Genomic DNA, 102,491 nt, shown 5'->3' on the forward strand with positions numbered 1-102,491 from the left:
TTTATTCTGAAGTATATCTTCAACTAGGAAAACAAAATGTTATCTCGTTATCTCTATTTAGGCTGTAAGGAGTATTCCAGTATATCAGAGAGAATTTTGTCTAATGTGTTCTGATGTAGAAGATAAATATCTAAAACTCTAGCTTAAACTTAAAATTCCTGTATGATTTGTCCAGGGGTGACTTCACTTGCAAATGACTATGAAAGAGTACATAGTGGAAGGACGAAGGGCAGTAAGATTAAGCAAGAAAAGAGCAGAGGAGGCCTCTGATAACCTGTGCAGGGGAGTTGAAGACAAGTTTCCTGTGATGGGCTTTGCTGTGAAGTAATCAGAGCTTGTACTGAAGCATCACTTTTTGTCTTTTCAAATATGTCTTGACAAAGAAATTATGTTATATATTATTATTTTAATTGTATACTGCATACTACCGTTGTCCAGTCTGTCTCCCAAAACCTAGAACTTAACTCTCCCACATTGCGGACAATTTTTGGTTGCCTTGGTCACACATCATATTCTTCCATCATGACAACTTCTTTGGGAATCTGGGAACAGGAAAGGTATTGGAGATGCAGAGAGAACAGAACTTGTAGTGAGAGGAACAGTATATAAGACATTTGAGGCGTTTCCCAATTGAAAAAATAAGAGGTAAAAGAATGAAAATCACCAAAATATAGTGAAACTCTGGGGCTAAGCAGAAGTCACCTCAGAGTCAACTTTTCTACGTATGTGACATTTTCATATTTGACGCTTTTTGCTGTCTCATATTTTCCATTAGTTATAATTATAATTTGTGTCACACTGTGTCTCTTTGATCAGTTAACTCAATGGAGAGATTCGTTTATCTCTGATTTCAACCTTTGTAACCTTTCAGCCTCTCCAACCAGAAGAAATGTGTTAATTATGCAAAACTTGAAATATTGAAAAGGTCACAAAAACCTACAGAAGTGTGAGATGTAAATTAGAGATCTTGCGACAGATTTGTGCACGTGTCAATCTATCTGTATTCACTCAGATGTCAAGCTTATCTTACCCTTCTTCAGGCATGCACTTTACAGACTTCTATGTCACCCTTCAGCTAAGTTCTCCAGCTCTTTTCCGGTCACTACTATTTCCAGTTTCCTTTCACCAGTCTGACTTTTCAGCCTTTTTCTAGGCTACGCAGCACGCCACACAATAGGGAAGAAACCACAGCATAAAGCTGCTAGAGAGGGATGTGAAATCTGGAAAGGTTCCTCTGCAAGTGGGAAAGTAGGGACGGAGATGAAGGCACGAGTCTACCACCCAGGTCCTGTGTCTGCCATGGCTTGTCCCTTCTTGGCTAATGGTTCAGCTTTAAGTCAGATGGGGAGTGCCACCTACTGGGTGACCTTCTGAAAGTAACTCATCAGCTTATGATTTAAGATAATTGTAACAGGAGTTTATACAGAGTGAAAACACAGCAAGGGCCTAAAATTAATGAATCAGCTAATCAGACTCAGTGAGAAGGATAAATTGCACTTAAAGTGTTCCCCTACAGTTTCATGACCAGCTTGCTGCCATTTTCAGTAATCCTTCTCTGGCATGCTGGTCAAAAATCTATAGAGCTGATCGTAACTTGCCCTCATTATGTGTAATGAAGCTTTTCAACAGCTAGAATGCAGAACCCATCTGCCTGCTAAATCTCTCACAGATCTTAGGGTCTGATTCTAACGCACAGTACTGTTGTATTTGCACACAAAGGAAAAGAAAGGATTGTCCAACAGCTCTTGGTAAGGTCTTACACCTACACATATCCAAGTCAATAACAAAATACTTGGAGTCCTCCTGGAGGTTCTGAAGGAATTTTCTGTGGTTCACTTAGTACAGCGGGGAACAGACAATGGATGAGATGGATCAAATGCTTCCGAGCAGTGTATTTAAATGTGCGCACATATCACCCTGCTAATCCTGACTGCAAGATTCCTAAAGCAGGGAGACTCACAGCACACTCCAAGAAAGGCAGACTTTTGCCTTAGCTGGGGACATCAAAGAAGATTAATTTTGTAAATTGTTTTATGGTTTCTTAGCTATTTTGTCTCCTAGATACGCCTCAGAAAGTTGGCCTAAGGAAGTTTAAGGAATAATTTTATGTCTAGAAAATGTTGCAGACTGCATATAGAAACTGCATTTCTAGTACTTTCCCTGTTATAGGAGGTGTTCTAAATGAAGGTGACGGTATAAAAATGTGGCGCTCTATAACCAGATTTGGGCAGCTGTGACACATCAGGTACAGCACATCGTCTGCCTTGGAGAACTACAATTTCCAAACAAAAATATTATCATCATAGAATCATAGAATCATAGAATGGTTAGAGTTGGAAGGGACCTTCAAAGGTCATCTAGTCCAACCCCCCTGCAAGGAGCAGGGACATCCCTGACTAGATCAGGTTGCTCAGAGCCCCGTCCAACCTGGCCTTGAATGTTTCTAGGGATGGGGCATCCACCACCTCTCTGGGCAACCTGTTCCAGTGCTCTACCACCTCTCTGGGCAACCTGTTCCAGTGTTCTACAACTCGCATGGTAAAAAATTTTTTCCTAATATCCAATCTAAATCTACCCCCCTCTATTTTTAAACCATTACCCCTTGTCCTATCACAAGAGGCCCTACTGAACAGCCTCTCCCCATCTTTCTTGTAGGCCCCCTTGAGGTATTGGAAGACCGCTATCAGGACTCCCCGGAGCCTCCTCTTCTCCAGACTGAATAGCTCCATCTCTCTCAGCCTGTCCTCATAGGAAAGGTGCTCCAGCCCTCTGATCATCTTCGTGGCCCTCCTCTGGACCTTCTCCAACTGGTCCATGTCCTTCTTATGTTGGGGGCTCCAGAACTGGACACAGTACTCCAGGTGGGGTCTCACCAGGGCAGAGTAGAGGGGGAGAATCACCTACCTCGACCTGCTGGCCATTGCTTCTCTTGATGCAGCCCAGGATGCGGTTGGCCTTCTGGGCCACAAGAGCGCATTGCCGGCTCATGTTGAGCTTCTTGTCCACCACCACTCCCAAGTCCTTCTCCTCAGGGCTGCTCTCAATCCATTCTCCACCCAGCCTGTATTTGTGCCTGGGATTGCCATGACCAGGTGCAGGACCTTGCACTTGGCCTGGTTGAACTTCATGAGGTTGGCACAGGCCCACCCCGCTATGCTTCGTTAGTTCATGAAATTCATATTACACATGATATCACAATCTTTATCTGCAGTTATTTGGGGGAAAAAAAAACCCACAAACAAAGCAAAATGTCAAAAATACATAATACTGATGACAAAAAGGAAGAATTGAAGAAAGAGCTGAAGTAAATGTCTAAGAAAATCCCAGAGGTTCAGTGCCTGATGACAGATCTCAATGGGCTGCCCAGGAAAACGCAGCAAGATCTGTAGTGAATGTCTTGGCTTCAGAACCAGAAAGGAGCCTGCTCAGAGAAAGTCAGTCAGGGTCCAGCACCTGACTATTGCCAAAATCACATTGGAAAGGTGAGGGTGAGCACTTAATTAAATGCAACAAATGTGCCATTATTTCCCAAACTGTCTACCTCCTGATTAGAGAAAATGGTCTAAAACATAGTAAAGCGATCCTGTGAGAGCTGATGGGAGTAAATTCATTGACTTCTGCATGAAAAGGCTAGCAAAGGACACAAGCAGCAAAAGGTAAAGCAGGAGTAAATCACACAGAGTGGCATTAGTTCAGGTTTTTAAGGTGACGGTCAATGACCAAATAACACAAAGCCTTCCGTTCAGCAGCCATCTGTGGCCAAATAAAAGAAGGAGAATATCCTGCTGAGGGGATTTGGAAGGGACTACCTACAAGAAGGTGGAATGGAATTGATGAAGCCAGGCTCTTTATAGCAATGCAAGGGGGAAGATGGGAGACAATGGGCATACATTGAAACAAGAAAACTAGAGCAGATACAAGGAAAAACTTTCACCATGAGGACAAATAGGCAGTTTAAACAGGTTGCCTGGTTATGAAGAGGGCATGTTGTCTCCATCCTTTGTTTCAAAGACCATGATAAAGCCAAGAGCAACCTGATCTGCCCTCATAGCTGCTGTGAGCAGGAAGTTGGACTAGATACCTCCTGAGGTTTCTTTCTAGCATAATTTTCTGTGAGTCTATGATTATATTATAATGTGAAAGTAAGTAACTTAAAAAATATTTAGACTGATAGAAACCTACATGAGAAGAAAATGGTTTAAAAATTGGTTGGCTGAAGAAGAATTATATGTTATAATGAGAAAAACAAAAAGACCCCAGTAAAATTCAATTATATAAAGATCACATAAGCATTCAAATACCTCAGATGATGTCTAAAGATCACACAAGAATCCAAATACCTCATCTTATGGGTAGTGACTGTGAATAACAATGCTGGTTTAAATATTAGTGGTCAGATTGAACAGAAGGAGAATTTGGAAAATCCCTGCAACAGCAATGCGCTAAGTAAACTGCAATGTCAAGTGAATCAGATAATGATTAAGCAAGTCACAAAGTACATGTCAAATTGGTGGTCAGCAAGGAGGGCAGAAAATTGACTACTGTATAGAATGTAAATGGGATTTCTCAGGAGAGTTCTGCATAAAAGGGCAGATATGCAGAGCAATTATAATCACAGCCTAGGGAACCTCTCTCATAGAAAAGCTGTGTGGAATGAAAAATTGCATCATGGCCAAAAAAAAAAAAAAACAATTTAGAAAAGTTTAAAGAAATCACAGTAAAGAATTGAAAGAAACTTGGTCAACTTGATGGTAACAAATGAGATCTGTTAACTCCAAAATCAGAGTAATAAGACTATTTAATTTCATAGATCTGCATACCACTCGAAAAAAAATAAATTAGAATGCAATAATAGTCTCATTAAAAATAATTGTCACTGATATAAATCAAGTCAGAATTTCACTCCTGGGTTTTGTCCCAAAAAGCTGATAATCTTCAGATGCACCCTAGGAGGACTATATTTCTGTGATTAGTCCTGCCCTTGGTGTTACATTAATAAATACTATGTGAAAATGAAGCGCTAGGCTCAATACAACAGATGATGATGCAAGGGGAAAAGACGAAAGGAAAACACAGATATGAAATTGCTCTGATTTACTTGCTATTATGAATATTTTAAAAGGGTTGCATTGCCATGCTAGTACTAATACATTTTCTTGCATTTAATACCCAGCTGATCAATTGTAATAATAATAATTTTCAGCTTGTCCATCTCCACTTAGCTTTCCCATCTTTTGTTTTAGATATTGCTTTCCCCCCCACACACCCCTCCCATTTTGTCTTCCCATCACTCATCTCTGGTCATTTTTATGGCAACATTTCCCTTTGAAGCTGATCAGGAAGCATGCTTCTGCTCCTATTAAAAAAAAAAAATTATTACTTTTTAAGAATCATAACTCAAGATGAAATTTGAAAGCTGATTTTTAATGTATTTCTAAATGGGAGTCCAGAATGTATAATTTTTATTTTAAAAAAGCAAAACATTTCAAGGGCTGAGTCCATGTTTCTGAAGCCAGCTATGTTGCCTGGACTCCTAAGTGGGTGGGTGTTTGAGCAGTTTGTTCCCAGGGACTCTGAGCTTAACAGTCCTTTCACATGCTGTATTGCAGTGGCCTGGAAGGACTGAGCACTTGGGACTTAAAAATCAGCAAGTTTCTGAAGAATGATTTGATGAAAACTCTGGGATTCTGGTGCCTAGGTCACCTGTCAAGATATAAAACCCACTTAGCTGAAAAGCCAAACGAGTGTCTACAGAGATCAACATCCCCCAGAATATTTCCATTTTCAGCAAATTAGTTTTCTCCAGCAGAAAATCTTCACATCAGAAAATGTCCAGTGGTCATTCTCGCCTTATTTGCATTTCTGCACAACAAGCCTATATGTACAAAATACAGCATCTCACCACAGCTCCAGCTTCCAGCTCGACTGGAACCTTATTTTATGGTAGCATACATGAACCTTTCTGGTTTCCACAATAGTCCTTGATCTAGATGCTTTGAGTTTAGTGATAATATGAGGAAATATGAGTTTTTCCCTGTCAAAGCATCTTGAAGCAGGCATTCAGTAATCACATTGACAGCTTGCTCTTCACGAGAAATTGTTTGGGCAGGACATCATTAGCTCATGTTATGTATTGTGGCAAAGGGTGTCATGCCCAGTGGTGCCTGGTGACAGCTTTGCACTAGATAAAATGAAAGACCAAAAAAACTACTCATTACTTGGCCTCCCTTCAAAAAAAAAAAAAAAAGCAATTAAAGAACTAGAAAAGAGCTGTTCAGTTTTCTTGTGTAGTTACTGTATGTTTGTTCCTTAGCAGTAAAGTAATGAATCTCCTCTTGGAATAGAGAAGTTATGGCTTGATATTAAAGAACTGTGTTTTTCCCCTTGGTTTAGCGAAAAAAAAAATGAAAGATTTTTCTTGATGTCAAACTTCTAAGATGGTACTGAATCTGCTTGATAAAGAAACTGTAACATATCAAACCATTAAAATCTAAAAGAGACAAGAAAGAAAGGTTATAATTGAGGCAGTTCAGGAACCGAAAAGCTGAATACAAAAATGGACAAGAGATGTGAAAGTTCTGGGGAGACTGGCTGGTTGTTTATGAGTGGTAGACTTCTGTCAGAAATATGCATAACTTGTAACATGAAAAGAGTCTACTTTGTTGCACATAATTCTCATATTTTTACAATCCAATCTGACATTTGCACATAGGACACCTAATTATGAAATACCTGATGATATATTCTCTGTCTTCTGTTTGATTAGCAGTAATATGGCTGGAACAATATTCTCAGTAGTTTCAATCTCATGTCCCTTTTATGACATGGGAAGTTATATTGCTTGATTTGAGTCAAATTTGTTCTGACACTGGACTCCTGCCTTGAAATAATACTTCACTATATGGCCTCAGACATTTTACAATGGTTTTTTTACTTCCATGCAAGAGGAAATGCAGTCATAGGAAAACAATGTCTTCTAATGATTCTAAATATTTAGCAACATTTTAAATTATAATTTTTAAAATTCAATTAAATGATCTTGTTTTCATCACTCTAACAAAAGCTTTGTCTTAAAGAAAAGTGATACCACTTAATTTCTTCAGAGTTTTCATTATAGCCTCTAGTCCTTAAAGCTCTGGAGACAGAGAATAAAAATACTTACATTCATTTTATGACTCTGTCACTAACATAAAAATGTGCTACAGTCAGTTCAGGGCCCCAGGACTTACATCTAGAAAACAGAGAGCATGTATATTTACCTTTATAAAATATTTGAACATCTAAAATAATCAAATTTCAACAAGCTTAAGAGTGTAAAGTTCCCCTTGGGATTTATGTCATGGTAAAATCATGCTCCAGTTACATTTTTCTTTTTTTTTTATTTGCCTACATCTTTCTTTGCTCAGTTTTATTCAATTCATTATTCCAAGCTGAACTAAAATTTGCTTGTAGTTCACTTTTAATTTTTAAGGAAATTTTAAACTGCCAAACCCCAAATTACATATATCATTTGAATTTTCCCAGTAGAAACCTGAACATCTGCACAAACTGAATTTTCCTTTGAAATATAACAAGGATTCCCCCCAAACTGATATTTGATGTCATATTTTGATGGAAAAATCTAGACAAGCATTAATATCACTATATGTCACTAAGTCATCATTTCCTTTTCAAAGTTTCTGCTTAATTGTTTTCAATTTGGTAAGACATTTATATTTCATTAGTTTAGATTTCATCTCCAGATATGACTTTATCTTCCACAATTGCTTTGGTTATGACCTACGTTGTGTGTAAATCATCGTGCTGTACGTTTCCACATGGTGGAGGTTTTCTGGTCCTTGTTTATAACTGTGGGTGGGGGCAGGTAAAGCCTTCTGGTGAGCTTGTTTCTATAAACTATTCTGTTTTCACATACTCCAAGTAACACAAAGAATCTCCATCTGTAGTAGCTTAATGTGCTTTTTTTTTAAACTAAAATACTAAAAAATCTCTACCCATTGAGAATATGTAAAGAAACTATCCATACCTGGCTTTCCAGGAAACGTGCTTTAGGTTTCGTATGTACCAAACTACGTATTTTGCTGAAACCTTTTAGAGGCAGCAAAAAATGAATATGCAAGAGCAGAAAGGCAGCCATCCCTATGCTTCTGATGATCTAGTTCTCAACGTAAGCCAGATTGGCCACTAAAGCCTGCTTTGAAGGAAATACCGTTGTCTCTATATGTCTGCCTGAGGAACAGAAGGCTATATATTCCAAAAAGTCTCCAGCTTGAGTCTACCTAGGGAAGGTGAGAAGATGTCCCAACACAGCCCAAGCAACACAGCCCAAGAATTCCAGCTGTGCCACTGTGCAAACAGCTGGCAGGCTCTTCGTGCACCCTGGCAACATCCAGGGTCAGCCCTGGAGACCTCCTCTCTGAGTGGAAAACCAGTGCCACCAGTGATAGCAGAGTAACCGAGGGGACCTCACTGTGTGCAATGCTTGAGAGGTTCCAGCATCGCCTCTTACCTCCCCATTCTTGGCTCCTGGGCTTGCAGTTATCTTATTCCATGCTGTCAATACCCAAATACCTCACTTTTGTGCCATGTTCTCCTGCCACCAAAAAAATTGACAAGGGCCAGAATACATGGTGGTGCCACATCTGGTTTGAATGTCCCTCTTGCTAACACTAGAAGCACATTTTTTTCTGAGTATAGTCACTCAGCTTGCCTGACAGTGTCATCATTTTAATACGTCGCTTCTGCCTGAAGAACCTTGCCACCATCCACTGATTTGTTATCTACCTAGCGTGGAGTGTGCATTCTTTGCTTGATGGGACTTTAATATAGCTGTGATTCTTCCTACTTCCCAGGGGCCAGATTTGTCATCCCTCTTTTTGATCCCTGTTTTTCCTGTCTGTGGCATATATACCTTTTTCAGTAAAAGCAAAACTTTCAAACTCATTATCTCTTACATAGCATTAACAGTTTCCCTTCCTGTTTAAGGTCTTCGATATACCCTGGTTACAGAAACTTGGTTACCCTTTCAATTTCACCAAAACTTCAGTCATTTCCTCCTCTATTTCCAAGGACCAAACCATTTATGTCACACACATAAATTGGCCTGTTTCAGACAGCACTGGGAACATTTATAGTTCTTGGAAATTAAACTTTCCCTATTACTAACCTTCACAGGCATATGTGTATTTCTTTTAAATCTGACCTTACTAGTAAGAGAGTTACTAAGAGCGAGCACCTAATAGCCCAGCTAGAGCTAGTGTTTTGGTAAAGAATAGGGTCAAGTAATATTTCTGAACTTCTAAGGGCAATATTTTAATAAACTGCTTCAAGAACTGAATGAGGATGTGACCATCCCTCTTAATGAAACATCAGTGATCAGTGTGTTCCAAAAATGTATTTTTAGAATGAAAATGCAAGAGATCCAGAAAACTCACATTCAACTATTACATTCTCAAGGAACTAGAACTCATTAAAAAAGAGGTATTTCATAGAATTGTAGAATCATTTAGCTTGGAAAAGACCTTTAAGATCATCAAATCCAACTGTAAACCTAACACTGCCAAGTCCACCACTAAACCATGTCCCTAAGCACCACATCTACACATCTTAAATACCTCCAGGGATGGAGACCATTTCCCCAGGCAGGCTGCTCCAACGCTTGACAACCCTTTTGGTGAAGAAATTTTTCCTAATATGCAATCTGAACTTCCCCTGGCACGACTTGAGGCCATTTCCTCTTGTCCTATAACTTGTTACCTGGGAGAAGAGACAGACTCACCTCGCTACAACCTCCTTTCAGGTAGCTGTAGACAGTCATAAGGTGTCCCGTGCATATACAGAAGGAGGGTATTTGGTGCCTACTTCCCACCTGATCCAGCAGTTATTTGGAAGGACTTACAGATACTTTTCTAAATAGTTTTCTTTCCAAAATAGTTTTCTAATGAGGTTAATTCTAAACATACATATACATCTATATTAGGTAGTACATATGATATAGAGGAATTACAATAAAACACAGTCAAGTTCATTCAGAAACCTGGCTGGTGGTCACAGCTGTAGAGAAATATTTTAAAAGCTATGCCTTATTGTCTCTAAAACATTCCTGAAGAGAAGTCCACATGCTTTAATAGCTTCCAGATGTAACGTTAAGATTGGGGTATCCATGAAGGAGGTCTATGTAATTTATAGCTTGAATATTTTCTTCTTCATGTTATGGTACTACACAGTGATACAATGCTATAAAAGGCCATGAGTATTGAATTCCACAAGCTACTTAGAGCAAATGAGAGACCTATGAAAATAATGCTTATGAGAAAAAAATACAGGAGTGGTTTTAATCTATCCTTTTTGATATGATGGTCTAGGATTCTTACTATTTTCACAGAGAGCTAGAGGAAAGCAATAATACAATGAGATATTTAAGCTGAAATAGAAGCTATGATTTTAGACAGCATATGCAGGTAAAATAGTGCACTTCAATAAATGTAGTGCTGAACTTGGCATGAGTTTTCCCTTTGCTGAATTACTGGTTACTGGAGAGAAACATCATTATAGTATTTTCTCCTTGATTATTTGAGACTGTCATTTTCACGTTTATTACTTTTAGAGTGCAATGGTTCAGGTAAGTAGCTCACATGTACAGTGCTGGCTTCCCAGGCACAGAATCTCATCTCCACAATTGTATGTTTAGAGGTCCTCTTATCCAAAAGCTTAATGAAGATTTTTTGTGCATGCCAAGTGGCAGATGCATGGGTTTCAGAGCAGAAGCACTCATCCTTTCTCTCTTGGACGTTCCACGTGGGTTCAGCATATTTTATAGCAATGAACAAAAAGGAATACATTTCTACACGTTTGTTATGAATACTGAACTCACAGCAAGATCTCTTTACATCAGCAAAGTCCTCATCACTGATTTTTCTGCGAAGTTTTATCCATTTTATTGCTGATTCCTCTTTTCTTTTAATAGCACTGAGGCAATAACAAAAAAGTTTCTGTATTGTCCTTTATGAAAAAAAAAAAAAGAGGCAAAAGAAATATTAGAAGAATGAGTAATCTTTTGAAAGCTATTCCTAAAACAACAACAGATCAGTTAGGATTAGGGGTATTTTATTGTACTTTTGATGGAGAAAACAAGACATACCAGGACAGTGTTTATACTGTTTAAGTAGTGTACTTATGCCTCAAATTACATTCCTCTGGGGAATCTATCTGTATCTATATTTTGTCTTTGCTCTGGCCCATCTCCATAGCAACATGCTTGTTCCTATGGAGAATCTATGTGAACAATTTCAAATTGAGCCTGAAATTTTTAAAACAAGGTTTCTGTTCTCTATAAAATAATTATGGACAAAAGCAATTTTTAAAAAAACCTCAAAAAATAAATATAATTTTGCCCTTGTTTCTTTTCCCCTATTGCAGACATGGTTAGCTCTGAACAATCCTTTGATCTTTCTTTCCCGTGATGTTCAGACTGGGAACAGGCTTATCCACATGACTTCAGCAGCTGTTGTAAAATCTGGTGGGGAATTTTTCACTCCAATTTGAACAGCTCACTTACTGTATTCACTAATTATGTTGTTATATACACACATTCCAAGTTTTTGCTCAGAAACTGGGACCTTCACTTAAAAAAAAAAAAAAAACAAACAAACAAAAATCTCATGAGGAGAGGGGAGAAGAGAACAGGGTAAGATGACTTTAAAAGGACTTTCAAGTCCTTTGGGTAATTTTAGAGGTGGTCTTTAAATTATAGAGAGCATCACTTTATGCTCATATTTGTAGCTGTTCTCTCTTTCATCTCAGGGAAAGAGTTTATGACTGAGAACTATTTATTACTACAATATAACAGTGGTAAAAAATAGTTTTTAAAAAAGATTACTGCTCTTTAGCACTAATGCTAAGGAAACAATTGTTTCTTCGTTTCTTCAAATGTGTGCATCCAGAGAAATCTAAAAAAAAAAAAAGATAGGATATTTCCATCACAATCTATTGGAAAAGAAAATAAACATTTAAAAATCAGAGGAAAAAAAAAGAAAATAAGAAAAAATAAACCCTAATTATATAGTACATTTTTTTAACATGAGTTTTCATAGACCAGTAGGTCTTTTAAGTCTAGTAGTAAAATGATCCAGCTAGTTTTTCACTCCAGTAATTTCAGGAATTCTCATGGAATTGCCAAATTTGTCTGATCGAAGTCAGCTTTCCTGCATTGCACAATATAGCAAGACTGAAAATCCTGTGTATAAGCTGGCATAAAAGTAAGGACCATTCTTTTGTTTGATTGCTCAGATGGTGTCAGCCTATTGAATCCAGCTCAGACAATGCCATTCATCCGACTTACCAGAATTACTGCTGTGAGGTTTGAACAAACCTGCAGTATTTTAAGGCAAACTCAGCATCTGCATCATCTGGAGGTAATGAGGCTTTCATGCTCTATGCCAGCTATTTGAGTCTTATATTTGATACTCAAAAAGTTTTCACAGATGGTCCATTCCAACCTGTTCTTTTTCTGCTTCCCCTGGGTTTGTATTTTTTTATGTATATCCCATCTGCCTGCTTTAAGATCTTTAAATAGGTGGAATATTCTGGTGAAAGGAATGAATACTTTTATTCTGCCTCCAAGTTCTTTCCCAATAATGCCACATGAACATTAGAGCTGGCACGCATATACTTTGAAAAGAAGCATAAAGTTAAAAAGCAAAATATGGACCTGTTTTATGTAATGATGAGTCACTGCTGCATTTCAAGCTTATACTACAGACAATAAAAGAGAAATGAAGTGTCAATTATTTAATCGGCAGTAATAGACAAAGGCTGTATAGAGACAGCGTTATCTCTTTTGAACTACAAAAATGTATTCATTACAGGACAGGTGTCCTCCCATCAGCCAGTGAAGGCAGCTTTCAAAACCTACATGGTGTAAGTAAGCAAGACACACAATTATTGAGTGGCTTCTGAGTATCACTCAGAACAATACACTTGAATGATACAAAAATTATTGAGAAATAGCTACTGAGTAAAGAAAGATGGTATCATTCATTTTGAATAAAAGCACCAAAAGAAATACATTCCTATTCCACAAATTAAAAAAAAAAAAAATTAGGCAGTATCTGTGGCAATTTGTTATTAATCATTTAAGCCAACCTTTCCTAATTCAGATAGGAAAAAAAAAAGGAAGATAAAAAAGGGTGGCAGCTTTGTTTGGAAGCAAGACTGGCTTTCTCTAAGAAAAAATCCCATGTGGCACGTGTGGCTTTTAGTATTGCAATGCATGCACTGAACTAGTCAACCATCTTCAGATTTCAGATTGCAATCCACTTGATTTCAGTGGGAACTAGAGGGAAAATGATCTCTTGTCTAAATCAAATAGCTAAAATTGTGTTGCTCAGTAGTGAGGTACTTTGAATCCCAGGCCATTTTTGAAAATTTGAGTTTCAATGTACAGCAGGCTGTAGTCACTTGCAGAGTCCACTCATATTTGTAATTCAGTGCTTCTGCTTAAAAAAAGCTATGAAAGCCTGCAGAAAGAAAGAAGAGCATGTTCATCAGAATTAGAGGTACTGAAGACAACTTAAATGATTACTCAAGTTCATACAGTTTTAGTGTTCGCTGTCCTAAAATTCAAGCCGATAAATATATCCTGCATTGTAACATCTGTGCACCATCCAACAGTGTATTCATCACCTCTGTGGAACACAAATTAAAAAAAAAAACAGGATAGTGGAGTACTGAAAGATGTTTTTTATTCACATGAAAAATAAGAGAATTAAGAAGCAGGTCAGGAACAAAACACTGAAATGTGAGAAGAAAAAAACAGCATCAGATTCATTTCAATAAACTGAAGTGATCAGTAAGTCTCACATACAGTTTTTAAAAAGCTGGTGGAGGGATGCTTCAATGAAATGTTATTAAAAGGCTAAAAGCCTTTTCCTGACAAAGGAATATCTGGAGACTCATCATTTAACAGCATGTAATCATGGATAAGTAAGTTCTTCTCTTCATATCCAAGGATTGTCTCTAAATGTGTGGAGACATCATAGGAAACCCATGGGAATACTGTACATGTTTTGGATTGTGTAACAAGTAAACGACTGTTAACTGTGGTTGTATTGGAATCTATGTCATACTAGAGGTTATATGAGGATACACAGGGTAAAAGTTAAAGAGCTAGTGAACTGAATAAATTGAACCTTCTTACTATTTATCAGGTTTTGGTAATGTGTATATTTTGCATAACCTCATCTAATTTGAAATAAACACTACATTGTCCTCATTAAGGACATAGTGGTGTATCATGTTAGAACAGGTTCTTTTCACAAAGATCTTTTCTATATATCTGTTAAATAAAGCCAGGCCAGAGAGGTGTGCTTTGCATTTGGAAGAAAATATGGAAATATCTAAGGTGTTTTAACATCTGTAGAAGGCAATTCCACTGTTCTTTTGCATACATAAGCTTTACTTTTCAAAAGTAAGAAGACTTTTACAGAGCTGGAATAAGGACATAATATACCATACCATTTGTGTTAAGGGACAGATTGATACTCCCACTCACCAAAATAGTAAACCAGAAGTTAGGGCACTTGCCCAGAATTTGAAGCTTGTTAATCCAGGGAGTGCCTTAACTAGTACATTAGCTTTTCCATCTTGGGTTGGAAAACTTTTCCCCAGAGCAATGTATCCAAGCCTATATATTGCCAGAAAATATTCTGGTTTCAAAGGAGGAAAAAAATTACAGTTAAGAACTTTTTACTGGCTCAACAGATAATTAATTAAGAGCATGTTAATGGCTGCTAGGATAGGACCTAGCTAACTAGCATAATATTAACAATCAGAAATAGTGTTTTCTGCGAAGCATCCATAAGGAACTGAAAACAACTCAGACATTACAGGATGAATTGGCCAAATGTAAATTTGCATCACCTAGCCAAAAAGATGAGCCCTTCAGACTCCTAAACTATCCTTCATCTCTTCTTGGTTGGCTCTAGCACAGTCTTCTTCCATGAAATGTTCTTATCCAATATCTAAAATCATTTTTTTGGAAGCACGATCTTAAGTGATGAACATTCCTTACAACATTTACATTTCATGCTAAACATAGATACACTCACTCCTATAAAATGAAATCCTTTACATGCACCCTTATATACACACACTTAAATTTTTCATTACAAATACGTAACATACATAACAAAATGTGTTAACAAAATAACAAAGTTACCTAAATACAAATGATGCCCCTGCCAACATTCCCTAAAGTCTATCCACTACATTGAGTAGGCTATGCCTTTCTCCGTAACAGTTCTTCCTAAGCAGTCCTTCCTGAAAAGGCTTACCTAGAAATGTAGACGTAATTTCTGCTTTTTCTATTTCATCACCTCCTCTGTGGCTCTGGCCTTCTGCTGTGTCTCTGTTTAGAGTAGAAACACTTCTGCTTTAGCATTTCTCTCCATTTAATGCTGTTGTACAGCAGGCTATGGGTGCTGCCTAATTTGAAAACCTTGGCACTTAATACGTGGCTGTCAGCAGCAGTTGCTAAGAAACTACAACTTAATTGCTTTCAAATACAGTTTTACTAAAGTCCAATTACCCGTACCTGCTATTATTATTTATATGAGCTAATGCCTAATTCCCGCTTCACCATACTGGACACGTCCTCTCTTACCTCCCATTGCTCTAAGCCCCTTCTTTCCGGCTAATTGTGAGATCATTTCTCAACTCATCCAAACATTTTAAAACCACTCCTGTATCCCAGATATTCCCCAGGCAGGGAAATGGGTAACAAAACAACTTAGCGTAGCTCAGCACAAGACAGAGCATAAATGCCCAGCTGGTCACTGACACTTAGAAAGCCATTATTATGAGGCAGAGCCTCCAAAGAAATTTTATCCCAAGATAGGAAGTGAATATGCAGTAATAAATAATTTAACTAAAAACTAAGTAGATCATTTAATAACTCTGCTTCTAGTAAGTCAGCCTCCAATGTTTTGTTATATGAACAAAAACAATGCCAGTAATAAGGAATATACACTCAAGAGGAGTGGGTGTCTTTTGTGTGGAAAACTTGTCTTTACCTTTTCTTATCATATAAACATTTATTGATGCATCTTGAGTAACAAGGGCACCTTTTATAGTATCTTGGCTGTATTCCACATCAGCTCAGACCAACCTATTTACTAAGTTATTTCAACCACATGAATTAGACACCTTATTCTTTGCTTCCTGGAGGTGGATGCAATCAAGCAGGGACTTGAATGAGAGGAATTTTGGGGCAGATAATGGGAGCAAACAATTAAAATGCAAAGAATTTGTAAAGCTTGATGCCTGCTCTTTTTATGCAACAAGAGGTGAACTAGCATGCCGCAACACAGGGTAGTAAGGGGATAACAGCATTAATAAAAACAGCGTGGCATCTCTCCATAAGTGGGAAAAGCTACACTTACTTGCCTCTTTGCTTCCACTGTGCTTTTACTGAGAGCTAACAAGTCACAAACCAGTGAACAGGCTATGCAGGGAGGCACCTGGATTAGCCTCAGCCCAGGCGTGCATTAAAACAGCTGTAAGTCTTCTGGAGAGACCCTCGCTTGTACCTGAAGAGTCAGAAATAGTGGAAATGGAGCTTACAGATGTCCCCAGTCGTTCACATGGTTACACACAAAATAGAGAATGTGAAATAAAATTATTTGTAGCTGCATGTGGTTTTTAATTATGCAAAGAAAAACTTTGGGAACAGTACAATAAACAGATTAGGTTATTTGTAAATCTCTTATTTTCTATTTTTAACTCCCAAAATACATAATACAAATGTGGTAATGTTTTCTTGCAGGAAAATTACAGTAAGCTAAAAAAAAAAAAAAGCAAGTTCTGTATCATATTATACTGTTATGCAGTTACTTGTAAAAACAAAGATGCATTTTCCTCTCTAAGGGAAAGTCTCTTGAGTCTATATTTTCTTTCCAATAGCTTTACCTTCGTTAACAGAGATTTTGACATTTCTAGATAATTTAACAACATATTGTAAGAATATATTTCAGCAGAATTTCAACACATCTGCGGCATAACTGGAGCAAACTAACCTCAGGATTTTGACAAGTCCATTTTATGGGAAAAAACCCAACCAAACAATATTTTCACAACGCTCTGTTTTAGAGCAGCATGAGGATAATAAGCCTGAATTATAATTCCTGAAGACATCATTTGAATGACCACCTTTGGAGATGCATGCCCCAAATTGTCCAGGTGACTTGCAGAGGCATTACAGTGCCAGGGAGGCAAGGGGACCGGCAGCCCCTACGCCCTGCTGTGATGGTCATGGGGCAGAAGGGGTGCATGCCAGGGGACCACCAAGTGTTTCCAGCCTCCTTCCAGGTCCAGACACACGCTATCACTCATATTCTGAATACAACATGAAAGTGCTATGTTGAGTGCTATTTTTATAACCAATTTATAAATATGAGTAAGAAGTTAGGCTTTAGGGTGTGCTTTTAAGAGTGCTTTGAAGACAACAGAGGGTGATAGAAGGGCAACAGAGCACAGAGAGGGCTCCCAGGTATATCCAGACATATCCAGCTTTTTAACAATTGTTTCACCTATGCAAAATTTCTTCTCCTTTACTTTTGGATGGATGAGAAATTCACTCTTCTTCTTATCCTCCTTGCCACCTGAAGAAGAGACCATAAACCACACCACTACTAAATCTAGGGATTCAAACTGTAGCTCTTGGCTGCCACCTAAAGGTTTCATAAACTCCTTTAGAGGGATACCATCAAACTACATGTTTGCAATGGAAAAATTCTTGCGTACTATTGTTACAGGCAGCCTCTACAGTTGCTATTGCTGCGAGATTAAAGGGGGGGGGGGCAAAAAAACCTCCCCCACTAGTACAACAGCACACCAGAAAGAATGATTTCTTCTCTCTGCATATACTTTGGATTTGAAAGCCAATCTAAAAATTAGGAAAAAACAGTATATGTTACTTGCTTTCAGTAAAAGAAAGTCAGATCAGAACACGGAAACAATATAAAAGAAAGCATAAACTACTGAGCTTCGAATGGTTCAAAGGCAAAAGAGGCACACCACTTGGGTAACACAACATCGGCAGCAGACAGGTTGGGTAGGTCTTATGCTCTCTACAGAGGACAGATTGCTCTCTCTAGGTGCTCTTTATCAAGCTAGTTGAAAACAGCAGGAGCTCAGGTGGAAAAAAAAACCATGGCCACTGACTCCTTTTTGCACCAAAGGCAAAATTCTGCCTCAACTCTCTTATTTAGCTACAACTATATATTATTTCTATCAATTAACTTAAAATCATTTTTTCTCATTCACAGTGTCTGTACTAGGTGGGCAATAATGACTTCTTGCACAGATATTTTTAATTATTACAAAAATTTCAATTTCAATGAAGTATCAATTTTACATAATGAAATCACATGCAGGAGAATATTTTTCTAATATATACAGAATTCATACAATGAATGTTATGTTTTGCTCCTTATATAAGTGGATCTCATCAAAACTTTTTGGTAGGCTGTAGAATACAGAGTGAGGATCCGATAAGGAGAAAGAGGCCTCTGAAGTTATGTGGCCACACAGTATAAATGTGGAACTACCACAGAATCAAATCAACCTATAGTTTGAAATGAGGTTGTACTCAACTTTTTAGTGTTAGAGTAATACTAATGCACATGCTTTTTATAATTTCTCTGATATGTTCATCCTATATGTCTTGCATCCTGGAGCACGAAGAGCAAACAAAATAAGAACAAATTAGTAGGAGATATTTCAAGAGGAAAATATTATCATAGGCTCAAATAATTTATGGACCACAAAGAACTGTACTTCTGCTGGGTTTGGTTTTGAAGTTGAATCCTGATTTACACATCCAACTCCATTTGACTCCCCATGGGATCTGATCTGTTTTATTTTCGGTTTACCCTCTTCTCCTACAGGAAGGACACCTCCCATGTCCTAGGGAAGTGGACTGACCAACTGACAATGATGCAGTAAAAAATAAACCAAGAGTCTACAGAGAACTCGTGGTTTCCAGTCACACATGGGAAGAAGCTTAGTGACAGCATCATTTTGGCCCCCATTGTAAAAATAAAAACCCACAAGTAATCAGTAAATTCATAACTCTGCATTTTCAAGCTGTGATCACAGTGTGTTTGCAGTATTCCCTGGGAGACAGTTAATGGCTAAAAGTAAAAGATCTAGTCATTCTCTTCTGTCCTTTTGAGTGGTCCATGTGTCTATGTATGTCTTCTGTAGCACACACACGGATATATTTATTACCTTGATCACATCTCTTGAGATTATAACCTTCCCTGGCAGTTACTATTATGACAGTTTGTATATAGGTAAGGTGCATGTCACTGGTATTTGTCCTGCCCATGGTGCCAGCTATTTTGTCTTCTACTTCAGTTTTGCACCTATATTTTTCTATATTTGTTGAGCGTAGTGAAATTTTAGTTTAATTTAATGTAATGTAATCCTTACTTGTTTCAGAGTCAGCCAGGACATATCGTGTGCAAATTAACATTCTGTGCTCTATTTCTTCCAAGTCCAAGTCATACAATTTTGTAAATCACCTGTAGAAGAGTGGACACTTAGAAGGCTGATAGAATTTAAACTGAGAAAGAATTACAGTGATCATCTTTTCTGATCTCCCATGTTACGTAGGTGATACAACTTCACCTAGCAAATTCTCCATTAACCTTAACACTTCTGTTTGACCTATAGTCTGTCTCTTACAGAACCATTCAGTCCTGAACTGAAGACCACTTGAGATGGAAAATGGTGCCAAAGAAGTCTAATCAGAAACATTTTTCTTCAAACACAATTAGGCTTACTAAATTATTTCACAATCTCTATTTCCCTTCACCTTCTAGTGTTCATTAGTGTGTTATGTCACACGAGGATTATTTGCTGGTAAAGTATCACATTAACTAAATTCCAAAGGAACAAATTGCTAGTTTGGCTGTAACTTAATTATGTAAAATGTTTTTTATTTTAAATGAAAATATTAGATTTGGCAAATCCTAAGGAAGCTGTGTATTCTTATCAAGTATATGCTAACAGTGTGACCTTAATTTTGGTCCTCAATTTATAATGTCTCTTTAAATACTGTTGAACAATTCAATTATTCCTAAACTGCCTCAGCTCAGGCTAGAAGTGTCTGTCCCAAACAAAGTAGCGTCTGGCTCTTAGCAATACACAAATTCCATAGTCCCTCTCATCCTTTATCCCAGATGCTTCAGCAAAGGCAGAAATCATCTTTAAAGGCCCACATCACTATATGGCTGCAGGGGAAATTTCTCTGCAGTCCCAGACAGTGGTTGATTCTTGTTCTGAGGCATAAAAATTTACCTTTGTCATGAACTTTTATCCTGGCTTGTGTAAAGGCAGATAAAATTCATATAAATATCTCATCTGTTTTTAAATCCTGTGAAGTTCTTATCTGGAGTCAACGAATTCCACAAGTAAATCATACATTATTTTAAAAAGAATCTTTGCTTTATTACCGCATAAAGGAAAAACAGTAAAACCAATAACTACAGCTCTACTGGATCCTGGAATTAAACAAGAGAAGATTTATTAATATGAATTAAAAAAAACTCAGAAGTAGGGATATCTTTCAGAAGCAGGGATGAACTTCTGTGAGGTGCTGCCCAAACATATGTGCTCCTATGCCAAAATGATAACAACCTAAGGATAAGCAGGATGTGAGAACTGAGGAGGCATATATACAGACATGTATTTGAAACAATTAACAAAATCAGTAAGTTTTAACATTATTTCTAAATGTCTCCATGCTTTCCTGATTTTGCCACTAAACATTTCTCGATTTATTTTAGCTGTCACGTTAGCAGTGAGTCTTGAGCAGCAATCTGGTGGGGGGGGGGTGGTATGCAGATAAATATCCCACAGAGAGCATCCTGGCTGTAATGTGCACACCATGTTTCAAGACAGAGAATGACAGCAGATGAAACCCTATCAGAGAGGCTCAAAAACTTTGATAATTCTGGAAAAACACACCCTCCCTGTCCCTGTTCTCCGCCCCTCCTACTTCCCCCCCTGCCGCACACACACAGAGTTTGCCTGTGGGATTTTTCCACTCATTGCCCACTGCTCAGTGCACCAGATTGAGCAGTTTAGCTATGGCCAGGAGAAATTATTTGTACTCATCAATCACCCAGTTACAAACTTCTGCATTGTAACTGTAGGACACTTTTGAGCCTGATCTATAGAGGTCTAAACTGTGCTAAAAATGAACTTTAATTTCTGTTAAACAATACTCGTGCTGCTTCTAAACCACAACTCAACTTTCCCTTTCAACCTCTAACACTGAATTTCCTCAATAGTTTCTCAGGAGGAACTTTAATCTTTCAGAAGTCCCAAGAAATATTTCCTACTGTTTCTCCAGTATATTCTACCTTTTTATTTCTACCAGTTCCTTGTAGAAATTACATAGGAAACCTCTGGGAAATAAGAGTGAGCTAATGGTGACAGGGGCAGGGGCTTACCTGGGAATTTTCTCTGAAAACTTTCCAAAATGTTGTGAGGTCTGCTGTATTATCATGGAATATTCCATCTCACCCTTTGGTAACCCAATATCTTAGATCTTGGGGACAGAGAAGGGGTGAAATCATCACGGAAGGAGGATGAGGGAGAAATTGCAGTGCTGCTTGAGATAGCCGCAGCAGCAGCAGTTGTGACCTTGGGACTCCACTGGGGAAGTGAGAGAAGCAGAGAGGGGGAAGATGGAGAAAGCAAGAGGCCTGTAAAGTATCTGAGGATCCATACAAAGTGACTGGGAAAAAAAAAAAAACAACAACATGAGACTAAAGAGTAAAAAAATAATTTTAATGCAGGTGATGAGGGAAGCACAATGGGAGTAATAGTCCTCAATGCAAAAAAAAAAAAAAGAGGAAAAATTAAATTTTGAGGAAGAAGAAAATGAAAAAAAAAAACCCAAGGTGTAACACAGTCACTGGACTGGCACCTAAGCTGGCCCTCAGCAGTAAGTGGAGATTACATATCTTTTTCAAGTACCAGAGAGAAAAGTAGGAGACAGGCAACAAGAGCAGAAGGAAATGAGTAGAGGTAAAAGAAAGAAAAACATGTGGAGTGCCAGTCTAATGTGGACAGCTTCAGCTTGCAATAACACCAAAAAAAAAAACCTGATAAAAGTGCATGACTGTTGCTGAACTTCACAGTGGCTGTTACCCCTCTGTAGAAATGAAAATGCTATTTGTTTATGTCACAAAATGTCCTTTGAAATCTATCTTTTCAGAGGACTTCAGCAGCATTAGCATCAGTGGATCTACACCTACATCCATCAAGAGGAAACCTGGCCTTCACCCATCCTCCATGGATGCAATGAGCATCAAAGTGGTCATGACTGCTTTGGGGCGGGCTGCAGTCCTTTGTGAGTATAAAACTAAGTAAAATTATATGCTCTTCGCTCTCTGTTAGCCAATGAAGTTCAATAGGAAAATGGTACAAAGATGAGTAACATCTGGGGTCTGGTCTTCAGGCAAAAGTCCCACTGAAATAAGGTTAATGAAATAACTTTTCCAACTTACTGCCCTTTGATCCTATTCCTTCTAGAAATCAAGCCACAGTGCCTGAAAATCTATGAAGTAATATCTGGAAAATATTAATGACAGCATTTAGAAGGATCCCAGGTAAATTTTATACTTTAAAGAGAGGCCACAGGGGAGCTCTTCTGTCTGAAGTCAGAAAAGCTCTCAAAGCACACGACACGTTTATTTGTCAAAAGGAAGAAAACACTTCTATCTGAAATACCCGTTCCGTCACATAAAAAAGCATACTGGAAGTATCGAAAGATCTCAGCATAACAGTGTTCTTTAAAACTTTGCATGTGACAACAATTAAAATGTTCTTCTTTCAGAATACATCTGTTCAACTGAATATACTGCTGGGGTTTTTTTTTTCAGTAAATGCTTCCAGAAAGAGATTATTAGAGCATTTGAAGAAAAAATGCTAAGCTTTGACCACTTGTTACAATATGTGGTTTTATGCTTCTGAGCATCTTAGCTGGACTATATTGATAATTTCTTCTGCTTGCTTCTTCCTAGCAAAATCATCCTACTCTTTCTTAAACAGAGGACAAGGGCACCTTCACCAAGGTCCCCCTCAACGCTAATTTACAGATCAGCTGTCTGTGTTACAGATGTCCTAGGAAATGAGTGCCTGTACAGAGCTGAAGCACTGGTTTTGACCTAGTAAACCCTAAACAGACTGATACCTTCTCACCTGAGAAGCCAGTGCTATCTCTGTCTCAAACAGTGTAAGATGAGATCACAACTGCCTGCTGACCATTTCGGTTGAGAGTCCATCTGAATCACGATTTTTTTTTCTTGCAATAGTGTGAAGTATCTCAGGTTTATTGTCTTATAATACACGATGCTTCAGGGGGCTTCTGGCAAGCATGGAAGCACACAAGATCAAGATCTGGGACTTCTAGAGGACTACATACTCTACTTTTAATACACAAATTTTAGAATTCGATTGGTTATATAAGAAAGGAAGAGAAGTGTACCGTTGGGGTTTTGCAAGTAATTCTGTACAGAAAAGCAGAAGGGAAGGAATACTGCTAGCACTTAGATCAGGAAAAAAAAAAAAATTAGGGCTGAACCCATACAAAGAAACAATAAGAACAACAGATAGATACAGCATACACAAATGTCAGTAGGTGATGTACGGATAATAGGTGTTATTCCACCTGCCTCTACATAACATTGACCAAACTGTTAGTGTAAAGAAGGTAAATGCAAAAAGATAATGCTTCAGGTGTTGCCAGATTGTTTCATGCAGGCCTGCTGAAGCCACTAAAGTTGCAAAACCAAGCAAGAGTCGTTAAGTGCACGTGAAATGCCCATGTCAAATTAATGGAAGCCTTTATAAAAACTCTAGAGTATTAGTCATTTTAGATTGTTTTTTTTTCCTTCAAATGTACCGTTTTCTCTTTGTGTCATGTGAATCAGGAAGTTCAGTAGTGTGGACTGGTAACTAACATAGGCATTAATTAAAAAAAAAAGAAAATATTATTTTGGGGAGTAACTATTCTATTTTGAAAGCTGACATTACCAGTTTTCACAGTGCGAACTGAGCCTAGAAATGAGAAACTGTGCATAGTTTTAACATCTTATATGGAAATGCACCACAACTTTGTCAAGATTATAAAATTGTATTTTGTTTTAAAAATTGTGCATTGCATCAGGCAGTTGGAATTTTATATAACATTTTACTGGATATAAAAAACAGCATAGGTGGATCATTCATAGTCTGCACTGCTGGGGGGGAAGCCTAAGACACCTTGGCAGTCTGTTTCTTGGGAATAGCTATTGAATTTGAATTGTTCCATCATTTTAAATTGATGGGTTATGAAAGATTTGCAAAATATACTGACTTCTTTATATGAAACAGATGCAGTTTAGATTCAAAAGTCATGTAAAAAAAAGAACCCAAGCTTTAGCAAATGCAATTGCATCTGACAGACAAGCATGTGATCCTTTTATTTACTTATATAGGAAAGAAATACAATTTGCATGTCAGTGGGATCAAGTGAAGCCACCAAACAAAACAATTACTGTACTCCAGCAAGATTTTAAATTGTTGAAAGGGGGAAGCTGTAAGAAAGTGCACTTAATTTAAGTAAACCAAAAAGTTTTCTATGTCTACAATGCCATGAAAATGTAAGAAATCACGTGACAGGCTAACAAACACATAATGCATTTTTCATTTTTAAAAAGTTTTTATATTAGAAGTTGTAAAATACCATCACTCTTCCCTTTGCAGTCTTGGTTTGGACTGTCCCCCATGAAATGGCACATCAGAGATGGTTGGAAATATTCAACCAAAAAAGGAACATGGTTTTTGCAAGAAATGCTTTGGGTTTTTTGACCAGCTCTAGTCAACATTCATTGCAGATGCAATATTTTCAAAACTGTTTCCTGAAAAGAAAGGCTGTTCGCCAATACTGTGATAGACAATTATATTTTGTTTTCAATAAAACAAGTGTAAATACTGGAAAGAAACCACAGTTAGAACACTTCAAGAAATTTGGTATACATGTAATAGAAGAACAGAGAATTACACACTTTCCACCATACAAATGCATAGAATAACTTACGTTGAAAAAAGCTCCCCCAAGACCCAACTAGCCCTCTGCTCAGAACAGGTCCAACTAGATCAGACTGCTTGGGGACTTTTTCAGTTGAGTTTAAAATATCTCCAAAAACTGAGATTCCACAACCACATGACTTCAAGCATTCATGGCCCTGTGGATAGGACAATGGACTGAGACTTAAATCCAGTTCCAGCGGTCTTAAACTCATTGTTACAAGTCTCTTATGTGACCTTAGATTATTCCATTTCTTCATTTGCAAAACTAGAATTATTATTCAAATCTCCCACAATCTCTTCTTTGAGATGTGGCTTAAATTACTGCATTATAAACACTGTCTAAACAACAATATATTCAAAATTGCTATTGTTGCAAAGTAAATATTCTTAAGTCTTTGGATTCACCAGGGGAGGAATGAAGCTAAAGAAATGGGAATAAACTGCATTTTACATAAACCAGCAGAATACTTTGAACAGTTACAGTGGCCACAACGGATAGAGGCCTCAGCTAGTGGCACCTTCAGCTCTTGGCTTGTTACTGCTGACACTGGCGGCTTTTCCTATTCGGGGTGCATACCTCTCACCCAGTACTGGCATCCTTTTTGTTACGTTCTCAGTGTTTAAATTAATTACTAGAGTGTAGTCATTTTGGTTACCTTATTCTCAGATTTTATATGAAAATTATCTAATTTTTTCTTTCACATCAGACTGTAGGTATTGTCTTTCTGCCCAGAACTGCAAATCCTTGGATGTCATTCTCATTAGGAGCAGTGCATATAAGGACTCCTTTTCCTATATGTACAGTGAACAGCCTACACTTAGAAATTCACAAGATAATTCATGCTGTTGAGGACAGAGCCATTTCCTTTATGACGCTTATGATAATTTAAGTTCTGATCTGATAAAGAGATTAATACAGAATATATTGATGTGAAGTATTAGTTGTATTCTTCCTCCCATCAGCACTGCTTAGACTCTGCAGGCGAAAATTCCAAAGTAGATAGATCGCAGTTTCAATGACTTTTGCTTCTTTCTGCAGGGATTTTGTTTAAATATATTGCCTCAAATTTCTTTATGTCTCATCCTTTGAATTTGCAACAGCATAGCCCAGGAGTTTGACATTACAGTGTCAAATAGGAGTAAACTGAGTTCAGTTCACCTGTCACGAGTGCATCTCATTTCTAAGAACAGCACCCAACTATGCCCTCATGGGACACGTAGCTCACCACTTAGATAGTTTCAAACTGTGACCTCTGAAATCATTGAGGGTTTAGGTCAAGAATGCCACAATACTTGACATCACGTAGATGCTACCCTTTTGTGTTACCATCACTGCATATGGCTTTCTCATGTAGCATATCCCCATTTGGGTTGTGGCCGCTTAAGGAATGAGACTCCAATGTCTGAAACGGGGGATTTTTCCAAGGTGAAGAAGGAAGATGATACAGTGTTTAAAAACTCCCACCAGTGGGAGTGCAGGACTGCTCCATTGCCGTCTCTTCCTCAGGGACCTTGAACAAACCCAGTGTGCGTTCAGTTTCTGACCTTTGACATGCAGATGATAAACCATCCTTATCTCAGCCCCGCAAGGCTTAGCGCAGGGTCTGAAAATGCTTCAGCAGCCTTTCATTCGTAAATGCTGTAGAACAGCAGAGCATTTACACGGGTTGCACTTGTATGATTTATTAATGTTTTACCCTGAGCAGGCAGACTTGGATGCCGCGTCGAAATACTGTTTTGGGATCCCGCGCACCCTGACACCTGTCTGGTAGTACCAGGACTGAAGTGATGACACAGTGATGGCTGTCGCTGGCTCCGTGTTCAGCCCAGAGACCCCAAAGACCCACACCTGTCCCCACGGTGGGCCCCTAACCCAGGCGTGCAGAGGTCCGTCCGCGGCCGTGTGACAGGACAAGGTGCCGAGGTGCGTTTCACCTGCCGGGAAAACACCACCCACCGCCTCCTTCGGGAGCGGAGCCCTCGAGGGGAAAACAACAAAAATTAACAGCAGGAGAGGCGGGGAGCGGAGCAGGGCGGGCAGGCAGGAGAACGCACCTAGGCCCGGCGGGGCTTTCCTGGCCCGCGCTGCCTGCGAGGTACTTTCCGCCCGGCCCAGGGCACGGTTAACCTTTGCGTTACTCTCACTTCGCCCGAAGGGGTGGAAACTCCGAGCAGAAATTACTCGGGGAGGGCGATAGGAGCGATAAAAGGAGGGGAGGTATTTTTAGGTAACGTGAAGTAATTGGCGGCGGCGGGGCGGGGGATGAGGGAGTGCGCGGTGAGAAGGCAGTTGCCGGCCCGCAGCACGGGCCGGGCGCGCTGCTGACAGCGGGGCTGAGGGACACCCGGGGACGGGGGTCGGGGTCAGGGGACCCCCTCGGGGAAGCGACGAGGAGGAGGCGGGGATGAGGAGGCGGAGGCAGGGGTGAGGGTGGCTCGAGCGCCCGGTTGTGGCGGCTTCACGCGGAGGGAGGGCCGCGACCGCCGGTAGGGCGGAGAGCTGCCCACAGGGCCGCGGGACGGCGGCGGCGGACGGCACAGCGGAGCGCCCGCGGCCTTCACCCGCCTCCCCGCGGCGGCGCAAACAATGGTCGCCGCCAGCTGCCGCCGAACAAAGAGGCGCGGGCGGGCGCAGTGACTTCACCGCCGGGTGCGGCCCCGCCTCCGTCCGCCCCCGCCCGCGAAACCTGCCCCGCTGCCGTCTCCTAGCGACCGGGGGAGACCCGCGGGCCCGGCGCGCACCGACCGCGGCGGGGCCCGACGGCTCTGCGGACGGCTTGGGCGGCTGCGCTCCAGTGCCTCCCCTCCCCGCAACCCCGGCCCCGCGGCGTGGAGAAGCGGACCCAGCGGCGGCTCGGGACAGGGGCAGGCGGCGCCCACCTGGCGGCGCGGCACCCCGGCGAGGGGCCGTCAGCCTGAGGGTGGGGGGCGGGGACAACCGGCGGTTTTTTCCCTGAGGGAGGTGCGGAGCCGCCGCCGTTCCCCGCGCGGTGCCAAGTGCCTCCCTGCGGCCGGGCAGGGCAGGGCAGGGCGGGCGGCGGGGCGCCCCTTGCGCGGCGGACTGGAGACGGATGGAGGGAGCCGCGCTCCACGCTCGGCAGGGGCCCCGCCGCCGCTCCTGCTGCGGCCGCCGCCGGGGGGCCGCCCCTCGCGGGGCGCGGGGGCGCGGCGGGCGCTGCCCCTGAGATGCGGCGGCCCGCGCCCGCCCCGCCGCCGCGCTCCCTACCTGTGCCGGGCCCGCCACCGCCCCTCCCCCGGCCCCGCCGCTGCTGCCGCCGCCGCCCCCGCGGGGGCCGGGACTGAGCGCGCCGCGGCGCCGAGACGCGGCCCCGAGGAGAGGGCGAGAGAACGGGAGCGGTGCCGGCCGCGGCGCACGATGTGGGTGCCGCTGCTGGCGTGCCTCACCGCGGGGATCGTCTCCGTGCCCAAGTACCAGCGCGGCCCCGGAGCTCTCCTGGGGGCGGCCCGGCTGCTGGCGGCCGTGCCGGGACTCTGCCAGCGCCGTAAGTTGCCGAGCCCCTCGGCTGCTCGGGGTTGCGGTTGGGTTTGGTTTTCGCGCGTGGGCCGTGCGTGGGCGGGGGAGCCGTGCCTGGACTGGGCGGTTGCCCCCGGGGCGCAGCCCTGACAGCGGGGTCCGCCCCGCCGCCGCAGGCACGCATCGGCCCGGCCCGGCCCGGCGGAGCTGGCGGGCACCTGCGGGAAGAGCTGAACCGGGGCGGCTGGCCCTTGCCCAAACTTCACACCGCCCGAGGAGCGCTGGTGCGAGCCCCGGACTGAATGGTCCATCCCGGGGACGTCCTGCCTTCACGGAGCCGTGGGGTGCCCACGGAGAGCGTCGCGCTTCGGGGTGCCACGGGTCCTGAAGTGGCTGGTCACCCTCTGCAAGCTTCCGGGAAGCGGCGTACCCGTGGGGGTCGCAAGCTGCGGGTGGACAGTTCTTAGGCATGGAAACACGCGGGTTTACATCCTTCACATGGCATTTAGTGGCGGGGATTAAAATGGGGAGAGTTACGGGAAAATTGTCTTCTCTTTACCTTGGGGTAAGGTGTACGCTGACAGGTCTGCAGTGGTGGCAAAGCGGGAGCTGCGGTGGTGGCAAAGGCTCTAGTAAATGTGGATAACCCCTCAAATTGTGGAAGGGCTTCCTGAAGCCCCGGGTATTCGTTTTGATGCGGGCGGGCTGAGAGGAGTCTGTGCACCTTAGATCGTACAGCAGATGATCAGACAGAACTGTCAGGTTAGTCAGGTATTTCATAAAGGATCTTTTTTAACTGGTAGTGGTCAGAAAAGCAGATCAAGTGTCAATCACCTTTCCTTTTTTTTTTTCTTTTTTTCCACTTATGGAATAAATGCAGATTCCAAGTTTAAGCCTGGAGTTAATTCAAAATGTTAACATGTAACCTCTGAAAAGAAGATTTACAATGGGAACAGTGTATTAGTCTTAAGTTCCTTATTGTATATGTGACAAATTCATGCCTAATTCAATGGGATTTGCCCAGTGCTATTAAAAACAATGGAATAATTTGTTAACTTTCATAGGATAATTTATTTTGCTTTTTTGGCTTCATATTTTGAATTCAAAACCAAACTAAATGTCAATAGGAAAAATAAAATATAATACTATTAAATTTCTTATGAAACATGACATTTTGTAGTTAGTATCCCAGATTCTTTCTTATACAGTGTAATTGAGTTGAAAGGCTAATTGAAACTTCATGGAGAGGATAATTCTGTGCCTGAGTGCAGGGCTGTGCTTGCTCATGGGGGTAGCTCCTGGGTGCACCCTATAGCAAATAACACGTGAGAACAGAATGCCACAGGGGAAGGTTGTGCGTGGGGCTTTTGCTCGGAAGGATGCCTGCTGTCTTTGTTGTGCTTGATAGTGAAAATATACATGTGTGCTACGTCATGGGTTACGTGTTTATTGTCACAACAGCTCACAGACTGAGCAGACTGTAACTCAAATAGACCTTGTTTTTTCATTTGAAACCTCTGCTAATTCATGAAAGCTGAAAGTCACACTGAATTCTTTCCTTCATACATAATCACTTGACAGGCTAGAGCCACAGTTGAAGCAAGAGTGTTTTGTTTTTCTCTGAATGAACACATGGAAATTTTCATTATTATTATTATTGTTGTTGTGTGCTTTTTACTTTTGGTTGTGATAGCTCTGTCAGCCAGTGCAGCACCACCTGGATTCTTTGAACATGTGCAGGCTGTTCCGAGAGACACTCTGGGCAGCAGCTCCATGTACAGCTATTTGGCAGCACAGCTTTGTTGAAGCAGCCACTCCTCTTTGCTTCTGCATTGACAGTGCTGGGCACGGAGAAGAGCATCATGCTGTTCCTGTGCGATCAGTGAGTTCAGTTTATTTATGTGCAGAGCTGGCAGAACCTGCATGTCTGTTGCATTGAATCTCCAGTTCTAAGGGACTGGAATGAATATGAAGTGTACATGGAACTCAACTTTATTCATTCTTGTTGGAGCATTTGTGGCTCTTCTAATTGAAAAAAAAAATGCATGGTTTGATGCTACCTGAGATACTTGTTCTGCAAACTGCAGTTTGAGATGTGAGTTACTGCTCAAGGATAAGTAAAAGTAGAATTTGACCCTGGGTTCGGAGTTACGAGGAGCACAAAAGGAAATCTCACAACACTGTAAAGTTGTAACTCCCAGATTAAAGGTTCGGTAAGCTCAGATAAAAAGGTTAGTGCTGCCACCTTCTACAAAGGGTCCCTTGTTCAGTAAGCCTCACCAAAGGAAATTTGCGGTTCACTAAGCCAACTAAAACAAATACCTGACATAAGAATGGAGCGAGTTCCATAGTGATTTCTACAGATCTCAAATTTATACTCGAGAGAGTATAAGCACATGGAGTATGTAGGGCTTAAATACGGAGAAATTACTAACTGGTCAAGGTTAAGAGAGGACATTGGTTCAGCAGAGTCTCAAAAACAGTTTTTACTATATTAGAATTTGAAAACTAAAGTATTTCATGCTTTCAGAAATATCTAGGTAGTCATTCCTGTATGAAGCTCAAGTAAACAGAGTTTACTATTTCAAGAGTTTACTTAAGATGGGATGAGAGCGGGAAAAGAGAGGAGTTGAGCGGTTTACCAACTAGAGGAGCAATAACTCTTGGTGCTCTGGGAAGGCTGACTCAAGTAAACAGAGTTTACTTGAGACGTGCACACAGGGATGGGATGGCGTGAAAATCTTTATGACTGATTTAAGAGTCAGAACAGTCACACAACAATTTTGTTATATAGTCATGGTTGACAAATTATAGAATGGTTAGGGTTGGAAGGAACCTTCAAAGGTCATCTAGTCCAAGATCTAGTCCAAATCTCTCAACCCTTTTCAAGTTGGTATTTTCAGTGTTCTTTAGAGTGTCATTTGTAAAGACCAGTTAGGTGTTTGGGGAAAATAAAGGATCTGTGATCATGGCAGGGACAACTGTGAATTGATTTATCCTAATAGCATGAGTTCTGATGCCAAACAGATTCATTAATGTTCCACCCTCTGGGTTTTTGGTGTTTTGCCAGTCTTGTCATGTCAGATTCTCATGTGTGTTCCCTCTGGTTAGAAAGTGTCATAAATCACTACTGTGTTACTTCTCAAAGGAATAGGGAAAGTCATTTAAACCACCCATGGAAGAGCTGGTTTGGAAGAGAAGTGGTCAGGAAATGTCCCTACACAAAAAAAAAAAAAAAACAAAGAAGTCTGAAATAAGTGCTACATCATGATAGCTTTAATTGGTGTTTGTTGATTTCTCATCTATGCTGGCCCATTTCCTTTTGGGGCTCAGTGGGAGAAGCTGTGTTGTATGGGATACTCAGCACTGTGAGACAATTCTGCTTTTCCTAAGGCTTAAAACAATCCAAGAAGAAGAGAACTCATTTTTAATTTCCTGAATGTGCGTGGGTGATCTGCTCCCTAGGGGTACTGGACCATCTTCGGGAAAGCCAACCTGGGTGTTTGAGAGGGCTGTAGGTTCCAGTTTGGAGGAACAGTGAGGGGGAGGTTTGCTTACGTGCACGTTGCCCAAGGAGCTTATTACGCCAATGGTATGCATAAATTTGCTTTGCAGATCATACACTTCTCATAATCTGTTGCAATTTCATGTCTCTTCAGGGGTTTTATGTGGTAGATTTTTTTTGTTGTTATGTTTTGCAAGCTGAATGATACTGGTCATTGCATGTATAGTATTTACAATGTTTCCATGCTACAGATTTTTGGGATGGGGTGAGAGTGGGAAAAGAGAGAAATTGAGCAGTTTGCCAACTAGAGGAGCAGTAACTCTTGGTGCTCTGGGAAGGCTGATTCTACGTCCTTTAGGACTTGCTATTGCTGAAGGAGGTTGTGAAGACAGCCTGAAGATTGCATGCAGCAGGAATACTCTGTACAGCAGTTTGAACAGGCAGTAGCTTCTTTTCTGGTCCTTAAACTTTCAAGGGCTGGAGCTGCAACAACTGAGCGAGCAGGAATTACACCCCATTAGTCAAGAGGCCTGAATGAATAAATTTGATTTTCCATGGAAATACAATCTAAGTTTAATTTACCTCTCCAGAGCGCCAGAAAGATGTCAGAATGTGAGTTTTATGGAAGCTTAAGAAAATCTTTGTCAAATAAGCCCTCCTCTGGTTTTATGTTCAACAAGAGGACATTAAAACATCAGATTATAATCTCCCTTATACTTCGCAAAGTATGTAAGTGCTGGTAGTGTTTTTCAAGTCCCTAGAAAGAGCTCATGATGATACGTCCATGTTAATTGTGTCTTGAATTTGGGACAATTTGTATTAGTTATTAATCTACAGTAGGAGGTATGAGAAGAGAAACGTAAGGTATTATATTTACAAATTCTCTAGGTTGACATAGGCTGCTGATATTTATCAATACTTTTTCAGAAAGTCATGTTCATCATTATTTTGGAAGGCAAGTCCTTAGAAGCTGGGGATCTCACTTCTTTATAATAGGCCAGACATTAGAAACATTAGCCTTATTGTAAAAAGAAAATCTACACTACATACATGAATTATTTTATTTATCACCGACGTACATTTTTAAAACTGCATATAGCAAAACCATACATTTTTGGTATTGGCATAGGTGTATCTTGGGCAGTGATTGGGATTTAGTGAGTTCTCTCAGGGTAAGAAGGACAAGTGGAATGGCTTTGTGTCTTGAGTTTTGCTCAATGTTCTTAAAATATATTAATGACACTGAAATCATATGGTATATTTTCAAGAATCATGTATGTGAACTTTCCTGTGTTTTTACTGTAACTGGCAGTGCAGACATTTTGGTGTAAAGCTGGCTTCTCAAGTTGAATGTACAGAAAACAAAATTCTGGAGAAGAATATAAATTCCTTTGTGTTAATAAACTTTTGTGGTTTTTAAAAATCAAATTCTTAAGGCCTTGATCTTTCTCTTTCTACTTATGTCCTCCTTTCAAGCAAAATCTGTCTTCAAAGCTGCTCTATTTGTCCATTACTAATTGCTGACTTCTGTCTAACCAGTGGAAAGATGTAATAGTTCTTTCTGATCTGCTTAGATAGGCATAATTTATGATGGACAAAGTAGGATATGGTCTGTTATTCTTCTCTAAGCACTTGAACTTTATTAAAAGATTTTTTTTTTCTTTTGGCAGTTTACATAAATGGACTTGGGCTATTTAGTTTAGCTTTTGGGAAGGAAGTAGGGCTCTAATGAATTAGTTCACTGTCCACTGTAATGGAACCTTTTTTCAAGAATAGAAGTAAGCTTCTCACCAGCCATTCAGGATTCCCCCTTGTTCTGGTGGTAGAACAAGAATAACCCCTTCAGCAAAATGTAAGTGTTTCAGGATGATCGGAATTTACAGCATTAGAAAGCTGCCCAAAAAGCAACTTCTAGCTGAGGCTATATTTGCCTAAATTGAAAAGTTTGCAAAGCTCATAATTGACTTTTTTCTTCATATGTTTTGATGCTTCCAGTGAGTTCATTGTAATTTGCCCGCTATTACCCATGGTGACAGTAATGAGTCTGAAATATGCATAATTATCAAAAGATACGAAGATGGAGATTTTAACTATAATTACTGGATAAGGAAAATTGTTCAGCTTCAGGCAGGTAGAATGATGTTTTTGTTTTTCTTCAGGCTCTTCTCTGCCGTCTAACTTGGGGGTTAAGTTGTTAGCAGCAGCATTTCATTGGGTTCAAATCTTGAAAACTTTTGGGTATTTTGCTGTTGTTGTAGCTGTGGTATGAATACAGCTGCGTGAGGCGTGGTGGCATCACAAAAGTAGTCCAAGTCTGATTAAACCAGTAACTGCCCTTTCCAAAATAAAATCTCTTCCTTCTTGGGAATTAGGCTAAGTGAATCTTACTTTTTCTACTGTACTTAAGACTACAATTTATTTTTGTTTAATCTCTGAAGAGCGACAGGGGTTAGGACCACTTGCTTCTTTCAGATGTGAGCTTCTTACTGGAAAGCTGGAGCAAGAGCCCATCTTCTTGTGCAAACAGGACTCCCAGGAAATAAGAAAACTTGAGACAGCTTACACTCTGGCACAAATGATGCAAAATGATCTAAATAATGACATCAGCAAGGATGTTCTTCCAATCTAAGCAAAACTATTTGGATTGCATTTTACTGTCAGAAATGTTGTGGCATTATTACTTCAGGACATTAAATAAACCACTACCTGTTTAAAATCTTGAATTTGCGTGTTTGAAGGCTGTCCCTTACAGAGCATTTAAACTGCACCTGCAGACCATACACATATGTGAATACTTACTTGCAGAAGCCCAAGCAGAAGCTTTCATTCAAACAGTGCATGTGCACCAGTAGTTATAGTTAGTACGTGAGTCTGCATATTTTATAGCCTACGGTCATGTTTTGTGTAATTTTCGCCCCCAAATTATGAAAACCAAACAGGCTTATATAAACATAAAGCAGAGATTGGCCAGTGTCTGTTCCTATCCAGGTGTGGCTGGGTTTTGGGTTTTTTTTGTTTGTGAACAATGCACGTATCTCCTATTTGAGAAACTCATGTCTCACTATTCTCTTACAAGGTCTTTGATTTAATTGATTTTTGATCTATATATTTGGAAAAGCACTGTAGTTTATTTCATCTCACCTTTGAAGGTCTTTTAATTCAGCTGGTGATCATCAAATGGAATCTTAAGAGTCTTTTGTGCCATGTTATCACACAGTTAATTAAAATATGACCTCCAACTCTTTCTGCATTGAAAGAGCATAAAATTAACACAAGTAATTTAGAAGAAAATCCCAGAAAGTTTTTACCACATTCTATTTGTCTCAGGGCCAATCACCATGTTTGAAGATTGAAAACTCTATTGAAAAGCAAGTTACTGAAATAACAAATACCAACCACTTTGTATTCCAGAAGGCAATAACATTTTTAAAATAGCCCTGCTGAATAAACACTCCTCCCAAACTTGTGTGCTACACACTGCAAGTCCTTAAGGAGTGGTGGTTTCTGCTCTGATACCAGTCTTAGCTTTTAGTTAATATTCTTGAGGTTTTCTCATTGTGAGTGTAAAATATGTATTATTATGTGTTGAATGTTTTGTTTTAACCCTGACATGTCTTCCTAATATATGCATGCAGACATATTTTGGTTCGGAGCTTTTGGTTTGTTTCAGGAAAAAAATTCTGTAGAAGCACAATTCAGTTATAATTTTGTGTTCGGAACGGAGGGACTGGTCCCGTTAGGTTTTCAACTTTGAGAACTACGGTCTGAAATGCAGAGTAAGTTTCTTCCACCTCACAATATATGCAGATAAAAATAAGTGAAGTGAGCTGTTTGCGTTGCTATGGACTAAGAACCTGTGATCGAGTGGTCTGTGGTGACACTCCTTGGGAAGAAACGTCCCTGAGCTGTTGCCCATCCTCTGCACTGCCTCTGGGTTTGTGAATGAAGGCACAGTGCCAGGAAGAGGTAGTGCTCTATGGGGCAGAAAGCAACACCTTTCTATTGTATATTTAGTTTGTGGTGAAGACAAAATATGCAATGGAAAGGTGGATTGGGGGTTGAGGGCCTGGTTTGAGGAGGTGGAGCTGTAGAAGATGGTGGGAGCTACAGCTTGGGCTTGTCTTTTATTCAAAGGTAAACTTGTTAAGCAGGCAAAAAATAGTCATTTGTGTCTACCTTTATATTCATCATGACCTCATATGTAAGTAAAGACTTTATAATATACACAGGAATATACTGACTATTTTAGGTTGTTGATGTGCTACTTGCTAGCAGTGCTTACTAATACATAAGAAATCAAATTAGCAATGAAATACAGCAGTAGCCGTTCCAGGTTTCGCTCGAGCAGCATGACTGTATCCAAGCTGGCCAACTCCAAGGGAGATTCTAGCAGCTGGAAATGACTAGAGTATACTATGCCCATGTGCCATCCTAGCAAACAAGGGAATTAATACAGCTCCGCACATCCTGAAGTTCCCTTTATATCAAAGGATTTAATAAAAAAGATCTAAGCTCTCCGGTTCCGTACGCTTTGCATTTTTATTGGTGCAAAGCTGTGCAAACAGGACTATCAAACCTGTGCCATAAAAGCTAATGGCTGTGGGAAATGAGTCTCTTCTAATGATATAATCAGAGTAAATTGTCCTGTGTGTTTTCATTTGCAAGAGACAGAATGGGTTGGTTTCAGAAGCCAAATAGTCTTTGACTCATTGTTTACAGGCATGGATTGCATCAACAAAATTTAACCATCTCCCGTAAAAGCAGGAAGTTTCATAGAAAGGAGAGGCTACGAGTAAAGTTGGCCAAGAAACAAAAATTGTGTTGTGAAAAATTTCAAGGTTACATTGCTTGTTTTCCTTCTGCAGTGCGGCTTGGGAACAAAGTCAGTCTGGGGTAGTCAATAGCTGTCTCCCACAAGTCAAGGTCATGTTTGAGGCTGTGGTTTGAATGCTGTGTTTGTGAGTCCTAACTGCTATACCAGTAGCTATTTTGGGTAGTACCTTTCCCAAAATGCTGCTATATGTATCTTTCTGACAAAATGAAAAAAAAAAATCCTTTAAATTGATACATATACATGAAAAACTGGAGTTTATATGCATGTATGTGCGGCTTCTGTTCTCCAAGTCTTCCCTGACATTCGTATCAGTGATGGAACTTTTCAGAGAGATGAGGCTAAGAAAGACACATGTAGGCTCAGAGAGGTGTCAGGAGTACCTCCTTGAAGCCTCATGTCTACATCGTTCCCTAATTATGGAAGTGTCTGTACACTGCTTGGGAACTCCATCTCCACTCCATCTCCATTACACAGCAGATTTCTGGTATTTTTGCTGTCTTCCAGCTTCAGCTGTGACTGTCCTTTTTTGCCAGGGCTTTCCTAATGCTGTGTTGACAGAGGTCTCTCCCTTTTCCTCCTCCCCCTTTGCCTTTGCCTTGTTCAGCTGATACTCAGCATCAATTCTCTCCAGTGGCGTCACTCAGAGCTTGTGCAATGTGCAAAAAAAAAAAAAAAAAGGAAGATCTTGGTTATTTTGCTGCAGAGTTTGCAAAGGCATGATGTCTCATACAATGAGGCAGGCTACTGCATTACTCTGCATATTGATGGCTTTTAACATCATTTGTGTCGTTCTCAGTAATGCCCCTTATGTTCATAGGGTACTGTGTTCATGTGGTGATGCAGATTAATTGGGGAACCCTGAAAGTTCTAGGCGAATATTGGCAGAGTTAGAAATGGGAGCCCGTATCAGTCATCAGGACTTGTGATGCTTTCCACTGTATTTATCCAGATGTACACGTGTACTTCTTATTTATATCTCATTTATATATCTTATTTCTCTGTAACCACATCCTGGTTTATCTCTTCCAGTATACTCCATTTTTCTTTTTAGGAACACTGTAACATTTGATTTATTTTTTTTTTAATGACTAGTAGAAAAAGAAGGTCTAGGGTGTTTTTTGGTTTGGATTTGTATGTTTGTTTGTTTTAATGGAAAAGTGTTTTTACTCACTTGCCAAGTTTCCAGAAGTACTTTTCCAGGGCTCGGGATTTAACAGTGCCAGTCATGTTTTGCACCTTTCTTTTACACACCACCTTTTTCTTAGCAAACATACGTGTCTCTTACATGCTGAGTTTTAATTTACTGCTGCTTCTCTTGCTGGCAAAGGATATTTTCAAATCAGTGTGCAGATTAGCTCCTGTCTGAATAGTAAAACTAAAGTGGACAACCATTAATAGAGAAGTGAAACCAATTAACAAATGTAGTATGTAATAGAAAAAGGGCAGAGGGAAGAAAAGTTGTCTGGTATTTTTGCTCAAGTAATCTTAGGAATTTATTATAAAGTATAATAGATGTACAGTTTTCAAATAGAAATCTCCTTTTCTGGGCAAAGGTGAGGACCTCTTAAAGCTGATTCTGAGGCGTACCTTGTAACCCTCTTGGAAAAACTGGTGGTGACAAAGCTTGTTTTCAGAGCATGGCATAGAACACAAAGGGTAGAGAGAATTATTGCTTGTTTGGAAAAAGAGGGGAAAACCCCCTAGCTCCAGGATTAGGTTTTAGGATTGGCAGTTAAAGCACAGGCACTCGTTTTTTCCTTGTAATCTGAGCAAGTAAGTGTCAGACACAGTAATCACGGAAAAAATTCCCTCTCCGTAACATTTTTACAATACTTTTCATTGTATCTGCACATTCAGCCAAAGTGAATTGAGAAGCTGTGTGTTAGCTGGGACAGTTACAGCCTGTCCCCTCTGCAGAAGTCACGTTTAGCTCCTGAAGACAGACAGATCCTGCGCTCAAGTTACTGAAGGCCCTGTGGAGAGGAATAGCCTGGCTGATTGCTGCCCTAGAACAAGACTGGATACAGAATTTAAGGGAAAAAAGCTCTGTAGAGGCTAGATAATTTCTTATCTTCTTGCCTTGACTAGTGTTCAACAGTCTGAGGACCATGATCAGGGAGTATAAGCTGCTAGTTATATTTTGGCTTTCTCTTGTAAGAAAGCAAATGGTACACCCTCCAAAACGAGCACAAACCTGTACCAACAGTGAAGTTGATATAAATCCGAATTCTTGGCTGTACTTGAACAAAGTGCTGTTTGAAAACCCGTTGAACATCACCTCTCAAATGCCAGTGTGCATTATAGTTATCCCATCTCTGAGATAAATACCCCGATCATTATTTTCGTAATAGGGAGGCAGGATATGATTATAACATATATGGTATTTGTCTTGCCTAGATGCATCTTGTTGCTGAGAGTTTAGGCTTGCCACACCTGTGATCACTGTAAATAGCTGCTGTCGTCGGAGCACGGCTGTATTCTGCGGAGGAGACTGGAAAAGTGCAGTTTAATGTGCTGCACTCACTTTTTATTATATGCATATGCCTGTGCAGTTCCCAGCACAAAATTTGGCCCTTGTTGAAAATACCTTTTGGCATACATCAGTTATAGCTAAGCCAGTAGAAACTTGCCCTTAGCTTTGGCTGCACAGTAACTCAGTCTTGTCTGGACTCTGTTTTTGGTAAAGTGGCAGGAAAAAATCTCAGTTCTTTTTTGAGCCAACTCATTAAAAAAAATGTTTCTTGCTTTAGCATATGATTTTTAAAAGAAACTGAGAAGTTTATACTAAACCAGTTATGGTTTTAGAGTAGGCTTATAACTGAATAATAAATATTTGGTGAATGAAAGCATGTCCATAAATGTTAGTGCTATGAGGGACTATGTACTTGGGAACTACAGTAGTGATGTAGCCAGAATGTGTCTCAGGCTTTAATAAACCTTTTTCAAGTTTCTCTTTAGTCCAAAAAAATCAGGTTATTGAGCCAATGGCACCAAGGTTGTCAATTGCCAATCTGTGACTTCATGTTGTGAAAATGGGGCTCTTGAGATTGAAGAGTTATCAGCAAAGAGGTTTGCATCCAGCAATACTGTATATCTTATCTCACTTGTTAAAGCATTTCATCTGCCATGATCACATTGAAAACCCAAACTGGATTTTAAGATCTTTTCTTCTGCCTTAGCAGTTTAGAAAGACACACTCCTCCCTTCCTCCCCCATTTTACCACATAAGTTGTATTAATAAACTGCATCAAGCTTCAATACATTCAGTACCTAACCATACAGAAAAAAAAAAAAATTGAGACAATTATTTTTCAGTCAGTTTTCTGATACATCTGGAAATATGATACAGTTGTTCCAGTCATAGACATGTACTTTTTTTTTGTTTTTAGCAATTGCACATTACAATAAGAAACAAATGTTTTGTTACGTGGTCAATGGCATTTAATTTTGGGAAGTGTGTGTTACGCAGATAGGATTATACATTTTAATAAAGGAGTCTCAGAAATTACTGCAGGTAATTAATTAGGCAAAACTTGTTATTTGATTTACTTTTGTTTACTGATTACAATGACCAGGAATTAATTTGGCTTATTCCTTGTCTGTACGGCTAGATACACAGGTGTCTCATTTCTTCCTGTCAACTATTTATTCTTATCTGAGCAGCTCTGCCTCTTATGGTGGATGTTACTTGATTGGTAACTTCAAAGTTCGTGTCATCTCCTCCCTATTTTGTCCCATGGTGGTCTTTACCCACTGTTACGCTTCCCATCAGCAATTCTTATCTTTCCTTGTCCTATGACACTTTACTGAATCCATCACTTTACTCTCTTTTTCTTGTAATGCCTGTCATCTCTGCTGTCTTTGGTATCCAGTTGAAGATGGGAGTGATGTTTCTAGGCCAAGAACAATTACAATTCTTTTATTTTTACTCCTTCAACAACTTTTCATCCTGTGTCTTTGTGCTTTACCGATGCTGTCTAGAAGGAAATTGGTGGCAAGCTCTACAGCCCCATGCGTGTCGGTACCTACCTGGAATCCTCACCCTCGTTCTCCTCTCCTGTGGTTTGCAGTAACTTTTTCTACAGTCTCCAGATCTGCTCTTTCAGACCGCAGAACATGAAGTGCTGTTGCCATCTTATAAATGCAAAGATGTTTTATTGTGTCAGTGCCGAATGAGCTTGCTCTCCTTTCACATCCAAGTCAAATTTGCTGTGTTTGTTTTTGTGACAAACAAAAACCTTTTGAATTTTGTCTTATTCTTTTCTCTCTGCTCAGCGACTCCTCCTTTATTTATCCCTGCCCACCTCTCCTACCCTTTAATCAGTTTTCCCTTTGTTCCAGCACCTTCCTGGGCTGCTTCTCAGCTTATTGTTTCTATCATATCTGTAAGAGTTTCTCTACCTTTCATATACATTTCTTTTCTCACATTGCCTGCATGCCAAAAATTGTCAACAGGAGTTTATATGAAATAGAAATATAGGTGTGACCTGTGAAATTAATGAAATTGCCACTAACCTGTATGTTAGCAGTATAATGCTGCAATTGTGCTCTACTAGGCTTTTCTATCTTGTTAGTGCTGGTAATGGTATATATGTTGTTGATACTAATAACTTGCAAGCTGTGATTAGTTCCGTGGATCATCAGTTATTCAGAGTGACCTACTGAGGACTAGCTGCTCACGGGATACGAGATCTCATCTTTGAATCCATAGCTGAAATCAGTTAAATAAAGATTAAAAAGATAATTTAGTATGTGTTTTCCTAATACAGCTTTTCACTGTGAGAAGTTGCTCTCGTTACTCTAAACAGAGAGATGGTTTGCATTATTGCAGGTTGGAAAGAAATAATCTGAGAGACAGTACATATAGCCAAATCTTTGGATGGAAAACAAGCCTTCCTTCAAGCTGTTGTGGTGTAATGATACACATATAACCATGATGGACCAATTAAGAGATGTAGCCTTTCCAGTATGCAGTAATTAATTTTCTTCTGTTTCTAGAGTATTTTATAATCCCATAATATGCCATGCTGAATACACCACTAAGCAGGGTTGTTAAACAGCACTACTACTGTGCTATGCACTGAAAACTCATATTATGTGCCTTCCTCATAGTTCTTGGCAGGCAAATTCTGTCTTATGTGAATACACACTGGACTGCAAGAGCCTTGTGCTGAACGTGCTGAAATGATACGCTTCTGCTGCCATTCAAGTTGAGCTGACCAAGTCCTTTGAAAAGGCTATCTCTTCTTCTCAGTCCTGACTGCCAAAGTTTCCTAGCAAAGAGTAGTAACTTAAGCAGTGACCTATAAAGCAAAGCTGTGAAAAGGGTGTAAAGGGCTTTGCTGATGGACCTGTTAGCAGGCACAATTTCTGCAGTTGTTATTACAGAATGATGTGTCTTCAATCTGTGACACACGTAATGCTGGATAAATTTGTATTTGCTTCTGAAAAAAAAAAAAATCTGCCTCTTCTAGGAAATTATTCATTCCAGAAACTGCAGAGGGGGAATATTTGTAGAAGGTGAGAAAATATTTTAGGTTCCATGCAGAGTGAATAATGAATAACTCAGTCAAGTGTAAATGACTTATAAAGAAAATGTCTATGAAAAGATAAGCTACCTGGTAATTTTTTTTTTTGTTAGGCAGTAAATCAGCAAGGTACATGCCAAAGATAAACTTTCACTTCAAAATTATTCTAAATCAGGATCTTTAAAATTTGGTCTTGAGAATGGAGTTTTTTCAATCTGTACATATAGTTCTAGACTGTAGTTACAAAAAAATACTGCAAGTATTCCCTCATTGGGCTGTCTTTGTTCTGTTTTACTTCTGTTTGGATACGTTGTCATCACTCTTAATCTGGTGAAGTAATTTTTGAAATCTTGGTTTAAAATTAGGTACTTTACAATTCCCACAGATCGTCATAAATCATGAATGTTTGGTTTTATTTTTCATTGCAGCGGAAAACAGATGTGCCACTTCAAATGCAGTAACGTGCACAAAGTGTCTTGCTTTGGGTCCAGAGTGTGGATGGTGTGCTCAAGAGGTATGGCATTTTTACATTTGACTTTATATTTTAGCTACTTCTGATCTTTATAAAGATAAAAGACTTTTATACTGTGAAAATTATAGTGAGAAATAGCAATAAAATCTTTAAACGACCCCTGGAGACAAAACCTGAGAAATCATGTGAAATATATTTTGTTTCCAAAGGAGAAAATACAATCTTTTATTTGGAAAATTGCAGTAATTTTAAATAAAGTGAGAACTTCTTAATGCATTCCATCTGCTTTGTAGACAACTTTGGCAGACTTATAGTAGCTTTGAGAGTTCAACAGTTTTTGGCTTCAAAAGCAAAATTACTTATCAGTAATTTATATTAAATCCTCATTATATATCAGAGCAAGTCTATACATATATGCCTATTGAATTTAGCAAAAGGTTTTACTAACAATGGAGTTAATTTTGACTTCACCATATCTTAGGACCCTGTCGCAAATGGAAAAAATGATACTTTTCTTATTTTGACACCTGAAACTATCAGTTCTGAGACTTATCATAGAAGATAGATCTTAAGTAGCAAGAATTATTCTGAAACTGTTTGCTTTGCAAACTGTAAGAATATGTGAATTTCTGGTTTTATTTGACAGAAAAAAAAACAACCCAGTTAATTACATGATTTTGAGAAAGGCTGGACTATTTTAAGCACTTCAGAGCAGCAAAGGTTTTAAGAATATAACTGGCAATTATAAACTCATATGCTCCTGAACATCACATGCAAATTATGTGTTGTAGCTTTCATTAGCAGAGAAGGTAGATGAATTTCTAGGGTATGCCTGGAAGAGATGAGAAGTGTAAGGCACTGGTGTAACTTTATCAGAGATATTGTTTCTTGGACTGATTAACTGAAACAAGTACGAGGAAGTGTAATGCAACAGAGGCATGGAAGGCTTGTTTTCCAAGAGGAGCCTCAGGGCATGTGTAGATGGCACAATGGATTACAATGCGGAGTGGTCCATTATTGTGGCCTGATGCCACAGGCCACAATACAAAGGGCACAGTTTTATCCTGCTATATCTGTATTTATCATGGAACAGTACTTGCTAGCTTTCCAGTGCTAAGGAGCTGCAGGAGGTCTCCTTCTAACTAGGCGCTCAGATTAGATTAGGTTTCACTTCTGGTCTGCTTCTCTTGCTTCACTTATCAATCCCGAGAGCTGTTCATGAAAGCCAGGGGTTTGTCAACCTCTTTTGGACCATGCCTTGATAGCAGGGTTCACCTACACACCATTCATGGTTGTGGAATGACAAACTCTATATTGATGGAGATAGAGACTTTCCAGAGTAAAGTTATAGGAGCAGTTTTCAGGTTAGCATGCTTGCTTCATCTAAACAATGTTTTTGATGAGAAAAATAGCCCTGAGGAACACTTGAGATGCTTTGACTTTATAACTGCACACAGTGAACTTCAGAAAATGCTACATATCTATCAGTCATTAATGATAACAATGAGTGTACCTAAGTTCTTTATATGTTTAAAAATCTACCTTTTTCAAATGTATGTACATCGAAAAGGGTATATAAATAGCAATAACCTAAAAAAGTAGTCTCTATTGTCTACATTAAAGAAGGTTATGGAAAAAATATATCAGAGGTAGACTTCAAAAATGAGTTGGAACTTGTAAAACAAGATATATGTCTGTCGAGTCTCATTCTTCAGGGGCTTTCTCTGGTCTTTTCAGAGTCTGGATGAGTATTTATTCTCTAATACACAGCTGGCTGTATGCACTTTTTGATTGTTTATTTTCCCCATCTGCCTCTGAAATATCAGCGATTGTTCATTGTTTGGTCTCCAGCTGTGGCTGGGATGGACCAATGCTTTGAAGGAGTACAAAGGATCCTGTCTTTTTTTCCTTGCATGATCAGGATCATGTTAATCATCAGATTTGTGGTCAGGAAGGAATTTTGCATTGGATCATGTTGGCACAGTTTTGGCAAATTTGCCCTTTCACTGCAACAAAGGATGTGCTGCTTCTGAGATCATCCTACTACTAATAACTTTTTCTGTTGTTACAGGGCTTTTTTTATGTTGGTGGCATCTTAAACTGTCCAGTCCTGTAGTACTCAGCTTCCTTTTTCTGGGAATTGAAATGATATCGTCCAGCTGGTCTTTGGATTTGGTATAGGGTATGGGGTAAAAGTTAAACATCTGTGATAGACAAATTCAGATTAGATAAATCTAAAGCTGGCTTTTATGTATTAGCCCAAGTAACATTACCAGTAGATTCCTCTGAAAACTAACCTGTTTTGATGTTGTGTGAATGGCATTTTCTTGCTATAAGTAACTCATAGCATAGCACAGAACTTTTTTAGTGGCGTGGTGACAATACGGTTTCCTTTTTTTCCAAAGTCAGCTTGTTCTGATTGTGCAAGATCCTCTTTCTCATACAAAAGTTTTGTCCTTTGTAGAAAAAGACATTGTGGCAATAAGGTTTAACTTCTAATTTAAATATTTTGTCATTGCCTTTATTAAAAACATATGGCTTCCATGAACTCATGCTACAATTTATGCAATTATAGTAGCATATTTTATTGTTTCAAAGACTATTATTTTGTTTTTCTCTTTCCTTTGAAGATATTGCAGTTGTTTTTTTCAGCTCAGATTGTTTTATACTTTTTGTCTCTTATAAAACAGGATTTCATGGCCGACGCAACTCAGAAAGGACGCTGTGACACTGTTTTCAACTTAATGAAAAGAGGATGCCAATCAGAATTTGTAGAAAATCCCACAGTTCATGTCACAATACCCAGTGACCATGAAACTAATACACAAGTGACACCAGGAAAAGTTTCAGTCCAACTGCGTCCAGGTTGGGTTGTCTCTAATATATTGATATTATAGTCAATTTAAACTAAATACAGTGCTATTAAGTACAGATATTTTGTGAAGAAGCGGCTGGAATAATTATTTTGAAGAACGATGCTATAACATTATATTGTAGGACTTGATGAAGTTGCTCCCATATTCAAGTACAGTCTTTGGCAAGAAGTGTTTCTGTCAAATGTAGCTGAAGTTCAGAATAATAGAAGTAAGAAGTGGAAAAGGGATCTTAGGTAGTCTTTTCTGTTTTCTGTTGTAATTTCTTGATTCTTTATCTACTTACACAAATAGTTTTCCCTTACATGCATATAAACTGTATTCCTTAGTGAAAGTAGTTTGAGTTAGAATTCCTAAATTCATAATTTGATAAGTTTCTTGATTATTTGATTACTTTTAAGTGCATTGACTAGACAACTACGAAGACACCAAAGCCAATATATAAGAAAGGGCTGGATTCCTAAAGAAGACTTAGGTATTAGATGCTTAACATTTCATTTATAAAACGTGAGACACCTGGCCCTAATAGAATCTACAAGTCCCTTTCTGGATCTGAGATTTTCTAGTATATCTCTGTTTGCCCTCGTCTGAACTCGAGTTAAATCGAAGTATGTTCTCTGTCTCTAAAACAGCTGTAGCCAGCAGCAGAAATGGAAGGTGATATAAAGGGATGCAGGCTATGTTTCATATCATAAAATGTAATTTATTTCTTTCTTTTACAAACAATAATTGGAGAAAGAAATATGTCATTTAAGAGGGATCACTGCTTGGTAGACAAACATTAAGTGAACAGGAAAAGTATCTTGCTGATATTCCCTGTATAAAAGATAATTTTCTGTCAATTACAAGGGGAAAAGGAAGGATCTGCATGAGTGTAAAGCACAAAGGAACTCTGAGTTTCCATCTTTTATAATAATAAAACTGATAAAATAACATCAGCATTTCCTCTCCTTTCCCCAGTCTTCTTCCAAAGAAATGACTGATACTCTGCTTTGTACTGAGAAATTATCTCAGGAACTGAGCTAGCTCTAGATGTGTCTGTAATCACATTTATTTCCCAAGGGATATTGGATGCATAGAAAAAAACTTAGCTTTCTAAAATTTTGTTTAATTAACCTTTTTGTCAGTAAATGGTGAAATTAAGTTTAGGGTTCCATATGCTTTGCAGGCATTCTTGCATCAGGGAGGCAGAAGACTGAAATTCTGAGGGCTCCAGAAGAATAACTTGATATATAGACATCTTGCCCGTATTTTGTACCCCAGGGAAATACACAGATATACAGCTATAGTTGTGCCTCAAAAGAGAAATTTGATACAGTATAATCATGCAGACAAAGATGGTTTTGTTTTGATTCTGGGATTTTTTTGTCACTGTTTACATACATCCAGCCGTCAGGATTTATGTGGGAAAAAATAAAAGCTGCACTCAGCATCTTGCTATATGCAAACTGGAGACCTGGAGAGTCATTGACAAAAAGTAATTTGATTTATGTTGGCAAAGAGGAAACACACAAGTTATAGCACACTGAAATTCTGTTTTCTTCATGCGAGACCTGATACAGACAAATCCTGACGTTTTCAGGTGGATTATGTTCAAAGACCACTGGAAGAAAGTACATTACATGTTTAACTTTTATGGGTCAGATTTTTGTTACATGTACTTTACTTATGCCATCTAGCAATGTCATATGCACTAGTAAATGTCATGAATAGAGAAGTCACGTTTCAGGTGGGTTTTTTTTAGTGACTCTGTTTCTGAATGTATTCAGAAATATCAGTTTTTCAGGCTGTGCTCTCTTTACGGTACACATGTAGTTTTAAACTCATCTGATAAACTATTTGCAGGACACACTTAGAAGTGTCAACCTTGAAGTGACTGACTGCAGTTTGTCTGCAAATCTGTGTCATTTGTGAGTCATAACTGCTTTGTGGTGTAATGCCAAAGGGAATGCATAACAAGGAATTTAAAAGAAAATGGGGAGAAGTCAGATTTTTACAATAAATTGCACAGTTCTCCTGAAGGAAAAAAAAAAAAAAAAAGATGTTTTACAAAGTGCGCCTTTATGGCTTATTTTTGAATGATGCTTCAAGGTTTCATTTACTCTTGGGAGGTTTTCTTGTTTGTTTGTTTTTCTGTTTGCTGACACAAACAACATTGTGCTGAGGTTGCTGCAAAAATAAATGTATTTTTAAGAGTGTCCATTCAAAAATAGTAAATAAACTTATTTGTTTCTTTTGAATCAGGAAGTGAAGCAAACTTTATTGTAAAAGTTCGTCCTCTAGAGAAATATCCTGTGGATCTTTATTACTTAGTTGATGTCTCAGCCTCTATGCACAACAATATAGAAAAGCTAAATTCCGTTGGATTTGCTTTATCTAAAAAGATGGCGAATATTTCTCTTGATTTTCGACTTGGATTTGGATCCTATGTGGATAAAACTGTGTCACCCTATATTAGCATTCATCCAGGTAGAATCCATAACCAATGCAGGTATGTAATCTTTGCATATTTACTGTACTACTGAGAAATTATTTCATTACACAAGTATGTATTGTACATATTTATTTTAAGCAAAGTTCCTAAGAAAATGCTGAAAATTATTATACAGTGATTACTTCTGAAATATTTGGTGAGTGATTTCAGAAAAACTGTTTTTGTATCAGCAAAAATGTGCTATATTTCCTTGTGCAAAATAAGCCAAACAACATGCTGCTTTGTATATTTGAATATGTTTTGCATATTCACAGCTGTTGTGTTCCTAGTTAATTTGGATATATATTGCCTAGATTCATCACAAATTTTGTACTTTCTGACCTAGGACTTCTCTTCTGGTGTATTGTCATGTATTCATTAACTCTTTTAAAACTCTGCTTTTGTCAATGTGATGCAATTTCTTTCAGCTCATTTATTGAACAGAAGTGATCCTCTGATCTAATTCCACCATTGTAATACGAACAAACTCCCATTTTAAATAAGAAAGGTGTTCTGGATTGCATTTCTTTTTTCATGACGTCTTTTATACTGTGTGTTCAATACTTACATAAAGAGCAGGATCACTTCCAAAACCCTCTGGAGAACAAGATTATTCACAACAAATTAAAATCTGTATAAACTATAATACTTGGAAAAGTTAATACTAACTGTTCATACCTTCTTGCTCATTATTATTTTTCCTGGGAAGACATGATCCAAAGTTCTGTGAAGTCCATAAGTATCTTTTTTTTTTATGTCAGTATTTCTTTTAGTTGAGCATTAGTAGTGGAATTCATTAGATAAATATGAATGTCTATGTATAAAGCAGTCATCTAGACTGTCTCTACAGTGAGTGGAGACCAATTAGCACTTCTAGGACAATTCATTTTTTCCTAAAAGTTGACATCTGCAGAGGTATTAATCCTTACAGTGCCAGTTTCTCTTCATTGACTGTAAACTGAGTTGCGGGCAGGCAACTCAGGTTATAGTCTGGATGCCTACACTGTATGCAACAGAAGTTAAGTGAGTTGAAACCTGCTCAGCATCTCTGAGTCAGATGATCACTTCAACTTGTGCCGTAAATTCCACTACCATAAATGGGTCGCAGAGCAACGAGCTGTATAAGTGCTGTGGCATTAGCTTACTTATGTCAAATTTCATACTTTCTCCCTTATACATAATTTCAAAAAGTATAATTTACAACTAAGATCATACTGAAAATTGAGTTTCCCGTCCCTGTACTGAGCTAACTGTCAGTAATCTCAGCATTAGTTTTATGTACGTTTACTTACTACTAGTGGATGTAGGAACTTAAATTTTATTTTAGTTTTGATCCGGTAGCCTGTGTATCCAGCCGTTAAAGGATCTTAATGTTGCAGTGCGAGAGCCCTTTCTCAGGATAATGAAAAGCAAAGCTGTACCGCTCCATAGATGTTCCAAAAGGGATCATATATTCTCTGAGATCATACCATTGATACCACTCTTTTCATGCTCTACAGAAACACTACATATGTACTGTAACTATATTGAAAAAGTTATATTATATACATTTCCATAAAATACCAAAAAATACATTTTTCATAGTAAATTAGAAAGAATTCCAACTGAACTTAATTTCATGTGGAGTTATTCTTCTTCCTTTAAGTATTTATTTTACTGTGCATATATACATCTTCATTTGTAACGGGATTTTATGGGTTAATAGGGATGCAATATTCACATCTTCTTCAAACAGAAAATATGAAATGTGTTAGACTTTTGTTTTGTTTTGGGTTTTTTTTTATACAGTGATTATAATTTAGATTGTATGCCTCCTCATGGTTATATTCACGTCCTATCCCTGACTGACAATATAGCAGAATTCAAAAATGCAGTGAATAAACAAAAAATTTCTGGGAATATTGATACGCCTGAAGGAGGTTTTGATGCAATGCTCCAAGCAGCTGTGTGCCAGGTAAGGAGCTTATTAACAAAAGACTAAATGGTAGTTCAGACATGGATGTATATATATCTCTATATAGGTACAATGGTGCTCAGTGTTCCTGAATTCAAAATGTCAGTTCTAGACCTGATAATAGTAAGATTTCTTCCTCCTTTTCTATTATTTCCCCCTTAGCTACACATTTCTGTTTCCCATTGAAACTGTAAAAGGAGGGCGTAAGGAAATATTTTTCAGTATTGGTTAATGACATTCTTCAAATTCTGGCTTTAACCAGCCTAACCAACATAGGATAGACGATGAAAGCAACCACTTCTTGCTTGAACAGGCACATGCATTAATTGCAGTCAATTACAACATTTTTTTCAAAAATCATTGAAGCCCTCCTTGTGTTCCTAAGTGAAGACATACCATTTGACATTTCTTCTAGTTAAGAATGTGTTTGAAAACTGAAGGATCAGTTACATATCTTCTGTGTAGATAAGGAAAACAAATGTACTTCAATGTTGTCTCAGTTTTTAAACAATTTCTATTTAAAAACAATATGAATCAACTAAAAATTATCTTTTGTATATTGATAAAACTTCATCACCATCTCTCCCATGCAGATAAAGGTGGAAAAGATCTGCATCAGTAGTTTCCAAGTTATAAGCATATTAAATAATAAGAATTTGTTGGCTCAGAAGGACTATTTTGCATGTTGTATTTCTTCTGTGCATAGTGCTGCAATAGAAATTTTGAAAGCTGGCTGATTCATGGATTTACTAATGCTCTCTAAGATACTCTTACTGGTCCTCTTAAAGAAAGTAAGTTAACTCCTGTCCAAATCACAGGCTTTTGGTGTGTTTCTCATCTCTTGGGATGATGTCAGGACAATTCTTTTATCTTGTCCATCTTCACATTCTTTTTTTTTTTTTTTTTTGGAGCAGTAGAATGGGTCAAGGACAAAAAGTAATCCAAACTATACTAAAAATGAATAGTTTGGCCCAATTTTATTTTCAAATTTTGATGAGCTGTAAAACATGTAAATAAAAGCCACTCTTCATAGACACTGTGACCACAACTGTTATAAAAAAATTATTCTGGAGCTTTAGAAAAACTCCTTAAAATTCAGTGTTTTTCATTGGACACATTCCACACTTAAGACGTGAGCTCTAGAATAATACATGTTCCCAAAAACAATAGAATGGAAACATTCATGAGAATAGAGAGGCTTTCCTGCTAACTGAATTGTGAACCAAAATGGAGGAGAACAATGTGCAATTCATAACAAGCGTCATGGACTATAATTTATATTAATGTGCACTCATTTTGCCTACAATAGAACTTTATAACTTGTCCATCTTGCTTTAACCAGTACATCCCTGTTGCAAGAGGTAACAGGTTAGGACGTGAAGCCACTTTAAAATTTTGGTTGCTGTGGCGTGTGTAGGTAGGAGTCTTGAGGTGACAAAGTGAAATGATGGAGTCTTAGGACTAAACTTCTACGGTGCTGGAGGAGAATTTGGGATTATTTAAGTTACAAATAAAATTTAAAATGTCCCTTATTTAGGAGAATGCCGTCTAGAATTGTCTGAGGGAGGCTGATGCCTAACATGTAAGCTGGAAAGACACCACACCCCTTTGTACTTACTATCCCTACTGTTACAAGGTCCATAATGCCCATTCAGGCAATGTGAAGGGAAATAGTAGAGATGAGGCAGCGTTGTAGGAAGGAGGAAAAGGAGGAAAATTTGAATTAGTGAAGAAGAAGATGGAATAACTTGGAGGGGGAATAATGAAAAAGAATACGAGGTGATTAATGTGTGCCTCTAAATTTTGATTTAGAGCAGCAGTTTATTTCTTGCAGGGAAGTAAATGTTAGGGAAATACAACTTGGCACCTAACCCAGTTTTATATATAAGCTTAGCCTGCTACCTCCTTCACATCACTGACTTTGTAAAACACAATAAATTCACCCTTGCGAATGCCACTTCGCTATTAATCCCTTAGGATGGTGGATAGATGTAGTATTTTGCTGCATAATAAGGAATTTCTCAATTTGCAGGTGCCTGAAGACACTCAGACTTTAGTTTATTGATTGGCTGATCATGCCAATGTCCTTTCTGTGTGGGAAAAGTAAATTATAGAATGATAAGAATATAAAGTAAGTAAATATAAAGTAAAAATAGAAGAAGGCACCAAGTACATGTATAAATGAATGCATATTTACTGATTGTAATGCTTTTTGGATCCCAGAGAATTTTACAAATGCTATGCGTTTGCATTTGTATTTAATAGTGACACACACATGTGGCAGCTGTTACCCAAGCCCAATATATAATGCGTAACTTGTATATATTTTGAGAGATCTTTCTTTAAAAAGCAAAGAAAATGGTAAGTGGATCTCTGACTTGCAGTGGTAGTTTTCAGATATAGGACATGATATATAGTTCCACACAAAATGCTTTAAATAACCTGGTTTAACTCAGTGCTGCTAGGCAGCGTAATATCTGAAAGCAGACTTTCACATTCATTTTTTTTTTTTTATTTATTATTTTGGAAAATAGGTAGTTACTGCTTTCTTATGCTTAATTTTGTTTTCTTTTTAGAGCCATATTGGGTGGCGTAAAGAAGCAAAGCGACTGCTTCTTGTGATGACAGATCAAACTTCCCATCTGGCCCTTGATAGTAAATTAGCAGGGATCGTAATTCCCCATGATGGAAACTGTCATTTGAAAGATAATGTGTACATCAAAGCTACGAGTATGGTAAGGTATATGTCGTACATTCTGCCTTCAGAGAAGCAGTGTAAAACTGCATAAAGGAGGTTTTTAGATTGCTGCCAAAGCGTTGCTTTTATTTCCATTATTAGAATAGTATTTTTCCAAGTATGCAAGTTGTGAAATGAAGAATCAGTCACCTGGAAATGTTGCCATTCTTTTTGTCTGGGATAAAGCATTTTGGAGTCTGAGACAACAGTACACAGCAGAGGAAAATATATTACTGGTTTGGGTGTGGTTTTTTATTACTGTCATAAAATCAGACACATTTTGTATAAAATGTAAGTAGGAAGTGTCTGATGTGATATTTTGCACAAGAGGATTCTGGTGATAGGTAAGAATTGTGCAGTCCTGCTAATAAGACAAAGGTAGTGGTCATGGTTTTTGGTCTGAAGACGCGTAGTTGCATTGGTTGAAAAGGCTTGGTAAGAGTGAACCAGAAGATGTACAACAGCAATGAGCTAATTCAAGTATGATGGACTAGAAAATATTCTTCTGCCACAAAGCTTTGCTGTGGTAATGTAGCATTAAATATATTCGAATCTCACAGTATAAAGCCAATGTGCGGTAATACATACCTGGGCAAAAAATTGCATCAAATCTGCCATAGCAAAATAATACACCTTCAGCAGATGTTTTTAGCTTTCAAAATAATTTCTTTAGGAATCTATAAAGTAGTCATGAGTGGTTGACTAAAGGATTTTTTTTCCTAAGGTTTGTAGTTTTTAATTGCTTTGGCTATTTCCTTACATAAATATGAATCAGGTATTTAAGAAACATGAATCACTACTTAATTGCCATTGAATCACCAGAAAACAGAAATATGATCTATGGTATCATTAGAGCACATTACAGTGTTATTCTCAGTGCTAGCTGCGCTTAGTTAAAGTATATACCCTGTGTTCAGCCCAAGCCAGCAAAGCGCGGGTGAAGTCAGTGAGGGCTACATGTAAGTTAGGCTGGACCTGAATTTAATTCCAGCAACTGACGTTTGCAAGGATGGTGAGGCAGCAGGAAGCAGCCGCTGTATGGTGTGTGATCATGAAATACGGGAGATTTCTGGGAATCGGTGGGTGTTCAAGACCTTGCTGAGCGGAGGAGGGAGCTGAGAGTGTTCTAACAGGAAAGTTGTTTGGATTTTCGATTATCTGATGTTCTTGCATTCATATACTCCCTCTGTCACCTCTTGGATATTCCCTCACAGATGTCAGGATTATTTATTTCCCTCTAGCCGGTCTGTTCAGTTTCAGTATTTCTACAGTGTCCCTGGGATAAAAACAACCCCTTCCTTTGTTCTACTTAAAACAAGTAATTCTGAAACTTTCCTTTCCCAAAACAGAGCATACTTACAGGTTATGGTGTCCCTATCTCTATTTTTCATTCTTTTTCTTTCCCTAATTTCAATACTATGAATGAGAGGAATTTTGCTCTGCTTATTAACAATTACTGAAGGTACAAATCTTATTCTGGTGTTCAGGATTCCTTTGGTAATAAAGATATTGTCTCTTTCAGGAAAAAAAAAACAAAACCTATATTTGGTTTTTATCCAAGTTGAGAAATTAACTTCTGTTTCAGCTGGAAACCTCACCAATATAAAATACAGACAAAATGAATTAATCTCTTTCCTTTCTAAGGAGCTATGGCATATTGATGGCTGACTGAAGAAAGTGTTTTCTGAATTCTAGGCTGAAAGATTGTTATTTTACTGTCCCATATAGATGAAGAAATCTCCACTATTATTGCTATTGATGCTTTTTGTGAAATGAGGTAGTCTTTTTAGCTACCCAAAGGAAATGACCTTGAATGATGTTTAGATCTGTGGTGGCACATTTTGGCCCATGTGTTTTTTGGCTGCTAGCCCATATCTCTTTCAACCACAAGCTAATTCTTGCATGCCCTCGTGTATTAGTGGGCATGCACTTAGTAATAGAAAAGGGCTAGAATGGAAAGCTTTCTCAGTATTAGATATTTTCTGGAGTAAATTTGACATTATAACACAATAGTGTCTGTAAAGGTAAGTGTACTGGTTTCCTGCTTTTTTTTTCTTCTCAGTGTTATATAGCCTGTGATTATTTTAGTCATAGACATCCATAAAGAAACTTCAAATGAACAAGTAAAATCAGGAAAAAATACTGTTTGATATTTGAATAAAATGTTGTGAAAAGCTGTTAGCTTTTTAAAAAATAGAATCATATGAAATGTATTTTTGCTTTTTTTTTCCTTGTCAATGCAATTTTGTTGTGCTATGCTAAATTAAAGAGCCATCTGTAATCACATTGTTTCCTACTTTGATTCTTAGCTTCTGGTAGTCTTGAGAAGATTGCATTTTGGCATATTTTTATTTCTTCCTTGTGCCAGTTAAGAGGACTTTGTTTTATTTATTTGCATAAGCTTAACCTTTACATCAGAGTGTTTCCACTTAGTCACTTTTCTGCCTATTTCCTTCTAACTTTTGCTAAGCAGTCACACAGAGGTCAGCAAAAAAAGCATAAGACAGGAAAGAAATCTAGTCCATTTTAATTAGATTTGTGCTTGGTTAACTCTCTGAAATACTTAAGAACATCTGCATTGGTTTTCTTCTCAGCTTAACAGAGTAGGTTAAAATAATAAAATGAATGATGTAATTGGAACAAGAAAGATTATGTAAAATGAAAGTACATTCGCCTAAGCAGTAGTGGGAAGAGATAAGATAAAAATACATTAAGTACAGCAAGGTTTTTACAGCAAGCAAAATGAGGCTTCATGAGTGACCAACAGTTCCTTATATCATTTCTTTACATGCTTAAAATGAAAAAAAAATTGTGGGTCTGTTAATGCTTTTTTTTTTTTTAAGTCTTTTCTAATAAAAATAATTTTTTTTCTTTCTAATCTGAAGTGAGACTTTAATGTACTGCTAACTAAGCTGGACACTCCAGTGAGTTAGAGCTGACAAGTATACTTGTAGGCAGACTAGATAGTTTGGGGATCTAGTCCCTGCAACCCTTGCACGTCTATGCATGTCACCTCTTCAGTAAGCACCATCTGAATAAGTTTTTGTTTCATGAGGACTTGGAAACCCATTTCTGATACCAGAATTTTGCGATTAGTAGCACAGATGTTGAAGGGCCACTTTGCTGGAATTTACACGTCTAGTGTCATGTGTTAAGCAGGAAGACTGACTTGTTTGACTGCCATCTCATGATCCCTCAATGCTGTCCCCATCTTTCGCACATGTATAGTGCAGGAGGTATTTGCAGAACATCTGGCTTCACTTGCCTGTGTCTTGGGACCACTTGGAGCATCTGTGACCTGCCAGACAGTTGCATGTGGCCTGCAGGGTTGTGCCGCACAATGGAGGCCTCACCACTACGGTCTCTGGTCATGGAGAAGGCAGGGGTCTGTAGTACTGTGTTGCCGGCTATTGAGAATGGCAACAAAGCCACTGTTGCTGCTGTTCACCCAGAACTGCTGTGTGTTGGAACTGCATGCTCTCTGGACCCTCGTGTATGGCACACTGACCATCTGCCAAAAGGCCCATTTGTTGCTACCTTTCATCACTTATCTTAAGGAATATAATCTCTTACCAAAGGGTAGAAAACTTGAGAGAAGTGTGGACCGTGGCTAAGATCAGACTGCAGCAAGAATCCACTTTGTTCTTTCTGTACGAGACTCTTTATAATGGTGCAATATGATGGAAAACAGATTTTTGCCCCCTTGCATAGCTTTGTCTCTTCTGTCTTTGCATTCAGATTACTGCTGGGAGAGCAGTTGACTTTCAGGTGCCTTGAGTTACAAGTGGCACTCTGAGGAGAAATGAATTGTGCAGGGAAACAGAGTGTGTTTGTGCAAGAGAGAAACAATATGGGACAGATGTTAAAAATATCAGGAAGAGAAAGACAGCAGAATTATATGGGGGAAAGAGGTTGAAGGACCTGGCATAAGTGGAGGTGTCCAAATGAAGTCTGTGTAAGGGGAAACACAGGCCAAGGCCCCATCACGTCTCTGTGTTTAGTCATGAATTTTAAGTGTTGAATTTACTCCTTGGGAAGTGTTCATAGTTGTATGGTAAGTAAGCAGTGACTTTTAGACACAGGTTTTTTTGGAGTACTGGAGCTGGAGGGATCTCACATAGTCCAGGTGTACAAAGCCCACTGGGACCATGCAGACGCCCTTGTGCTTCCCCAGATCTTGGATGAAGGGATAGCAATGCACCTCTTGTTGTCAAATCTCTCAGTGAGAAATGTAGAAGGGCAGGTCACTGGTACAGGGCGTCCTGTCATAGGTACAAAATAGTACTGTATGAGTGAGTCCTCCCCCTGTGCAGCACCCCTGCATAGTTGGCAACAGATAAGCCTGTCACAGTCTGGCTGATGCCCTGATAATTTTCTTTTGGTCATGATCTGTTTATTTGGTTGATTTCACCTTATTTTTTGGATGTAGGCCTAGCTTTTCTCTGTACATTTAGGAATAAGTATTGGGATGGTTTTGGAATCCTGTATTGTGTCATAGGTAAAATATAAGGTTTTTTTTCTACTAATCTGCAGTCTTCTGTTTTCTGTTGTATTTTGCAGGAGCATCCATCTCTTGGGCAGCTCTCTGAAAAACTGATTGACAATAACATCAATGTTATCTTTGCAGTTCAAGGAAGCCAGTTCCATTGGTATAAAGTAGGTTAGAAACCTGATTTTTTTTTTCTAATTTTGAAAGCACAATATTTATATTAAAAGTTTAAACTGTGCATCGTATTTTTCATAGGATCTATTACCTCTGTTGCCTGGTACTGTTGCAAGACAGATAGAATCACAAGCAGCAAATCTCAATGATTTGGTGGTAGAAGCCTATCAGGTATGATGAGAGTGACAATGTTGTATGCCATATTTGTAAAGGGATTTTTCACCTTTTGTAGCCTAAAGTTGAAATTTCCGGGATCTTGGCTTCTATCTGAAGTCCACGAGGATAAGTTCTCTATTTTTGTGAATGTCCAGGTTGGTGGATGACACTATCCCATGATAGCTCTTAAATTCCCAGGCTGTTGGGGTCTCAAAGCCAAGAGCTAGCACTTTTTCCTTTCTAAGGATGCTTCTAAATAATGCTGTTTGATTCTCTGCACCTGTTGCAATATAACTTCAAAATAAATGTCTGATTTATTTTAATTTTGTCATCTCAGACCTCTAATTATAGACAAGATGTCACTGTCTAGGCACCATATAAATTCAGAGCAAAAAGACAGTGCAGTATCTAGAGAGTTTTAACAGTATAATTCTTAGAAAATGGACAAGTGGGAATTTACAAGGAAGTAGTTTGACAACAGTGGATATTGTGCAAAGCAGGATTTACACTGCACAAAGCATTGTAATGGCTCAGGGTTTTGAGGTATGGCAGCAAAGAAGAGTTTTGAAAGGGACTTGGGAGAGAGCAATGGAAATGGCTTTGTGAACTCGTACGTGGAGTTCTCAATTGAAAGTAATAGTATGGGAAAGAGAAAGTAATAGTATGGGAAAGAGCAGAAAGTCATTTTCCATGAATGACTGACAGAGAGTGTCAGCTTGAAAGTGGAAATTGGTGTCTTGATAGTGAATGAAAGATAACCTGGTAAGAGGGGGCATAAACAGCTTCCAAAATGAAGCCAAGTAATGTACATTTGATGTACTAGAGCACAGGAAGCCCATAGAGCAGCATCAAAATGAACATGATGGGTTAGATGGTTGAATGAGGTTAAAGTGTGCAAGTTGCACAAACATGCAAGTTCCAAAAGCTGAAAAATCAGTTATGAAGCTATATTCAAGGTATCAAGGTGTATCACGTTATTTTTAATAGGTGCGCACGGGAGGCTGAAATTATCCATTGTACTAGGTTAACCATCTAAATCAGGCTATGTGCTTTCAGCAAATTTGCTATAAGTCCCATACCTGTTCCTAGTCAATAGAGTGGGTTTGTACACATTTTTCTCACTGTCATGTTGGAAACGTTGTGCAGAAGTCAAAGACATTCAAAAGCAGAGGAGGTTAGGTGTAATCAAATTGCAGAGAAGTTCTCCCTGATATTGTACTTTCTCTTATAAAATCAATAAATCTCATTTGGAATATGGAGGTTTGCTGGAAATTGCTGGCAAGAAATTCTGAAGATCATAGTCCTTTTGTATGCCACATTTACACTGTCCATCCTAAGTTGTGTCCCAGTTTTTAGAGCACAGTACAGGGCAAACATTCAAGGAGAGGAAACAAAGATTTACAAAATAATTACTTAGTTCAGTGGAAGATTCTGTGGGACTTTCCTGCTCCAGCCACCCCCAGTTTGTTCTTCCCTTATTTTCATTTTTTAGACAGTATCTTCCTTCTAATCCTAAAATTCATTGGATTTGTTACTTCAAGATTTTTATTGTACTTTTAGGGGCTTGTAATATACAAACACATGGTGGACAGGGCTTGAATGTTTTGCTTTCTCGAAAGCAAAAGTACTTAGATAAGAAAATAAATTTAGTGTTGACGTTTGATGACAGTGGACCCCTTGAGCTCTTGTTCTAGGCAGGGAAACCTTAGGCTTAGTTGTGGAAAACCCTGGCTGAAAATCCCTATCTAAAAAGCCAAAGATGAGTCACTAATTTTCAAAAAGTTACTAAGATAAACATGTGTTCAGATTCATGTAATTAAATTTCTATTTGTAGAAGTAAAAATATCCCACTAAAGTGATTTTTAAAATACTAATATGACAGGAATTTTAATAATTTCTTTTTGCAATTTTCAGTTCATAGGTTTGTATAGAGCTTTAGTAAATTTTTAAAAGGTCAAGAAGCAATATTCCTTGTTGGAAGGAAGTAGAATTTTAGAGCATGTAGTAAATACAAGTTACAAAGGAGCTGGCTTTTTTGTTACTTTATATTGTGAAAAGCCCTGATGGGAATCAACCAGTTGTTGACTTATGTAGTCCTTGCTGACCCAAATAAATCAGTAAGAATAATCCAAATAGCCTTTACATCACTCTAAGGTTTGTTCAGAGGAAACTTTTCCAAGACAGATGCAAAATACCAGAACTTTTTAAAGTATCAAGTCAATTAGGAACCTTTTCTGCTGGATAACAATACTTGCATGTATGTTTACTGTTTTATTTTAAATGTGTGGCTAAAGGCAGTGTAGCTTCTCAAAGAATAAGCAGTTTTTATTGCAGACAGTTGTTAGAGTAGATTTTCAAATTGCCAAAAATACAGTTTCAAAACCATTTTAGAAAAGCTGAAAACATTTTTATCTGGAAAACTTAATCCTCTTTATCAGAATTACCAGTTCACTGGTGGTGTATATTTGGAATGTAATCAGGTCTTTATATGGGAAACAATGCTTTAATTAATTCCTTTATTCACATAGACATGCTTTCTTCATTTTTAGTCAGACATAATAGCTGTACTTGTTGTTAGTCACTAGTGCATATTCTATGTTGAGATGCAATGCAACTAAAACCTGTTTTCTGGTTACAGAAACTAATCTCTGAAGTGAAAATTCAAGTGGATAACCAGATCCAAGGTCTTCATTTCAATATCACTGCAATCTGTCCTGACGGAAGTAAAAAAACTGGCATGGAAGGATGTAAAAATGTGGGATATAATGAAGAAGTATGTTGATAGTTCTTGTTCTTCAAGAAGCTTATTTTTCTGTTTGTGTTTCACTGGTGTGAAATCTTCTAGAGATTTACTTAAACTGAAAATGGATTTATGTGATTAATGATCACAGACTCTTTATTATTTTCTGGTTTTGTTTTTCCTGAATCTTATTTTAATTCTCACTAATCTCATGGGAGTAAGGCTCAAAGCTTTTCCTGAAAGCTAACGTCCATTAAAACTCTCCTCCTTTGTCCTCCACTGGGCACAATGGCCATGTTCATTGTGATGAAATCTGTACGTAAAGAGATTGAAAGATAATCACCCAGTGGAAAAGAATCACTGGAATTTGTGTTCCTTGTGTCTGTACAAGACACCACGTTTTCCTCTCCTTGCCCTAGTAGTCTTCATGCACACTCGGGGCTGTGGATAATTAGTTTATTTTATAAATCAAATCAATAAAATGATTTATCCCCATTTGGATCAGTGCCACCTACTGAATGAAACAGATTGTAAAACTGGAGCATCATGCACCGTGAAAATGCAGGGGAAGATGTCTGGCTAATATAAAGAACATTACTTTCTTCCCAGAACAACTTCTCTGTGCCTTGATATATTTATCTAATTACTTGGACCAGTAGAGTAATTCATTTAGCTTGCCAGAAAGAGGTGTGTGTTTCTGGAGAGCAGGGTCAAGGAGTTCTTTCCTTCTTGATGTGTACGTACATCTCGGTGTGATTTTACTTGTGTCTGTGTGTAGAAATGGCAAAACAAATCAGTAGATTAAATGCATGAATTTTAAGTATGTTAATTTAGATGTATTTTATGCTATTCTGAATTTTGTCTGCATGATTAGCTCCTACAGTTTATGGGAGATTTGCTATGTTTTTCTTCTTAATTCATCTCTTCTCCAGTGTTGTTCCCTATGCATGTCATAAGAAATAAGGCTGGAATTTGTTCTGTTTAATGAAGAGAAAAATATTTAGATCTGTTTCTTTTTAATAAAAAGCCAAGCCAGTTGATTGTAAAAGATTGCATGTGGCCATAAACCTCTACTGCTGTTGAAAATGAGCCATCCTGAAAAGATTAATTTATTTTAACCGTAAATCCTCCTTTCAGTATTTGTTTACATGCAAAATGCTTTTCCTTAATTCTCACATTCCTTTCATTGACTAATCCTTCATCCTTCCTTTTCTTACCAAAACACGAAGTGTTATTATATTCTGGAAGAATCCTATGGCCTCTTCAGGGTGCAAAACTAACTGGCTATCAGTGCCAGCCTTCATAGCGTTGTAATTATTTAGTCGCAATACGTTTAAGCTTTCTGCCGCTGTATTCAGACTCATCAAATTTCACAGCTCTTACACAAGACATGATTAGCCCTGCCCTCACGTCTCCCTGCCAGTTCTCCAGTAGTGTTTTTTACCTGAAGGTGACGTTTTCTAGCGGGAGTGTGTGTTGAATAAAAAGCACATTCTCTAGCTGTAGCCTATCCTCCCCGTGTGATATGCACCTGCCATACGAATGAATTACTGTGTAGCCACACTTTTACCCCATAACCAAGGGGAAGAAATCTCATGCACGAAGAGTGTGGGCAAGTGAGGAGTTATGTGTGTAGTGGAGAAACAAGAAGAAGAAAAGCAAAGGGCAAGACAAAGCCTGTGTGCCCCCTGAGTATGACACTAAGAAGCGCCTGCTTCTGCACAGCATTCTTCTCCTGTTGTCCGTGTAGGCAGCCGCAGCCCCACTCGCCACAAAGCCACCATTGTCCTCAAGGGCTCTGCTGTTCTTATGTGGGGGCGCAGCGGGAGGGGGAGACAGCGATGGGGAATGAATAGTCTTAGTCTTTGTGGGTAGTTTCAACCTCGTATGTAATCAGTTTCTTAGGTTTTCTCCTTTTTTTTTTTTATTTGGAAATCTTTGTTCTTTGGTGGCAAAGAGTAAAGGTATTTGTTTCTCTTGGGCTCCTTTCTCGCCTTTTCCTCTTGGTTGTAATTTTGTTTTCTGTCAGCAGGATAAATAGACTTAGTGAGAATACCCTGTCAGAAGCCTACTGGTCAAAAAAAAATGCAAAAAAACAAGATTGCTATGCATCTATCACAGATGTCAGAGCTGTCAAAGAATTTTGGTTGTGATTGATGCAAATTCTGTGGCAGCCACCTAATCACCAAAATGATCCAGGGTCCTGTGCCAGGACTCTGGAAAGCCACAGTGGCTGCACTCTTGGGTTGAGGACCTGGGGCATGGTGGTAATGGCCATGACACAGCCAGGAGCTAGGCACTGAAGCAGCACTTGGTCTACCTAGGACCACAGTAAGAGCAGCAAGACTCTCTTGCTCCATCTTCATTGTAAGAATTGGAAAAATAAGCTGATACTAAGGTGTGAGCCATTTCTGTGTTTTAGTAGGAGTAGATAGGTTAATCCAAAAAAACCTGAGTGGCTTCTATTTGCACAGACTGCTCCTGCAGCAAGAACATTCATTATAGGTTCTTTTTATGAAGAGTATCTCTGTTTCTGTTTGTGTATTGTCTTACTCAATCTAGTCCAAATTCTCATCTGAATATTTCTATACTATAATAGAATGCACACATTAAATAATAACAGGAGGATGATGATGGTAATTCTGTTTCTATTTAACTTGCATTAAACTTGTCTCTTGCAACTATGCTTGCTTAACATGAAAACTATGCTGCTGTCAATCTTCTATTGTTAGGATTTTAACTGTATTTGTGATGCCTGTCGTTAGTAATATATCATATATGACAAATCACCACTATGTACTTTGTTACACTAGCTAGTGCACATTCATATACAATGTAAGATTCTGCTTTGTTTATGTGTTAAAAATTTTAAGCAAATCATAGGAAATAACAATGATGTAAAATCTGTCTTTATTTCTTTTTAGGTACTTTTCAATGTATCAGTTACAATGAAAGGATGTGATACAACTGGAGGAAGAACATATGCAACACTTAAGCCTATTGGTTTCAATGAAACCGCCGTCGTTCATGTGCAGAAAAGCTGTGCTTGTCAGTATGGAGACAGTGCAGGGCACAAAAGAGTATGGGCTGATGAGACTTTTTCTGAGGGCAAACAGTCCCATTGCAGTGACAATAATTGTAGCTCTAATAGAGATACGCTGCTTTCTGAGAGGTGCAGACGACACCAGGACCAGCCCATCTGCAGCGGTCAAGGAGATTGCATAGATGGAAAATGTTTCTGCTACAAAAACAAGCTAGGCAATGTGTATGGCAAGTACTGTGAAATGGATGATTTTTCCTGTCCGTATTACCAGGGAAACTTATGTTCTGGTAAGCTGCTGAGTTTATGTCTGTGTTTTGGTTTTGTTTGGATTTTGTTTTGTTTTTGAAGCTTATATACATGATGTAGCTGAAAACAATGATATAAGTCTGTCAAGTACAAGAATTGTGTGTGCAGAATTAGTGTGTGAAATATCCTCAACAGCCTGCTAGGAATTTGCACTCCTGGGCTTTCTTCACCACAGAGGTATGCACTGTCTTCTAAACTTCAGGACTGCTTTTTAGGAGGTTTGTTGAGTTTTTTCTAAGTTATTTTAAGATTTAAATCTCAAACTTCTTCAGAAGGAATGATACTGATATCTCAGATAAAACAGTAGCTTTATTCCAGAAAGTGAGTTGATACATTTCAATCCAATGGGAATATGAGATACTAAGGGATTAGAATGAATTATAGCTTCCAGATGAGGTTCCAATTTTCTAACACCCGAAATCAGTCTTATTAGAGATACAGTGACACTTGATTTCAAATACTGATATATACACTAACACTGTTCAGAACACCTCTTCCAAAAAGGAGAGTGGAAGTGAAATATAAACAAGGAGAGTTGTTAGAAATTATTATTCTTTTTGTGTGGCCTACTTCAAGTTTTTTAAAGAAAGTATGCAAATGAAAATTGCAGGTGAAGAAAATACAAAACAGGTACTTTTAAGGTAGAGTTATTAAGGAAAAACGTGATTGAATCAGTATCATTACTGGATCTCTACAAGAATTTTTTTTTCCCCTCAGAAGTAATTACATATTTTAAAATCCATACTGCTGTCGTACATCCTTTCACTTCACTGTATACTGACCAATGAATGAACTGAGGGACCAATTTTTTTGACCACTCTTAGATAAATTTCAAGTAATACTATGGACTTTAGTAGAATAATTTTTGTTTTGCTCTGCTAGTGACTGTTAACTTTATGTAAAATGATGAGAAATAATGTTGCCTAATCCTTTAGATACTTAATTCCAACACAAAGAATTACAGTTCATCTTCTCATTCTTCTTTGCTCCCCACAACCAACTTTGCAAATTTACTATTTCTTAACCTGCGTAGGCCTTTCAGACTTACAGACTTCAAAAGCCTGAGATGTGGTGCCCTGATTGGCAGAAGAGACAGGGAGATCTTTGTCTAAAAGGTGTTAGAGATTGTCACATGATGGAGTGCTGCCCTAGGGTACCACAAGGGGAACCTGCTGCACGGGGCCGTGGCTGAGCAGTGTACCTCTGTGGGATATTGTCCAGTGCAGAGCCTTGCTCTGAGATGTCCTATGATTCCCTTTCCCCTTCCATTTTGCCCACCTCGGGCAAAAAAAGGGGCAGCCTATACCTTGGCCTCGCTCCAGTTTAGGGGATCCTGTCTGTTAGATGGGACTGTCTCCCTGCAGCTGCTTTGTGGAACCCTGGAGCACAAGAAGGGCCGTTGCAGTTTGTGTGAAACTTAGGTACTGCCAAGGCATCGTTGAGGAGACCTCATGAGATTTGCTAGACTTGCCTGTGCTTTATGCGCTCTCTATTTCTGTATTTCCTAAACGTGCTCTCACACGCTGTTAAAATGTGACTAAACTTTATGAGCATGTTAGTTGTACACCTGCCTAAATGTGGTACGATATGGAAGACATATAGATTTTGCCTGAAAGCTCCCACTGCTTTGCCTGGAAAATTTTAAAGGCCACCAGAGGTTCTTCACAGCCTCTGAATCCTTGAGGCTGTTCATTTTAAGTTCCTATTAAACAACCTACGCTTCATAAGCACAGCATACCCACCTGTCAGGCTCAGTCATCTGTCCTTTAGAGAGGCAGAAAAGCAGTGCTATCATCCGTGCTTCTGAAAAGAAAAGAAAAAATACAACCTGGCATGTGTGCATGAACTTGATACTCCTTCCTCCACCGAACCTTACTGGTAATTTGAACTGAATGCTTTCTTGCTAAAGAGAAGTTTGTTTAGTTTGCCTGAAGACTGTTTTCCACTGCTTTGATCCAAGGCAACAGGGAAAAATTCTAGTAAAAGGTTTTAGGATGACATCAAGGTAGCAGCTTTTGCTCAACTTCACAACAAACAGCAGCCATACGTATTTATCATGCTGGTAATTTCAGCCCAAATTGTTAACTGAAAAACTAATTAGCAAGCCAAGGTCTAAATTAGCTCTGTTTAACATAAAGCACCAGCAATACAAATGTATGCGTGTAAAAATTTACTTTCTATGTTTTCGTAAAAGCATATGACTCAAGGCTATCTGATGTTGTAGGTAATGGTGAATGCGAAGCTGGGAAATGCAAATGCTTTGCTGGTTGGGAAGGTGACCGTTGCCAGTGCTCGTTACAATCAGCAAATCACTGCCTGAATTCGAAGGGCCAAATTTGCAGTGGAAGAGGAAAATGTGTATGTGGACAGTGTGAGTGCACAGATCCAAGAAGCTTTGGCCGCTTGTGTGAATATTGCCCTACTTGTAACAAAGCCTGTGAAGAAAACTGGTATGTTTCTTGTGCTAGACTTGACTTTTTAACGCTGTAGTGTTGAAACAAGAAGAAATATTTCTGCTTGGATAGATGTGTGCTATATTTTGTAGATATTTAGACTGTAGGGAATTGAAACAATTCATACTGGAGACTTTTCTCTATGTAGCTGAGGAATTCACACTGGCAATTAAGAGAATTGCATGTCTGTATCTGTGTTGATGAGTCTGCGTCCAGCTTTCAGAAGTCAAAGGAGATGTGTCTGATAAGTATCATTTTTTCATATATTTATTAAAAGATTATTCTTCATATGAAATCTTCTGGGTAGGAAATAAAGCCCGTAAATCTGGAGGTTTAAAAATGGACAGTAGATCCTACTCATGAATGCCATCAAGTCCAATAATATTCTCCAAATTTGTTTATGTGCACTCCTTGTGCTTATCAGCTGAAAGAAGGAGGTGTGGAACACGAATGGTACCTGTGCATTGTTGCTGCCATCAGTCAGCAAAGCAGAGTTGGTCTTACCCAGAGAAGAACATTCTCCATTACTCAGTTTTAAACCACTTAGTCTTTGCCATGCTGGTTTTAAAGCCTGTCATTTTTCCTTACCCGTGTAAAGGAAGGAACAGTGTGGAGGTTGAAATGAGCAGCCCAAGGAGAGAAGCTAGACCAAGCTCTCAGTGGCCCACCTAGTGGTGCTGGCTTGAAGAGCCCTGTCCTTGAGCATGGCTTTTCTATGCCCTCCCGTCAGCATATGTAATGTTCTGCATCCCACTGTGGCTGGGAGGGTGAGAGATCAGCCTTTCATTGGAAAAGGAATTGCGATCAAAACAGAGTTGTTGTTTATTTGTGTTCACTTGAATTACAGCTCATCTGGTGAATATGCTGGAGAGCCAAGCTGGGTCATGTCTGAAAAGGTGACTGCTAAGACTTCACTAGATAAAATGCAGTTAGCCTTGCTGGCTTACACTTGTTCAAATTCTCTGGGAAATGCATGCCTTAAATATATTCAGAAGATGGCATAGCTCCGTTAAAAATTCAGTCAGGGCTTTTTCAGGATCACCTGTGATGTCCATCTTCTGCAAGGCTGTACAGTGAGGATGGTTAAGACTGACAGCGCTACCTCCCACGAGGCTGCTGAGCCTTTGAACTGCCCAGCAGCGGGAACTTAGGTGTCTTTGTAGCATCCAAAAAATTATTAACAAAGCTGTGTTTCCCAATGAAGTTGATAGGTAAGGAAAGACTAGGACTGAACTGGAGGCTGACAGCTGAAGAGAGGGCACTGGACCCGTAGCTGCACCCCCTGAAAAACACTCATCACGAAATGCAGAGCAGGGGCCGGATGAAAGTGGCTCAAAGCCAAAGATATGTTTTACTTTACAACTTCTGACTAGCTGGTTCTGAGAAGCATCACAGGAATAAAATGCTGAAAGGCATCACATTTCAGGAAAAAAATAAATAAATGTCGCAATGTTTTTACTAACAACAGGAAAGCATTATGTGCAAGCAATACGTCAGCCTGTGGATACAATCTTTTTAAGGGGAGTGCAGAGAAAGACATAGGTTTTTAATTACATTTTTATTTTGCAGGAATTGTGTTCAGTGCCATCTTTCTAACAATGCATCTCAAGCTAAACTTGACCAGTGCACAACCTCATGCGCTTATCTTCTGCATTATATTGACCAGACTTCAGGTATGTGACATTTTCTAGGTTATTTTAATAGGAGATAAAAATCTGTTTGGATTAATAATTGTATTCACCACTGTTAGAATGTCTTTCAAAAGTGTGTCATGTTATTACAATAACAAAGAAAGAAAGCAGGATAAAGAAAAATCACTGATAGCTTCAGGGCAAGTAGAACATAAATAATAACAGGAAATGTGATTGGCAAGCATTGCTAAATCAGATTTCCCAGCTCCTTGAGAAGTCACATCTAGTAATAATGAATCCTGCCTGAGCAATGCTTAAAGAAATATTTATAAAAAACTGTTACGGCATCTGTATGTTTTGCTGCTTTGGATATGCTTACATTATTTGACATTACCAGAAACAAGGAAGAATGAAGTAGAATGGAATGCTTACCTCACATTCAGTAATGTTTGAATATTCCTTTCAAGTACAAAAAACTGCACAGTTATGAGGGTTGTGAAATAATAAAATCTTTAATAATAAAATCTCATAAAACTTGATCAGTCCACACCGCAACAAAAACGCAGGTTGTCCATAAATTAGAAAACTAATTGTGAATACTTTTCTCATAACTTTTGTATTAATTAAAGGAAAGCTTGTTGTGTGAGAGAGGTGTACCAGCGAGGAGAACACTGGACACAGATTCAAGAAATCACATTTTCTTTCATATTTTGGCAATGATCTGCACTGCAATCTTACGAAGATTAAACTGTCTCGGCCCCATACATCTCTAACAATTCATCCTCTCTATTTCATCTATAAACTTTACAGAGAGTTTACAGTGGCCAACACAGTGAAGCCTTAGTCTTAGTTCTGTAGATTAAAGGAATAATAGTTTCACCATTTTTCTACAGTCAGTCTTAATTGGAATTTCCTTTCGTGCTATGCCCCGCTTTAAAAGCTTGCATATGGCAACTTTTACCCTTGGCTTCCTTAAAGTTCTTTTCCCTTAACTTTTATCAGGCTGGTGTTACATTTATGTGGCATTACTATGCAGTGGTAGATATAAGTGTGTTTGAGGAACGTGTCTATTCCATATGGTCGGCTTTACAGTTGTGTTTTCCTTCCATTGCAGAATGTTTCTCTGGACGAAGCTACTTTAGAGTCTTTTCCATAATCTTTATAGTTACCTTTCTGATCGGATTGCTTGTTGTCCTTATCATCAGGCAAATAATTCTGCAGGGGAGTAGCAATAAAGTTAAATCTTCAGCCGATTACAGAGTCTCTGCAACAAAGAAGGTAATTGATTTCAGACCCATCATATTCAGTAGTCTTTTTCTTGCATGTATAAGGTAGCTAATCTTTGATAAAAAAATTGTATCTTCTCCTTCAAGGATAAGATGTTTTTGCCTACTGTTTGTACAAGAACAGTAACGTACAGACGTGACAAACCAGAGGAAATAAATATCGACATCAGCAAGTTGCGATTAAACGAAACTTTCAAGTGTGAATTCTGAAGACTGTGTGTTTTCTGCAAATGTCTGTTTCCACCATGCTCGACTTTTAAAAAGTTACCTTTTGTACTCTGCCAGAGTCTTGACTGTTGCCTTACAGTTTTGTGTCATGCATTTTGTTGAATACTGTAACAAAGTGACATGTAAGCATATTCACATAATGTGACTATGTTTGAAACCATAGCTGCTGTATTTTTTTTTTTATTTTTGAAAGAGAAATGTGCGTTACTACTGTTCAGGAACGTTAGTGTTGATGTAGCACTTTAGCATATTTTAATTTATTTAGTTATGGCCTAGAATGTAGACATGAACCGGTCTGACAAAGCACTGATCTCACTCTACACGTAGCTAGTACTGATGTGCTCTGTGGGAATGGACAAAAACTGTGACTGAAATATTAACATTGCTGTATATTATAGCGATAGATAAAACTATTCAAACGCTCTTAAATAGAGTAAATGGTACTTTTATAGTTCTCTCAGTTGACTAAATTCCACCGGTGTGTCTGCTTTAGCCTCTTAGCTTTGCCTCATTACTTAATAAAAATGACTGGATTAAATGAGTGCTTAGTTACTGGTGTGGGTGTATAGTTGTATGTGTATCTGCACACACATGCATGCACACACACACAGGTAAATTATATATATAGTTTTTTATATGTTATGATGTCACTTAAAGATAATTTATATCTGATAAAGAGTAATTTTTAGCCTTTTTTACCTGTTTCAACATAAAATTATATATGAGTTTTAAGGTGTTTGGAAACTGGGTGGCTACAGAAAACGAGAGAGTTCCTCTGTCCGACAGCATGGTCTAGATGATGATCACTGCTGGCTGACTTCACCTTTGGGGTCAGCAGCATCGACTCCATTGCAAGCAGATAAATTACAGCAGAGCTGTGCTTGGTTTGCTAGCTACATGTCAGTGTTTTGCCAAGTAAGGACTTTGTTCTTTTTGTATTATGTCAAATATAGGTCTGATTTTACACATGTGCTCTTTTTTTCTATGTAAATTAGTTGACAGGATTAGTTTTTGTGAATCCTTACATAACCACTTCAATTGTTGTGACTGTGCATTGAGAAATGTGTCCAGTGTGATGTGGAAAAGAACCTGCAATTTGGAAAAAGGTGAGGAAAACAGGAGTCTCTTTCTCAAGAGGAACCCATTAATTGACTTCATAAATGTGGGATCAAATTCTGCCTTCAGAAATGGGCAAGACTCTTCTAAACACAGTGGGACCAATATAAGCTTATTGAGAGCAGAATTCGAGCTACAAGGTAAAGCAGAAGCATTTTCTTACCCCTGAAACTGGCTATAGTGGTAGAAGATGTGTTCCTGTTATATGCTAGTTGGAAGAGTTAGGCAACTGTCTGATTTACTAACTTCATGCTGCTGAAACTCTATGAAAATCTGTTCAACCTCTAATGCACTAAAATCTTGATGGCAAAAAGAAAAATCATCTCAGAAGACAGTATGCAGTGTATCATTTTAGCAATTAAATGTTTCTAAAGCAGTCTTCAAAGTAGTCCGTGAGCTTTCTATCATACAGGTAAAAGTGTCTTATTTAAAGAAAAGGGGATTTCCTTACACTGTCCCTGATTTTAGTGATAACTTAACTGTAATATCTTAATTACAGACTAATTCTGTAATCTATCAAGTATACCTTAAACTTTCATTTTCTTTTAAAACATTTAGAATAATTTTCCTCCTGTGTAAATTAACAAATTCCAAACCATTGGTTTCAGTGGGATAAAGAGAAAAGATTGATAAAGATTTACCTGCTATTGCCCTTGTCACAATTATTATTTTTAAGTGCGTAGGAAACAAAGTCTATGAGTCTCTATTTGACTTAACAAAGCAAACAAACAAAAAAAAAAAAAAAACCTCAGCAGAGAATATCTAACAAAAGATGTGATTATGTTCTTTAAACAATGTGATTTTTTTTTTTTAACAAAAAAGATTCCTCAGAATGTATTTCCCATAATGGCCTTTAAAGCGTTTACTGAAATGATAACTAATGTTTTTTCTTTAGAAATTACTTTTCACTGTTAGAGGGAGTTAAATTCTGTGAGCAGGGGACAATGGAGCTGGATTCTTTGTGGAAGAAAGATTTGAGCTGTAACACCCATCTCCCAGACACATCATGCTGCTCCTACTTTTCTTCTGTAGCACTTGGTTGGCATTGCAGTGCTGCCTGTGAAGGGGCATGGCCAGCATTTCCTTATCAGACACCTGTCTGAATTTTTTAAATGCTCTGGCCAAATAGAGCAAGCTCACAGGACAAATTGCACTGTAAGCTGCTTGCCGTCCTGAGGTTTAAAAAAAAAAAAACACAAAGTATGTTAAAAAAAAAAAAGTTTTTTAAGAAAAATAGCTTTTTTTTGCATCTCCCACGTGGCTTTGCTGTATTATGGAGGCAGCTAGTGAAAAAGAATAAGTTGCTGCTAATGTGACAGGTCAAGGCTTTTAGAAGGCCCATGGGGAGCTTATACAGAGCAGGATCCTTGGGAGGAGGCTTTGTTTCTAGGGATGGAATCTATCCATGAGAAACTCTGGCTTTGCTTGGTACTTGTTTCCCTCTGCCTTTGACCATGTTTTTCAGAAGAGCTGCTGCAGGAGATGAATAGCCCAACAAAAGCCTCACTATTTAGGGAGCTGTGTTCCCTCAGCACATGACCTTAAATGAGAAAGCAGCCTGTAATTCACAAGGAATTTCCTCAGTGATTGTAGGAGGATTCTGTTTTCTATAGTGCTTAATATGGGAGATATTAAAGACGAATTAGTTCAGATTAATTTTCAATGTATTGTGCGTCAAAGATGCTTGTAAAAATAGGGGAAAAAATATCTAGCCTTAGAACAGAATGGTCCAAACTTCTTCAATTAAACTTCTTATACTGAGCTTCTTCAAAAACAAACAAACAAACAAACAAAAGTCAAATAATTCAGCTGCATGCCTATATCCATAAATATACCGGCAGATACTGTTGCATTTCATCATTGGATTTGGGATTTGCTTTTAGATTTGCTTCCACAAGCAGAGCATGTGTATGACTTTTCACAGAAAATTTGTTAATGTTAAAATCCATATGTATAATTTCCAAATTCTAATGCTACATTTTTACCTTTAACTGGTTATTTGTCTAACGTTTCAGGAGTGACATGTTTATCTAACCAAAGGACATGCGTTTTACTTCAGATTTTTTTTCCAAGACTCAAAAATGAAGAAATACTATGAATTGATTATTTCCAAGCATCATGAGTACGTTAATAACATTGCTACAGAAGTGTGTGGGAAAATAGCTGTTTCATCTAGAAAACGTGCACATGGTATGCAAGGAATTTTCATTGTGCTGAGCTGAAATTCCCTTACGTTCACAAGGAATGTTGAAAGTGAACCTTAGAAAGGAAGGACGTTTGTATAGGCATAGTTTGCATTTTATCCATTATTTTCAACTGGATTTATTTTTTCCTCTCCATGGTGTCGTGAAAACCTGCTATGTAAAGTATTCTTCAAACTGCAGTGGAAAAAAATATTTTCCCAGTCTGATCATACATATTTGTTTCCTGCTTAGTGTGCCTATCTAAATGTACATGTGTTGTGAACTGTGGGAGTGTAAACGTGTGAAGCAGCTTCAAGCAACTCTTAGTCCTGGAAGTAGCCGTAAAGCCTAGTGATGCCCAAGGCAGCGAGATGCAAGGGTACTGCTGCTCGTGCAGGGACTTGAAGAGGGATGGCATCCTCAGCAGGTGCAATGTGTCCTACAATTCCCAGAATTGAGAATGATCCTACAGCATCCCGACAGAGATGGTGCTCTGAGATGACACTTCTCCATTTGTCAGGGCAGGAAGTCTCTTCAAAGTAGGTTGGCTTGGCAGAGGTGTTGCAGTTTCTGTCCTAGGCGCTTGGCCACATGCTATGCTCAGCGCTGCAGGCTTTTCGCATCTTTGCTCATCAAAAAACGCCTGCATGTAACATAGCAAGGGACCACCTGTGCCAGTACGTACTGTAAACCTGGATGCTGCAGACCTCCATTAAAGCTTCTGGGAAGACTTTGGGCATCTGCCCGTTGACTTCCCACCAGCCTCAGGATCTCAGCCAGCCACCCCTAAGTAGTGAAAGCTGTAGCTGGGAAAGGGCACTTCTCATAGAGGCATTCGTGCTGAGTCAGTGCTGGGCGACACTGACTCTGCTCTGACTGTGAGTGAAGTGCGGTGCCAGTGTTCTGGCTGCCCATTTGCAAGAGAGGAAAAAGATTTATTTGCTAAGCAGAAATGGAGCAGTAGTTAAGAAGAACACTACTTTTTCATGATGATCTTGACACTGCTCAATGCACAGGCATCTCATGGATATTACAGAGAATTGAAATTCATGGAGAGGGAAAAAAAGGTTAAAATTAGCCAGCATGAATGCGTTTCTATAGCGAGCCAAATCAGTGAGGTTTCACTGAGTGCAAGCCAGCTCAGAATGGTTGGCCTTTCGGGGGGCGGGGGCGGGGGGAACAAAATCTAAATTTAGTAGATTCTAGTGCTTTAGAAATGCTGTTCTGGTTTGCATGTTCTCTTTGTTTCCTTTTCTACACACTCTCTTAAAAAAAAAGGTACTTACTTATTAAGAAATAATATTTAAATGTCTGGCACTTGCTAAAACAATGGCTTCTACCCAAATCCTAACATTTCATCCTGATACCTATATTGTTTTTCAGCTGTTTCAGTTATATTTTGAAGGGAGATGTTGAAAGATGAAAGATTCTTTTGGGAAGGCATTAGTGTTGGATGAATTCATTGTGCTAACATCTTTTTCACTTTTACCTACTACTGCTTCAAAAAATAAAGCTACTTTAAAGTGTCTTATTTAGCAATGGTGTGACAGATATTAATAATACTACAGTTTTTAACTTTCTATTTAACATTTACTACCTTTTGTAAAAAAGTATATCCAGATAAATAATGTTTCTCTAGATTTTATGCATAGAGAATTTTAGTAAGGGAAGAGGTTTTAAATAAATTTGTAACTTCTTACTGTTCATTTTACATTTTAAATGATACATTTAAATCACTACTTTTGTTTGTCTGGAAATATACTGAAAATTTTATTATTTAAATTAGTATACTTTATAGCTGTTTATTCATTTCAGTTGACTACTAACTTCTATTTTTGTATTTATTAATGAGTTGACACTGTAGTATATTGAGATGTTTATTTTTCTATCAGAGCTGTAACAACTATGACATAGCATTATTTTAATGCAACATCATTGTACTTGCTCTAAAAAATAAAATCAATATTTAATCCATATGGAATTTTCATATTTGTAATGTTTACTGTATCTGTGTTAAGTTACAGAAGAGATGCTCAACTCTTTTTAAAAATGCAGATAATTTTCATTAAGGTGTACAAATATGTCTGCAAAGGGAAGTCTATGATTACAGTGGTTTTTAAATAGAATAATATTGTGTCAGGAGAGATAAAATACAAAGAATTCCACATTTATCAGATGTAGGCAAAGAGATGAATGCACGTTCAGGATGAACGTTGAAAACTTGGAAAGGACCACGATAGTTAGCAGTTTGGAGATGCAGCTGGTTCACCTTGCCCAACCTGAAGCACGAATGCACCAGGAGGTGTTAGCACTTTGTAGGGGACAAGAAGATACTTCTTGTAGAAACATTATCCATTGATAGGTGGTTATGATAGCCTTTCTTCTGCTTTGCTCAGTTGGGTGGTAGAGGAGCTAGTGCTCTGCCAATGCATAAATTTCTGTGCAGATGCCTCATCTGTGCCACTCACTGCAGGCTTAAGGTGCTTGACAATGCACCAGGAGAATGGGAAGGTGGCACATGTTCTGTTCTCGTGCAGAATCAGTGATGGCATTTGTGTTGCACAAGGCCACAAAATTTCTCATTGAAAGGACTTCAAGACATGCTGTGTGTAAGGACTTTCAAAATTTGTGCTGTAAGACCACAATGCCTCAGTAAAAGACAGCTGTGGCACCAAGACACCTGAAAGGCATCACTGATAAAAAATAGCTGTTCATGCTCCTAACATGATCCGGTTTTTGTTCTGGTGTTGCGAGAGAATTAAGTGACAACAGATGTATGCCCAGTCATCATGTTACTTACTGTCCAGGACTTAACAATACAGTTGAAAAACCTGGGAAAAGGTGTACAGCAAAACTGGAAAGAAAAATAAGTAAATATCACAAGGACAATCTGTTGCTTCTTCTGTCAAAGCAAGGAGCATAATCCTGATATATGTCTGATGAGATTGAGGCTGAGGAATTTTCTTTCACGGAAGCAGGAGATTCATCAGCATTCACTGACGCATAGAGCAAGCCCATACAACCAGACCCACAAATGAAGAAATACACATTTCCCTCGAGAGCTCTTTATAGAGGAAACATTAATGTTGTCACCAACTCAGAGTAAACATAAACCTAGATCTGAATTTCAGGCATATAATTTAAGCATATAACTTGAGCTCCAGACACAGGGCTTCATTTTACCATTTGATAGTAATCTTGAAACTAAGGTTAGTGTTAACACTAACCCTAAGTCTCCTATAGACAGTGATCCTGGCACCAGGCTGTGTTGTGTACCCTCTATGTTGTGGAATGATGGTAAGTAATCTGTATGAAGTCTGTCCGTCTTCTGATGTCTGAAATCCAGCAATTAAAATATGCCTATATACTTTAAAATGTCCAGGTAGCAACACGGGTTTTGACACTAGTGGCATTGTATTTAGGCCAGTTTTTATTCACATCCACAAAGTTGTCACTGAGGACAGGACAGTGCCCTAATTTAGCTCTAATGTAACACAACTGCTATTTTGTTGCAGATACCATTGACAAGAAAAAGGCTTGCTGCTCAGTCTCTCCAAAGAGGAAAGAAACCTAAGTTACAGCCTCTAAAGCCGGAGGAGGAAAGAGATCCTGATTTCTGCCACTTTTTTGACACCAGTCATGTAGGTGCATGCTGTTACAGAATTTCTCTCCCTGCATGATTCCTTTTGTGGTAGATGCAGAATTTGATCCAATATACAGAGAGGATGGGATTAGGACAGTTGGTTTGAGTGAAGATCTGAATACGCATTATGACAAAGAAAAGGCAATGATTAGAATAAAAAAAGAATTTAAAAAATGTTAACAGACTGATTCTAACTAGTAAGGAGTTAATCTAAAAAAATCTGTAGTTTCTTCTGCTTTCAGGTCTACAACAAAGACAAGAACCTTGGAAATAAATTCCTGCTACCCTGGGTTTAAGACCAAACAGTTTAAATGTATGGTATGAATTAAATAAAAAATCTAGTTTTACAGAAACCCAAATGGTCTGAAGCTGCGTGTAGAGCACAGGTACTGTCACTGTGGTACAAGGGCTTCTGGCTACTCATCTTCTGCTTGGGAGTCTTGTAGTGGTCCAAGTTGGCTTGAACTGTACAGAATTCATGTTGCTTAGACATAGACTGCCGGTCTGGTTTATTAGCACTAAAGAGGCCCCAACATTATCACCTCCTGGCCCCTCACCCTAGGGAAGCTCTGGTGGGTGGCAGAAAGCAGTGTCTTCCTTTTGCAAACCATTCCATCATCTACTCAGCCCAGAGCATAATATGGCCTCTGATTATTTTCTTGGCCTTGAACTGCATGATTCGTGAAGGATAGTTACTGTTTAATAAAGATGATGTCTTTGCAAGCTGATAAAACTAAATGATTAACCACAAAAGCATAATATGCCAAGTTATGTCACATATGCTTATTGAAATCAGTGCATGCGATGTTATTTCTTCAGTTTTGCAGCTTTTCAAGTGCCCCTTTTGGGGCCCTAAGCCTCACCCTAAACCTCTTGTTTATGTCTTAGCAATCTGGAGAGCCCAGGACCTGTTCCTAAGTGGAGTTCCTCTGTTCCCAAAAGTGCTCACAGGAACAGCCTTTGCCACAAACCCCCTTCTGACTCTTTAACCTTTGGCCATAGCCTTAACACATCCATTCTGAAAGCATCCACAAGGCTGTAAGAAACGTGTCTGAACTGCTGAGGAGACAGGGGGACGTGTCCATGGATGGGTTTTCCACAGGGTTTTTAGCCACACCTTCACTTTGCTCTGGACAAAGCAGGAATTTCAGACTTCTGCAACTCAAACATGGTGCTCTCTTGATTATCCTTGTCTGCAGAAGTGTTTAAGGTTGGCTTCTGTCCTTCAATCATTCTGCAGCTGCACCTATGCTCCTGTGGGAAAAAAAAAAAAAAAAAAAAGAAAAAGAAAAAAAAAGCCAATTAAAATAAATACTGCTATCTATCTCAGCTTCTTGCACATCTTTCCGTATCTAAATTGGGCTATCAAAGAAAATTTTCCTCACGGTGCCTTCTTTGAAAATTGCAAGCACTGAATCAAAGGGCTTCTTCAGCAAACAGCTGATGAGAAGAGGTTTTTTATTTTGGGGCAGACAAGAACAAGTTAAAATCTGTAGTGTAAAGCTCTGCAAATTTTCTGCAAATGCTCTGTAGAGCATCTCCGAACCTGGTCAGATGCAGTCACATTCCTCTGCTCCTTTCCAATGTTAAGAAATCCTTTACGTGTGTGTGTGTGTGTGTGTGTGTCTGCATATCCCATCCAAATTAACTTTTCTTCAGCATCAAGAAGTGCATCTCCGATTGCTAAATAGCCTGTCAGACCAAACTTTATAAACATATGTACTCCGTAAGTATATGCACTATACAGACAGATACCATCTCACATATCTTTATATATATATACATGTAAAATTGAATTCCTCCCCTGATTTCTCATGCATAAAGGAATCTTTCTTTTAAAATTCCTATACACATCCCAGTTTCTGTTGATGGCTAGGCTGCTGTCATGTTGAAACTGTGACTTGAAGTGCTCCCCAATGTTCACGTCCTTGAGTCTTTGTGCTTTTATCTTTTTTGGCTACTGCCCTGCACACTAAACCTAAATCATGGAAAACAGACCTAGGGTGTGGCACCTAAGGGTGAGGGAGTAGAACTATTCTTGAGATTCAAAATGTAGATGAACCACCTATTTACGTAAGGACATGCTGATGTGAGCCTTTTCCTACCCCTTTTTTATAATACTTCCTAACATTTCTATGACTTAATTTCATACAGAATTTTCCTATCTTTCTCCTTAACAGAGATCTGATACTGAACCACCATCCTACCACGTTTAGCTCTGAAACCACTGAACAAAGGAAAGCTGGTCACTCACAGCTGTCCTGAATGATGCAAATGCTGCGGTTTGGTTCCCCTTTGGTTCAAGCAGACTATCTCTCTCTTCTTCACAGCTTCTCCTTAATTTGCAAGTAGCCCCATTCCTAGCGAAGCAGAAATCTCCTCCAGATACCACTCTCCTAGCATTACAGCTCTGCCTTTCTACTTCTCTCTCCAGTCCTGCACAGGGTACAGTGAATGTTTCAGAGAAAATTCCCATCAAAGTCCCGGTCTCCAGCTTTTTTCTTAGAGCGAAAAAGCTTTTGCCTCCAGAATTTCCTACCTTCCCTCTTCTTTATGTGGTTGATGCTCACCTGAACACTACAGGCTGTAACCTACTGCCTCTGAGGTTTACCAGCTTTGCACCAAATAGGCAAATTGCATGTTTGTCTGTATGTCTGAATCCCGGACATCTGTTTGCTGGATGAGAGCATCTTCACACTCTTCCCTTCCCACAGGACATCCTAATTCCAGGAGGGCATTCTGCAATTTATACCTGTGGCTGGCTGGCCTTTTCCCACTCAGCTCCCGGAGACTCTTCCCAGACTGCGTTCCTGTCCTTGAATGCCCTTGGTTGGCTACTTGATTGGCTAACTAGTGCCTTGGCTCTATACAGAGTGTTCTTGAAAAGCGAAAATTTCTTAAATGGGATATTACATTAATCCTGCAACCTGCAGAGTTGTAAGAGGGATATGGAAACAAGTTTTATTTAAGTTGATTATAAGATTTACAACTGAAAGGATTGCAATACTTTTAATCTTCCTGTAACAGAGCTTTCTTTAGCTCGTAGCTCAGCCTATTACTTTTTTTTAGCTTTTCTACCTACTAGTCAGTCCACAACTTCCCACAATGGGGAAGGTGCCTATAACATCACAAGAACTACCCAGCAAATCTGCCACCTCCTGGCCAAATTTCTCTGTCTATTTGCCATGCTTCATAGCACAGCTCCTTCAGTGTCTAAGCCTGCTTTCCTGTCCATTGATTCTGCATCCTTTGGGATCTCTCTCTTCCTGTCTTCAGAACTTCTGCAAAAGTATTGGGGGTCGTGGGGGCAGGAACAGCCGCAGATCTGTGGTTGGGTAACAGCTTCAAACTTGGTAGATCTTAGAGAAAGAGTCTAGAAATCTGAGGAGGTTTCAAGCTTTGGGGCCCAGAGTTAAGGGATTACGCCTGAGTTGCACAGATGAACTTTTTATATATGGGCCCTAAACAGTCCTGTTGCAAATGACATCATCTGATAACCAGGCCATTTGATAAGTGAGGCTTCCTGAATTATAAGCTGAGCTTTTAATGAGACACAACTATGGCAATGGGAAGGATTGTTTCTAACACAAAAATTGAAATGAGAAAGAAAAAAGGGTGCGCCTGAAAACAGTTTAAACAAGGATTATAGTGTCCTTTATTATAGCAACTATCACCTTAAAATGGTCTTTTTGGGTTGAGAAATCATTATTTCACTCCTAGGCTTTGTTCAAAGCCTGAAATTCTGACCTTAAAAATGTTGGCAAAGATAGCTCCAACTTTTGGCACAGCACAGACTCAAATGCACTCCTACGTTTGTTGAGTCCTAAGAAGCGGAAAATTAAAAAACAAGAAAAGACTACTGGGATAGCTCTGAAAATAAAAGTCAGCATAGCAGAAATCTATTAAGATATTTTCCACAGTATGAATCTATAAGGCTTTTCCACATGGGATGAGTATTTGGATTAAGGTAGACATTTTGACAGGCTGGAGGAATGGGCCAACAGGAGCCTCATGCAATTCAGCAAGGACAAATGCCAAGTCCTACACCTGAGGCAGACTAACCCCTTGAACTGATCCATGGCGGGGTCTGCCTGGTTGGGGAGCAACTCTTCTGGAAAGGATCTGGGAGTTCTGGTGGACATAAGCTGAATGTAAGCTAGTGGGGAGCCCTGTCACCAAAGCAAGCCAACAGCGTCCTGGGCTGTATTAACAGGACTGTAGCAAGTAAAATGATGGAAGCGATTGTCCTCCTTTACTTAGCACTCGTTAGACCATAGTTAGATAATGCATCCACTTTTGGGGCCTCATTACAAGAAAGATATTGAGAATCTTGAGTAAGTTCAGTGGAGGGCCGCTGACATGGTTGGAGCTACAGCACTTGCCCAGTGGGAAGAGGTCAAAGGAGCTGGGCAGTCCAGAGAAGAGATGGCTTCGGGAGTCCAAAAAGCAGCTTGCCAGGGCCTATGAGGAAGTTATCAAGAAGATGGAGCCAGCCTGTTCACTGAGGTCCATGGTGAGATAACAGATATAAGGTGAAAACAGGAGGTTGAGACTGATACAAGGAAAAATGTTCATTCTGAGGGTAATTAAGCACTGGAAGAGGTTGCTTAAAGAGGCTATGGGGTCTCTGTTCTTCAGTGTTTTCAAAACCCCTGAAAAAAGTCCTGAGCAAACTGGTCTAATGCAGAGTTGACTCTCCTTTGAGCAGGAGGTCGGACTAGAGACCTCGCAGGGTCCCTTCCAACCAGAATAGGTCTGTGAGTCTATGATAAATGGGGAGCCTGGTCAACCTCCAAGAAGACACTGTTGTTCCCTTCCGTATTACCTGCATCTACTCCAAGAGGCCTGCTGTATGCAAGTGGTAACTGGTACTGCTAGCAACAGTTTACTAAGAATCTGCTGAGAAGGAAAAGCTGTGATTTTCAAACTCCTTTACAAAGCAGACCGATCTTCTTCATTGAAGAAATAGTTATATAAGGAAACTCAATACAGTGAAATCTATAGCATATGTTGATTTTTGAATGTGTATTTCTCTTCTGGCCATGGAAAAGTTTTGCCCTCTAAACCAAGTGACCGTATTCTTCTCTGAGGCATATGAAAATCCCCTTAGTTTCAATGGGAATAGCATATACATAGCTGAGGGCATGGTTTGGCCCATGGTCAATAGCCTTCTAAAAGCTTTTTTCCTACATTTTTTTTCTTGCAGTATTCATCTTTTTCCTTTGCAAAGGTTCTGATGTCATTCCTGTTGCTGCAGTTATAGAATTCAATTTAGTGGGAACATCTTTGAAGTCTAATTAGATTTCTTGAGAAAGACCACGGATAATCTGAAATACAAATTCAGGCCAAAAGTGCCACGAAGCAATACTAGACCAAATATGACACCATTATTCTGTAATTCATGCTCTCTTCCCACTCATGAGTTGGGTTTGAAAAGCTTGTGGAATATATATGACTTCTCGGAGAAGTGCCAAATGTTCCTCATAGAGTCCATTCTTACATTTCCTATGGAAAGTGTCCCTTCTCACAATCTTCCCCTTCCCACATACAGCTAAAGTTTGTCCATTACACCAGGGTAATATCATTCATGTCCAGGAAGTTGCAAAGCATAACTTGTTTCATTATAATTCAGAAATACTGTGAAGGCTGTTGTGAACTTATAGGGGATTTAAAGGAGATTTATTGCACATGTATGAGAAACTTCACAACAGAATGATGTCCACTGCATGTCAACAAAGCATAGAGTACCAGAGTAGAAAATTTTCTATACAGTGTCAAAACTAGTCAGAAGTGGAGACTGCCATAGGGTATATAAAACAGAAAATAACAACACAGGACAAAACGTGCTCAGGTCCTATCTTGCTGGGGCTGGCTCCGCTGACAGGATAGTTCCTGTGACTTCTCCCAGGAAAGCCTCATATGTACCTGGGATCTATTCCGGCTGCAGCATCCAAGGCTGCAGCATCCAGACTGCATCCATAGAGCTAGCAAAATAATATATAAAAATAAACACAGCTGGCATTGATGCTCTTTCGCTAGACATGCATAAATGATTATGTAGAACAATTCACATATGACTATAAAAACTTGAAAATCAAACCTTACAGGTATTCTAAACCAGTCCTGGTCTTGTCTGTCTGCCATGGTGTTTGCAGTGGTGTGAAATAAGGTCTGATTTGCCTTTGGAGGCAGGGGCAGAGGGCTGGGAGAGGAAGGGATGAGACTGCACGTGCACATGCCTGGGTGGCCCGTCACAAGGTGCACTGGGAAGTGCTGAGGAGTGGGGAGAGATGCTGTATCCCATCTTCTAGCGTCTCATTTCTTCCCTTGTGCCTAACAAGCAAGTGCCTCTGCTTTGCAGTGCAGAAGAGAGCATGGTGTGGCCTGCTTTTACGCTACAGCAACATCTTGTTTACAGTTGCAACATTTTCAGCCCAGAAAATCCTGAAGTGTGTTTACAAACTCTAAGTTAAAATTTACTCTGAGTAACTTACTGTTAAGCCATACTCCGTCTTCAGCAGAATAACAACAGAGCAGTTTAGGTCAGACTTGTCCCGAGACGTGACTGTCTCCGTGGGCTGAGCTCAGCCATGTTCGTTTTGAAACACCACGGTCAGCACACCCCAGGGCCACCTCCTTCCAAACCCTGCTTTCCTTGGAGGTTTCTCACTGAGCCACTGAGCAGATGTGACCCTATGAAGATATGAGGAGGTTGCAGTCACATGGCCAGAGGTCATTAGTAACACACACTGAACTGACCAGGAAAAAACAGTTTAGTTTTCCATGTAAAAACCTTGAACCGATACAACAAAAACCATAAAATGAGTATGCGTGTTGCTCAACGTCATACAGAAATGGTTTTTGCTTTTTTGTTTGTTTGTTTGTTTTTCCCTCTCTGGGCATCTGTAATATTGCCTAAACTACTGGGATGCAGCAGTAACATTTTTCTTATTAAATTGGGATCCTAGGGGGAGAACTCTTCTCATAAATTTTTGAGGTGAAAACAACTGCAGAGATGGCTATAACTGAGGGAGAAACTTAATCTCTTAACTGCTGACTGATAGTTTACAAAAAAAAAACCAGAGCTTGGCAGGGAAAACTGTGTTTATGAAAAAGCTTAATCCACTGTCATATATTTTATTGCATTTCAGAATCAAATTGCAGGCTACAAGCTATTTTAAATATTAAACAGAGTATAACAAAGAGATTCTACAAAGAACACAAAATGTAATGCCATTCACGATAACTTTAGGAAGGCAGTCTGATATTAGAGCAGAGAAGGTAGATTGATTTCACAGGGAAAAAAAAAAGGAAAAGACACTAGATATATGTATATTTATATTTTTATTAATGGTTTTATTTTCCTGTCAAAATAAGGAGTGATTGACAGTCTGACTGAAATTGCAATAATGTTAATATTTCAAAGAAAAAGAAAAAAAGAATGAAGATTCCTCAATCTGGTGTTAACTTCCCATTTTATGTAATAAAATGTGAAGAATGAGGCTAAAGAAAAGTAGTACTGAGTTTAACTTAACTTTTGCATGTGTCTTTTCTGATGTTTTGAGATTGCTTTTTAACTTGTTTAATAAACAAGGAGAAAGGTAGAAGTCCTAGATTAAAACACAAACTGAGTAATTTAAAAAAAAAATACGCATTAGATTGCTTTGTAAAGGATGTACTTCTATAGCTCAAATACAATGTTCTTTAAAATAAATACTGAACCAAAGTATATTCATTTAATCTCCCCCGAAATTCAAGATATATACAGTATATACTTGCAGAAATTGGAACTAACAAATAATAGAGTTGCAATTAACTTTGCAATGTTTAAAGTTAAAATACACCAGACTTGCTTTCAGTTACTTCATGGGCTATGTATTTAAGGAAATACGTTATCAACTTACTGTCTTGCATTTTCCCACATTTTCAAGCATGAGTGCGACAGCTATATCTGACAAAACTCAGTCTCTCTGCAAGTTCTCTTGGCTAATGAGTTGATGTGTACTTCCTCGGGCAGGCTTTGCAAAGGTGAGACTTGGAGAGGTGACCAATGACCCACATCTTTGTCAGCAGGTCATGATGATGGTAAACCACACGTTCACAGTCCATATTTGCTTTCTTTAATTAATATGAAGAAATTTAAGATCCCAGAAGACTCCTAGAGATGGGATGGTATTTCTTATAAGTAAATAAATAAAGAGAACACTTTTAGCTTTTTTTTTTCCTTAGAAGTTAATCCTGCAATAGGTTATGGACTAACCAGGGAATAATGAACACAAACCACCCCTGAGAGCAGCATTCTCAGTATTGGCAAGGTGCAGGTTCTGATGTTTGCGTTGTTCACTTTGCAACAGGATAGTAAAAGGGAAGGGCAAAATCTGGTAGGACTTAAATCAATAGCAGATATCTTATGTCAATAACAGTGTGCTTTCACCCAGTTTACAAGAAAATCAATGTCACAACCCAGGAAGGCAGCCACCTTGAGGACAGCTCATACTGATTTTCTTTACGCTATTTTGTCACTGGTGTCAGAAGAGCCCTTTTTGACTCCAGCCAGGACATACAGGTTGTTCACATGTAAACTGTGTAGTACAGATCTGTCATTTTGGCATTGCAGGACAGGTGACAGCAGTGTGCCATGATTAAGGTTGTCTCTCCTCCTGGGGAGCTGCATGGCTTGTTTCAGGTGGACATGTACCATTTGGGTGACCAGGAGAACATGGCTTCAGAGCAAGACATCAGCTTGTCAGTACACATGCATTCATAAACATCCTATGGGTTTATGTCCCACAAAGCTGTCACACATTTCAGTTTTCATGTGACAGATTAGCACACCAGGAAAAAAAATTAACTCCCTTCCAAATATATTGCCCAACTCTTCCATTTTATAACTTATTCCAGTTCTTAGTCCATAGTCACAGTCCTTTTCTTAGGCAGCTGTAGGAGACCTGCCATGTATTTCTTCTAGTGGACTCATGGCAATGCAAGTTACATTCAACTGTTACTTTTTCAACAGGTAATAACTCTGACAGTTAAAGAAAAACAAACTATTAAAAAGCCAGATTCATTCAAGCATCATTCTAATGTTACTGTAAATGCCATTTATAAAACTGGAGTTGTGCCATAAGGACTCTGGCCTCAAAGCTATGCGCTGTAAACAGATGCTTGTAACCGAATATGAGCTTTAATTCACACAAAGGGATCTGTTGCTGTTTGTGGGCTGCGGCATCAGTAAAGCTCTGAGAATAAATTAGGGGGCCTAGAGTATATTTATTCTATGGACTCCATTCTCTTGACAATTGCTTTAAATTCTTTATGAGAAATAAGCACTAAATGTACAGAATGGAAGGTTTTTGTCCTCAAAGCTTTAATTTCAGAGACACCAAAGAAATGCTGATTTTGCCCATGGATTCAGTAGGTCCAAATAACTCCACGTGTACCTTTAACTCTGTTCAAAGTGGAGTTATTAGTTACGCTGCAGGATCAGCCAAGACCCAGGTTACTTACCCCTTGTGCTGTGGATAACACAAGCCCTGAAAAAAAAAAAAACAATCCCTGTTCCATGTTGTCCATCAAAGTCAGGACAATGATCTGTTTAGGATGCTGTGGATGGGAGGAGTGTTGTTTTGAGAGCATTTGGTGAGTGCCCCAGAGTGACAGGATGGGAAGCTGTTCTTCATCATTTGCGTAGGGCCATGCAGATGGGCACAGATGTGCCCAGAAAAGTGGTGGGGACAGGAGAGTAGAGGATTGGGTAGGACCCACTCAGCCAAAAACCTCTCCGTTGAATCACTGTGAGTTACCATGCTTTCCTCCCCGCTTTCTGTAGCAGCTGGTTTTTACTGGGAGGGGAATGAGAGCAGCAAAGCAGTGCCAGAGGGCTGGAGCCAGGGAGGACCAGCTAAGGAAAAGCCCCACGGGGGAATCCCAGCCTCAACTCAGGATTTGGGCACTGCGACCAGCATCCCGTTGTCACGGCCCATCTGCTCAGCAGCAGCGGCATCCACACGAGTCAGTTGCTGCCCTCTCTATTAATGTATCGTACTCCTCTTTGTCTCTTTTCCTGCATTTTAAATGCCCTGAGGAGAAAGAATTAGGATTCCTAACTTATATGCCTTCTATAGGAGAGCCAGCTTGTGTGCTAGAGACTGGTGGTGTGCCAGGATTACTTCTTACAGAAAAGTGAGCTCTTCCTTTTTGCTCATGCCTCGGGTCCATGTAGGAGTCTTTGGTAATACTAAGAACATGCTTTTTTTCAGTTTCATCCAGTGGTTTTAGGTCTCAAGGGTACTACTTCTTCTCCCTGTCAAGGGGATCCCTCCTCCACACATGAACTGGTCAGCTATTCATACAAATACTGTTTATTCTTCTGTTTTTGAATTATGCCTATTAAAGAATTTGCTTTGCTGCGAGAGCGGCGTCTCTGGGATTTGGAACTGGCCACATGCCACCATTTCCACATGCAAATCCTTAGAGTTACTGTCAGCCTTTCCATCGTGGCTTTGTTCTTCTACAGCCTTCATGGGTATCATTATTCATTTATTTTGTCTTTTTTTTTTTTTTTAGTGTGCATCTGTGCCTAGTGAACTAGGCATCTGATTGCACCTTTCAGACTTTAAAGCAAATTTTCAAAGCATGAATTGTGGATCTGATGAAGTCTAGTCGCCTGCAGATTAGTGTTCTTCGTCCACCAGCAGCCTCCTCATCTTTCTCTGAAAACGCTGACATCTCTCATGTCCCTGGTTGGTTGGTTGGCAGACCAGAGGTTGACCAGCGCAGACCGATTGGCAGGCTGGTGTGCTGACAAGGCCAGCAACAGCCAGCTTTCAGAAAGGGTAGGAGGACACTGCTGATTCCATGTCTTGTGTCTCCAGGTACCATTTTATTCCACCCAAAACTGGGAGAAATGTTTGTATTTAAAAACTGCAGGCTGCTGCCATCTTTCAGAAGTTATTAAAGGCAAGTGGCCCACTGAAAAACAGTGTGTGATCATGCAAATCTCTCTTTCTCCTGCTTTTTTTTAATTATTATTTGTAGAAAACCACAATAAAAGTTGTATCAGCAGTTCTTAAGCTTTTTCTGTGGTTGATTTGGGCAAACAATGGTGGCCACCCACTTCGCAGTTGTCACTGGGCTTATATCTCACCATGAAAAAACTTGCTGAGGAGAGGTCCCATATGAGCAACAGGCTGCCAGTAAAGCCTATCAAAAGGGCACTGGTGCTGTTGCTGTGTATTATTATTGTACTACCTAGGTTGATTATCAGCCTTAAATGTCTGCTTTTTTCTTGAAATACTACTTGGGTAACTAGTAACATATTTCATTGGAGGCAAACATCATATTTCATAGCCTTCCATGCTATGACTTATAGAAATCTTCCCCACTTTTCCTCAAGGGAGGAAAAAAGGTGTGGATCCAGACAATGTCAGCAAGAAAAAAAAAATCAAGTAATTACAGCACACTCGATACCATGAAACAGAGGCCTTGGAACAAAATGAGGTTCCAAAAAACTCAGCGGGGAAATTAGGGACACTTCCGTAATTTAATGTTTAGATCTATTAACTTTAATTTCTTTTTAAAACAATAAGTATTTTAGCAGGAATTCTAATGCAATTTTGTTAGATCATTGAACTTCTACTTTTTCAGTCATTTTACTTTTTTTTTTTTTTTTCCCATGAATTTGAAGACAGTGGAGCTGCATAAACAAAGTTCAGTGTTGTGACAGTTGCTGCAATAGTTGTTTCGGTTGATCTAGTAAAGTAGTAGTGTTTGCAGGACATCACAAATTGCACAATGACAAACTATACTTCCTACTTGGTGTATGACTTCTGTGTTCTAGCTTGGTTTATTACACTGTAAATAACTGTCATGCGTGTGAGTTGATTTGTTTATTCACTTGTATCTGAAGAAAAAAACAATCCAGTTTTGCAACAGTTAAATAGAGCAATTGTGCCATCCAGTGGCTAGCTAGCTTAACTCATGTCTTCTCCTTCCACATGGTCATTTGGTATTTCTTCTTTCTTACTCAAAAAAAAAATACAATTATTGTAATGCACAATATTCATTCTATTGCTGCATCCAATTAATATACATAATTAAAATGTTAATTCTAACAATTTATAATATTTTACCCAAACTGAACATCCAAAAGAGAAGAAAAGTGTGCCATATATCCTTCTGGATAAATTAGAGGTAAGTTACAGGTTTCTATACATCTCATCATCAAATGTCATGGACCATTGACAACAGTGTGCCAAGAAAAACACAGGTTTTGATCTCAGCTTGCCTACTCTGCCCATGGACCATGGCAGAAGTCTTCGCAATATAACTTTTTGTAACAGCTGTAATTGAGTTTATACATTGGTTTGTAAAACATCTCTGTGACTGTCTGAAAGAGTCAGAGGGGGCAAACTATATGAAAAAATAATCCTACAGTATGACTACATTCTTATATGATCAGTCTCACTTGTTTCACCACCATAATTTTTAAAGCAATGCTCTGGAGCACAAGGTCTTTATGGCTTGGGTCTGCACTGAGGAGAATGGGAAATGTAGCCATGAGTCATGACCTGAAAAGGTCTCCTCATTTCCAAAATGAAGTCTACTGTGATCACTTCTGAGCAAGGAACTTCCGTGGGTGAACCACAAGCCTGTTTTGGGGGAAAGCCTCATGGCACAAATTAATTTTCTGATATCCATGTGAAGACTCCAATTTGGACAAAAGCAACACGTGGGAAAGAAAAAACCAAGCAGAAGGTGCTCAGTGGAAGTGAAACACATGAGGTGTATAATGCTACACAGTTGCTCCAGTATTGAAGAAGGGAAGTGGATTTTGAGGGGCTATTCTGGCTCCTTTTCCTACTCCTGTGTTTTGAGAACTTCCATTGCCCTGAAATAATAACCTTGTGCAGATGAAGCTGGACATCCCAGGGACTGTCACCTGAAGAAAAAGTGCATCATTAAACTAGAGCGTGAGTATCATGCTGTGGGCATGGCTCATGAAGGGAAATCTCACAGTCACAGTGTACAGCTACAGCTTGGTTCTCCTGTGAGAGCCCTGCGCTCTCATCACCCTGGTAGCAAAGAAAAGGGGAATGCCCAGCTGTCTCTTTCTTGACAGATAGACTACTTATTTTCACTTGGGTTGAATAGCAGCTTTTCAGCTTCTTGGGCTCTGCTTGCAGCCCAGCTGCAGAGTCATTCTTCCAGAAGCAGCATAAACACACATTGTGACCCCATGCAAAGCACCCTCCTTCAGGTTCAGCAGCCAATCCAGCCCCCATTCTGGTGTTGTCCCCCCGTTTCCCTTCTCCACTACATTCACAGAATCATAGAATGGTTTGGGTTGGAAGGGACCTTCAAAGGTCATGTAGTTCAACCACCCTGCAAGGAGCAGGGACATCTCCAACCAGACCAGGTTGCTCAGAGCCTCATCCAACCTGGTCTTGAATGTTTTCAGGGATGGGGCATCCACCACCTTTCTGGGCAACCTGTTCCAGTGTTCCACAACCTTCGCTGTACATTTTTTTTTCCTAACATCTAATCTAAATCTACGTCCCTATATTTTGAGACCATTACCCCTAGTCCATATTCCCAGCATAAGTGTGTCTCACTGCATCTCAATGTAATTCCTCAAGGATTAAGTATTTCCCAACGTATTTTCTTGAACACAAGCAGCAACTTCCCCTATGCCAAGAAGGACTTTCAGGGAAATCTCTGTGTAATTGTGTCCTGCTTTTCACGGACATTAATCACTGCACATTGGTGTTACGTACTCCACCACACTGTGACATGAGAGACTATTTAACACGCTGAAAAAACTTTTGCTACAGAGACACAGGAAGGCTCTCCCACAAGGAAACTTCTTGATCAAAACAAAATTCTGTCTTAGCCTGAAGTTTAGAAGGTGGCTAGAGATTTAGTGAGTGTCTTGATTCCTAAAGGGCCAATCTAAGAGGAACTTAAAACAGCTTTTCTCCTGGCAAAACCCCAGCATTTTCAAGGATTCTTAAAAATGTGGCAGCAAAATCACTGGTCACTTTTGAAAGTGGGTTGTTTGAGATACTTTGTCCCTGATGCATACAGCTCACATCTACAAAACAGTGTTTGTTCACACCATACCTCCACACCTGGAAAGAATATTCATACTATTGTTTTTATTTTAGGTATCACTAGTTCTTTAAAAATGGGAGAGAGGAGACTTTATATATAATATATACTATCTTATGTATAGATTATTTATATTATGTTGTGCTATGTAATGTTATGTTGCATCTTATGTTACATTGTATTATGTTATGCTATGTTTATTATATTACATTACTTATATACAAATCTATTTTCAGAATGGAGAATAATAACAGCTAAATGCGGAAGTTCTTTGCTAGTTGATTTCTTTCTTTTCTAAATTGCTATTAAAAAACTAATGTATTCTTTTAAAAAATCCAAACCAAAACCGAAAGCCTAGCATCGAGAGGTCAAGAGGGGTGCAGAAGCAAGAGCTTCTCAAGACAAATTTTTCTCACCTCCTCAGTAGCAAAACTCTAAGGACACCAAATAACAATTCTTAATATTTGTGGGGGGAAAAAAAAAAGTCCTTCCCAAGAGTGAGACCCAGCTTTCTGACATAGATCAATAATTCACCGTTCTGCAACACTTTGAAGAAGGAAAGTGTGGACAGTCATCACTATTTCACTCCCACTGAGCGTGTGCCGGCCAGGCAGACCTCTGCCACCCCTCCTGCATGGATCCCACTGATCAAATCCAGCTGAAGTTGGGGCCAGGTCTGGATACAGATTTCTGGCTGAGATCAGCATTTCAGCAAGGACCATGGTTCAGATCAAAGGAGAAAAATGTTCAGTTTGAGCCTTCTTGAAGAAACATTATTGAATTTTTACTGAAGAATTTTTACTGAATAGATGACCTAATGGGTCTGGGAAAGTTTAACACCTTCTTACAGCCTAAATGAACATTTTATGGGTTTATACTAAACTGCAGTCCTCATATTTAGTACCAAGAGAAGAAAACAGCATTAGTGTTTTAACATGACTAATATTCGTGCCATGTAGTTAATAATGAGGCAAATGAAGAAAAGTGCTGGTAGGGATATTTTTCCATTCTCACCATATTGCTAGGAGTGTTAGCATAGCTTTTTGAGTTAAATCTGAGCAGAAAGGAGATAAGGCCATGATTATTATTAGTTAGAGCAAGTCTCCCTCACAGAGGCTCTTTGCAATAGCTTTGTAATTTGCATGAACTCCTGAGCATCAGAGTTGGTGGGGGAGAGTTTTTCAAAGGCATATAAGCGGTTTTGGAGTTTTCAAAACTCCTCCAAGGTATCTATTAACCAGAAGAAATCCAAAGCTGGTCCCTCAGTGACACTTGGTGGTTTTCAAAACCTTAATCCTCCATCCTAGAGCAGCTCATTCATCTAAGTTCCTTAACTGTGGTGAAGCCCCAGTGATTTCAAATGAGCTGTGGTGAGACTTCTGCTGCTTTTCACAAGAACACACCACCTACACTCCAGAAATCCAGTGCTTTTCAGCACAAGACCCCAGTACACCTTGCCATACTGCAGACTTCGAGAAGGTTTGAGCCAACTGCATCCACAGTGGCTGACAGGTCAGATGAAAAACACAAGTCCCCTCTGTTCCTGGCAGCATCTCACCTTCCCACCTGGAGTACTGTGTCCAGTTCTGGAGCCCCCAACATAAGGAGGACATGGACCAGTTGGAGAAGGTCCAGAGGAGGGCCACGAAGATGATCAGAGGGCTGGAGCACCTTTCCTATGAGGACAAGCTGAGAGAGTTGGGGCTGTTCAGCCTGGAAAAGAGGAGGCTCTGGGGAGACCTGATAGCGGTCTTCCAGTACCTCAAGGGGGCCTACAAGAAAGATGAGGAGAGGCTATTCAGTAGGGTCTGTTGTGATAGCACGAGGGTTAATGGTTTTAAAATAGAGAGAGGTAGATTTAGATTGGATATTAGGAAAACAATTTTTTACAATGCGAGTTGTAGAACACTGGAACAGGTTGCCGAAAGAGGTGGTGGAAGCCCCATCCCTGGAAACATTCAAGGCCAGGTTGGACGGGGCTCTGAGCAACCTGATCTAGTCGGGGATGTCCCTGATCCTTGCAGAGGGGTTGGACTAGATGACCTTTGAAGGTCCCTTCCAACTCTAACCATTCTATGATTCCCATGCCAAGGGAGCCCTCCACTGCAGGCTGGCACTAGCGTGTGCATTAAGGGGTCACTGGCATGGGAATGTAGGCTCTGAGCTGGGACTGGGGCCCTGAGCTGATGCGGTCACTCATGGCTGTGCATTATTAGCAGATGAATCAGGTGCCTGGTGAGGAGGAGGTGGGAGGGGAAGGAGGCAGGCTAAACACCCTTCACCTGGTAAACCTGCCCTGTTGGTGCCAAGATTGGACCTGCAAACAACACAGCGGTCACTGGGGTGAGCTTACAGCCCACTGGGGTGTGTGCGGCTTCACTTATCCCACCGCCTTCCCGTGTGCTGGGTTTTCATGGTTCCCTAATTAAGTCCCTCTACTCCTTTCCTGTTCATTTTTGCCTTTCTAAGCCTGGCTGCCCATGACCCTTGTCCTCAGGGAGTTCTTGGCTGGGCAGGCACGAACTCCTGTTGAAGCTGAAGTCAAAGCTAATCTCTGATAGTTTTTATATGCCCTGGCCAGAAACACAGTGATGAGTCAGGCTCACACTTCTTAGGACTGTATGTTTGCCCGGTAAACGCCTTATCTCTAGCAGCAGATAATAGCCAAGTCTGACCTCTTCTTAGGACACATTTATTAGCACAGTGTTAAATGGTCATTTTCATTTATCATAAAAAGCAATTGCCATTATATCAAGTTTATAAGGAAAACTCTGTCAAAAGCAATAATCAGAGATTATTATTCTCAGTCTTTTTCCAGCTATGACTTTGTCTGCAGCAGTAGTATTTCTGAGTTACCCTGACACAAATTGCTCTCTATAATTAATTTCACTCATAGCCTGAGTGGTCACCACCCAGGGGAGGATGCCAAACCTCTTTTTGTGCTGTCTCATTAGTCACAAGTAATGAGCACATGTACAAATTGCAACTCTGATTCCTAAAAGTTCAGACTGGGAGGCAGTGTCAGGAATAAACTACCAGAACTCAGCAACAAGTTTGCTTTTGGCTCCGCTGTCTCCTGTTCACATCCAGATCTACAGCTACTTGGTAACCCGTGTTCACTCATCTTTTCTCACCATCTAAGGTTACGGTAAACAGACCTTTTCCTACTTTTTAGTACTGTCGTCCCATCTATAATTTTCCTGCTGTGTTTTTCAGTGGACTTTTCATGTGCAAGACTCTTGTCTTAGGAATTCACGTCCACTTTTAGAGAAATTACAGTTTTACTTTAAAAGTCTTCAGTAACATGTTGCATTGAAAGCTCAGGACCCAGTCAGCAGTTACTGCCCGCTTTCAGTACTGATAATGGAGTCTTACAGATGCAACAGTTCTCCAAATTCTTTCTGACTTTCCTGTTCTCCTGGGAGTGTTTTTGTTGCTGTGATTGCTGATTTATATAATACAACTGTGACGAGAAGCAGATTACCTGCAGGATAGTCCTAATTTGTAAGAGGTTACCTGACCTTAATTTTTCACAAAGCTCCTTCCAGAACTTCACATTTCCTTGTTGTCATCTTCCATACCTGCAGCATCACTAACCTTTTGGAGAGGAAGAAGAATGATTAAGTAGACTATTAAAACATTGACAATGTTGAAAGGTACAGGATTTTGCCAACCACATCTGGCATTGGGGTTCTTATGACATGGGAAGGAGATTTTAAAGCGGTTTCTTCAAAACTGTTCCTCTGCCGCAACCACCCCTGGTGTGTACGTGTTGGCTCAACGTCTGTTTTTTGTACATATCTATCCAAGATGAGTCAAAAACGCACATTGTCTTGTTACAGGCAGAGTTACTAATAAAGTAACTGATTATAAATGTTTACCAAAGGCAAGAACTCTAATTGGAAGAGATGAATAAAAGTACCTCCAGCACTGCTGTAGCTTTCATGGTTTCTAGAAAAAAAAAAATTCTGCTGTTGAAAGCTCCTAGGATTAATTTCTGCCTGATTTTAGTTGATTTGATGAATAATTATTGATTTTGGTGGGTGTGACTTTTCTTTTGTTCTTAGGGAGTTTGCTATCACTTCATACAACTTTTATGGGAGAGGCGCATGGAAATAGCTTTGTCCCACAACTCGCAACAAGGTCCCCACGGTCAGAGGAGTAAAGTGCAAGCAGGGCTTCTGTGGTCATCCAGGAAGAGCCCAGCTGCAGGGCAGATGTGCACTGGCACGCATCACCACATGTGAAGCCAGGTGGCAACTGTGCAAGCTGAATCACCAGTGGGGAAGAAAAGCCCCATGCCCCACGGAGAGTGTCACAGCGTGTACAGAAATGTCACAGGACTAAGGCTGTGTCAGAGCAGGGGCAGAGCAATGTGGAAACCAGACCTTTTTCTGTAGGTGCACTTTAAGTTACTAGAGGGCCTTAATTTTGTTTAGTCCAAAACACTGATAGCACCAGCCTGGAGAAAGTTCATTACCATGAATGATACCATTTTTAGATGAAGCGTAAAAAGATGAAGGTTCTCTGAGATGAGGTCAGCAGAGTAGAAACAGTAACAGGGCACAAAGGATTAAGGTTAATACAAATTTTAGTTCACCTTACTGTAGGAATTCCTACATGAATTCATTTCTACCATGAATCAAAAGTGAATTAAGATAAAAGTAATTAAGTAATAATTGAGAGGCAGACATCTCCTGCACAGATATGCGGCCCTCTCTCTTGCAATTCCTTTCCAAATCATTGGGAACTCCTCTGCCCAGATAGATATTTCACCCTGATCCTGTAAATTTGGTCACAGTCAATTTGCTAGACCTGACCATCAGGGCAGCATCAGGATGGGAGAGAAAAGCTTAAGGTGCTCAGTTATCATTACGGGCTCAGTTTGCCTATGATCTCTTGGAGCTGCTGTCATGTTGCTAGCACAAAATGCGTGTGCAGAAATAGGTTAAACAAAATTTGACTGAAGGTTTGCTCCCTGCAAAAATTAACTGTTCTAAGGGAGTTTTCAATTCCAAATTCCTTTTGTAAAATAAAATGGGCACAGAACCATTGCCAGCTTTTTCTGAGATAAAATCACAGACTTAGGCACTTGTGGTGACTTAATTGGATTTTAATTTATATTTTATTATTTTTTAACAGGCTGCCTTAATTTATTTCTAAAAACTAGAACAAAGACTTTCGCTGAGTGTTTGCTGGCAGGGTCTGGGAACTGGCAGCACCAGATCTAACACTGCAGCTTACCAATCCAGTTGTCTTTTGCTGAGGTCAATGGAATTGTGTTACTGTATTTTCTTTACTTCTGTTAAAGTGACAAAAATATGCCCTAGCCAACATCCAGCCTTTTCATGTCAGATGTAATACGTGAAGTTGTATAACTTAAATAAATCTGTTAACAGGGAAGCTGTGCGTCAATGGGCACTTGAAAAAAAAATCTATTTTCATAAAGAGTTCTTCCTCACCAAGTGCCTTATTCAACAGTGAGTTGACTCACAGCCTTGCTCTCCACAATTAGTGAATAAGTTGTTGATAAGTTATTTTGGAATGAACCCCAATGATGGATTTTTTTCTCCTTCTTTCCATTTGGATAAAGTACAATAATAGATTTTTCAGAAATAACTGACTTTTGGGGCCCAAACAAATTTATATTCTCTCATTAAAACAACCCAGAAGATGAAAAAATATTTGGGGGGGGAGAAGAAAAGTTTGGGCTTTTTTCCCCAAAACAAAGTGTTATATTTGAGGAGAAAAAGGAAAGAAGAAATCTATTTCCAAAAAGCCAGAGGAAAAAATGCAAGTCAAAATTCAGAATTGAAGAAAATCTAAATATCCTATTTTGAAACCTCAGGTTTTATTTTTTTCCCTCTTTTTTTTTTTTTTTGGCCAGACGTACATGTGTTATTTGGTAAAACCTTACAAACAATTTCGGCCAGCAGGAAGCTACATTTTTCCATGGAAGAGAAGGGTTGTTTTCAATTTGGATCCACTCTCAGTTGCAGGAGTTGCCACAGGCTATCAGTGCAGGAAGGCAGAATGCTAGAGATTATCCTTTGCTTTCAGCTTCTGCATTTGTATTTTAAGTTCAATCAGCTGATGAAGAGTCTGGAGCAGTGGTGGGGCTCCAGGACCTCAGTGCCACACAGCAAGGATCCAGACCTCGGAGAGACAGTGCAAGGCTTGGTCCTCTCACTGCTCGGCTGCGTGATTTGCTTTCTAGTCAGTTTCATCAAAGAGAACGAGTCCTGTCATGATTTGGAGGCACTGGAAGGCTTTGGGAAAACCCAAGGTTCAAATGCCATGGATACTTGTTCAATACAAAAGTACAAATGACCACATTAGGTGAAATGTTTAATTTGATTTCCTGTTGTTCCTTTTCACTCATACTTTGAAGCCATGGTTTCTAGTAATTGCAGTGGATTTATTCATACAGCACTAGAAATTCTGACTGAAAATGTGGTTGTTTTCTAAAACTTCCCCGATATGTGGGCTGGACAATTTTCCACTCTTAGAGCTTCCACTTTTTTTTTCCATTTTACTCATCCAACAAAAGCTAGGCAGCCTGGCTGTTTCTGCATATACTATGTACGCCTTTTCAGTGAACTACATGATCAATTTTTACAGCCGCAAATCCAGTCAACGTGAAAAAAACCAGTTAATTCTACTTTTTACATAATATTTAATCTGCTCATCTAGAGTTCTTAAGTCAACATGAAAAGATAAGTCTTCTATTATGGCAAACCTTCTTTTCTGCCTTTACTTCCAGGGATCCCTCAGAGGCCTTCCAGTTGGTACTAGACAAATGGATTTGATTGAATTATAGCTTCTTTCTTTAGATTTGTCCACACTTTAATTACTAATTCAAAGCCTGTACTTTTGTTTCCTCATTAAGTGCTGTATCAGATAGCATGGAGTAAATATTACCTCAGGTTGAGCAAGGTATGAAAGCCATCAGATCACAGTATATTCTAAATATTTATCAACTTAATGAGCTTTCAAAAATGTAATGAAAAATTTAAGAAGTTCATGTTTGGAACAGCTCAAGCTACACAAAACAAGGTAAAGCATCCCAAGCATCCTCTGCCTGCGATGGGAAATGTATAACCTGACAAGGCAACTCGTATCAAAAGGCAGACCCAACACAGCTGCCGGATCGACCAGCTGCCACTGCCTTTGAAGCTAAGCAGCTCTCCTCTCTGCACAGCAGCAGCGGGCTTCTCCTCTCCCCATCAGCTGTAAGGCCCACCCTCTTCCTGGTGTTAGCTCCCTACGTGCTTGTAAGATTATGTGATTTCCCTTTAAAAAAAAAAAAGCCCCAAAAATCATTTACATCAGCGTCATTCTAGATATGACAAAGTACTTAAGAAATTTTTATATATGCTCATTACCTAACAGAATATTTTCCAAGCTATTAATAACCCCAACCTTTTTCATTAATCACATAGAGCCCAGTATCCTTTAACACTCTACTGCTCTCAGCTGGACCACTCTGCAGGTGCAAGAAAGTTCAACAGTTTTTTTTCTCCAGTGATGTAGGAGACATTGGTATTCAGCTGAAATGTACTATGCCATGGAATTTGTTACTTTGATACAATTTTAAATTGTGTGGTGGTTTGGATGCAGTTGTCTCTTCAGATGCAGCTTCTGTGGCAGGAGTGCCAAACTGAGCTACCCTGGTGCTTTTAGTGAGGTGATTGCCAGACCAGCCTTTGCAGGGTTGGCTTTCTCTTCCTCTCAGAAATACATCAGTAGAAGGCCAACTGTGAGTATACAGGCTTGGATCATTTGAATTATGAAGGAAGACTTTTTTTTTTGTCTGTATTTTTCTGTTCCGCTTCAACTAAAGACAACATAAAGAAAAATTCTTCCTAAATAATATAATTACAGAATTGTACTGTGAAAGCTGGAAAGCACTTCTAACTGCACATCTTCGGGTTATAGATCAAAACTATACTTTTCCAAAGCAATCTTTGTTTAGAGATTTAACCGTGCTCTGTGATTTAGAAATACTATAAGCATAATTTTTTCTGACAGCATTTTGGCTTTTCTACTTGCAGTCCCAGCTGGGTCTTCAATGTCCTTCAATTTTGAGATAAGCAAATATGAAAAGTAAACTTTGCTAAGAAGAGAGCCAACTTGAGCAAACTTCCAGAAATGCTGGATACCGAGTTTGGATTAAACCCGAATACATTTTTTTGATGTCATGCTGTTCATTATCTAACATTTGAATGGTGGATCAGAAAGAAATCAGCATTTCAGTGAAGGTAACTGCAATAAATAGTTAACTTTCAGGAAAAGCACTATCTGCTTTAACATTTCTGGGCCATTGGTTTTGATTTGTTTGGAGTTGGGTTTTTTTTTTTGCCCTCCCTTGGCTATGAAGGTTTTTTATTAGTTTCCTGAAAGCGTGCAGTGTGTCTGCAAGTTCTCTGAACTGGCCATCTCCTTTCCATGTTACTTACACAGCAGAGTCTGTTTTCCACAGTTTTAACTTCTTTCAGATATTGAACATATAACAAACACAAAGTCAGAAAGCCCTATGATTTTTGCAGTGCCAGTGAGGTCTCATGTGATTAACCTGCTGAGCAGGGCATGAAATGCTAAGAAACAAATGTTCCATGAGACAGGAACTGCACACAGTAAATGGAGCAAACCAAGTTTAATGCTTTATATAAACAGTTCTGCTTTGTTTTCCCAAGGGTAAAAGAATATTTTATTATTTTTAGTTGATATACTGAAATTGATAAATACACTAATGTCAATTACTGATAACAGCTTATGGACAGAAATTAAGCAAAATACATGTGTGGGAGATAAAAAGGCATACAGTCCTGCTCTACTTGAAGTCAAATACATCAGTTTCAAGCTTAGCTAAAAAGTCAAACAGTTCTGTTTCATTTACATATCAAGGCCACTTCCATTAATCCAGCAAACTGGAACAGGCGGTGATTGAATTTCTAATTAGCCCTTATTTCTAAGTAGCACTTGTGTTTAGATCTGCCACAATGCCTCCAGTAACTACAGCTACAAGTTATGACTAATGCCACAGCCATCCATAAGGACTTTGCTTCGGAGCCTAAAGATCAGAAAAATTTTGACCAACAGGGAAACATAATGTCGTGGTTTTGTTTAGTAGGGGGGGGCCTAAAGTGGTAGTGACCCAAACGTCACACGATGTAAAGTCAATTTTACATAAAGTCAACTTGCAATCCAGCTATGTTTAGGGCAGGATATTTGTTTTGGGGAACAGCTGCCTCCACAAAGCAAAACAGATCCTGGAGAAAATTTTCACTTCACATTAACCTTTTTTTTTTTCTTCAAATGAAGCTTCATACTGATCCTCTTTGCTTGGCAAAGATTTGTGCAAATCTGCACCTGCTCCAGTTTGACTTGCATTTCTCCATGTAGTGTGCAAATGCATTAAGGCATGGCAGGTACTCCAGAACTAACACATTTTCCTCACATAAGAAATCATTGGTCTAATCAAGAAAAGTAATTAATTTTAGAAAGATCTCATTATATTTTGTTCTGCTTTCCCTTTGCCAGAGAATTTGCTGTATTGAAAGTTCATCTAATCCCAGAGTAGAAACTGGTTTTAACAAATGTTTGGCTGCAAGACCTGTGCAAACTCTGTCACAGCCTTCAGTTGTCTTCCTCTTCCTTAGGCCTTTCATCATTACATGGTCTATAAAAAGCAAATATTAAAGGACTGGCTCTGAAGAGAGAACTGAAATATATATAATGGAATAATTGAAATAGATATAAAATGGAATAAAGGAAATCTCACTGGCTTACAGAAGTTTTTTGAAAACATCTAAAGTCTATCAGCTAAAAATAATAAATTTACCTCTGTTGATACTTGATTTTTCAGAAAGTGGCATGCATTTCAGAAATCCTGTGTCTAGAAACCCTGTAATTTTAAAGCTGTTTTGACACTAAGGTCAATCTTACTGTCTTACAGGTAAGATCCTGCCAACCCAGACATTGGAAATAGAAGGAAATTAGCCACTGGGATAGTTTGAGAAGGGAATGAAAGAAATGTTAATATCTTTTGGAAAACTCCAGCTGAAATGCCACACTGACAGGAAAAATGTTTCAAGAGTTACACAGCAGATGTCAGATTTGGCTAGAATCTGGTTCAGTGAAGGCAGGTCAAAAGGAGAACTGGGAACTGATACTTTTTTTCAAGGAGGGGAAGACACAGCTTCGTGGATTCCTTCTAGGGAAATATGAAACAATTCCAACATACCTGGGCATACTTTTTCCCAGTGGTGGAGGAAATGATAGAAAATTCATCTTTACTGTGTATTTCAGACTTCCACTTCTTAAGTACAGACACATTGGAATATGTAGAAGATTTAATCATGAAGAAGTAAATAATAATCCTTATCCTTGTAGATATTAAATTCTATGACAAAGACTTAACTTTTGTGGTAGGACATTTTATCAGAAAGTAGTTTATAATTTTCATGACATTTCTACCCAAGAAACATTCACACACTATCACTAAGGCTGGAAATGCTCCATATTGTATGGAAAATTAATGTTTTGGTATGAAATGGGTGGCAACTCCCTGAAATCAATATTATTTTGGTAAGAAGAAAAACATATTTTTTCACTGGTAACTGTGGAGTTTTTGTTTTAATTTTGAGAACTTATACCAATTTCCCAAACTTAAAAATGAAATGTTAATCTCCCCACCTCCCAAAGCACTTGTTCCTGGACAAGAGCGTGCCTGTGTCAGCTAAAACTATGGCCTATGATGGACACAATTTTAGAAAAGTGTCTAAAATTTATTTTTAGAAAGAAAACAACTTGAGATTATAGACAAACTTATACCTCAAAACCTTTTACACCCTTTTGCCACCTTTTACATTCTCACGTCACCTCGCTGTGATGTTATAGCCTCTGTTCTGCTTACAAGGCTGTAAGCGTAATTCCCCTGGGCTGACTTACAATACCGCAAAATCCAAAGCAATGTGAAGGTTACTCTTTGAGCTCTTTGCCTGTGGGTATACATCACCCTGCTAAAATTTAAGATCTCCTGAGCTGTATCCAGTAATGACTGGCTTCTAAATATTGGTCTTGTGCAGCAGGGCAACTTTTTAATCTTCTGCACAGCTAAGCAGCCGTACAGCTTGCCCAGCCCCTCTGCCAGTGATGTTTGTTTGGATTAATTTGTCAACATTAGAAAGGGATGGGTCCTACTCACTACAATGTCTTGCTATGACTGTTTATGACAGCATGATATGCATGGCAAAAGGCGGCTTTTCTATACTGAGAGGTAATCTGAAATTAACCCCACTCCCTGTTTCTGTCACCTTGTATGAATGTCGGGGCAGGTTCCTGGTTCATAACCTTTTTATCTCTTGAAAATATTAAACATAAACTGCCCCCTGATAAGCAGCGATAGTGCATTTTGTCAGGGAGTTGTAAAACAGATACGGCAGTTAAGAAACCTGACAAAGTTTTCTCTCTGGCTCAAAGGAAGTTGCTGCTCCGTGCATATAAAATCTGTCAACAGGGGAGAGAAAAACAGTAAACAAAGGAAGGTGTGGGGGCACTACGTCTCTTGCATAATAATTGCAAATTCTAAGTGATAAGAAGATACAGAAACTGTGTGTTTATTTTAGCATTTTCTGACTCCTCCATCAAATCAGTAGTGTTCCTCATGTCTATTTATGGCCCCTTTGGCGGAGGAAGGCATTTTCTCTTTTGCTTGCCGTTGGTGGCTATATCCAGTTTATGCAGCCTGCAGCTATACAAACTTCCAGTCTATTTGCTAGTAATTTGTTATCAAAGGCTTTAAGTGTAATTTGAGTCTGATAACTATCACATTAAATGGAGATGAGATTCAGTAGCAAAGTTCAGGCTAAACATTGGTCAAATCAGTCACCAGATATATCTCATCTGCATATCCCACATCAGCCCATAACTCTC

General features: G+C 39.2%; 1 protein-coding gene across 2 annotated transcripts; it reads left to right on the forward strand.

The window, feature by feature from the left end:
- The first annotated feature begins 28,462 nt into the window (after positions 1-28,462).
- ITGB8 (integrin subunit beta 8) lies at positions 28,463-76,694 on the forward strand. Of its 2 annotated transcripts, none has more exons than XM_086742484.1 (14): positions 28,463-28,649; positions 42,917-43,002; positions 45,651-45,825; positions 48,078-48,324; positions 50,095-50,260; positions 52,837-52,995; positions 57,558-57,653; positions 57,742-57,831; positions 60,455-60,589; positions 63,481-63,886; positions 66,130-66,355; positions 67,928-68,031; positions 69,104-69,267; positions 76,318-76,694. In XM_086742484.1, the coding sequence occupies exons 1-14, from the start codon at positions 28,523-28,525 to the stop codon at positions 76,480-76,482; spliced, it is 2,346 nt and encodes a 781-aa protein (XP_086598610.1). In that variant the 5' UTR covers positions 28,463-28,522; the 3' UTR covers positions 76,483-76,694. The 2 variants fall into 2 exon arrangements, with proteins under 2 accessions (XP_086598610.1, XP_086598611.1); XM_086742485.1 differs by lacking the exon at positions 76,318-76,694 and adding an exon at positions 69,363-74,778.
- Positions 76,695-102,491: the final 25,797 nt, after the last annotated feature.

Source organism: Chlamydotis macqueenii, chromosome 2 (genome assembly GCF_036417535.1).
Source record: "Chlamydotis macqueenii isolate bChlMac1 chromosome 2, bChlMac1.mat, whole genome shotgun sequence".
In the NCBI taxonomy this organism is placed as follows: domain Eukaryota; kingdom Metazoa; phylum Chordata; class Aves; order Otidiformes; family Otididae; genus Chlamydotis; species Chlamydotis macqueenii.

Excerpts from the sequence above, each read along its gene's own strand:
- ITGB8 (XM_086742484.1), top strand. The coding sequence starts at position 28,523 with ATGTGGGTGCCGCTGCTGGCGTGCCTCACCGCGGGGATCGTCTCCGTG. Across the intron at positions 48,325-50,094 it reads AGAATCCATAACCAATGCAG|TGATTATAATTTAGATTGTA; the intron begins GTATGTAATCTT and ends TTTTTTATACAG. Across the intron at positions 66,356-67,927 it reads AAAGCCTGTGAAGAAAACTG|GAATTGTGTTCAGTGCCATC; the intron begins GTATGTTTCTTG and ends TTTATTTTGCAG.